This window comes from Plectrocnemia conspersa, unplaced genomic scaffold (genome assembly GCF_051122295.1).
Source record: "Plectrocnemia conspersa isolate PC_06_02 unplaced genomic scaffold, ASM5112229v1 ptg000006l, whole genome shotgun sequence".
NCBI lineage: Eukaryota > Metazoa > Arthropoda > Insecta > Trichoptera > Polycentropodidae > Plectrocnemia > Plectrocnemia conspersa.
This window is the reverse complement of record NW_028277170.1, coordinates 4,649,191-4,793,369: the sequence shown is the minus strand read 5'-3', so window position 1 is coordinate 4,793,369 and position 144,179 is coordinate 4,649,191. Positions and strand designations below refer to the sequence as shown.

Genomic DNA, 144,179 nt, shown 5'->3' with positions numbered 1-144,179 from the left:
GAGCACTAAAATAATACTATGTAAAACCTTGATAAGGCCAGAGACTGCGAGCGTTTGAAAAAAATACGGAATATCTAATCGTCATATTAATTATCTAATTATCTTTTTAATATGTGTTATTGAATTAATTAAACTTACAAAACAAACTTATGTAATTGGATATTCATATTCCTTTATTTACAAATATAATGAATATTTAATCGTACTAGGATTTCATATTCTATATATATTCTAATATGCTAACCATCGTGTGTCATATATAATACGAAGTGACACTATATTATTGAGGTGTCTCGCAATTCGCAAATAAACCTCATAATGTTTGATGCTATGTTACTTATTTATTGTATGGGCTAACGCTCTAAACGAAAATGCAAATTGTTAGGTAGCAAAGGATTCTGAGAATAAACACAATCTCGCTTATAAATGCGTCTATTAGAATCGTTTTGAATCTCACGTGTATTCAAAGCCTTTACAACCAACCGTTTGCTACATATACATATTTTTTGTAAGCATAATAAAACTAGCAAGGTTGAGTTATTTGTGCTGATTTATTATATTTACTTACATTTGTCAATTTTTAATTATTTATTTATGGTAAATCTTTCGTGAAGTATAGCAAAAAAATAGCGCTAAATAAAAGCAATTTTGGATACTTGGTTGCTGGTTACCAAGCTAAATTAAATTTTAACAAAATTCATGCAAATATAAATTTATTTAAACAACAATCGAAAATGAAAGTACTCGTTGTTCTCTTAGTAACAAACAAACAAAATCGAATCAATGACGATGCAGCTCAAAAGTCTGTTGGTTGGTGCAAGAGAAGTATTCTCAAGCGCTGTAGTGCAGGCACCACGGTAAGAATAAGGTACGCGATCGAGACTCTCTAGGGCACTCGAAACTTTGTAGCCGAAAGTTACCAAGCATTGACAGAATATCGACACCACCCCTTAGCAAAAGTGCTTTTATGAGTAGACGCTACGCCAATAATATTTACAATGTATTGTATCACAATGCTCCTAGCAAAAATATACTTGGATGCAAATACACATATGACCCGTACTTCTTATTGTAGATTTTTTAAATCTCCCTAACAACAAGGTGTATTTCGCTTCAATTGGATTCCAGACAATGAAGCCATTTAAGCTTAAATTATGCATTACTATATTTATTCGTGAGACACATAATATGTATGTGTTATTAATAGTTAATATAATAATAAGTGACTTTGATCCCTCAGAGACGACACTCTTTTAAATATCAATCAATGATTTTTATCACTGGAATATCGTGCTTGTTTTACTAGATAACTTTTAGTCTTTGCTGTTAATTATTCTAGTAGTAAATTAAAATGAACGTTCTACAAATTATATCATACCTGATATCGAGAAATCAATTTCCTACAGCGTTGTGTATGTCAACAAAAAATAACTAGGAAAATATTTAATTTAATTTTAGTTACGCAGCGATGACGTCATCTAAATTTTAATTGTTTTTTTGTGTAAAAAACTTATGGTTTATCACGTGCCGCCATTGACGCGTTTCTTTCGACCAAATAAATTATTTCCCCATCCTCTTACAACTGTCGCGGCTTACATCTTTTGCACAGGGGCGGCGCAGGCGTTAATTTTGCCTTTCGCGCTTTTTCCTCCCATCTAACGTTCTGTAACGATCTTGGCGCCAAGATAGTGCTTATCCTCTCAGATGGTAGATGGGCTTGTTAGCGTCGGACGGGAACAATGGCGACCAGGCAGATGGCAATCGGACGATAATAAGCAAAAAAAACAAACGAATCGGTTAACCCCGCCGCTGCCGCTTTCTTTCCCAATAAAAAAATCCGCGATAACAAAAGGATATGGATGTAGCAGATGCTTGAAGTTTGAAATTTGCGATGGCGATTAGGCGCTACAAAACTTCAATATAAAACGCCATTGTTTTATTGCTTTATTATTGAGCCGATGCGAAAGTCTTGGCTACAATAAAATATTACTACCATTTTTTATGATAGTCTCAAATATTGCAAAAAATAAGGCAAATCTTTGCTTGCATTATATGCACAAAAAATGTGTATTAATTGAATATTGAATGCTGATGCTATGTTGTTTCGCTAAATAATGAACCCTCGATACCGCGTAAAATGCCAGCTTGAGTTACGCAAAGCGTGTAGTGTAAGACCAATAATTAGAATTTGTACAAACTCTCAAAAATAAAGTGATGAAAATAATATATAACACATATTTTTATACTAACATCAAAAAACTTTATAGTCCAATTCCAGCTGTTAAAAACTTCCTAGTCATCTGCACAAAGCACTTCTCCTGCTGTCATTCCCGCCCCACGTATGTTTCGCCACCAAGAAGTATTTTTTCTGATCTTTATGGTTTATTGTATATTTTAAATAATAATTGAAATGCGACAAAAAAATAGTTTTTAAAAAATCATTTTAAAAAACTGTTTTTTAGATATCATGTATGGTTATAAGCTATTGAATTAATAGCAATTAATAAAAATACTCGTTATGTTATTTCATGGAACGTTTATAAAGTAAATCTAAAACTAAAAAAATTGTCATAAATAGTATATTACACAAATTTGATTTAAATATAATTTTGAGAAATGATATTTAATAAAATTTAGAAGTGAAAGAAACTACTTTTTCAGTGCAAATTTAGTATATGTTGTTTATTGCAAATATGTGTATATATGGCCGGCTTTGTACATTTTATGACAGCATATGTCACATGTAGTACGTGTTCACTTTTTACGCCACAACACTTAAGCAGTCTCTTTGGCTTATATAGATACATTTACAATGTTGTCAGGTAGTGGTTTTGGTGAATATATTATTTGTTATTTTTCATTATATTTAATTACGCATTTAAAGTAATTGAGGTACACATATGTGCTGCAGATATTTTACCACAGATTGAACATGTATAATAACACGAATCATATCAGGTTTATACTACAAATAATTGTTTAAAAAAATTCTACTATTATAAAAACATTTAGAATCTGTTCATGTTTTATAATTAGAAGAGAGAACCATTATAGCTCAATTAAAATAATATAAAAATAATAAGAATATAAAGATATTTAACGCGCACCCTCCATTTAATGCAGTTTCCTTGTTCACTTTTAAGAGGTGAAGGCAAAGGTTGTCTGCGTGTTGTAAAAATTATTGATTTAGTTCTTTCTTAATTTATTTGAATTTTCTGTTTAATAAAATATTTTGAGTTTTATTAGGATTTTTGTAATATATTATTAATTAGTATTATTATATTGTATATAAGACCGTAAGAACTATTTATGACGACTTTTTTAAATAGAAATGTCGTTAGTATGCAAAATAAAATATCGCTTTGATATGCAAATATTAATGAAGCGACAGTATAATTTGCTGTGTATAGTGGCAATTAACCAAATATTTTTGTAATGTTAAAAAAGGACTATTCAGGAAAAAATATTATTAAAAAACAGTTTTTAAGAACACCAAGGTTTTGCCGAATTTTAATGCTTTTAAAAAAATCCCGTGAAAAATTCGATTTACTAATATTTACTAAGTGTCATTTATCGCACGTCAAAAAATGTGTAAAATATATTGAAATAAAAACAATAATAAAAATTAGAATATTCATAAAAATAAATTTATTTTATAAATAAAAAAATACTAGGTTATAAATAATAACCAAAAAACTAATATGCAAGACTGTATTTTATATGTATATATTATACCCCTATATTTTTTTTTAAATAGATTAGTCGATTTTAATGGTATTTTATTGGTTTGATCCCCACTTGTTTTTAAAGTAACGAGCCGCCTTGTATATAGCTATTTCTTAAATCGACTAAAACATACAATATATTAATATTCACTACTTCGTTACATTTTTTTATTATATGTAATAAAACTTATTTAACGACTAAATTTGCTTAATCCATCTAAATAAATTATTTTACTTGTATCATTTTATTTGTTTTAATTAAATCCCTTTTACTAGATAATTCATGTTTTTAAAAATCGATATATTATTTAATAGTTCTAGTAATTTGGTTATATGGAAAGTAAGTAAATTTTTAAAGTATATTTATTTGCCACGTCATAACAATAAAATTGTCATCTTATTTACAATTATAGCCAGATTCGTATTTATTATTTCTATACAATATTGCCATTATGCATATTTTTTAAGTAGTTAAATATCATTCCTATTACTATTATTGTCACAGTAGTAACTAATATCAAAATCATCGTCATTTCTTGTAGCATCCATTATTATATAGTCACTCGTAATTTTTTGGATAATTTCTAAATATATTTTAAAATAGTTAAAAATAATCAAAGCACACTTTACATATTCTGTGTCTATATAATTTATCAATTTACTGGCCCAAAATAATGTGTAAAAATTCTGAATCCTTACCAAATTTTATAATATTTGTATTTCATAACAGACACAATATATAGTATTTATTTATTTTATTATTTTATTTAGCTTAGTATTTAATTTTTACATTAAACAAATTTTAACTTAATATACATATAATAAACATTATCAGAAAATAAAAAAGATTTAATATTATATTTTATTTCTTAATACACTAGGGCGTTTTTTATTCCATTTAGGAAGCCCGTTACAGTTTTATTTTTGCGGATTGTCTTAGAAATATTATTATATAAACACCTTCGTACATAATTCCTCTGGCCGTATTCGTTTTCTTATACCTAACTAACCTAAAATTTTCGCTATTTTTAGTATTATTTATTTTCTTATAAATACCTTTTAAAATACTCTGGTAACATATTATTTTCTAGCTTATATATAAATACTAAAACATTCATCTTAAATATTTTTGCACACTTAACCATTCATATCTATCAATAAATTTTTATATAAGACTATTTTGAAATTTTTGCTATTTTAATAAACATATCTAATATCTTTGCACAATAAGTAAAATAGGGCAATATAATACTATTATAATTTTTTGTGTTTATACTTAACATATTTTTCATTCTGGATAATATACCTATTTATCTACTATTTTTTTTATATGTTAATACAATGTTTCTTAAAATTTAATTTTGTATCTACAATTACTCCTAAATATTTTATATTATTAGCAATTTCTATAATAGAGGTATCTATACCTATTTTTTATTTTATCTAACATATTTTTATAATTAATAAACATACATTTAATTTTATTTTCATTTAGTTCAAGTACATTAATTTTTAAGCATATTTATATTGTACTTAATATTGAAAAAATCTGTTTTAACCCTTTACATGGCAAATGAATTATTTTAGAGTTTGAGTATAAACTATAATATTTTAAAATAATCATTACCACATGAAGTAAATTTGGTAAAAAATTAGTATGTCAGAAAAAGTAATAAATTTATTTTATGAAAATTGACAAAAATAAACAACAACAAATAAGTATATTTTATAATAAATTATAAATAAATAATTCTAGAAATTCATATGCATAATCTCTTTAAATGTATAATTATGATTAGGCATTTCTGCTATAGCAAAAACTATTAAATTTTGCAAAAAAAGACAAAGAAAAAAAATTTATTACAGGTAACTCTTCTATGGTGCGCATTATTATAAAGCGATTATTTCTAAAACACCATATATAAGTCGTAATATAGAAGGGTTGACTAATTGTAACCTTACCACAGGCAGGAGTTGTAAAATTATCAGGGCCAGGAATTTGATGATCAATTTATATTGTTTTTGTATATACATATGTAGTCATATGAATATACAAAATATAAATAAATTAGTATAATATAAAAATAATAAATTTAAAAGTAAATATTACTGAAACATTACGTCAAAAGTTACAATTTACTATTTCTCATTAAATTATTTAAAAACTTCTCTAGTCGCAAATAAATTTATGATACTATATTATTTTCTCAATCGAAATAACTAAAGCAATACGCTTTAAAATAAAAATACATTTCCTTAAAAATTACAAAACAACCTTCAAAATTCAGCTCTAAAGATGCAACTCTGCGCTCGCTAGCTGTCAGGTTAATTTTATGACTCGTTAATTTTCGAGAAACAATACAAACAAACTTTACGCCGTTGGATCAATTTATTAACCAACGATACTAAGGTGGACTTTACTATGGATGGTATCGCAAATTTTGACCTTCATGTTACTAGTTAATATATTAACTAATTTCGGCCTCTGCCCAGTAAAAGGTTAAAAGAAATAATGGATCTGTCGATTATTGCGTCGCGCACCTGCACGATACGTCAATATCCCAATGAAAAAAATTACACTTGTAAATTTTAAATAATTACGTTATGTGTCAATACAACTGGAATATGTTCTTAAGAAGTATATTTACCATTTATAAATTGAAATATGTTTGTAAAAAGTATATTTACCATTAATAAATTAAAACCAATAAATGCTTTCAAAAGTCGTCGACGTTTGAATACAATGCTTGGAATATAATGTCGACATATGGCCGATTTATAAACGCAAAGAGTTAATACGTACATATGTTTTTTATATATTTTGGACTTTCAAAATTTGGTTCTCGATTCCTGAGAATCAGAAAACTTTAAGCATTTGTGTTTAAATCACGCCCGGTATAAAACTCTATAGTGCAAGTGAAACTTTTGATCGCGATTAATTTCGCCACATGAAATGAATTTTCCTGGAATATTTAGCACAACATTTTTAAATGAATGCCAAAGATTAGTAGACAACCGGTTTAAAAACACTGTTCTAAACATTAAAAGAAGTATATAATACAATGCAAAATGTAAACTTCCTTCTCCTATCTGCAATTGCAGCATATGACGCCACTACCAACCCACCTCTCACCGAAAAGTTATTTTCCATCTCTCACTCTTATGTTGTCATTTTTGTATGCTTTCGCTTGTCATCTATAATCTACATACTTGCAGACTTATTTATGTTTTAGATTTAAATTATTTATATAATATTATAAAGCGTATGGTTTAAGCGTTAGATGTTCTACCTAAAACTTTCAAACTGTATTTTGAGTGATATCGAGTTTTTCTTGTTCCACTTTAAATTCCACGCGCGTAACGATCTTTCAGATACACCGGCGGTTAAGAGCAATAGAGGTCACCAAGCGATATTGCCTGCGGTGTGTGCGTATTTCTTTTTTTTTCTGGAAACCGGGAAAAAGGAATTGGCGCACCAGGCAGGTAAGGAGGCAGCGGGTAGGGTTCGCATTTAAATATGGAGCAATAATGGTCATTTGCATAAAAACCCTTTTCCTCGGAATTACTCTTACCCGGTGGCGCCCGCAGCGCTATCGCGGCTCGACGGGTAATCTCGTAACACTCGCCGGTTTATGGGTACATTTGCGCGGTCGACGGAATGTGCATATGTACGTATACGAACACATATGCTTACAGTGTGTCTCAGATACTCGCGTGACTCATTTCAAACTTGCTAGGAATATGTCAGATAGGTAGAAAACAATGCAATTGACTAACTCATTTTTGGTGATATTTTATAATGTACAAGGCTACGAATCTCAAGAAGCTATAAAGTCAATCAATAATAAAGAAAAAGTTAGCTTCCGGACACGCTCGCTTCAAAATTAAAACGCCCTTTGTTAAATTTATCACTCTGTAAATCGTACCTCTCTGTATGAACGGTTTACACATAAACAAAACAATGTTCGTATGTATGTACTCTATATACTCAAAAACTACTGCACTGATTTCGCTAAACATTTTACAGTTTGTTTTTATTAGTGCCGGGAATGTTTAGAGAGATCCTAATAAAATTTGACAAGTAAAGCTGTTGTTATTATAGTGTTATCGGGCTCAAACGCGCTTGCGATATGATATATAATGACGTCACATCATGGCTATCTGTTTTTTTTTATAACCCATAAATTAAAATTTAGATGCTCGCCATCGTTCTATAACTTTGACGTTATAGAACGATGGCGAGCAATTAAATTATACTAGCTGTTGGTACCTCGCTGTCATGAGGTACCGAAGCTAGCGAGTGTGCGAATACCGGACACTCAACTTTTTAGGTTTTAAATATATTTTTTGCTTCGTATTGATTTTGTAACCTATTTTAAAATTTACTGGTTGCAATAAGACATTAAACCCATTGTGTAGCTGTACGATTTACAATATAATGGGAAGAGATTGTCCAAGATATATGCGGTTGATCCTAGAGCACTTTTTATTGTTACCGCGTTACTGCGTAAAATTGCGCACTACATAGATTTTTAATGATAGTCAAAATGTTTCAATCAATAAAAAACTACATTTTTTTTCGAATTTGTAGCATTTATTTAAAACTTAGCCCTGGTGACGCAAAAATCAATTACGCACAGAGCTTCATTAAAATGCATTCACCAAGTAAAAATTTTAATAAAAATTCATGGATCTAATTGAATTCCTGATTCCTAATTATTCACTTACTCATACTATCAAAGAAGATATGAACAACGTGGTTTATATACTATACATATGATTCACAGTAATATTTATTTTTAATGGTGCTAGTATAAATTATATATAACAATATATTTATATTCTAAGGTTAAACAATTTATTTTTTAAAAAACACCTTTTTGCTTATTAAGTATATAATTACAACTAATTTTGTTTTCACGCATTTTAAAAGCTCATTTTCACCGTGCTTAATGAGCAATTTATTTTTTCACGAATTATTTTTTTACAATTTATCTAAACCTCAGCTATTGTGATTAATTTGTTGAAGTTATTATTTGAGCATTTTTTGTAGACACAAGACCGCATTAAACTCAAATACCTCACGATTTCATTTCAGCATGCTCTATTTATTTAACGCTTCCAGTTTATCGCTCAGTAGCTCTCCGTTATCATCACAAGTTATCCAAAGCTTAAAACTTTTTCGCACTCCAATAATGCTTTGTTGAAATAGTCTGCTTTATTTTACGATATTCTTACTATAATTTCATTGTGCAGTGTCTATTGAATTTTCTAATATATGTGGTTATAACCTATATAGCTATATCAATCTATGACACAAAAATACAATTATTTTTAATTGTTTTTTTCTGAAATGAAATTAAAATGTTTTATCCCTTGTTAGACATCATAGCATAGCCAAATCTCAATCACATTAAAAATGATACATGATGTTATTAAGTGTTTCTTTGGTACATTTTTTACTAAAATTTAAGAGCCGGAGAAAGAAATTAACAGAATTCAGAACAAAAATATGTTTTTTTTTATTTAAAACGTATTTGCAAAATTATACATTTGATTAAATTATATGTTTAAAAATCTCTGAACTAGTGCTATAAACTAAATTTTTTTTAATTAAAATATTTATATGCCGCATCTTTGTTTATCGCGATCCCGAAATTTTTGCCCACTTTGATGTTTCTCTCTTTGCCATATCAACTTTTTTTTTATCTTGAACAGACAATAACTAAAATCCATAACAAATGAGCCTTTATAATATTTTTTCAATAATATTATACTTTTAGAAAATCAACCATACACAAAGTTTTATATCTAAAACAATATTTTTATATATTTAATACCCATAAAAAATATAAATTATTTATCATACATATAAGTGCTTATAATATTAAAAATTAAATTATAATTTTATTTCGTATATTTAATGAATTCAGTTCAATGAAACCATTAGTGCAATGTTTATTATTTTAATAACTTTATAAGTGTTTCAGGCGGATACAAAGTTTTTTATATTTATAATTGATTTAATACAACCTTTTAACGCAATACTGTTTTAATTTGTTTATAAAATTATTAATGTTCCTAATTTGTTCAATTTTATTGGGTAATTAATCATAAAGTTTACCCTTTCTCTATAAAATTATTTTCGAATATTTTCTTATTGTATTTATATTACATATTTATTCAATACTACTTATAGATCGACAATAAACTCATAAACAATGTTTAAATACATAATTTTGTAACGTAAAATTATATTATATATATATTCTAATTACAACAATTATTTTAGTAATAATTTATTCAAGTATATAGCTTATAAATAAATGTCGATTTATAATATAATACTTTAAACGTAAATTAATTTTAAATTAAAGCAAATACACGATAGACGAGTGGTATAAATCGCTGACTATTGACCATAAAGACTTGGGTTCGAATCGCATATCGACCTTAGTGTTATTTAAATTTCTATCGTCTCTGAAAGTAAGGAATAAGTGATTTAAATATATTCTGATCTACATATATTCCGATCGATCATACAGATTAGGTCTACATAGCTATTTTTTAATTTATGGTATTTTATTTAAACAATCTATTTTCTTTTTTGATTTATTTGATTATAGATATTGTACAGACATTGCTTTAAAAATAATAATACTTAGTTTAATGTCGTATTCGATTGAGAGCTATTTTAATTATTATTATAAAGTTTGCAGCAACAGAATAAAATATGATTGCTTTTAAAACTAGTTTCATAATGAATTCTAGAAAACGATATAAATAGAAAATAGTTAAGAATCCACTATGTTATGTACCAGTAATGTTATAAATGCCGTCGAATAAGCATGTCACAGTTGATTTATTTTGAAGCTTTGTTAATCCATATTTGATGTGTAAGAATCACATTTGTTGAAGCATTTTGGACAGCATGTCGTGAACAATTAATGTTTTTAACTTAATTCCTGTTTTTTGGCATTTTTTAAATGTTTCTATAATCTTAAAAATAAATCATTAAAATAAAAAATTATAATGAAAAATATAGGTCGAAATTACGCGACTGAAAATAAACGTAATTTAAGCGAGACTAAACAATTTAAGATGCAATGTATTTAAAATTCAAGTGAACAATTAAAAACGACAAATTTTTTTGTATAATTCTCAGAATTACGGTTTAAATTATCTGCTAAAATATTTTGGTCAGAATATGCACTTGTAAAGAAGTACACGCCATTTTAAGCAGTGCCCCATTAATATGGCCAATGCTGATAAAAATGTAAACAATTTTACAAAATAAAATTATATTTTTATTTTTTTGTATGAAAAATATTGTCATTATTTTTTTCTTTATTCTGTATAAATAAAAACTATCGTTTAGAGTTTCTGAGCCTCCATAAATATGGTTATAGGTGAATGTTCCCTAACGGTACCTGGGGAAACCCAGACTAGCTAGTTACTTAGCTTATCTTTATCTCATTTTATTTTTATGCTCTCTCAGCTCTTCCTTTCATTTTATTCCTCATAGAAATTACGCATCGTGTATATTTATAATACATTTTTTCCTCTTTTATACTTTATTGTTTTATATATGAAGTATTTTATTATAATTTTGTACATAAAATTTAATGGCGACGGCTCTGTGGCTCAGGCACGTACAATCTTATTATACACTCCACACACATACACAACATAGCATAGATAAACACATATAGATACACACACACATATATAAAATTTTGTTTAATAAAATTTATTGCCCTCCGGTGTTCTTATTAAATTGAACGCCGGCGGGTTAGGTATCAATTTAATTCAGTGATTCTTTCGCTGCTCGAGATGCGTTAAAAACACTTATCTCTCTCTCGCGGAGAGAAAAGAAAAACTTATCCGCCGGCAAAGTTTTCTCTCTCTCGTTTCTCTCCTCCTTTGCCGGCGCACCACTCTCTCTGTTACCTAATAACGATAAATAACCCGGATATCCGTTCGTTCTTTTAACCAGTGGCAGAACACGGGACGGCTCGCCCTTGATCTTGAGCAATGACATAAATAATTTCAGGGGATTGCCTAATTTCGGTAAAATACTATTTATATAGTACATAAAAAGTCGTTTAGTTTCCTCCAGATTTCTTTGTAGTATTATTAATCAAATTGTCTCTCCCAGTAATATTTAATAGCTAAAGAAAAATAGATATTATTTTATAGTACGTGTTGACTTAAATAAAATGTTTAAACAAATTAACTATTTAGTATTTATCATTTCCACCCAAACCAGAAGCAATACCTGACACCCTAAAGTCCTTACTTAATCATATCTATACATAGTTATTTATGCCGGTAGCAAATAATCCTGAAAGGATTTTCACAGCTTGTTGAGAATTTAATATTCAAAAAAAAAGTAGAAGCTATTTAATACAAGATCTTGTGAATACGGTGTACTACAGAGAGTTTAAATGATTAGCTCATGTAGTTTGAGAAGCATTGCTTGTGAGACATGTGTATTAGATTGGCCTCTCTATTGACTAATATCGGCTGCTTAATTGAAAGCTCTGCCATCGTTTCGTCTAATTGGTTACAGTGGACATCCGCTGTAATCGATTTACCGTGTATCGTGAATATTTTAGCACTTAATCTCTGTCCAACCATTTGCGATAGTCAAAAATATTTTTTTTTTTCAAATGCGACGTAGAAATAGTTTGTTTATATCCCGTGCGCAATAAAAGGCTACCTTCTCTCCTTACTATCTAACTTCCTTGCATTGTCCATTAGTAGTTAATTGTTCAATATGAATGGAATATTGAAGTCACATACATACATGTCACTACAGCATTCAGATAAAAAATACTCACATTCGTCAGTTGTGGGTATCGTTATTGAAAAAAATTAATAAGTAATTTATTTTATTGGATTAAATTAGTGAATGGTGCTCTGGTCCATAATATAAAAATTTAGGAGGCATCCAGAAGCGATATTTTATCAAAAACGATGTTGTTTATTTTTCCAAAATAAAAAAGATTTGGCACCCGTATTTTCTAAAATATATTTCTTTTATTAATATTTTATTTACGTTTTTTTAAATAAAATATTGTTGTTTAATTTACGCTTAATTATTATTGTAAAAATCATAATATAACTTTTCAACCAAATCTAATAAATAACTCCAAAAATTATAACTTTGGTCATTTAAAAATATTTTGCATATTTTTGGGAACATCGTGCTAAAATCTTTTCTCGATAAGCTTTCTATTGACGGAACTTGGTACAATGTTTACCCAATTTACATAAGTTTTTTAAGCTATTAATAACCAATACAGCAACTTATTTTGATGCTGTGGGACAAAATTGGCTTTGTTCCACATTTTATGATAATGTTGTTGCCATAACTTTTATTCCCATGAGATGTAAGCATTGTATTTTTTACTCACATATTTTCCTGCTGAATCATTTTAATAATAATCATTATTTTCATAAGAAGTAACCTGATTTTTTATATTTCACCCCGAAGGGGTGAAATTTATATTGAAAATCGACCGCTAAATGTATCAATCAATTAAAGGAACAAAAACTATATTTTTAAATTTATTACAATTTAGGTCAAACTCGTAAAATAAGGGGAATGGGAATAAACACTATATTTTTAAATTTATTACAATTTAAGTAAAGCTCGTAAAAAGTACGAATGCTCTCAACCTCACATATGCGCTACTATACAATTAAAAAAAAAATAGTAAAGAAAATCGTATCGATGATTTCTTCAGTGCTCAATTTAAGGCAAATGTTTAATTAAATAATAAGAAAGCTACTGCAAACAGATATATTATTTCTAAATTAATTGACGTGATTTGCTTTTTATCTAAACAAGAACTTTCTTTTCGAGGACACTCTGAAAATAATAATACCGTAAATGAAGGCAACTATGTTGAATTATTGTATTTTCTAAGCGAATCAGACACATTATTAAAAAAAGTGAGAATAGATTGTCAGCTCTTGCATTAATATCAATCGAAAAAAAAACATTTAGACAAATTAAAGAAAGACAATATACTGATTATATAATGCGGTTATTGCTGACTTTTGTAAAAAGGAGCGTCGAATAAAATTAATTTTCAATAAAAATAAATACATAATATGTTTATAAAATAAAGAAAATAAATTTCAAAATATAGTTTTGTTCAGCCCCCCCCCCCTAACCTTCATATTATCAATATGTAATAAAAGTATATATTTTTCACTGTTTTTAACGAAAGAACGTCATTTGAAAATGTAAATTTGGCACATATAAATTAGATTTAAATAATATAAAACTTGAAATCATCGACATTATACTTTTAGAAGGTCAACAAGTCAACAACAAAGGTGACCTTCGTGTCACTCTCGCATTAAAATAAATCGAACGAGAGATACATATTTAAAAAATAAACAAACAACTTGCATTAAAATAATTCGAATTAGAGATAAATATTTTAAAAATAGACAAAGAGGTGAATGACATTTGTTATTTTTAATGAAGCATAACCTTGAATTGTCTGGATGCATCTAGAAATATTTTTAAAAAATACCAGTAGCTATGCGACCACGGTCGTAAACGGCCGAATAAATTATTTTGTTACATTTTTCTCGAATAAGTGTTCTCGTTCATATTTTTTATAATAATATCCGTTTCGATGTTTTTAATTATAAAGTGATAGTGTAATTTAGTGTATGTGCTAGAACTAAGCAGTGTATAATTCAAATTAGTGTTTAATACTGTTACTATGCAAGGCACCGTTGCACCGACGCGATGCGACGCGTCCCTTCCCCCGCCGGCCTTGCGCGGGAAGGGACGCCAATTGACGCCAAAATCGCGATATTTACAATTCTAGGCGTCATGCAGTTGACAAGGTAATGTCTTTGGAATTTTCTGTGTCATATAGTTAACCTTTTGTGCTAGTAACTCAACATCGTATTCCAAGCGTTGCACTCAAAACTTTCAATGCATTTATTGGCTTTGTGTTCGAGCTAATTTTGCCAATTTCAATTTATTATTGGTAAAAAAGCTTTTGGTAGACACAGTTAAGTAATATTGAATTCTAAACTTATGCAAATAAGTCAATAATCTTAAATTTACGAGTGTAAGTTTATTGTGAAATTTTTCATCGGAATATGGCCGAATCGAACTGTGTTAAGACCGCCTAACGCTTACTTGACAGTCTTAAGTTATTAATTATTTCTCTTAAACTGATTTTTTTCTTCAAAGGTATCTATATTCTTATGATATGGGATGAAACGGGATTATATGCTCTAATTGTGCATAATTGTTACTTAATATTGCGTGTCTGTTATGAAATAAAAGGATTAGAAAAAAGCTATTTCGCTCGCACTATTAAAATGAGCGATTGACAACTATCGATCTGGGTATCGACATTTTTAGCGGCAACTCAAATAATAATATTAGTCTTTTCAAGCTAGTAAATTACTAAGTCGCGTAAAACAGAATTAGTAATCTGTGTTTTAATTATTTATAAGTACATATACTGATTTATTTTTAGAAATTATCCATATAATTACGAATGACGATATAATAATGGATGTTTAAGAAAGTAACGATGAATTTGATATTAACTGTGTGATTATTAATGTGATAGTAATAGTAGTAGGAATTATATCTAACTACTGAGGGGCCGTATACCTGCCCTATTATACGCATTCATTGAAAGTCCAGTCGATAAATAATAATATTTTATTAATAATTTAAAAAAAATATTTATAATTTATTATTTAATTAATAATATTAATATTTGTCAATTTATTGAAACATTATAAAACAAACGTAATGATAAATTTTAAATCAGCGTTTCATTTTAGTACAAAATATATAAGTATATCGTTAGTATGGGAATGGGGAGCCATACTTTCGTATGTACGTAATAATTCATAAATAATAATGTTTTCATTGACAAATCATTTTAATCGTTAATGCGCTCTGGCACATCAAATATTAATTTTACCACCTATGTATATATTATTTAATTTTCTTCAAGTATTTTTGGGCTCTTATGATGTGCTTTCTTTTGTCAAACGCTCATATAACTGGCTGCGCATTTGACGCGCGGTATTTTGTTACAGCGCTACTTTGGTAAGCGCTTTTATAACGCAGCGCTTATAATGCAGCGCTCTTTTGACACACGCTCATTTGTCCGCGCTTATTTGTGACATTGCCATTTTATTTATATTTGAACCTCACCTAACTACGTGAAAAATGATTCGTTTTATAATTTATCAAGTATGTGGTTATTAATCAAAAATTAACCCATTGAGTTTAAAGCGTCACGTAACAACCCACCTCTTACAAATGTAAGAAAATGCCTTTCCCAACACATATATATTTTCCGGCGATAATCTTAGTCCCCTCGGCTCGAACTCGGCGCTGAGTCGATTGTGAGAATTGTAAAAGTGTTTAGCAATTCATATCTCGATTCACGGGCCATAAATTGTTGAACATGAGCATAAAGAAACCTCACCGTGTCCCCCTCGCTCGGGGACCCCTCGCGGGGCACATCTGCCCCGTAGGCCGTAAAGGGACGACTTCGACAATACACATACACACAGAGCCGAATCGGTAATTTCCAACGCCGACTGCTACGTGTGTTCTTTGTCACGGGAACATCACGCGCTCGCTGATTTCGCGATCGGTTTATGTACAAACGACCAATTTTGATATTCCTCTCTTTTTCTCTATTTTTCTCTTCCGGTACTCGTGCACGTGTTATTTTTTGTTTCGTCGCGTTGCTCGTCAACGAAATAGGAATACGAGGTAATAAAAATATTTGTATGAAAGGAATAGTATCAATTGAGGGGGTCCGTGAATATTGCGCAAACGAAAATTGCGCATAGCGAATATTTATAATAACAAAAATGATGATCATAGCTGATCAATATACACATATATGTCTATTTAAGACTAGGTGAATATATGTAAATAATTATGTCTGTTTATATAACAGATGATTATACGATTTTAATTTAAAAATATCATGTTTTAAAAATATATTACAATTATATTAGTAAAATAAATTTAAATTAATTATAAATATAAAATTATAAAATTAAATATAAAATCAAATATAAAAATTACATATAAAATTAGAGAAAAAGTTTTAATTAAAAGCAAAATATATTTGATAATCAAACAACCACCTATATTTAGATTTTTGCTGTGTGGAATTTTCGTAGGGGCAATTTTTGTTTGCGCAATAATCCGGACATACAAATGGGGTGTATTATTTTAAATAATTTTATAGGTAAAAAAAGCATCGCATCTTTAATTTTTTCATACAGAAAGTTGTTTTTTGCTTATCGTCTTATTTTTAATAGCATTAGTCATTGAAATAAAATTATTTTAATGGTGAGAAATAATAAAATTTATTTTAAAATTAAAAAAATGGTTTACAGAGCAGTTCGGATTTTATTTATAATATTTGGTATGTCTTTTTGCTTTAATAAGTTTCTAAATTCGCCAGGGCATGCTTTCTAAACATTTTTTTAATGTTTATTGAACGTTCGTTTTTTATAATTCCATGCATAAACAACCTTCTCGATTAGCTCCCTTTTAGTGGTAACTGCAATTTTAGCAATCTCCCTCCTCAAAATATGGTTTAAATTAGGTGAGTTTCCTACCCAATCTAACATTTTGATGTTTTTATCCTGCAGAAAAGCTGTGATACTCTTAGCTTAATGACAAGGAGCACCATCGTTTCCTCGCCCTTAGGAAACCATTCTTCGAGTTGTGGTATAAGGCGTGTCTCCAATACCTTTTTGTATTGGTCTTAATGCATTGTCTTCTCGACTATGTAAAGACTGTTGCTTTTCCAGAAATTACTAACCAAATCGTGATTAAAAGTTGGGTGCTTAACAGTGAACACAATACATTCTGGAAGGTGTTTTGCGCCTAACCATCGTTGCGCATTTTTTTTTATCAAAACTAGAAACCCTGACTCATCTGAGAAGCACATCTTCAAATGAAAAAATATGCTTTATTCGTAAAATACTTATTTGCCATCCAAACAGCACTATTACCTATTACCAATCTTCAACAGTGAAATTATTGTATTAATACTTTCTAAGACGCTTCTTAATCATTGTCGGAGTAAGTTTTGATTTTCAGGCCGACTTACTCGCGACTGTGAGAAACTGTTATCCCTTCATCGGTTATGTTTTTAGTCAATAAATAAACTGATAATTTTCGGTTTTCAACACAAATATTGCAAAACTTTCTGTCAGTTTTAGGGATTGTAATGCGATTGTATCTAAAATGACCCCAGAGTATATTTTTTCTTGATATTTGTTACAGAACTTCTCGAGACGCCAACTATCTTTTTAATATCATATTAAGAAATATTAGAAGTCTGATATTTGTCAAAAATTTTTCGGCGACAGGTCAGAGTGTTTTCCCATTTTTATTAAAAAATAAATATATCTATCCAATTTAAAATCGGATACTAATGCACACCTATACGTACATAAAACGAAAACATACAAACTTACGGTTATATTCAATAAATTATTGATTAAAACCACGTTTCGAAGACTAACTGCAAACTCGAGTTTTTTGGTTATATTCGAACACAAATGCTCACATCAAATGACATGTAATGGGACTGCAAATATGCAAATAGCTTCCCAGTAGTTCAAATATAATTGAGCTGCCTTTACTTAAAAAACTATGGCAGGTATTGTAGAATATTTTATAAATGACTTACTCTCACGAGCTGATACCAAACTGTCGACATTGGAGAGAAGTAGTGTCCTTTGTTGAGTCAAAAGTAGCATCTATCCTGAAGCCAGGATTAGTGAAGTTCTGTCTAACGATGCAATGAAGCATTTGAAACTCTTTAGACATTTAAATTAAAAAAATAAAGCTTAATCCGAAAAAAAATCAATGAAATCATGCTGAAATAAAAAAATAATATATCACACGTAAATTCATGTGCTTTGCGAGCTTCATATAAGATAGATTTTCGAATAGCTAAAGCTAAGAACCATATAAATATAATCGGCGAGACGCTCATTGCATAATGTATTAAAGAAGTCTTAGAAATGTTCGTTGAACCAGCGGTGAAGAAAGTAGCTTTAGTACCTATTGCTGATATGGCTTATGATATGAGAGATTAGCTTAAAATAATATTTTTCTTCACAACTGAATCAAAATACAGATATTTCCAACTTGGCAATTCTGATGATATATGTGAAATTTCAATTCAAAGACGACTTGAAAGAATATATGTGACACATTGGTCCTTATCATGTTATTATATGCAATCCAAGTTCATATTATGAATTATTCCCGTGCTTCACCCATATACGTATTTACATTGAAAGGATCGGCTTCTGCAAAAGATCCAGAGATATTATTTTTTAGAAAAAGTAAAATATCTCAAATGTTTGAATAATAATAAAAAAAAATTTGCTAAATTTGTGGGGGTTTTTTTAAAAAAAAAATTGAATCACTTTTATATTGTGTAGATAACTTACTTTGTGCAATAAACCTGATACATTGTAAAATATGTTTTAAATTATAAATGCATATTTACATGATATGTACATATTTTTTTCTTTTCAGTCTCATTCGAGAAAGTTACTACACAGGATACCTAAAATACTTTAACATTGAACTTTTTTTCAACCCATTACTTACATCGTATATTATCTCATAATTTGCATGTGCAATAAACGCTTAAAATACACCTTTCCTACATATATGATAAATAAGCCTGTAATTTTATTTTGACACCCTTTCTTTTTAACGCAAGGTGAGCGCGTACTATTTTTTCTCATTCTCTACCACTACTTATACTTCTTCTCTCTGCTCTGAAATATTTTGATCGTCGATACGCGACTTTTGACTGAAGCAGGAAGCGAGGGATTCTACGTGTGCGCGTGCCTCGGAAGTCTCCTCCACTTTTGTGAAGAAATAAATAAAACGGCCCCACTTGCGGATATTATAAGTGAAGGGAAATCGACCCATATAAAACGCCAGCGTCCTTTCGTGCTCTCTACTTCTATCTCTATCTCTCTTTCTCTCTTTCTGTGTGTCTATCTTTGAATGACCTCTTTCTTCAGAGAAAGATATTATGGTTTTTGGGGTTAATGCTGCGATCGTATCGCGATACTATCTTAGTAAAAGATATATTCTAATAGGTTGTATTACTTTTGTATAATGATTTTTATAGGCAATTAAAAGTGCAGTCGCTTAATTCACATTTTATATATTCAAATACAATGTAGGTTATTATTAAGCAAGATTTTTTTATAGCAACATTTTCGTCTCACCTTTAATTTTAATATCCATATGAATCATTTCTTCTCCCTTACCATAAACGCGCACACGTTCAACTTTGAGCAAACTACTATTATCGAGGGTAGATGTTGCAATATATTACTACACATAATACTCCTCCTCCTTCGCCGTTTTCGTCTCAAAGCCTGTGGCGGTAGTGTAGGTGTGATTTTTGCCGCTCTCTTAATCGATATACAGTATATACTTTGTACCTAGTAAAATGTTCTGCTGACAAGTTTTCCGCTGAGGCCCCGTAATTTAGTATCAAAATAATGTCCCGGCCATTTGACCTGACATCAGCAGGTTTTGACAACACTTTTATATTTACACACCGAATTTATTGCCCCTGGCATAGGACTAGAGTGTGGGGTGCTTAATAGTAAGAAAGAAAAATTCACTCATTATCTGCAAAATTGTTAAAAATTCTACTTTTCGCTATTACTTGATAATCACTATTTTTGTAGCTCTTCATTTTAAGACAAAAGTATTAAAAATAAAAGCATTTTATTTTGAATACCTATATATCTAAATTTTATATTAGAAAAATTTATGTTTAATTGGCAAGAAAATACTAATTAGTTTCTTACTTTAGCGTTTTTACTTTGACATTAATATAATTTTAAAGCTCCAAATTATGAATGACGTTGCGAATTTATAATAGTTATGTTTGCCTATAAATTATGGACATGAGCAAATTTCAAGATAATATTTAAACGATGTTGCGAACTTATAATATTATAATGATGTTGCGAACTAATAATAGTAGAGTTTGCCTAGAAATTATAGACATAGTAAGCTTAGCAAATTTCAAGGTTTTTTATTGCTTTATATATATATAAAGTTAAAATACCAACAGGTTTTCTGCTTTACAGTTAATGTGTCAAAAAAATTCTAAAGCTATATTTTAATTTATTTAAAGCAAATTAAAACCGACGTGACTTAACAAATTACCCCAATGCATCAAAATGATCAAAAAAATAAACAGTATATTATATTATTACAATACACAAAATGATCATAATATCATAGAACCGAACCAGTTCATTGTAGCTGACATTATTTAGATCAATGTACAATTCTAGCAATTGCAATGATACCGGAATTTAATAGCAATTTTACCGAGAGAAAAACAGTCAATTCCGGTATACGGGAATTTACATTATTGATATTATTATTTTAATTAATTGACCGAAAAAATATTCCGAATGACGGTCGCATGCTTCACAACGTTTATTGATTAAAAAATGGTTAATCTGTTTGTTCAAAATGCGAAATATTAAAAAAAAAAAAAAACAGATTGATACGATTGATAATTGTGGTATTAGTATGATTAAGATATAATTTATTTTAATTATTGCATATTTAATATTTATTTCAGAGAGATTTAGGTAAATACGTTAATACTACATACCCCTTTTAGTCCCAGACAATTTGGACGTAAACGATTTTTTATGTTACATGTGTTTTAAAACTTTTGTATACTCTCAGTGATATAAGGTTTTAAAATCCAATAATATTTAGTTGTTATAACAATAAAAAAAAGATAATAGTTTCCATATTTATTTACTTAAAAAATCCAGTAAGATGTACAAAGCTCTCTCAACATATTATAATTATCCAATTTTTAGTTGGTAACAGTACAATAATATAAATTTTCTTTAACCACTTTTTTATTTTTATAAAAAAAACCTAAAATGCATTTTTTTGTACAGTTTTATTTGTCATTTGATTTTTAAATGTATATATTCACAGCACAAGACTATATAAAAATAATAGTTTATTATATGATTCTTATGCTAAGAAATTTTTGAGTAAGCTTTTATATATATAAAATAAATTCTTCAAAGAATTTCAAGCTTTTAAGCATCCTTTACTGACCGGAAGCAGCAAGTCAACCTTGAATCAGTCCTTCGCCATTCAAGACGGTTATCCAATAAAGCGAGGAGCAGCGCATCCTTGGATGTCATTAGGGTTTTGGTTTTTTTCTCTCTCTCATCTTTCTATATCGCCCAGAATTCGCGAGCTCAATTGAATCGCTGAACCACCCCACGCAAGAATGCAATGGTCCCGGTTTATGGCTCGTCCGCGGGGCAAATTGCCATTAAAGGGTTCATCTCGAGACCGAAAGGGGTGGCAGGAAATAGGAATCGACATCGATTGAGAACCTCCCGCGCAAGAGTCGGGGGGGTGGCCGGGAGAGATTTGTTTGAGTGTGCGGTTAACGGGCAATCTATCATCGTGCCTATGGGTCATAATGGTTCAGTTAACCGGTTAGTCCCGGCTAATGGTGTGTTCACACCGAATCGGAGTAATGAGCCAGTAATGAGGTGATGTGTCTGAGTGTAGTCTTGCAGGGATATATCAGTGCTCAAAGTGCATTTCTTTAATATTAGGTAATCCTGAAATAAATGTCGTTTTTAATGAAACGAAAAAGTCACTTTTGAATGTTCACTTTTATTTCAAAGATTCTCAGTTAATTTTGTAATTGCATTACCATAAAGCTTTGATTCAACATATTTTGCTTTTATTTTTTCGTTAAAGAAATGTTACATCAAGCAAAATAAATTAATCAACGTCTAAAGAAACTTTTCAGTCAAGTTTATTTATTTTATCAATTTTGCCTCATGGAGACGTGCATTGTCGTGTTGTAGAACTATTAGACTTTTGTTGACAAGTAAAGGTATTTATTTATGTTTTACTTCATTATACAAACGATCCAACTGATTTTACTACAATTTTACCTTTATTGTTTGGCCAGATTTAAGAGTTGCATAATGTACAAGTCTTTTTCAATCTCACCTTACACACAAAATACCTTTTTTCATATTTAATCTGAACTTTTGCTATTTATTGTTTGTCTTCTACGACAAATTTTGTCGTACAACACACATTTTTTATCTCTGGTTTTCAAATGATCGTAAAAATGTGACACAGTGCTCTTAATTGTTCTTTAAGCTTTTCCAATCTCCTAATGGGTATATGCACTGTTAAATCAGACATCTTAATATTTTTCGCAGGATGGGTCTATTCACTGTTAAATCGGTAGTTAAATATTTTTCGCAGGAAAAACAATGCTTCCGGGCCTCATGACAAAAATGACATTTTATGTATTTTCAACATCGTAATTTAATTTATGTGTAAATATTAATAGGTATGAGTTAACTTTTTCTATGCTTTAAATAAATATATAAGATATATTGTTTTTAATTAAATGACTTTTCTGGCCAAATTAAAGTGTGGGGGGGATTCCTACACTTACCCCCAAAATGACGTCCCTGCTAGTATTCTACAAAATAATCTTAAACCAATAACAATATTGGTTCAAGATTAAGTTGTTTTATTTTATTTAGCAACGGTATAGATTTAACTTTTTGCATTATATATTGATTTTAAATGTAATATTTCTTCGAATCATAGCTCACCAAGATCTTTGTTATATTTGCTTGTTAAGTTTTGACCTCACAGTCACAAAATAACTGCATTATTTATTTATTTTGCTGCATTAAATACAGTTGTCTAATTACACAAAAACAATCTATAAACACATTAAATTATTATTATTATTCGTTATTTCTTTGCTTCTTCCTTAGTTATTCGACCTGAAAATTGAGATCAAATACATAAATCAACTACTACTAATTTACATTCGTTGCATATTTCCTCTTATGTGTAATATTTTTAATGGTCTAAAAAGCATTAAAATCAACAATATTTTGCAAATAATTTTAACACAAACGGAGCCACGTCAAAAAAATATAAACTGTCCCTTTAAATGATAATGTTTATTGTCCAAATACTTTTTAAAAAGTGGGTGCTTTTGAAGACAATGTTCCGCTCCTTTTATTTATTGTATGTATAAAAAAGGGTTGAAAGAAATATACCTGAAATACATCAGTACATATATCTCAAAAACTAGTTTACTTTTTTTATGAATTTTTCCATAGTCGAGCACCTCATGGATAACCGTGGGAATTTGTCCGTTTTTCGGCCATTTAATGTATTCTCTAAATAGGATTTACTTTTATTTCTGCAGCCAGGATAACATCGTTTATCTTTTCTGGTCTCCCACATCCAGATATATTCTTTATATCATAATTTTCTGTTCAATTTTTTTTTGTTAGCTTAGATTTTCACAGATATCTAATGAATGTTTTTATTATTATTTTATTTTATTAATTTATTAAGCTTAATAGCTAATCTTTACATCTAACAAATTTAGTAAACATATATAAAAATATATAAAAAATACATAACAGAAAGAAAAAATAAAAATATAGAATAATAAAGTCTTAATATTATAATTTATTTCTATATGTACGAAGGTGTTTTTTTATTCCATTTATGAAACCCGTTATATTTTTGCTGTTCCGGATTTCTCTTGGAAAACTATTATATAAATCAAAACCTCCGTACATAATTCCCTTAGCCGTACTCGTTTTCTTATACTTAATTATCTTTAAATTTTCTCTATTTCTAGTATTATATTTATGTACATCTTTATTTCTTATTAAATACTTATTAAAATATTCTGGTAACATATTATTTTCTAACTTATATATAAATACTAAAACATTCATACTCAATATTTCTTGAACATTCAACCATTCTAATCTATCAATCATACTTTTACAATTAGTTAATCTATTTTTATTTAAGATTACTCTCATTGCCCTATTTTGTAATTTTTGCAATATTTGTTTATCTAATTTATTTAACATATTTAATAGTGCTGCACAATAATTAAAATGGGGCAATAATATACTATTGTAAATTATTTTTTTTGTATTTATACTTAATATATTTCTTAATCTAGATAATAAACCTATTTTTCTACTAATTTTTTTTAATATGTAATTACAATGTTCTTTAAAATTTAATTTTGTATCAACAATTACTCCTAAATATTTTATATTATCCACTATTTCTATACTAGAGTTATTTATTACTATTTTGGTACTATTATCTAACACATTTTTATAATTAATAAACATACATTTAGTTTTATTCTCATTTAATTTAAGTACATTATTCTTTAACCATATTTCTAATATACTTAATTCATTATTTAAATTATTTACAATTTCTTTAATGTTATACTTAGATATGAATGAACAAAGCACGACTAGATGATCTTATAAATATATATATTACCCATAAATTAGAATATCATTTATTTTTACTAACTAAAAACCCGTGTGAAAACAGAAAAAGGATGGCTTGTCGCAGAGATGAAGGATTATTTACTTTAAAACCGATTATTTGGCGTAAAAAACACTTATTTTTTATATTTTATATGCCATATTATTTTCGTTAATATTCTTTATAAGAAGACCTTGCGAGAATTGATTAGAATTTGGCATTTAGTATAAATAAAGTGTACATCTAACTTAAAACAAATATTCAACACTATGACACTACGTTCTATTGACTCTCTGCATTCAAACAAATTTTCAAGTTGCAAACATCGTACATTTTGGCCAAAACTGTCCAAAATCGAATGTTTAGTCGATCCCTGTAACTGATTATATGCCAACGTGCTATTTGAACTCTAAACAAAACTTATACCTATCTAGTTCATTACACTAAGTCGCCTCGATATGAACGCAACACTATCACGGCACTCTCCAGAGCTCCAGCGATAAAACGTTGTGTGTTTTGAATACAAACTTATATTATTATAACACATTAACTGCACCGTGATAAATTCGAACGGAAATTAACGCCGCAGTGCACGGACGGGTCTTGGGATTCAATTTGATGGGGGTGTCCCATTATGTCAACAGATCGCAGGTCATTATCGCCCCGGAACGAGCCGGAACGCGTGCGAAGGCGGTAATTCAATTTTCTAGTTTTGGGAACCTTGTTATCGAATTGTGTGTGTGTGCTTTGCACGCCTTAAACGCGAGTCATAAATAAGCTTTGCAGAAAAATCCATATTGAACCACCCACGACATTTACTAGCATCGAATCCGTTGAAATATTTTACGAGTGTATTTTTATTATAAAGGACAATTTTCTCGCCAACATTAAATAACATCTCTTAGACACAATAATTTTATTTATTTTTTATAAAAAAGTAACATATAAACAATTATGTCTCTTGAAAAATTATTTATGTCAAACATGCTGTACCTTGTTTGACATACAAAATTATTATTCTACGAGAAATACCCGTAAAGATATGATAAAAATATTTAATTAGTGAGCCTTTGGATAAATCTTTTATTTAGTTTTATGAACCTCTGTCATAGAACTTATGCGCATTTTTTAGTAACCGCCAACTTGTTCGTTTTGAAAATTAAAAAACTGTTTTTTAATTTTCATAAAAAGAATATATACTGCTGACTTATATAGTGAAATTAGTCATATATTTTTGCTTTTAACCTATTTTTGTCTAGTGTTCCAATAATGGAAATTTTATTTTTTTATCTCCACTCCAATATATACATTATCCAATATAAATTGAGATTACATCAGTCGACAGCTAGTAAGCGTGGGGAGCGTCTGGCGCAGTATTTTTTCAGCTTTGAACCTGTCTGAGAGAGCAGTGGTTTTTTATAATCATAATTCACGTTCAACAAGAAATGTCATCTGACAAGTCACATTTTTATATATTGCCAATATTTATTTTTATTTATTGTGTTTTACTTTATTTAATTTTTCCATCCGTATTTTTTTATTCACAAAGCTATCCATATTTCTTAATTAGAACAATTGGATAATATTAACAACTATGTTATTTATTTTTTTACCCAGAATCTTAGCAACATCATAGGAAATTATAAAATATGAGAAATTTTAAGAGAACGTAAAATTTACAAAAACGTTTAAAAATATTTTTGTAAATTTGATTTGATTTTTTAATAGGCTGAACTATGTCTAAGGATTGAATATGCAACACGAATAACATCTATTGACAAAATCCAATATCGTGTTATATACATAGATACTAGTATTAAAAAAAAAATCTGATGAATAAATTGTGGAATATATTGTAAAAAAATCTAAAAATGAACGAAGGTAAATCTGTAAATTAATTTTTCATCTCCTGTAAAATTAATTATTTACGTATTTACGACTTATGCTATTCGCGTCGCATATTTAATTAATAAAAGTCCGTGCATGTTTTTAAATTGCGTAAATATTGTAAAACATCTAAAACTTTAATCTTTAATTTAAATTCGGTTATAAATTTCTTGCTTAAAAAATAAATCAGATTTTTCAACTCAAAAGAATTGTTTCTTGGCGACAAATATATACTACACTTAATTTGATTAGCAATAAAAAATAATTAATAGTTTAAATATCGACTAATGATTTCTGAATACAGTTTTTCAGCTTATCAAATCATTCATTCTCTTTTAATTAATTTTCAATTTAAGCCAATTATATTTTGAATGCTTCCTTGGCGTATCTCTGTAAAAGTAAAAGTTGATAGTTTTTACACAGTTTTTTTCTAATATTTAATATTATTTTACGATTTTTTTCGTTCGCTACTTATGTCCAATAAAAATATGAGGACGTGCCCATAATGATCACTGGGTAAACTAATATTGTTAAATTTATTTTAATAAATCAAACATCAATTAAATTTAGATCTCAATACGTATTTTATAGCTAAAAATTTACATATAAACGTTCACTTACACGCGCCAGTGTGTGATTAACATCCAGTGTTGTGTTACTGAAAAAAATATCGGAAAATTTCCTGTTTGTACACAAGAAAATTTATAGTTCGCTCCGCATGTTAAAAATCCTTTTAAATCCTCTTTGATTTACTGCTAGGTATTATTAATTTTTAATGCCGTTTAAGATACGTATGACTTTTTGCTTTCAGGCTGAAAGTTGCGCGTAAATCAGTATTATAAATTGTGCATATTTTAATATAATACATAATATTATCACTTATATTTTCATACATACAAGTAATATTTTAATCTGTAAGTATATGAACCTTCTCAGTTTCAAAATCATGTTATTATAGTATAATGTCTCGGTTCTTATTGATTAGAATCACTTCGACAATCGCCTTTAGAAGCTTCGAAGCCAAAATCTTTGAAGTACACTTGAAGCACTCAGCACACAAATCCTATATGCTCAATACCGTTAATTGTATTTAATCGTCACTGATTAACTGTCGGGTTAAACTCATACACGGTTCAACTCCTTCAATCCGAGAATGCGGTTTATACAGTCAATTGCAAAATTCTAAATGATTAATATAGTAGTTATCTCTAATTCACATTATATTGAAATCGATCTTAGACTTATTTAGAATTGTATTAGCAAATATTCACTAATCGCAAATTAAATGTGCAGTTATTAAGTAATTTTAATCAATGAACATATAATAAAAAATAATAAAATATAATATTCTTAGCGTGTAAGTAGCAATTAAAATGTATGTATGTGAATATATCCAAATTAAAAAAGTTTAATAAACTTTATTTTTAATTAATTTTTATGTCTCTTTGTATTAATAAAAACTTAAATATTTAATTGTGAAATTGTTAAAGAGTATTAAATATACTTTTTTTTTAAGATAGAATTATTAATTGATATCATAATTTATTTTATAAAATACTTGCATTGCATACGTAATGAGATTTTGCACGTCGTTTCTTGGGCAAAGATAAAAAAACAATATGATATTTTACTTGAGATTACATCATTGAATTTAAGTCACGTAATTAATATGTGAACACATAATAAACACAAACATACATTTGTACACAATGTTGTTTAAAAGTCGCCTAAAAATATTATTTTCATATAAATATTTTTTTTAATTTAAAAAAAATAGCAAAAAACAGCACTTATATATATATAGTTGCTTTGAAAAATCTGTATTTTCTCATTAATCTGCTAACTAAGACTCAAATTTAGATTTCTACAATGAAATACATAAAACATAAAATTCGATTAACTTGGATTATTTGCTTCAGTAAGAATTACTAAATAATGCCATCATACTATAAAAATATCATATATCAAACGTAGCTTTACTATAATTAAAAAAATTTAGAAATTTTAAAAATGACTTATTACTTTATTATATTTTTTTGGGAAAATAACGTATGAGAGAAAAAAACATTATAAATATAGAAGATACTACTATCACAATATAATCTGTGGGGATTGTGCTAAATTAGAAAACGGTGTTTCTTGGAACCACTTTAAAAATCAGACGCTGGAATTATCCAGCATCTGAGTCAGTACGCTGTCATACTGAATCACTCCCTTTAAGTTTTAAAGTCAAAAATTGCTTCTGACCAAGCAAGGCTACTCCGAATTAGCTGACACGACTCTCAGGAATCTCATTAACCGTTCGATCTTGTCCAGTAAAGCAGTCATCTAATTTTCAAAATGATTTTATACTATTAAGACATGTACATACATAACAATGTCTAGAATTTCCGTGTGATTAAAAACAGTAATTACAAAAATTTTCATTTTCAATATAAATAAGAACTTTAAAAAATGATCGTCAAATCGATATGTATATGTAAACACATGTTTAATATTTATTCGTTTTCATTATCGCACACGATATAAACGTCAAGGAATTCTCTTGCACCTATTTATTCGCACACACAAGCAAACTCAATGTTACACAAGAGACGTGTGTGGGTATGTGCAATATTAGAAATGAAGCAATAACAACGGGAGCGTAAAGCAAATTAGCCGTATATAGGTACAATTGTGCGGCAAAGGACGAAAGGATCGAACTTATCCCGGGGATCCTGGATATCCTGGGCGAATTGGACCGGGGGCTCGCAACAGCCGTGTGAGTTATGGAACTTACGGCGATTAGGGTTAAGGAAACAACTCGTAAAGTGAGAGAGGGGACCGCCGTTTTCTTTGTTCTGTTCATTTTTGAAAATTGCAAATAAACGCGCACACGTACATAAGTATGCTGTGTGTATTTTGCTACAGTGCGGTTCATGTGTCGCTTTTATATTTGAAAGTATTTATTAATGAATATATTTTTAAGACTTTAAACTTTAACAGTGGTGTAAAAACCATATGGAGTGCCAAGCGACGCGACGCAACCGCGTACTCTCTCAGTCTCTCGTAATTTCTGCAGATATATAATTACATGATATTTTAAAATAGCGTAGCAATAATGCAAATACATAAATACATGATATTCTTAAATTAGTCATTTAAAAAAACACATGCCATATAAAGTGTAATCAAACATTTTCGGTCATTTTTTGGTAAAAAAATGTTGGACGTTCAAAAATTCCTATCGCTTTATGTTTCTGTTGGCTTAATCGACAAGAGGGTTTTAAATAAGCACTGTAAATTATTTGTTCTCTAGTCCGTCAATTCAAATATTTTGAATTCATGCTGATTTTTTTACACTACTCTCTGTAAGGCTTAAAGAAATTCTTTCTTAAATTTTTGCACCAATGATCTTCAGTGCTTTTAATGATTTATCGAAAAAATAAAATTCGTCGAGCCATTAAATAATCTGCAAATAATTTCTATTCCCATTTTGCAGATTTCTGCTTTGGAAGAATAATTAAATAAATCATTATTTTTGTACTAGTAAAAGATTTGCAAATACTTAATTAATGACGTCAATGTCTGTTTTTTACAAAAACAATTTATTAAAATACATTTTTGATTATTTTGATTTTCTTGCGTAATTTATTTTCATTGAAGCGGGTTCTCCAAATATCACCAAAAGAAAGATAAAACCGCCGGCTGGTTAAAATAAAAAAATTGCAAAAAATTGTTGGTCATTCAAATACTTTCGACCCTCCGAGAAAGTATGCATATTTTCAAATATCTGGCATTAATACTTTCGGAAAGGTTTTTTATCTGAGTGTCTTCTTTTATTATTTAAGCAAAAATTAGGCGAGTTCAAGTGTTAAACATTTTTTTTTGTCATTCCCAGCTTTTCATTAAAACCTTCCAAGAATATAAAGGATCCCAGAGACGATCAATTGCGATTGATCAATCGTACGTGATTGACGGTTTCAAATGATGCTGCGTCAATCGCTATGACTCATTCGGTTTGTTGCGCCGTCGAAGGAAGTCGTATCGAATCTGTCAAATTTTTTTGATGCAATCCCAGGATATCCGGGATAGTTGATAACCTTGATTCTAGTATCTGCCGATCTGTCAAGATGATTTCGGACGTAGATATGGCATTTACTGCAATTACTCTTGCGGTTTTTACTCAGAAAAAAATTGAAAAGAATCAGACGTTGGTACAAATTGAGCCCGATGATTATAAAAATACTATTGTTGCACAATAATAAATAAATAATAAGTAAGTAATTGGTATAAGTTTGCTCCTCGTACCTTGAAAATGATAATAATGGATACGTGTCAGGCTATATTTTAAAAAATAAAAGAAAATATTGCTTTTGCTATGAGTCATAGTCAATATCGCTATGAGTCATCGCGATTGACGCAGCATCAATCTCGCATCATTCAAAACCGTCAATCACGTACGATTGATCAATCGCAAATGATCATCTCCGGGATACTTTAAGCATAAAAAGCCTTTATTTAAGCAGCGTTATAAAAAGGCAAAAGTTGTTAGCCTTTTAAAAATATATTATAAAAAATGCTTTCTAAGACTCTAAAGATTTCTGAAATAAGAATTCTTGATTTTACACTTTTCTTAAAAAGAAACATTAGTCATGGCATAATTTACAACAAAATGAGGCATGGAAAAAAAAATCATACCACTGCTTTAGAACACTATTTTATTTTTCTTAAATAATTATCGTAATGCTTTGGTGAACCTGAAAATGAATTTCTTAATTTCAGTTTCATGTCTCTTTTTTAATCTTTTTTTTAAATAAACAAACGCAGAGTTACCAGTTTATTTTTTTATCACAGTTTTTGCCTTTTATTAAATTAAATATTATATTTCTTGTATTTATCTACTTTTGCTTTTATAAGAAAAAACATGTTATTTTTTAATCATTTAAACTTTCTACATCTTACGTTATAAATTTCAATAGGTCAGCGCGGCTAGGGTATGTGGAGGCTAATGCGGTTACATGATGGCTGTTTAGTAGTTATCTCGGTTCGAAAAGTCAGTGGCGCGGAAAAGAGTTTAAATCGAGTGAAAATGAAGAAAACGCTTACCCAGACGAAAATTCGCAGCGTGAAGGATTTGCCCCAACCAAGTGCGGCCCAAAGTCTGCGGCCCGACTTAACTAATTGCAAGGGGTGGCTATCGGACTGTGCACGGGAGGACTGGGGCGCACAGATCTCGGCACGCGATTGTAGTATCGTTTCCACGTCAAATGGGGAAACGATTTTTCATCCGGACAGGTCCATTTAGTAGAAGTAACGTTTCACTAATAGCCGGAAGTGTAACGTATCGCGTCCACCTATGTCGCACATATGTACGCGGGGGAGTGATGATAGGGTGGCCGATGAGAGCAAATTCCGTAGAGAGGTGATTGAAGGGATAACGTTTTAAACTGGGTTTATTTCCAAGAGTCATTGCTTATAAAACGTTAATGGGTATTGAACTATATGATTTAAAGTAATAATAAATACACTGTACATAGTGTTTAAAAATAAAAATGCTGTGCCTAAAAAAAATGTGTAGATCAACTACTATTATTTTTGCTTTGAAAAATTATTATCAAAGCTTTTTGAATTTTTAAAACGTCAACAAACAGTAAACATAAAATTTAAATTGCTAAAACTAAATCAAAAAAAAATTCAGTCAGGGTGGGTGGCTCATTATTATGGCCAAGACTATATGTTAAATCAGCATTGGCTTTAATTTTTAATACATATCGTAATGTATGTATAACATTGCAAGTACGAAAGTATAGAACTACTAGTATCAAAACTATTTTAAGAATATGTTAGTCTATTTATAATAAACAACGGGTTTGTCACATATATTTTTTTTATATATGTCCACTTCGGATATAAGTTAAAAACTAACATATAAAGACATAGTGTAACATTAAGTTGCGGAAAACATTTACTCGGTTTAAAGTTGTATTGCGCGCAAGTCTTAATTACGTCTCTTGAAACCAGGTAGACATACAAAATAGCAAATTAGTTATTTATTTTAATATTAAATTTAGTCGTTTTAATTATTTATTTTATTTCAATAAATTTGGGTATTTTGCTGATATACAATATAATTGTACTTTTAAAACATAACTAAACCATCTCTATATAAATACAATAGATATTACGAACACTAAGTTTTGCACTAATGACATGTTATTTAATTGCAAATAAAATTAATATATGTGTCTCTGCAATTAATTTAAATTCATAAATTCTATAAATTTTATTATTTAGCTACTGCCATTAAAAAACAATATAACACAAACATTAAACTAAACTTTAGGGTTAAAAATATATTGAATTACCAAACTAAAATTCTTTATTAATAGCTTGTATTCGAAAAAACAATACATATCAATTTTAATACCGCGTATCGGCAGCCGGTCAAAAGAGCGTGCGTCAAATGAGCGCCGCCATATAAGTGCTGCATTATAAGCGCTGCGTCATAAGAGCGTTGACCAAAGTAGCGCTGAAACAAAATAGCGTGCGTCAAATGCGCAGAGAGTCATATGAGCGCTTTAAAAAAGAGCGCACGTCATAAGAGCGCAAAAATACTTGGAGAATATCAAGTAATGAATATTTTAGGAATTAGGTATATAAAATATAAGTAAATTGTGAGAAATTTACAAAGAATTAAAATTTACGAGATATAGGCTGTAAAATTAGTAGTTTATGTGCCAGAGCGTAATGACGATTAAAATGATTAGTCAATGAAAACATTATTATTTATTAATTATTACGTACATTCGAAAGTATGGCTTCCCATCCCCATACGTACTATATACATATATTTTGTACTAAAATGAAACGCTGATTTTAAATTTATCATTAGATTTGTTCGGTAGTGTTTCATTAAATTGACAAATATATATCTACTCTACCTGCAATGAATGCATAAAGTTTAAGGCAGGTATAGACCTTTTTTTTGCTATTTGACGTCATACCTTTTTTTGCTATTTGACGATAAACAGTTGGTTTCTTTTTGGGTATATATTTTATACGACTACACTCTATCTCGTATAGCGACTGAGTACGAATATTATATAATATATTTCAGTTAATTAAACGATTATTGTTTTAAATATTAAACTGTAAGAACATTAATCTATCATTAATCATACACATATGACATATGTTTGTGTGTCGAAAATTTAGATTAATTTAGTATTTTTAGGAATTATTGTGTTTAGTATACATACATACTATAGAGACAATTCAATTCGTCAAAATAGGCGATGGTCTTTTAAGAGATACAATAAAAATGCATTACAAATAAATGTGATGCAAATCATGATCTTATAATTAATTAAATAATTAACATAATTTAATACATATTAAAATATATATATATATATATATATATATATATACATATACGTACATACGAAAATATAAGTAATATTTTTTAGAAAAGAATTGAAAGATGAAAACATTATTCGGTCTAAACAAAATATAATATACATACATAAGATATATGTATATATTTACTTATCATTTGTGCATATTTAATTGTAAAATATCACTTAAACAGTTTGATTTTTTTATTCAAGAATTTAAGAGAGTTACCCGATATCATAAAACACTTAGGCTTAAGTCGGTAATTTTATTATAAATACCTACCTGATAAATGTGTATAGTGGGCCCTTACGCGAATTTTTTTTATGTTTTGAGCCTTGGAAACTACTGTGAGAACAAACTTTTGGAATTTCCAAAAATCGGATATTTTACAGTTATCTATTTTAAATTAGATAGGATAGTTATATATACATATAATAACACATAACTAGCGCTGATAAGTGTTTCTCGTGGAGTTTGCCATTTACGCGATTTTTTTATATTTTGCGACTTATAAATTACTGTGAGAACAATCTCTTGGAATTTCCGAAAATCGATTATTTTACCGTTATCTATTTTAAACTGGATAAGGTAGTTATACATAAATATAATAACCAAGAAATAGCGCTGATAAATGTTTATCGTGGATTTGGCCCTTATCGCGAAATTTTTTTATGTTTTGAGACTTGGAAATTAGTGTGAGAATAAACTTTGGGAATGTACAAAAATCGCATATTTTACAGTTTTTTTCAATCAATTTTTTTTTTTTTTTTTTAATATTTATTTATTTATTTTGTTAATACAATTTAAATTTAAAGATGAAAAATAAAAACGTATACATTAGAAAGTATAATAAACATATAACACTAATCAAAATAATAAGTATAACAAATTATAACAATGTATATACACATATACATACATACATACATATACATATATACATACAAATATACATACATAAACATATACACACATTTTTCTATGAATTTAAAAACACAAGTTCTATGAATTTTTTTAAAAAATATTATTATTTTTAAATTAGATAGGATAAGCTTAGATAAATATAATAACCCAGATCTAGGGCTGATAAGTGTTTATCGCGGATTTTGCCCTTAACGCGAATTTTTTTTATGTTTTGAGCCTTGGAATTTAGTGTGAGAATAAACTTTAGGAATTCACAAAAATTGCATTTTACAGTTATCTATTTAAAGCTAGATAGGGTAGTTACTAGAGTCTCCAATTACTCGAACCATCAACTACTCGAGTATCGAATATTAAAATTTTAAAATACTCGAGTACTCGAGTACTTTCGAGTATTTACCAAATGTACCAAAATAGCTATTATTCAAATTTGTGCACATATAAATAAATAAATAAAATACTTAGTATGTTTATTTTTACAATTATTTTAACTTCACGAACATACTTTTTAAAAACAATAATGCAAAAAGTGTCTCGAATTTAATATTATTGCTAACCTTTGGTTTTATTGTTCCCGTTATGGAAAAAACCCTTTCCGTTGCTGTTGATGTTGGTCTTATTGTCATTAACGCGTTGGATAAGGCTTCTAATTTATATCTGTTCGCTTTTTATAGATATAAAATTTTTTAACTCTCTTTTTATGTTCTCTTCTTTCATTCCCTTCTCTGCTTTTCTCTTATTTCCTTCGATTATTGACAAAATAGCATTTTGTAATTCTTCTTGAATAGATTTTTTTCTTAACAATATACAATATTCTACTCCTTCTGATTAATGCGAAGAATTTAAATATATATCCTTCGAAGATGTATTTGGGCGAATCCCTTTCACTCTAGAGCTAAACGGTTCGCAAAGAACTGACTTTACTTTAAATGCCTTTAAAACACACAATTGTTTTGATTTATATTTTAAGCTGAGGGATCAGTATAAACAATTTACAGCACTTTACGCTACAACTGCATAGTCATAAAACCTAAAATTTTTTTTTGTTGATATTTCTTATTGTTCATTGCCATAAATTAGATAAGTCGAGACTGTCGAACAGAAAACACAAAAGAAATTTCTCCGTCGTACCCACTAACATAGCCGACGACCGGAACTATGCAACTATGGAACTATGAAAAAATTATTCCTAATAGTAACCGCTCTAACTCGGGTCTTCAGGCATAAACGCCAAATAAAACCAAGACGTTAACCTTTACCGGACCGAGTTAAAGTTATTTTTGTTTCTGAAATATTTCAAATTTTTTTAATTTCGAGTATTAATCGAGTAATTTTAAAAATACTCGATTATCAAGTACTAGAAAAATAGACAAAAATACTCGAGTATCAAGTACTCGATTACTCGAATTGGAGACTCTAGTAGTTACATATAAATTTAATAGCGCTCAGTATACTTTTGAATTTTGACTGAAAACGTTCGCAAAAAGTTTCTTTGCGTCTTTGAAAAGTATAAAAAAAAAATACCACGAATGACTTACAACTATCTATAAGGACTAATCTTCTTTATAGATAACAATTTAATTTATAACAGTTTCTTAATGTGCGTGCCGCCAAATAGTTTTTGGAGCTTAACAAATATGTAACATAAGGGAAAAAAATATGATATCGATAACCAGGTAAAAAGGCAAGGACCCGGACAAAATATTAGAATATTAGACAGATTACTATTTTTTTTTAACTGTTCTATTTGTATAAATACTACCCTTTTTGAAATTGACAAAGCACGAAATTCACAAAAAATACTTTTATCGTAATCGCGAAAAATTAAAGTCTCTAGGAATAACACATTAGAACTAAATATCAGACTGAAAAAGTATTTAAAAAAAATCATACTTATTCACCAATTACTACTTTAGTTTCAATATCGTAAAAATAATTTTAAACAATTGCGTATCCTCCGTGTCATTCACCAATGTCATGCATTGTTATGCACCTGGACAGCGGTGAATTTTTTTTGTAAAGTGTTACAATTAGGTATTTAAAAAATCATAGCTAACTTCCTTTTTAATAATTATATAATATGATTTAAATGAATTTAGAAAAATTAATGTTTTACCCCTTTGCAATCACATTTATTTTCAGATTATTTTTTTATCTTACACTTTTAAAATTTATATTGTGCTTGTTTTCGACTTTCACGATAAAATGTAGTTGTCTAAAATAAATGAAAAAAAAAGATCAGACGACCTTTGTATACCTGCCAAGTCGAGTTGATAATTATTTGTCAATTTAATGAAACATTACAGAACAAATGTAATGATAAATTCAAAATCAGCGTTTCATTTTAGTAAAAATATATGTATATCGTACGTATGGGGATGGGGAGCCATACTCGAGTATGTACGTAATAATTAATAAATAATAATGTTTTCATTGACTAATTATTTTAATCGTCATTACGCTCTGGCACATAAAATACTAATTTTACCACCTATATCTCGTGAATTTTTATTTTTTTAAATTTCTTACAATTTGCATATATTTTGTATACCTAATTCCTAAAATATTCATTACTTGATTTTCTCTAAGTATTTTTGCGCTCTTATGACGTGTTCTCTTTTGTCAAACGCTCATATGGCTGTCTGCGCATTTGACGCACGCTATTTTGTTACAGCGCTACTTTGGTCAACGCTCTTATGACGCAGCGCTTATAAGGCAGCGCTCTTTTGACGCACGCCCATTTGTCCGCGCTCATTAGTGACGTTGCCCCGCGTATCTTATGGCAGTACTTAAACTTCAAAGCTTTTATCAAATACTGCAAATAAATAATACGTTTAATTATTTCGCGATTAGAAAAATACCCAAAGATTTATTTACTGCTTATGAAATGTTATAAAAATATGCATGAAAATGTATATAGTACACACACAAGCCACTTGCTCTATATTCCAGAATTTTCCCGTCGCAAAAATATTATACTGCAACAATTTAACGCCCGACTATCCCTCGACGCGCTATATTACACAGCTTATAGTATACAGCACCTAGCTTGCAGTGCTATGTTATAAAATTAAAACGTTCCAAAAATTTCTCTTAATTACTGCACCGAGTTAGTTCATATAATAATTTTACGGCGTTGAAAACTGCTGCTACGTCTCATTTTACTCTGCAAGTGATAGAACTTTTGTTTGCTGAAAATGTTAAAACGAAAATTGTTATTGACGTGAAAATAATTAACCAACACAAATTGTTTAAAATAAAACATGTTTCAGTGGATATAAAAGCTCGCATTGCGTATTAGAACTAATAATAATTATATGTAATGCTTTTTATTATATATTTTTTAGATTTATTTTATAGATAAATTGTATTCTATTCAACAATAGATTTGTTAAAATGTTCTACTCTAGACATTGAGTTAATTCAATATAAATTACAATAGTCATTCGTGCTCCCGCTGTTACTACCTTAATATTTTTCTTAATGTATTTACAAGCTGATGGAATGCATTTTCCTGAATAACAAGTTGCTAAATCTCTGTTTTAATCACAGCAACAGACTATATATTTTTTTTAATTTGTCTTAACGTCATTCTGCATATACGGATGCTGCACAAATGCTGCTATCTGCAGATGCAAGTTCAATATGTTGAATTAAAAAAGGCCTTTGCCTTTATGATTGAAATATAAATATATTTGAAACTAATTGCGAAAAACAAAAAAGCGACACAGTGACAGCAACAGCAGGCAGTAATAATAATAATAATAACGGCAACATAAAATATGTTGTGTTTATACATAAATCCTTTTGCGGTGCCTTTCGCCTTGAATTGTCTAAACGACCTAGCGAAAGTTTTTTCTCCCGGGCCAGTTCAAATCGGCGTCCAGTTTACCCGAGCCGCAGTGGTTCAAGAACAACTGTGCCGAGTGATTTATGCCCCGATATACGTATACCTAGGTATACGCGCGTGTATGTGTGCGGTCTGATAAATCTACTGAAGACAACGTTGACTGTTCGCCTCCCGAGGGGTGGCTCGGTCCTTACACACATTAGGTCCTGCGGTGAATCTAGAATTGGTTTGAATTTTTTACGCACCAGATTCGGGATCTATTACGGCAGACGCAATGCGAATTGGATATATTTATTATTATTTTATATTATATTTTTTATTTATTACCAAAATTATAGTTTAGTAGAGCAAATGTTTCTTATTGAAAATTTTAGAGAAAAATGGTAAATCAAGAATTCTTAAATAATTTATTAAACATTTAATTTGTACGAATATTTTGGAATATTGCTGCATAAAAGTGGTGGGCTCGTGCCAAATGTTTGAACATATATATATTTTCTTGTAAACTTTTAATAATGGTCAGAAGTATTTTAATGGCAAAAAATGTTTACGATTTTCTAAGCTATTGCTTTGGCTTAAAATAAATCAATGTACATCTTTATTTTTTATTCATTACTTATTAAATTACTCTAGTAACATATTATATTTAAATACTATAACATCAAGATTTAATATTTCTTAAACATTTTTCTTAATTAATTTTACCTTTATTAAAAAATAAAAGTTTCTCTTAATAAATTTACAGAAATTAAAAAAAAATACATAAAAAAAAATTGAGTTGTGTGTAATAAAAATTTGTATTTTTTTGCACTAAACTTGGCATATTTTGCCATAAATTATTTTATAACCATAACGCCTAATTACAACTTCTTGTCTTCTGTATGCAATGTATGCAATGGCGAATATATTAACTATTTTATTTTAATTGTCTTCTTTACATACTACAAATTTTAAAAAATATAATAAATATTTTTTATTTAAATCAATTTTAGCTTCACATTTTAAAGCTTTTCAAGAAGCGCATGCGGCCCGCGGGCCGCGTGTTTAACACAACTGGTGTACATTAATGCAAAACTACGGAAAATGTATATATAAAGTCATTCATTTTAGGCATGTTACACTCGTAAAGTTGGAATGCATCCAAACGAAGGTATTCTTGTGAATATATTATATTTAAGTCACACCAAATAATATAAAATATATTTTAATAATTCATTCTGTAAATTTATTATGATAATAAATTCTATAGTAAAATTATGATATGTAAAAAAGGGCAATAAACTGAATTTTATACAATATTGCTGTAGTTCACAATACATGAGCATTTTTAACTGCGTTACAAATTATGCTAAATAAATATTGCTGATATAAATATATATTATATTATATTCAAAATAATAACTTTATCAGTAATATTTTAATTTAGTACAGAAACAATTTCATATGAAAAACTAATAATTATTTATAAAAATATCAGATTACAATTTTTTGTACTTTGCAAGAGATTTTAAGGCTACGTTTGTAGTTTTAGTGGCTATATTTACAAGTTTAGTTTCGATTCGACATCAAAAAAGAGAGATAGAGCGTATGCAATTAGAGAAGGCGTCGTTTTACCCGTTCAATGGTGGCCACTAAAATTTAAATATCGTTTAAAAGTGGCATAAAGCTGCAAACTAAACGTATTTCAGCGCCACCTTGTACCCATAACGATACTGTGGTTTTTGTTCGGCCCGCATTACATGCCATTGCTGGGATTATACAGATTATTTTTAACCGGATTCTAATACTGCAGATATAAATACATACATGCACACCTACGTACATATATGCAGAGAATATTTGTTATCGTGTCTTGTTTGAGTTTCTCTAAAACTATTAATTAGTTTGTGTGCATTTACTTCTAGAGAGCGACTTTAAAACACAGTTATTAATTACAGCAGATAATCTTCATCATAGGACCCTTTTTTTAAAAATAAAATTTTCAACGTACACATGGAAAAATATTTTTTTTCTTTTGTGTACATATCTATATTTTTATTTACGGAACATAGATATATATAATTATGATTTATTATATTTATATTATTTTGATGCTTACTTAACCATAGTTGCACTGAAAAAAATCATTGTTAATTAAGATAAAGAAACATTTGGATCTTTGTTTTTAACAGAAGCATTCCTAAGTCACAATGATTTGTACTTTTTGCTTAATTTGAATTATGCTATGTTGTTTGTAAAAGAGTAGGGTTATGCAATGTTAGGTTATGCTATGTTACACTCGACTAAAATGTGCTGTGCTATTTTACTATTAAAAAAGTAAGGTTGGGTTACGTTATTTTTTACAAAGTTTGGTTGAGCTATGTTTCCCTTGACAATGTTAAGTTTACTATAATACGTAGTTACGTTGTACTTTGTTACTCTTAAAAAGTTAGATTTTTCTATGCTCTTTTTGACAAAGTTGTGTTGAGCTACGTTTCTCTTTACAGAGTTGGGATGTACTATGTGCTATAATTCATGTCAAGAACAATTAAATAACCTTAATACGATACCATAATAAATATGCTGATTGAATTGCAAATGCACACAGAACCTCACAATAATTATAGATGTTAAAAATAATGTTAAGTAACGATATGTCACTTTTTACTAAGTTGGGTTGTGCTATGTTACTTTTAACAGTTGGGTTGTGCTATGCTACTTTTGACAAAGTTTGGATGTGCTATGTTACTCTTATTTTTTTTTTTGTGCTGTTTTTTATTAATGGTATGTTACTTCTATAGAGTTAGGTTGCGCTATGTTATTTTTTATATGGTTGGGCTATGGTATGTTACTCTTAAAATAATTGGGTTATGCTATGCTACTGCTACAGAATTTGCCTTAGCGTGCTTTCTATACATTTTTCATTGATTCTTAAAGGTAATTACTTTCTGGATTAGCTACTTTTAGTGGTTATTGTAATATTACTCATCTTCAAAATCTTCTAAATATTGTCGATGGTAATTTTTGGTTTTTACCATACTTATCGCAAATCTTCCCGTCAGTCCTAGGAGTTGCAATGCGGTACCTTCTACGAGAACCCTTTTTTTTTAGATCTATAGTGACCCCTCACAGAGCTTCTCAAGAATACTTTTCAAAATTGCATTGAGATAAAAGAAAAAATATTAAAAGTACTGGTATTTGTTCAACTTTCTTTGGCGACAGGTGCTTTTTCATCTTTAATAAAAAAAATATATATTTATCCAATTTAAAATCATCTGCTAATACCTGCCTATACGTAATTAATACGAAAACATGCAAAGTTATGAATGTTTTGAAGACTAACTGCAAACTCTAGTTTTTAGGTTATTTTCGAACAAATACATCGAAGCTATTTGCATACTGCAAGTATGCAAATAGCTTCGAATAGCAAAATTTGAGTTCAAACATAATTGAGCTGCTTTTACATTAAATGTTTATTTATTTCGCTTAGGTCTAATAATATGCCAATTCACTTATATATTATTAAGTTTCTTATTATCACAAACTTTTTTGTAATATTTATATTATTTTGCTAGCTTCATTACTTCTTTCAATAAAATTTTGGTCAAATCAGACACGTAGGTAATGTTTTTTTTTATAGGTAATTATATTAAGTCATAGTTAAAATATGTAATTAAATAATATTAAAAAAAATTTAAAGCTTAGTCACGATTAGGGCATCCAAATACCCGGCCTAATTCATTACCCGGTTATACGGGTATTTCCCGGGTAAGAACCGGGTACCCGGTTCGGTTCCGGGTAATTTTTGTAATCCGTTAATAGTCCAATTTTTATTATATTTGAATCTTTGATTAAATATGACGTGATATATTTAATTTTACTTTAATAATTATTATCATTTTAAAAAAATTAGGTATTGAAATAAAATCAATATATTATGTAATTAATAATACTTTACTCAATCGAAATATTTTTACATTCCATCGGTAGGTACATATATACATATACTTACATACTATAATACATACATGTGTAACAGTACAAAACCGAAATATTTATTTTAACACATATTTGCCAATAATAATACAAATTGCACATGAAAAATATTGAGGAAATAAATTTTATTAAAACTATAAAAGAAATTAGATGATTGTATATATTATATGTATTATATGTAGGTAGAGAAACAAAGTTTTAGTGATGGTCTTTTTGTGAAAAGTTATATTTTAAAAACACTAACGAATCTAATGTGTTATATTTTCACCCTACAACGCATTAAAATTTATTTTTATTTACAACTGCATCCTTTCAAAATAATTCTTATCTATGCATTCGCTTATCTCGAAATCTATAGGTCGCTAAGTGCTGTCCCTTTTTTTGTCGTTCAAAGACGTTAGTCGCTTAAGAACGCCGATTCGGCTCTTCCATTTAATTTGAAATAATGGAAAAACTTATTTAAATGAAATTAACCGGATACCCGTTAAAAATTACCCGGTGTTTGGTTCCATTAAAAACATGGCGGATTACCGGGTACCCGGTTCCGGTTCTACCCGGTTCGAATGCCCTAGTCAAGATAGTATCTTAAAAAAATATTGATTACTAGTATTTTTTTACAATTGCAGTATAATAAAAAATAGATTAAAATATAGTACAGTAATTAAATAGGCTGATTGCTGTTGGTATAAAAAAAAATCTTTTTTGTAGATATAAAATAATTTACGCTTGTTAACATTGTAATTAGAAAAATTGAAAATATAGCATATGTATAAATGATTTTTATTTATATGTACGAATAGTTTTTTTGATTATTTTATTTCGCTTATTTGTGCTTTCACCGCTCCCTTATTTAAAATTTACACCCCCAACCTTCTTAATAAACTATTTGTAATTAATTATAACCGAATATGCGATTTCATTCTTGATATTTTGATTAGGATCTGCAGAATTTACCAATTCTCAATCGCAAGAAAGTGCATGCTTAAATAGTCGTATAGTCAAAGTTGTTTAATGTTCAAGAATTACGTACTAAGTAATTATGAACTAATACAATGTACGGCTGCTGTCCCAAGTGCTGGCCGCAATTAGGTTAACCAGCGCAAAATTATTGATGCTCTTCAGAAGCAATTACTAATTTATTGGCACAGATATGGATGTCAAGAATCTGGAAACACGATGCGGCAATGTGAGAAATACACATCCTTATTCAAATGTAATATTTTAATACTTCTAAAAACAAACCAAAATAATTTTAATAATGTAGTTACAAAATTTAGTTTTTGCATTAAACCGTAAATTACCAAATAAATAGGAAGCATGCAAAAAAATATTTTAATTTATTTAATTTTATTTTAATCTTTTTTTAAAACACCTACTTTTTTTATAACCTTAGTTGTAATCGTGTTTTACCTATTTTTATTATTATTATCCAACTCGTTTATAAATATATATTCACAAGCATAGTCAAAGCAAGTTATCGTTTGATGTGTTCTCAGTCGAATACGTTCAATAAACGATTTCCTCAGGTAACGCGACTTACGAATCCAAAAATCGAATCAATCGCTGATTTTTTCGCAATATGGACTTTATTAAATTTGTTTACTAAACTCATCGTTCATCCGTAACAGAGCGTGGAAAATGAAGAAAATACTAAATTAGAAATAAATCACTTTGCCGATATATTGGTATTAAAGTTAATCGAGATATTGTATAAAAATTACGGTTTCTATGTTTTTAATACCTAGAATACAAGTCACAATTGCTAAAAATTTAGGGTCCCCAGATATTTTCACCATTCCGCAATAAATTATTTAACAAGATTATGGTATAAAAATATACTCAATTCATACATTTTTATATTAGGAATAAGTAAGCTTATGTAGTATCAGAGTAACATATTTAGAAACTACATACATAAATTTAGTGCACTTTATTTGCTTATATACAGCATCCAGTCAAAAAATATGTTTAAATTAAATCAAACAAGTACTGATTTTGTTCCTCTACGACATATTTATAAAAGTAAGCAGGCAGGCAGCCGATTTCCCCCGCATAATTTAATACCACTGAGTCTACCAATGCATAATTTTAAATGCTCAAAGGAAATAATGACTCATACCTTTGATGAAGCTTTGATTTTGATAACTAGTAAATATGAGAATATTTCTTTCTATAATTATGCAATTTAAATATACAGATACTTTATTAATAGTAATTATACCGTATTTATGTATATATTTCACTCTAAAATTCAAAATATTTTATTTTCTATATATATATATCTTGTCGCAAGTAGACATAGCAATCCTTATGATTATTAAAAACTAGCTACCCACTTGTCTTAATTTTTGATGTCAATACCCACTGCATTTTTTATTATCTCTTATTTCAATAATATATATAAAATAAAATATATAAAATACCTAAAATAAAAAATAGTAAAAAAGTTGAAGAAATAAGACCAATCAACATGCTACCGTGTATAGAAAAAATAATAGAAGAAGTAGTAATCAAACAATTAAAGGAATTTAATACTTCTCAAAACATAATATGTGAACAACAATCGGGATTCAGAGAAAAGCATTCCACTGAAACTGCATTACAAGTAGTGATAAATGATTGGCTGTTGGCTAAGGATACAAACAAAATCACTGGAGCAGTTTTCTTGGATTTCAAGAGAGCCTTCGAAACAATAGATAGAAAAATAATGTTAAAGAAATTGGAGAGTATAGGTATAAGTGATATAGTTTTAAGATGGTTTAATAATTACTTATATAAAAGAAAACAAAAAGTTAAAATAAATAATGTATATTCTGAAGAGAAATTAGTGTCTTATGGAGTACCACAAGGGTCTAAATTGGGACCATTGTTATTTGTTTTGTATATTAATGATATAGTTAATAACGTAAAAAAATGTAAAATTCATCTATTTGCGGATGACACATTAATGTATTGCATAGGTGATAACATTAAAGAAATTGTAAATAATTTAAATAATGAATTAAGTATATTAGAAATATGGTTAAAGAATAATGTACTTAAATTAAATGAGAATAAAACTAAATGTATGTTTATTAATTATAAAAATGTGTTAGATAATAGTACCAAAATAGTAATAAATAACTCTAGTATAGAAATAGTGGATAATATAAAATATTTAGGAGTAATTGTTGATACAAAATTAAATTTTAAAGAACATTGTAATTACATATTAAAAAAAATTAGTAGAAAAATAGGTTTATTATCTAGATTAAGAAATATATTAAGTATAAATACAAAAAAAATAATTTACAATAGTATAATATTGCCCCATTTTAATTATTGTGCAACACTATTAAATATGTTAAATAAATTAGATAAACAAATGTTGCAAAAATTACAAAATAGGGCAATGAGAGTAATCTTAAATAAAAATAGATTAACTAATTGTAAAAGTATGATTGATAGATTAGAATGGTTGAATGTTCAAGAAATATTGAGTATGAATGTTTTAGTATTTATATATAAGTTAGAAAATAATATGTTACCTGAATATTTTAATAAGTATTTAATAAGAAATAAAGATGTACATAAATATAATACTAGAAATAGAGAAAATTGAAAGATAATTAAGTATAAGAAAACGAGTACGGCTAGGGGAATTATGTACGGAGGGGTTGATTTATATAATAGTCTTCCAAGAGAAATCCGAAACAGCAAAAATATAACGGGTTTCATAAATGGAATAAAAAAACACCTTCGTACATATAGAAATAAATTATAATATTAAGTCTTTATTATTGTATATTTTTATTTTTTCTTTCTGTTATGTATTTTTTATATATTTTTATATATGTTTACTAAATTGGTTAGATGTAAAGATTAGCTATTAAGCTAAATAAATTATTAAAATAAAATAAATAAAATATTACATACTATAAATCAAATAATGTATTGAAATAACTTTTCAAACATATATGCGACTTTATCGTTACATGTTTCGATTTGTGCTGCATCAAAAATATTAAACCGAAAATCTGATCTTCGTTGATATGATTTGATTTACGTCGTACAGGGTGACTTACAGGAAACGAACGTTTTTCAAATAAACCGCTAATCTAAAAACGTCCGTTTCATGTAGATTACTTGTATTTCACTTTTTTATTTTAATTTAAAAAATAATTTTATATAATTATTATTAGGCCCTAATACCTTAAATTTTACAAAATAATGAAAATCCTACTTACGCGTTCTACATAAAATCTATTTCCTTTTGGCGTCTTAAAAGTTGTTTTAAAAATAAATAACACACACATTAACCAAAAATGTAATTTTACTATTATTAGAAACATAATAAATATAGTACTTTATTTCATTATTATAATAAAAAACGACACAAAAAACTAGATCAATTAATTTTAATTAGCGACTAGAAGAGAGACGATTAAATGAAATCGTTATGTAAATAAAATTTGCATTTTAATTCATACAACAAACAGGTTGTACAGAATGAATAGCCTTTATCTCAGTCGCCAAGATAGGGTAATTGATTTCAAAGCGACAGGTTGTTTGGCCACCTAAATGAGAGATTTCCAGAGGATTTAAGTAAAATCTTATTGAATTCATCAACCGACATAACAAGCAGCTAATTAACCTTTTTGCAACTTTATTTTTAAATATTCAGCTAAATTTTATTTATAAATCAAGACTATCATGACATATCAGGTTACCTCAATGCGTTACAAATATAAAAAAAAATCTTAGCTCTGTAGATTTTATTTTCTGAAAACGATATCTAAATGATTTAGAACTACAAAAACCACGACTCTCATATTGCTTGAAACCAAAAGCTAATAATAAAATAATGCTAATTGTAAGAGTTCAAAAATTTTTGGCGTAGGATATCAATGTAAAAATTCAGTATGCAGTATTTACTTACATATTTATATATCTATAATATTTGCATACACATTTAATTTATGTTATTTAACGTAAATAACAAGCAATTACGCATTGTATACACCTGCATAATCTTGAGGTAATTTTCTAGTTTAATTTGTGAGTGGCATATAATTTGCTAACTTTAATTATTTAAAGTATTTTTACTTAAATGTGTAGCTTGAAATACATCATTTAGATACGCCTCATGTTAAAATTATTTATATAAAAATAAATACAACGAAGATGTTGAAAACGACAATGGATATATATTTTATAAAACTGATTTTTTGTAATAAGCACTACCTTTATTATTGGTTAAAAGGTAAAATTCTGAATTTGTGGTTGTTTCTATAGACTTGTAAACAGGCGCTACGTACGAAATTCAGTACCGCACCCTGTGGAATTTGTGCTATGCTCAACTATCTTCATTTTCTCAACCCCACATGCCATCGACCCTAACTCCCACCTCCATTTTCCGACCGTCTTCCTCGGCTTTGACTACCATTACAATTTTAGTACTATGCCACTTAACCGCTTCATGGTATTGTAGCGCATTTGGAGTCTGCAACTGCTTGCAGAGCTGCATGCAAGACCCTTCTGGGAATACGATAAGTACTCGGTTAGCGTCGTTGACCAAAACATATTTTCTCTGAATTAATATCGTATCGCATACGTGATGACAATGTGATTATCCGATGCTTATATCAAGCTCTGGAGTGGAATGTGATTTACCAGTCATATGAAACAATTCATGAATATTGTGCAAAATATCAGTGCTTACAAAAAATCAACGTATGTAGGTGTTTTAGTTTTAGAAACTTAAAAATTTTTTTTTTTAAACATTACGATTTTAAATGCTACATAGGGTAGATTTATGCTATTGAAATTAATTAATTAGCCGAGAAGTTCGAAAAATTTTGAGGACAATTTTGTTCGACAAAATGACCTTGTGACGTTTGACATGTCACATTTGTAATTTCTTAATTTATATTTTTTTTATTAATCCACTTTTATCAGCCATAATTATTATATCATTACACTCGGTAAATTTTCTAATCGCTATTTCATCTATAACTAAATTTCAAACTAGTTTATAATTTGTCGATTGGGATTTTATTTGTAATGCTTTATTATTATTTATTTTATTTTATTAATTTATTTAGCTTAATAGCTAATCTTTACATCTAACAAATTTAGTAAACATATATAAAAATATATAAAAAATACATAACAGAAAGAAAAAATAAAAATATACAATAATAAAGACTTAATATTATAATTTTTTTCTATATGTACGAAGGTGTTTTTTTATTCCATTTATGAAACCCGTTATATTTTTGCTGTTTCGGATTTCTCTTGGAAGACTATTATATAAATCAAAACCTCCGTACATAATTCCCCTAGCCGTACTCGTTTTATTATACTTAATTATCTTTAAATTTTCTCTATTTCTAGTATTATATTTCTGTACATCTTTATTTCTTATTAAATACTTATTAAAATATTCTGGTAACATATTATTTTCTAACTTATATATAAATACTAAAACATTCATACTCAATATTTCTTGAACATTCAACCATTCTAATCTATCAATCATACTTTTACAATTAGTTAATCTATTTTTATTTAAGATTACTCTCATTGCCCTATTTTGTAATTTTTGCAATATTTGTTTGTCTAATTTATTTAACATATTTAATAGTGTTGCACAATAATTAAAATGGGGCAATATTATACTATTGTAAATTTTTTTTTTTTGTATTTTATATACTTCAAAGTTCAAGTTCTGATACTATTTACCAATGATTCTTAGGTGAGGCATAATATTACAAACTCTTATATGTAACAAAAATATTCACTTATGAAGTATATTATTTTTATCATTTATGTTTAATTTAAAAATAAACTTTAAGAATGAAATGCGCAACCCTATTTGGCACTTGAAGAATGGCGTGTTTTTCACGCGTCACTTTTAATAAAAAAATCCTAAAATAACACAAATGATTGCAAAATGTAATCTGTGAAATGATAAATTGCAATTCCTCTGCTGTTTTGCACTGTTTTTACACGATAATACCAAACAGGAAGCCATATTTTAATAAGTTTGTCGAATGCGCGGAGACGGGCACGACCGATCACGCGTTTGGGGTGAATGATCTAGAGACGAGGCGAATAATATTTTAAAGCACGCTAATTTTTTTCTATAGACCGCTCTATATTATATGATATTCTTTACTCTGTGGCCCCAGCTCATCTTGCTTGCTATGTTTATACACTGTCATTAAGCTTTACTTTTTAGGACACTTAACTTCCACTTCCGAATTAGAAGAGCTCAGAGAGTCATGAAAGAGCAATCGCTCTCACTTTGATCGTCAACTATGATCCAGTCTCCTTGAGCTGTATTTAATAAAATAAATAGCAATCCAAATAATATACTATAAATACTAGAAACCATCGTTCATAATTTAATTTAATATATTTATAAAATATTATTTTTTAACATTACCATATTACCACAACTACCGCACAGCAACACTGCTGAAATTTTAAGAATTTCAATTTTGTCGCCAATCAAAACTCGGGTTTGAGCGGTCTCATTCTGTGTGATGTATTAAACGGTGCCGGGGAAGCGGGGATTTTAATTTGGCGTTTTCAGGCTTAACGCGACTCTTTATTAACGTGCGAAAGCCTTCAGAAGAAACTTCAACCGGGATAAGCATTTAATCGCGCCACGTGCCCGACGGAAGTTTAATATATTATAGGGTTTACTTTTTTGATACTCTGGTGTCAAGTTCATCTTAACGGTAACCGCATCTTCTAAACAAATAAAAACTAATTTGAGTCTTAGATAATAAGATTTATAATGGGTCCCAAATCTCAGATTGACAATTACAGGCCAATAGCTTTGATCTCATCACCTGCAAAATTATTTGAAATTGTTTTGCATATATACATTTTTAATCATTGCATGTGTATGCTTCTCGACCAACAACATGGTTTCCGTAAATCTCGATCCACTGTCACTAATCTAATGGTTTTGTCCAACTATGTTTCAAAATCATTGGACTCTGGTGTACAAGTGGACGTCATATACACAGATTTTGAAAAATTTAACCATGCTTTACTTGTACAAAAGTTATCTAATTTCGGGTTTTCTGAAGATCACATAAATCTATTCTCAAATTGCTTGACCAATAGATATCAATTCGTCAAGTAAAATAACTCTTTTTCAGAACGATATAAGACCCCTACTGGAGTACCTCAAGGATCCAATTTGGGTCCATTGTTGTTTTTATTGTTCATTAATGACATAGAAACAGCAATAGAGCATTCAGATTTTTTATTATATGCAGATGACTTGAAAATTTACAAGAAAATGCATTCGATTTCTGATTCCCTCGATCTACAGGAGGATCTCAACTCTATATGGAAATGGGCTTGCTATAACCAATTGCCTTTCAGTGTAAAGAAATGTCACACAATTTCATTTTCAAGATCGTTAACGCCAGCAAAATATTCATACCATCTAGGTGGATACTTTCTGGAAAGGTTTTCTTCAACTAAGGATTTAGGAGTGACTTTCGAAGAACGTTGGAAATTTAGCCAGCACATTGCAGAGACTCATAGCAAATCCTTAAAAATGCTCGGTTTTATCTTGAGAAATGCGCGTTACTTCAGGAATACTTTAGTATTGCGCACTCTTTATGATACTCTAGTCCGCAGCATACTAGAAACTAGCTCCATCATTTGGATCCCAGGCGTAATGAATCAATGTAATGAATTGAAGCTGGAAAAAGAACAACGTAAATTTCTTCGATATTTAAAGTTGAAGGAATATGGGTATTATCCGTTCTTGTTTCCCAGTGCTTTTATTTTGGGAGCCCTGGGATACGTTTCTTTGTCGACTCGCAGAAGTGTTTATGTAATTAAACACTTCTGGAAATTGCTCAAGGGCATCGTAGACAATCCTTCAGTGCTCGAGCAGCTTCAAATGTGGGCTCCTGAAGGTGGTTATAGTTCTCGGTCGCGTCCACTATTCTTGCCTGTTAAGTGTAGAACTGGAGCACTTGCCAACTCTTCTCTGGCCAAGGCTATTTATCTGCTCAATTCTGTCCATAGTAATATTGACATTTTCTCTTGCACATATGGAGTTTTGGTTCAGTTCGTATGGGACAATGCACACCTGTTGAGGTGATTTGTGTCTGTTATTTTATCTTGTTTTTTATGTTTTTACTTATATGCTTTGAGTGTGTGTGTAATTATACGTATATGAAATTGTATGTATGCATACTATATATTTATATGTATTACGATATATTTATACTTTTGACTATCGTGACGCATTAGGTTTACCTGTCAGGTCACGATGGTTATAATTTTAATAAATAAATAAATAAATAATCAAGTAATCAAACATCACAGTCAACATCTTTGTGTTACCTTTTATCTTTTATTGTCAGGTGCCTTTCTTTTCAAACATGAGATTTAACTGTGAGAATAACCTCTACAGTTGCCATTTATTTGATGTACTATTTAAAGTTTTATTAGGCAAATAAGTTCGCACATATTTGTAGCTTCCATCACCTGAAACACACAAACTCGATTCGCAATATGCATTTATTCTTCGTAAAATGATATAACTAAAACTTTTCTTTAATTTTTAATACGTTAATTTCACTATATTGAATTTAATTGTAAATAATATTAATATGTAGCATAATTTGTGAACTCTAATAAAAAAGTAGCATTTATTGTCTGCAGTAATGTGAACATATCTTTGAGCATTAGCTGTTTGTATTTTAAAATGTTATCTTGATGAAGATAGTTATAGTATACGATCATTGGCATATTTATTTAGAACTATTAAGCTTTATGGAGAATATAAAAAAATGCAGGCTATCGATTTTATCGATTAGAATATCCCGAAAATCTTTTAATTCTTTTAAATCCTATTTGTTGAAATTATATACATGTACATATACAAGCTTTACCATAATATATGTATTATATCCTGAAAAATCGTTAAAATATAAATAGAAAACCGATCGAGGTTTTAATAATTATGGACGTTTTTATTTTATTTTATTTTATTTTTTAAATACGTTTATACTGCCTTAAATACATGACATGTTTAATATATATATATATGTATAATTTTCTTATAACATATTTATTTCGTAATACGTAATACTTAACTACATTGCTTTAAATAATACATACATATATTTATATTTCAGTCTTGGTTAGAATATGCAAAACAGGTTATTAAAAATACCGACTTTCCGCTCACTGTGCGAAAGTATCGGGCGGAAACTTTAAGCTGGCGCTTTAGAAAAATTACGAACTTTCTTATTATGTTACCTTTGAACCGATTGGTCAAAGAGAACGAACACTATACAACAAGTTTTGTAACTGATACGGCACACGTGTACGTTATATATGTAGTTTTACATTTATTTTAATACATATTCAAAATAATACAAACAATCAATTATAGAAAAAAATATTTATTCGTTTCATAGTATACATTTTATTTTATAAAAATATGGGTAACAGATTTCATCGATTATTTTATACTATTAAATCTACATTTATACAAGTAATAATTTATTAAACGCTATTAAATATTATGAAATCTAAACCTTTTTTTAGTACTTGTTATTTTTCATGACCAGATGTTTAAGTCAAATAGACTGGTCCCCAAAACGCCATAAATCTCTTTATGTTATATTGTTGTTTCCCAACCGATGAATATGTAAGAGTTTGTGTTTAAAAAATTGTGACGTAAAATATTTATTTTATTTAAACGCTATATGAAAACTGCATAATTTTAACATGTATTTTATTTATAAAATTAACTGCTTCTTATATTATTTAATAAAATTAAAAGCATAGTTAATATGACTTTATTATCTGAACAAAGTAAATTAGGAACATATGATTAAATTACAGCAACATATTTTTTAACAAATATATAAAAATATGTTTTACAATATTATCATTGTAAAACACTTTTCCAAACTCGAGTTTATTTAAATGAATAATTTGGTATAAATATTGGATTTTTAACGGCAAAATTGTTTTTATTTTACAAAATTTATACTACTGTAAATAGTTTTTTTAATAATATTTTTAATATTTTAAATGAAGTAACGTTTATTATGTAGACAATAGATTTTGGTATATATAAAATTATAAATTTTAGCATTGATAAAAGCGTTTTATAAATACAGTCATGTCATAATTTAAGACATGTTTTAAAGTTTAATAAAAATACATGTATTTATATTTTTTATTTATTATTTTGACAAACTATTATATTAGATAATCCCAAAATTAATGTAGTTTTTCATTTAAATTAAAATTGTAACAGTAAATTGTGCTTCGGCTGTTGATACTTAAGTAACCAGTCTGATTTAACAGTGCATAGATACATAAAAAATATTGGGAAGGCTTGGAGACAAGGTTTATAGGTTGAATTGGCTTTTCTCTACCATTAAATAAGCGAAGATAAAAAATGTAGTAGGAATGCAAAGCGATTGTGCATTGCGAAACTCTTACGCCAAGTTGGATTGCTTACACAAGAAAGTAAAAAGAGACCTGCTTTTATTGATAACAATCAAATAGTTCTACAACACGACAATGCACGTCCTTATGTGATAAAGTTTTTATCTCATTCACCTTATTCTAAAGATCTTGTTCTTTCGACTTCGAGAAAAAAATGAAAATGCGATGTAAAAATTAGGCTATTGAAATACGTTTTATCAAATCCACCAACATTTAAAGAAAGTGAAAAAAATTGTCCGAGAGGTGTGATAAAGTTATGTTTTAATTATTACAATTAAAATAAATATTTAAAATATTTTTTATTCCATATTTTGGGATTACCTAATATTATAAAATAATCTTAGATTAAATTTGGTTTTATTGGACCACAGTAATATAGCTATTTTATGATTTTATCCAACATACATTTGGATCGTAATATTCCCATTAAAAGCAAACAATTTTGGAACGCATGCTGACAATATAATAGTAAGATCTAAGATGGTCATAATAAACACACTTAGATTTACTGATACCTAGCTAGGCACTACAAAAATATAAATCAGACGTTGATTTTGCTAGAGCCAATGAAATGAGAGCTTTGTTAAAGTGATCATCAAAATTATAAAAAAATAATTGCAGTTTATATATTTTTAATTTTATGAAAGTGTCATTACATCTTGCGTCTGTATTTGGTTTAATCAAATATGCTTATATTATTATTTTTTCTGTATATCAGCTTAATAAGAAGCAAATAAGGCTATTTTGTTGTAAACAGCTAATGCTACTATTTATGCTCTCACGTTTATTAATGCTTTAACGGCGTAATAGTGGCACAAAAAAATATTTTTTTGAGACATGAGCTATGAAGATAAAGAAGGTTGTGGTCGTGTCTATATTTAATTCATAACATAGGCGTTTGTTGAATCAGAAATAAAACAGCTAGATAAATTAGTCCCGCATGAACTAAATAAAATAAAAATATTAGCCGTTCAGAAAAATAATCTTTTGCGATAATTTTTAGATAAAAATAAACTCACAGAAGTTTTTCTGAAACTTAATTTTTAGTGTTCTGCGATTGCTATTATTTAATATAATATTTTTAATCTTAGCGGGTGAAACCATTTTAAGAAAAAATTACAGTTATTGTGAAAAAGTCTACAAAAGACTATGGAAAATGCGACTAGTCAATCAAAAAAGTTTTGCACGACAATGCGGACAGCTCAACTAACCCTAAAAATATTTAAATAGTTTTGCTATAAAACATTATTTATCAGACATCTTACTAATTTAGATCACTGTATCATATTTTTACAGGATAAGGCTTCTGCTACTTCTATCAACAATAACTAAATTACACAACGGGATTAAATAAACTTTTATATAATTGCAAAGATAGTGTCGTTAATAAAAAATGAAAAAAATAAAATATTTTATAGTATATATATATATATATATATATATATATATATATATATATATATATATATATATATATATATATATATATACATATATATATATATATATATATATATATATATATATATATATATATATATATATATATATATATATATATATATATATATTCATAAACTGCAATTTTTTTGAACCTTATTAATATGTTTGGAGTGTTTTATGATTAATATTTATAATTTAAATGAAACCTTTAAGATTAGCCAAGAATAGACATCGATCATACTACTTTCTCGAGTCTTTGCGACCGCGCGTGCCGCCTATCGTCGTCGTCAACGGGGGTTATCAATTATTATGAAAATAGCGTGGTAATTTGTTTTATTTACTGAACTTTTCAATGTATATTCAAGGTTCAAAGCGGGTTGGGAATCGTTTTCTACAACAATGCACTCTATATATCTAACGCCTCAATCCTTGGGCAGAGCCGAGTCACTTTTACCCCTTGAGTAAGCTCTGGCGGCTGCGGATTTTCCGCCAAGCATCCTGTCTAGGAGACTCTGCTTGGATTTCCTCCTGACCTGCAGCACCTCGCGACACAGTTCGTGGAACACCTCGCCGATCTGGGCCACTTGTTCGGCGGCGGCCACTTCCGAAAAGCTGCACTCAAAGTCCTTGGCCAGGATCTCTCCCTCCTCCTGGCTCACCTGTAAAAATATATTGAAACGACTTACGGATTTGTGTACAAATGCATTGAAAGGCAAAGCGAATCAGACCCTTCTCGAAATACGAAATAGAGGGTGATTCGATAAGAGGCGAGATTTTGATGTGTGTCGGTTTTACCTATTTGCTTTGAAATGGCTCCTTGTAAAATATATTTTATTTTCACTATTCACTTACACTGTGAAGGTTCTAGAGGAAAATAAATGTAGGTATTTAAAATAATGTTTTATAGCATAGATGCCAATCTTTTATCACACGTGAATCAAAATATTTATGGCAATTTATTTATTTGGAAACTATAAATGGAAATGTATAATTCTACACATTGTGACACAAAATCTTAAGCTATGCGTTTCTCACTGACCGTGAATGATTATTATGCACTGCATTTAGAAATTTAGTTTTAAGACCCATGAAAAAACTACAGCTTTGAGGATTAAATTTGTTATAGAAACACGTGAAGTTGAATGAAGATCTATTGCTCAATTGTACTGTTGAAAAATAAGCATATAATCATTTAACACATTAACAATATTAATCAGAAAAATGGTTGCTACATTGAGCCAAAATAAATATGTGTACTTGCTGCTTCCTCGGGCTTCTAAGTGTCGTCTTAATCGATTCGGCGTAGCTCCGCTTAGTTGAAGTTCAATTCAACTCGGTTTATTTTAATTCAAAAACAAAATTGTAATTCTCGATTAAGTTTTTAAGTATCAATAATTTGCAAGTCAAATCGATGTTTGGGTTGCGCTCTTGGGATTCGAATGATTATTTAGCGGCTTTCAATATGTCTTTCATCTTTTAAGGAATGTAGATTTTTTATTATACTTTTATTGGTCCTTTAGGGCATTAATGGTTGTGCTGTATTTATCGCCCGATTTTAGTTAAATTTGAGTCTTTTTATTATTGATTGTCTTGATTATTTAATCGATAGTTATCTATTTAAATAACTTAAGAGTTTAATATCTTTAACCCCCGCTACGAAGATCGGTGGTGGTTTTAGTTCATCTCTGGTACAGGTTTTAATATTTGTTCCGTTGTCTAATTCGAGTGCATTGTATCTATTTTTGTTTGCGCTTCCCCGAGCCAGTAATTGTTAATTTTTGTTTGGACTAGATATTCTGAACTTTTTAGTCTTTTATATTGTTTGCTGTCACTGTTTGCCATTCTAGATTATTGTTGTCCATTTTTTTGCGCCAGTGGCGATCGCGATGACAGTATTTTTTTATACACGCGCACTCACTAATTGTACTTGAACTTTATATATGCATTTGCTATTCAAACTACAGTTTCGATTGAGTATCGATTTTTAACTTACGTTCAAACTTGACGTGATTTTTTTAGCCCTCGTGCCACCTTTAATAAGACAATTCGATCTTTGTTTCAATGTCATGATTTGTCACTTGTTTTATATATAAAAAAAAATTCTAGTATTTCTCTAATAGTAATTCAGCAGCTAAAGAGAGTGATTTTTTATGTTGTTAATGTACTAGGCTACCATATATCTTCAATGTATTTACCGCTCTCTAATAAACGTTATTAATCTAATAGGTGAGAATGATATATCTAATAATTAGAATCATCATTCTCACCAATGGCATATTTTATACATTTGCATTACTTTACTACAATGCATTAAAATTTTAACGCATTTATTTGTATCTCTTAAAAAATGACAAGATATATATAACTATCACACACAAACGCGTACAAAATAATTAGTGAAATTAATTATAACAGAAACTTTACATAAATAAATCTAAAGAAACGCAAAGAGATAATATTAAATTTTACTTTTTCCCCATTTTAAAAGTTAAGCTACACAATTCACCCGGCATTCTCCACAAATGCCAGCGTTAGCATGCGATAGATCAAATTTCAATGCGAAATTCCATTGTCATATTGTGTCGTGTATGCGCCATCAATGTGATACTCACTTGCCTCAGATGTACCATATCTCCTTTGTTCCCTACGAGGCTCAAGGGGATATCTGGTTGCAATTGCTGCTTAGCCCGTCGCACATAGTTGAAAGACCCGCGATCGGTTATGGAATACACCATAAAAAGACCATCAGCCCAATGTATTATGTCCGACGACGGCAGCTCATCGGAATTCTGACAATGTGATAAAATTGCAAATGTACATAAATATTTCAAGTATTGAATAAACACAGAACGTACCAAAAATTGCACATCATATGACAAGAATAATATAGTATATAGTACAATATAAAATAATGCATAAAAATATATTCTGTATATGTAAATACAAGCCACTGTTCTATAACCATTGTATAATTTATAAAAGAAAAATAATCTTACTAATAGGATATATAGTCTAGAAAAAAGATACATGTGTATAGTATGTTTTTGTATATCTTTTGGCAGTGTATTTAGCATGTTTGCTTAATAAGCTTAACTGGATATCTTTACGATTGAAAAATATATGTTTAAATAATAAAATTTAAAAGCAATAGTTCATAAAAAATATCATTCTAAAAAAAGACTTGAGCTTAAAACTCATATGGAGCTTAGTGTTTTTTATTTGTATCGTGTCTGTAAAATCGTAATTATTGATAATTATAATGACAATCAATCATTAGAGGTTAGGTTTACCCAGATTTTTCTAATCTAACGGATGAATTTCATAAAGATTTATTAAAATCGAGCTTGGTGGTACATTTTATGTATTAAAAACTTTCTAATAATAATCTACTTTAGCGCATAGAGATAAGATGATTTAGCTTATTTATTAAAGTTATAAAGAATACATTACTAGAGTACGCTCGGGATAATTGTGTGCGTGTACATGTATATGAGACGGAGAAGCGACGTAGCGTGTACTTCGTTGTCTCGCTTTCTCTTTTAAGGACAGTCGCTGATTCGTCAACGCTGGTATTCGTCATTAAAGTGCAGTGTGGCACAGAAGTTCGATCTTCTCTAGTAATTTATTTTAAATAATTTTGTGTTGATATTGGTTTAACCCAAATATGTCCACTGTCCCATGGGTAGGTCATTAAACTCGTGCCACTGTTCTTTATTTATAAATGAAATTTTAAGAGAACAAAATTTCTTGGGCATATCTGGGTTAATTGATATCAAGGCTTCAAATATACACTGCAAGTTATTCGTTCTCTTACCCGTGGATTAAAATATTTTAATTATTTTTCCATTAATCCGTACGTTGTTGGTTTTTTTACACTATTCTTTGTAAGGCTTAAAAAAGTTATTATTCTTATCGTTGCGCCAATGATAATTTTTTAATTTATTCAATGGATTCTAATGATTTAATAGAGTCGTCGAGCCATTAAACAATCTGCTAATAAATTTTTTCCCCATTTTATATCTTTTTGCTTTTGAAGAATAGATAAAAACTTCATTATTTTTTTGACTAGTGAAAGATTTCTAATTTTGCAAATATTTAATTAATGACATCAATGTCTGGTTTCTTCGATTAAATAATATATTTTTAATTGTCTGTTGAAATTTACAACTTAGCTCAGATATATGTTTGTTAAATAAACATATATTTTCTTTTAAAATAAAAAAATTAAATATTCTGAGCGAAATTGTTTTGAGCCACACAGTTCACGCACACAATAACAAACCGGAATCCTTATCCCGAGCGTACTCTACAAAACCTTAACAATTTTAATCAAGATCTTTATACAATAAATAGCGAAAATTTGAGAAAATAAATAATTATATTCTTAAGACAATATAAAAAAATAAGATTAAATAAAAAAGTGTAATGTTTTCTGTAACTTCATCATATATTTTTATAAATAAAAACTATATATATATATTTTATATTCGTATCAGAAATAGATATTAATTCTTATTTTTTTAGTATTAAGTATTAATATACATATATTTTATATGACTTGTTATTGCCATATTTTATACAAATATTTTTTTATATAATGTTAGTGCTATTTTCGGGATTCTCTGTATATGTTTTCCATATTAGAATGTTGTCAAATGATACGTCTGAATGCAACTGAGACGTGAGTTTCAGAAGTATGTTCATATTACACATATAATATTTATTATTGGATATCGCTTTAAATTTACTACGTGTTGTCACAAATACCATAAACAGACTAATAATACTTAAATATATTTGTTTACCTTAAAATTATGACAAATTTATGTGTAAAAATTATAAAGTTCTGAGCAAAAATTTGTGAATAAAATCAGAAAATAATATTTTGTAATAATATTGTTTTAAATCATAGAAACACATTTCCTTTATTAGAAAAATTACACGCTGATTTAAATTGCGTTAAATGTTTTCTTTAAAATTACTAAGAAATATTTTATCATTATTTTACAATACTCAGTAATGTATAAAATTTATTTTAAACCTTTCTTAATTGCTGCCTAATAGTTTCAATTTAATATTTTTACTTTAAACTTAGTGTATTTTAATACAATTCATTAGCTAGAATCTTTTTTGGCTATAGATAGATATTGATGGATTGATTTTTAAAAAGAAAAAGTTAAATTTTATTTATTGCCTGATGTATTCATAAGTGACATTTCAATTTCAATTAAGCAAATTGCAAACGTAAAGAAAATATTTTATTTTCATATAATTTAAAAATGATTTTCTTATATAAACATTAATGCAACAATTTAAGTAAAAAAATGATCATCTATGTAAGTAACAACAATTACTAGAATACAATTTATTATACTATGTTATTATAAAAATCGACTTGTTGTAAAAATAAATTTACTCTTTTCTGTCAGAACAGTGAACAATTATGATATCAGTCATATTTTTAATTTACATAAATGTAGATACTCACTTTAGGACACGTGTCTAGAATTTCGAAGAGTACCGGCTCTCCGTCTACAAGCACTTCATGCTTATATCGATTATCTGGAATCAAGTATAAAAATACATAAGTCATTATTATACTCGTATTTAAAAGTTTATAAAAATCTGTGTTATCAAATTATTTTAATTATTATAATAGAGTCATTAAAATTAATGAGCTTCTATATGCTAGAGTTTTGATCCTATATTGAGAAAATAAAAATTCCATATATTTGAAGGGTTGCAGCATTTCACTAGTTTTTTTTTTTTTTGTTCTACATAACTGTGTAAATCCGTATTCTCTTCGGTGAATACAAACGAAACAAAGCATCGCTCTTGATGGACAAATGATAATTGGACTGCATGCTTGAATAATAGTGGTGAGCACTTACGTAGTATACGAAAAAAAATTGCATTTAAAATTAAAAAATTTAATTTATTTATATGAAAAGGTGATATGATATTTTTTCTAAAAAATATGTATTCGAGTCATACAATCATTATATAAGAAAAGGGTTTTATATTAATTTAATGGGAATAATTCGGGTTGGTGACTGGAACCATAATCTTTTAACAGTGATTCACATTAACCCCTTTCCGATCGAATATATTTATTTGGGCGGATCGAGACGGTGCAAACGTCGACATTTACGATCAATTTGGATTATCGCTGGAAAATTTTCAACGACCTGGAAAACGGAATCTCAATAAATTGACTACTTATACCCAATAGAGTTCCGCTGACCGAACAAGATCACAAAGTTACGGCCACGAGGTGAAACAAAGGCGAAAAAATCCATTTGTCATCTTTATTCCATGCTTTTTTCTCAATAGCTCTTATACTTTACACGCAAACATGCAAATAAAATCGATTTTAACTTAATTTATAAACATACATAATACAAAAATACAAATAAATATATATTAGTATTTTTTTTATATGCAATAAAATGGACTAATTTTTTAATAAAAGAAATTAAAATTTACTTTTTTTTTTCTAGACAATTGAGTTTTGATTCTTTTAGTAAATAATTAGAGTGCGTTTTAATACAACTTATTAAAATATAATATATTCCAGACAATGAAGCTATATTTGAGGGTGCTACAAACTAACTTATTTGAAAGGCACAAGAGGTTAGTGACGTTAGGACGAAATCCGTGATGTTGGTCTTCTACATATATCTGTGAAAAATTATATCTAACTACTAGGTAAATTATTATTGCACTGCATCTTATTAGGGATGTTATTGTACTTCAATCATTGAAAGATTTGTATGAGATTTTAATCATCTGTACACTTTGTTATAATTTAAAGGGCATTTTAATGACAATTTCTAACAAACAAAAATACGTATTTTTCATAATTATGAAAGAGATATTTCGTGACTTTACAATTGCAATATTAATTGGAAATATTTCACGGACCACTTTTGTCCCGAAACAGTTATTCCTCATAAGCACCGCTAATAAACTACACTTTGTTTGGAATGGATGCTAGCTCATATATGAAAGATCATTATTATGCTAGCTAGACAATACATTCTACCCTGCGCATACTAATATTATTTTTTACACTGTGGTTAACGATCGCCAGAGTGAACAACTAGACCGTTTCTATTCTAATGCATAAACACATTTCGTAAGTCTGTAAAAAAAGTGATGCAATTGACCCACAAACATCCTTATCTGCAATTCACCAAAGCAATATCTAACCAGCATTACATTAAAATCACAATGTATTAAGAGACACGGAGAGTGCGAAACACGCTATCAAAATAAACTGTAACCAGGTCACAACCCTTCGGCCTCCTCAAAACCAATCAAATTGAATTTATATATATGATTTACTAAAATTAAAAAAATATGCTGCGCTCAACATAAAAATGTAGAAATAATAGTAAATGTGTCCAATATGATACTATAAAATTAATTTTATTTTTCTCTTTTATAATATTGATACAGTTAAATATAAATCGACGATAATACGTATACATAGTTATATATATATTCGTATTTTACATAGATATGCATATAAAGGTAAATCTGATAGCTACGGTCAGACCCTGAAAAAGCAATTTTAGAAACCGCATGTCCCAGAACCAGAATCACTGATTGCAAAACCGTTTTTGAATGGCACATGTATGTGGGAACACATATACGTATATAACATACATATATAGGAATTAAATTACTTGAAATATGTTATAATTAATGTTTTTTAGATTGCAAAATATTGTTTATTGTATTTTGTTAAACAAAAGAGGCACCTAACTACACCTTTGAATCAGTGGTTGTAAACTATCACGTGTTCAACTCTCTCAAATAAATCTGAGAGATTGAAATTAATAATTATTTATTCTGAATATATACTCATATTTTTGTTATCTAATGATAAATATCAGGGTTTTGAAAATTATTTTTAATATTTTTTATGGATTCTTTAGATATAAAAAAAGAGTTGACAAACTTGTTTCGAAGCAAATTAAATAAATAATTTGTATGGATTGTCTTAATTAATAAAATAAATACGCTTGTACTTGAAATAATTTTATTGCAAATTTTTACTATTTCTGAATTGATATTAAAGTTCTTTAGAACTAACAAACCTTAAAAATACTATAATAAATAAACTGAAAAACCTTTTTTTACAAATAAAAAAGTGTTTGTTTTATAATATATGTATATATAGTTCAAAATATTTTTTTGCTTTTAACCTTTATTTACGATTAAAGTTTTATTCCCTTTCTTACTTTTTTTTAAATAATATGTATCATAATTACAAATTTATTAAAAAAAATAAGTTTTGAAAAACCAACCATTTTTTAATGTATAATATTTTATAGTTGATATACCAAAAATAATTCAATTTTTAACAATAAAAACATAATATTACACAATTTATTAAATTTAAAAAAAAATTTTTCCATTTTCACAGATTTATGAAAAAAAAATTAGAAAAATGCACCATAAATTATTAAAATCGCTAACGATATACATATATAATATTTTAATAGTAAACATCATCACATATTTCTCATTCATAAAAAATATTAAACTTACAAAAAACTAATTAATAATCTATTTTAATAAATTTTATTACAGTTACTAGATATAAATATATTTTAAAAATACCGAAAAGATCTCTTTAAGTATTGATAAATTATACTTTAAAAGTAAAATCACGAACGATTCATTTGACCTACACTTAACATTTTGACATTTCATTGGTAATAAAACTATTGTGCTTACAATATACTTTTATCTAAACAGGACATTGCCATTTTAAAATATAATAATAATATAATCGTAAGTTGATATTTATCGATTAGCAAAAAAATTAATAAAAGTCAAAATTTTTTGAACCATGAAAAGTATATAAAGGCAAATTAAATTGATGTGGTAATACACAAAAATTAGTTTAAGAATGAATACTAAATTACTAGTAATTTAAATAAGTTAGTACAAATGTTTATTCCTTGTTCCTTAAAAAAATATTTCGTCACTTTTTTAATTTAAATATGTACGAACTCAAATGTGAAATTCGAAGCTTTACGTTTGAGTCTTCGAAACTAAAATGAAACATTAAAACTTCAACTTTGAATGCTTTTCTGAAAACTACATTATATAATTTATATTTTTTTTATTTATTTCTCAGAAAATATTTTACTTTAACCGTCACTACTGTTTCGTTTGAGAGAGTTTTAGCAAGGTACAATTTATTAAGAAATATTCAAGATCGACATTCAAACAAGAATCTCTTCAGAATTTTAATTAAAAATAACATCGTTAAAGATATATATTATATAGATGTAATTGATGAATTCGTTGAAATAAAAGCCAGAAAAGTGCAAGTCAAATATTTATTTTGCATTTCTGATTTTAATAATCTTAAAATATATTTATTTACATTTTCTTAAGCTATTATTTATATTGTTTTTTTAAGCTTCGACTCATCTTTCCATTTTATTAATAAAACATGTCTAGATTTACACTTTTAATAAATTTATTTAGAATGGGCGGAATATAAATGTTGATATCGAAACTCAAACGCTCGCCCTCAAAGAGTTTTATTTCATATATGGCCAAAGATGAAACGGTATAGCTTAACCGAAAAATAAATTTTAGCCTTTATACTAAAATTTGATAGTACGCGTGCGGTTTGATTGAGCCGTTAATTGGAAACCGTAACGGGTTTGCGTGTAATAATAATCCGTTTTATTTTGGAGAAAGCAATTGCTAAATGTGAAAAATATCGACGATCAAACGTTATTTAAATACATATTATGTAATAATACAATTTGAAAGCAATTAAGTGAGTAATTGAAGCATTCGATTAAAAAAATATGAATCCATCTCTTTACCCTTAATATTATTTTATATTAAATCAGATCAGGTATATATTTAATCGCTTTAATTAAAACTTTGCAACAACAAAACAGAAACTTTGAAACATATTTAGGATATTATTAAACACTGTCTTAAATAAATTTAAGCTATTTTAGGAACATCCAAGGGATCATCGTTGTCCGAAGATGGAAAAAATCAAAACTATAAAAAAAAATTAGGCCTGATATGTAAAAAATATATTTGCTATAATTAAAAAAATGATAAAATACATATTTTGAATATTGATTATTGCTATTCAGATCCATTAAATTTACTTATGAAGTCGTCACTGAATAATTATTATATATAAGCGTCATAAAAAGTCGTAAAATAGTATTATAAAATAATAATTGCACACAGCGTTTATATGAGCTAGTTTTTTTTTAATAATATTGATTTGTAATTAAATCAATATTCAGGTTTTTTCCATATTGCGGCAACTTTTCCCTTAAGAGGAAAAGCTTTGATGGTGTTTGAGCGAAACAATTTTGTGCATTGTGCTATTATCTTTTCTTTTCTCTCTTTCTCTCTATAACGGGGAAAGCACGTCAATTACTAAAAAAGCTCTGATAAAGCTTTTGTCTTATCTTTTTTTCTGCTCTGTGCGCGAAAAAAACTTTTTTTGCACCCAAATTAATTCCGCGCATATTAATTAATTAATACAGTGACGGTAACCCTTCTGGGTGTGTATTTTTTTCCATCTTTGATATATACACACACGTAGTAAAAATAAAATTAGCATACATTTGTGTGCTCAGTAGATTTATTAAACGAATTCGTTTAAGCCGTCTTTATTTAAAGTTTAAGTTTTTTACTCAGAATGCTATTAACACAAAGATAAATTTTAAATAATTAAAATTTAGGGTAGTTGTGAATACAGATATTTATATATTCAAATTAAGATTTTTTCAATAATACAGTTTCATAATAATAATGAATAATAAATGGAAAATTCATACAAATTATTTTTACTCCTAATAAACTATTTTTTATAAATATCATAGCAATTGTTTACTCAACCTTCTTACTTTGGCAATGACTAATTTTTTATCTAAATTGGTATATTATTAACGTATATTGAACAGATGGGCTTTAAAAATATGTTTAAATGCAGTTTAAGCCACTATGTCTATTTACTTAATTTTCTAAACAATTTTTTTGCTTCTAGCTACTGCCAAAAACGTAAATCATTATTTGTATGAAAAATCTTCAATGGACTTTGATTAGTTGAAATAAGAGATGCTAAGTCGGATTTGTTTATATGTTGTTAATATCAAGAGATATATCGTAAACAAACCAAAAATAGTTTTACGATTTTAAGTTGTACTAAAATAACATCGAATCTTATATTTAAAGCGTGTTTATCATGAATATTAATTTACATATATTCTCTGTAATTCTACGACCCATTACCAAATTAAGATTTTTTGCAAATCTAATGCAAATAAATATCTTAAACAATGTTTCTATAAATATAAATTATTAAAAATAATTATTTTTAACAATTAAATTTATCGTAATAAATAAGATTCTGATTGACCGAACTATGTAAATGAATTTGTATTAATTGAATAGACAACAAAAAAAATTCAACCTCCACCTCTGATTTCATAAATTAATTCAGGCACGTTTTTAAATGGTAAAATATATTTTACTGTAAAAAATGAAAAAATACGCAATTTACAAATTTATTACACTAACGTTACTTATATGTATGTTTATAAATGCATTTAATTTTATTGTGATGAATGAACTGGCAAATATCATTTCAGCACATATTTATGGTGTTATCGATTAAAGTACTATTCAATGTTTATTTTGTTACTAAAAAATAGGATTAATATTTTAATTTTATAGCAGCTAATGCAAAAAGTCCCATTTTGCGTAAGTATGGTGTTACGAATGGCTAAGTCTATTGAAAACAATTCATTTTGATTCAACCAAAATTTAAATTGAGTTGTAATGAAATTTAGCAAAATTAGTTTTATCAGTTGCTCGTCTTTAAAAGTTGCCAATTAGACAAATGGATTCTGTGCATCATCATAAATAAAATAATATGAAAAGTGCAATACAAATCCTTTTAAATTGTCATTAAAAATATATTTATTTGCGTCATATCATTTCTTGCGTTAAATAAGAAAAATGTGGAATAGATTTTTTTTTAATTTGAGATTTTTACAGCATTTTTTATAAATATATTTTTAATCAGTGGATGTATTAGTGATCCTTGTATTAATTAATTTGCGTAATACAATTTTCTAAAAATGATTTGCCAAGATAAATCGTTCTTTACGTATGAAAATATTAGAAATAAATGTATAGGATTATAGAATAAACTTTTCGCGCCCCTAGCTGTGAAGTATTTGTAGAATATTAAACATTAAAATATTATATTAATATATGTAATAAAGTTTAACTCCTAAATAAAGTCATAATGTATCATTTTTTAAGCTTAAAAATAATTTATAAAAACCACAGCGGCTATAATGCGATATTTAAAATTGACCACAAAAGGTCAACAAATTTCCTACGCCTATGTGAATTTTCCTATTGAACTTACTCCCATATATTTGGTTTTAACAAACGTAGAAACTCTTCTAATACTTTTACCACCAGCTGTCACAGTTCTTCGACTTCGTGACTTATTTCAGTCAGTAAACAACGACATGAGAACCGCTGAGAAACTCAAGTGTTTCAATTCACACATCATTTCAGCATCTATGCCGCGTTCTTCCACACAAAAACTATTATTCGAACCGTTTTAAATAAATCCATTTCCCACATATAAATTTTACCTGATGTCTATCGCGCGTTGGAATTCCATTCTCAAGATCAGCTCTGAATCGGCCATTTGGCGCAGAGTTGCGCTATTTTTATGTTAGCTTATGTAAAAGCCATTTGTAATTCGATATAAATTCTCTAAGTGACGAGAGATCCGAACCAACATTAAAAAACTGCTTCCAGAGTCGAAGAAAAAATAGACGTGTGCGCATGCGCGAATAAATATTTATATTTTGACTAAAGGTCACGTATTTGTATCTATATGCTACGCTGTGAACCGTTATTCTAATCCAATGTAAATAAAGTTTTCTTAGTATGCATTGCCGCTTTGAATGGTAACATACTGAGACTTTAAATATTTAAGATAGCTCTTCGAATAAGCCAATGAAGTTGAGAGGTCGTCTTACAAAGATGTTTTGTTCTGAATTGACCGAATACTTAGCTATCATATTTTCATGAAAGACAATAATTTTTAAGTAATAATAAGATATTTTTACCTAGAAACAAACAGTTATTCTTAAGCATTTTAAATATTGCAATTAGTAACAATTGAATTGAACTCTTGTATGTTGCTTAAATAAGAGTATTTGATATTTTTTTAATGCTAAATTTTTTACTATATGAATGTAAAAAATTCAGTTAAATGGCATATGTTTTTTAGCGAGATTTTTTTACTACAATATATTGCATCTAATGTAAATAAGTAATAAGGCAAGAAAATGCAGCTAAATGTATTAAATAAGTTATTTAATAGCAGCTATTAAAAACAATAATATTTTACAAGACCATGAATCAACTTCAATAATATTTTTTGGTTACTTATTTATTTATTTTATTTATATTATTAATTTATTTAGCTTAATAGCTAATCTTTACATCTAACCAATTTAGTTAACATATATAAAAATATATAAAAAATACATAACAGAAAGAAAAAATAAAAATATACAATAATAAAGACTTAATATTATAATTTATGTCTATATGTACGAAGGTGTTTTTTTATTCCATTTATGAAACCCGTTATATTTTTGCTGTTTCGGATTTCTCTTGGAAGACTATTATATAAATCAAAACCTCCGTACATAACTCCCCTAGCCGTACTCGTTTTCTTATACTTAATTATCTTTAAATTTTCTCTATTTCTAGTATTATATTTATGTACATCTTTATTTCTTATTAAATACTTATTAAAATATTCTGCTAACATCTTATTTTCTAACTTATATATAAATACTAAAACATTCATACTCAATATTTCTTGAACATTCAACCATTCTAATCTATCAATCATACTTTTACAATTAGTTAATCTATTTTTATTTAAGATTATTCTCATTGCCCTATTTTGTAATTTTTGCAACATTTGTTTGTCTAATTTATTTAACATATTTAATAGTGTAGCACAATAATAAAAATGGGGCAATATTATACTATTGTAAATTATTTTTTTTGTATTTATACTTAATATATTTCTTAATCTAGATAATAAACCTATTTTTCTACTAATTTTTTTTAATATGTAATTACAATGTTCTTTAAAATTTAATTTTGTTTTAACAATTACTCCTAAATATTTTATATTATCCACTATTTCTATACTAGAGTTATTTATTACTATTTTGGCGAAAATAGTAATAAATAAAACTTTTTTGTGAAAAGTCAAATTCAAAAAAAAAAATCAAACCGCTTTGCATGGGAATCGGAAGATTTCATTAATATATGGGAGCCTTCCAAAAAGTTACACCATAAAATTTGCCTGTGAGCAAACTTGAATCTCGTTTTTTATCTTTATATTGCTAGAAATATGAAATATGTAAATTTAATTACATTTTTAGTAGTGCAAATAATCCATCGATCAATTTAATTATATAAGCATTTTTGCTTTTTAATAACTGCTGTGACTCTTAACTGTTCATAGATATATATACATATTTGTGGATTACGACACTATGCTGCATCTAAGAAAAGCTCTCGATCGAAATTACGTGGCTTTTATTATGTAAATAATTGCAAACATCAACCGCACAGCGGCTGCGCTGGCAAATTTTATTAATCGTGTCGATATTTAGAGTGTTACACCAAGCATTCGACGTCGAATTTTCCCTTGCAAACTTTTCCAACGAAAATCTCACAAAGTTATTGCATATTTAATGGACTTGTCATTTAGCCGAGTGTTGAAATTTGAATCACATTTTCGGTCCATTTATTAAATTGTTCGGGGCAACTTTTAAACGGCTGCGGTTCGAACGCCGCTTCCTGCGTCTGCCCCTACTCTCTCTTTACGCTTAAGAAAATAATTAAATTCCCCGTTTCGGCCCTGTCGCGACGATGTGTACGGCGATGAAAATTGTTTAAAATTAACGCTTTTATATGTTAATTAACAATAAAAGCAACCCTTCAAAACACATAACTTGATAAATTAAGCTTTCAAAATAATATTCACTGAATGTCGACAAATTTCACAATACATTCTCTAAATGAGAGTAAGTTATAACTTTATATATTTCACAAAGCTAATATGGTGTTAGTTTTAATATTAAATTCATGTTTGACTAATTAAACCTAAAGAATTTCTCAAGAATTTTACATGGATACAGACATGAAAACCAAAATATAACTATTGCCAATTAGTGACTTTGTGACATTAACCGACCCATGAGTTTCCACCGTAAAATTCCCACGTATATAAATAACTCTCACAGCCTCGTAACCATAAAATATCAATAACAGATCTCTGCAGGTATTTAAAATATGTTAATAAAATATTATCAGATTCCTAATAATAATTGAAACTATCTCAAGGTTTGCCAAATATGTAATATTAAAAATAATTTAAATATTGCTTGCTTTTAACATATTTGCTACAAACTACTTTAAAGAGATATATTTCAGTGATTTGTATGTTCTGAATATAGATATATATGAAAGCTGTAATTTACTTATGTGTTGCAACCAAGCTAACACAATCAATAACTTTTACTTTGATACCAGATACAATTTAAGTTTATTAATCCGTGATATTTATTTCTATTACTACCTACTAATATTACAGCCACTATACATGAACTAGCACGATTTTATTTTATTTATCACAAGATCTATCAAAATTAAAATTATTTAATAATCACTAATTTCAATCTTCCAGATACTAGAATATACTAAATAGTCAGCTTAATTTTTTAATATCAAAAAAATGCATAAGTTTATCTTTAAATTAAAGAATCTTTTGCACTGGATCATAAACAGTAATCACAGCAAAACACTAAATATTATAAAATAGTCATTGTTTCGCTCAACCAGCACTGCCAAAATGAGGGGGGAGACGATACAAATTCTAGGGCACGTTTTCTTTGAGGGGTCCAATTCTAAAAACTGAATTCGAATATCGAATCCAAACTAAACTATACTTTTTTTATGCATTTTTAAAGAAATAATAGGAGTGGAACATTGCCTTCAAAATCACCCACTTTCTATGAAGTGGGTGATGTTTTTTTTTGATGCGGCTCCGTTTGTGTTAAATTTTTTTAATAAATTAATGTTGATTCTATTACTTTCTAAACTTTATAAAATATTATACTTAGTTGTAAATAAATAAATAAGTACAATAGTAGTAAATTTAGATATTTGAACTGAAAAAAGAAGAAGCCAAGAAATAACAAAGAATCAAAAACAGCACTAGCTGAATTAAATAAATTTAATCTTTTTATAGATTGTATTATCGATAATTGGACAACTAGATTTGATGCAGAAAAATAAATAATGCATTCAATTCCATGTGGTTATAGCCAAAAAAACTACGAAGCAAATATACTAATTATCTCTGTGAGATGTTATCTGACGAAATATTACATTTAAAATTAATGTGAGATACAAATATTGAAATAAAAAATATTTTATTAAAAATTTTACAGTTCTTAATACTGTTATCGGCTTAAGATTATTTTGTACAATACCAGTGACTATGAGTGACATCTTTTGGATATTTGCTCCCTATTGAATTATGCCAGAAAAATCCATGTCATTCAATGAAATACTATGAATCTTAATTAAATTGAAAAATTTTGAAAAAATGATAACTGACTAGCCTACTTTGCCTTCACCTTAGAAAAATCTGATTCTAAACCAAAAATTCCCGGGTTATCTAAGAAAAACAGCTTTAAATCTATCCCAAAAATATTTCTAAAAATATAATTTCAGTGGAATCATATAATATATTTACCAGTGAAAATATAATTTATCTGACAATTGCTAGTAAAATTATATGATTTCATATACATTTATAAATGTTTAAAATTTACAGTAAATGTATATTTTTTAACGAAGTTATATTTTCACTAGTGAAGTCCAAATACATTTTCGTCAATAGATGTATATATATTTCTACAAGTGAAAATTTATTTTAACTGATAGGTGCTGGTGAAATTATATGCTACGCTAAAACGTCTATGATACTAAATTTGACAGTTGCGAAACGTCCATTTGCTGTTGAAACCCAAACCTAACCCAATGAAAGTTCTATAAATAATTATAGTTTAAAAACTTTTATTACTTTAAGTCCAAAATACAAATTTAGCCAACTCATCTCTCAGAGGAAAATAAACAGAAAACCGAGAGTTTTCACTACACAATTTTATTGCTATTGACGTGGATTTTAACCCCCCTTGAATTTGGCCAGAAAAATATTTGTCATTTAATAAAAACCTGATTTGATAAAATGGAAATATTAAATCCCTTTTAACTCAAAAAATTCAATTACGACGAAAAAAATGAATAAACTGCTTTTTTGTCATATGGCCCAGAATCATTATTTTTCCAAGGCATGGGTTTGCTCTTGGCGGCCCTGCGCTCAACCATTTTTTATCTTATTTAAGATGTATTTATCGTCATCGTAAAGCGACTGCAATGGTTTCATTTATAAAGGCACACCCGAAAGGTAGAGCATGAACTACATAAATATTAAGATGTTTCCTCTGCGCTTCGTTATTCCAACAAAAACGATATATTACGCTGTAATATATGACGAAAAGTTTGAAGCAAAATTAAGCTCCAAATCGTTTCGCAAAACTAACAAATAAAATTATAAAGGTCTGTGCTCCGTACAAATGTCTATATTTATTTATCTTAAGAAAATCAAAACATCTGCAAGTAATTGTCAAGAAATCAAGTCTAATATTAGCACTGAACAATCCAAAAATTGCCCCTCGGAAAGTTAGAGCCAAGATTTCCTTACCTAATCCACTCACAAAACATCTTAACAATAGATCATAACTTGTTGAAGAAATTTTACAACTTTTTATATTATAATATCGAAAACAACGAATCTGCTGTTAAAATTACATTTAAAGATTTTATATCTAACGAAGTAAAAGAAGCTGTTTATGACTGGCAAAATGTGTCAATTGCAATGATTCTTATGTATATAAATAATTTTAATCATAAGCTGAGAAAAATGTATTTAAATTAATTACACAAAAATAATATAAAGACGCAGGTATCGATGCGATACCTGATTTTTATTAAATTTAAATCGCACCATCTATCATAGGGGGAGGCTATACAAAATGAATTCCTCGTCTAGTTCAATACGCCGATTTGAGAGGGAGAACTGTATGATAAATGAAACATCTATGAGGGCTATTTATGTTGGTTTATACCTCAAAGTGGTCTGCCTTTGAAGCGCACTTAGGGTAGACTCACCACTAATTACTACAATAAACTCACCGTTCTATTTAATGCTATCATAACGCATATTAGCACGAAATGCACTTTCAATATAATCCTTGGAACGTTGGGTGTGATCACAAGTAGCGCTTTATTTACAGCATTAGCACAAGAAGTGTTTAAATTCCTCACAGAATATTTACCGCGTTTACTATCTAGAAATTAAATAATAAAATAGTATTGGTCCGACACCTGTTTCAATATTGAAACAGGGCTTAGGTGAAAGGATGCGCTCTCTAATATCATATTTAGTTTGATTCTCGCTATTGTCATTATACATAGATTTAATGCATTGGCAATAATACAAAGCAGCTATATATGTGTCTGTTAATAACATAGTAATTGCCAGAAAATACATTGTGTATAGCGTAAACCCTGAAATGGCAAACCACAAAATTATGGCTAAAAATAAACCAGCGGCTTTCAAGCTGTGCCATTATAGCAAATATGTCAGTCACAAATATTTTTCTTACGTTTCTGTTCAGATTAAATATTATTACTATAATAACACTATATATTTCATGTCAAATATATTCTTAAAATTAACTCAGTATATAAAATTAATGCAGAGTAAAAAGTACTATTAGCTCATAATATTTTGTCTGCTTCAGACCAAATATATGTAAATATTAGGTTGTCACATATTCGTTGCAGTTTTTTTTACATTTGCAAAAGTGACTTTATGAACTAACAATAATTTTCATATATAATATTTATTTTTTAATATTTAATTAAATTAATTTTTAAAAAAAATATAAATTAATTTTCATAAATTAAATTTTATCAATTAAACTTGTTATAAATTAACAATAATGTCACTATTCTTTCGGTGTTTATTAACATAAGTCGTATCAATGATGCTATTTATGAAAGGAATATTTTTAATATGATATTTTTAACTCTAAATCGACAATGGCAATGGAGATAAAATAATATTAGTTAAGTTATAATACGCTTTATGGGATTTAACCCGCTTGATGCGATTAAAAACATCTGTAATGCAATGAGCAGGGATGCTCTCAAATTTATAAATTCTAAAAGTTACGTTCCGGGAATTTTGATATTGAATATCTACATAAGGGCGGGTTGTTAGTGAATATATTAGGGCTGCCATCAAAACAGGTCCAATCTAGCACACACTTATATCAATTTACAGACATTTAAAATGTTATAAAAGGTTTTAATTTGCAGAATATGGATATCTCATAAATTGTCTAAGGAAAAATCTTGCTTAGTGAATCTCAATATGCAATAAATAATGATTCTAGAACAGTAAGGTTGATTTTTGAGTCGGACTGTTACTGAAGATCAGAATCCTTTACTTTAACACGCAGTATAAAATACAATGATTTATAGGCAATCAACCCCGAGTACAGGATTACACCCAAAAAGGATAATGTTATGCATTTGGTGGAATATGAAGGGCATAATGTATTATGATAAACATTTTAGGTTCAGCAAAATCAAACATTTAGTATTTTCTTGCGGCTTCTTTATACTAATAAAAACGGTATAAAATTAGTTACTTAAATTAAATTTAAGTCATTTAATTTTTTTTTAAAAGTCTCATATTTATTCTGGAAAAACATATTTTTTTAAATATTTTTGAAAGTCAAACTCAGTAGTTTTATATTATGTCACGATTATTCCTTAAATGTTTATAAAATATTGCATATGCTATTTTTCTTCCGAAAACAATAAACAATAAACACATCACCGTGTCTACAAAACAAATATAATATTTGTTTAAGTTGCTGGTAGAACCTTATCTAATAAAGATTCACGCGGTTGTTTATTTTTTGTATGTTTAACGTGCCGGCAAATAATATATGGCTATAATCAAATTCACTATACTTAAAGCTATAATTGCAAATAAACTCATTACCTCTTCTTTTGACGTTAATTAAAATCATTCTACGTAAACAGAACATGTAAAACTATAAATTCTATGATACTTAAATAATTTTGGAGTACTCTACAATGTAATAAATAAAAAGGATAATTATTACACATTAAATATATCATTAAGAGAGAGCAATAAAGACACTTTTTACTATCCAATTTAAAAAATAGTGTGAAATGAATTAAAATTGTCAAATAAAACATATTGCTGCTGTGAATTTAATGTATCTGCAATAAAATAAAATGTATAAGTAAACTTCAATATGCTTATAAACGAGATAAAATGATCAATCTACTTTACAAATATTTATGTTCCAAACAATTTTTCGAAAGCAAAAAAAGATAGATTGGATTTCCCGGAAAACGCATGTAAAGAGTTGATAAAATGCAAATAAAAATAAAGCAATGTATAACCAACTGTTCGTTTCTATTATCCAGACATGAATCTAAATCATTTTAGAAGGATTGTAACTTCTTATTAAAAATCGGTCCTTCACAAAAATTCAAAAAAAAAATCAGTGGCTTTCTTCAAGCTAAGTACATGTTTCCACCCTTCGACCATCATTAACTTTGAATAAGGTTATCTCTTGTGTTTATTGGATGTAATAAAAGTGACTCATTATGAGTTACTGAAAACAGAGCAGACTATTACACCAAATATGTATTGTGCTCAATCAGTTTTGTTGCATAATAAAAGACGGATTTAACAGTACGACAATGCAAGACCAAGGAAAAGTCCGGAAACTTGTAATTTTACAGTATCCACCTTATTCTACTGATATTTCATTATCTAATTATTATCTTTTAAAATCTGCACAACTTTTACATTGCAATCTTTTTTTGCATTTATTTAATATATCCAAAATTGTCTAAAATATTTTTTCTACAAAAAACTAACAGAGTTTTATAGAAGAAGAATTGAAAAATTGCCTTATCTGTGGAAAACGTTATTGATATAAATGAAAATTAATTTGCAAAATAAAATTGTATAATTTTTCACGTATATTAAAAAAATAATTACCACCTATAGTGCAGCAGTTAATAAAAAATCTTATTATCATGCCATACATATACACCTAAATATGTATATATACATATACTCAGCACAACTATATATTTACACAATACCACAAGAATTGAATCAGTTCTTGGTAGATATCGCGTAAATATTTTTGTGTCTGGAAATCTCGTTGAGCATCTGTCTTGTGTTATATGGACTTGAGCTACGACATTCTGGCCGCGTAGGACAGGAATAAGAGACGCGTACACAAATCTCTTTCACAGCCAGATTGTCGACACCACCCTCAGCTACTCCTAAAAGTAATTATTCGTGTACATGCTTCGTCTAAATCATAGCTGAACGTGCGTACTACACATACGTATGAAACAATATGCATTTATGAATCAGCAGCGAAACGTATACGTGTTGTCACACGTGGGGCCGCGATATGTGAACTCATATAATAACCAAGGGGCAGAAGGTTATTTGAAGAGAACGGTGGGGATAGATCGCCGTCCGGTATTTACCATTTGTGGAGTGGCACTCACTTGGTTACCGGCTGTTGCTGCCACCGTCGTTATTGTGGTGGTGTCGAGGGGAGAGGAGTCTAAATCAAAGGGTGGGGGTGGTCGCCTTTATGTTTTATTGTGGCGTGCCGCTGAGGCACAAGTGCCCAAATATTTCATTGAATAATGAGAATCGGCAAGCACGGGCAAATGTGTGTCTGCCGCTGCCAAAAAAATGCGGCGCGGCTAGAAAAATGGTCATTTGTCAATGTGGGGTAGAGATGGGATGAGAAGTGGTGGGTAACCGCACTTTGATACTCGTTTTTTGTCCGAAACAATGAGCCCCCCGCGTGGATTCGGCAATAAATTTCAATGTAGTGGCCGGCAAAAGATTGACACCGTGATGGCAATGGTCAGGGGGTGAGTGGAAAGAGTGAGGGTAGATGCGCTTTTTGTTCGCCGCTTCGGTAAACGTTCAATTATTGTCGTTGCGACTGGTTATGAATTATCGATATTAATCGAATAAATTGTGAAAATATAATATACGCCAGTGAGTGGGAGGAGCAAAGGCGGAGAGGTGCGATAAATTATTTTTTATTGTGTATTTACCACTAAGAATTTTACAGATATGTTCCGATTAATAAAATCAAACATGTTTATTATTTTAAAATTTTAATTAGCACTCATAGTGTTAAAAAAATATATTTGCTCTCAGGCATACTATTATCTATTAGATAACCAAATAAGTTCGGGCGCTTTTGTATAGAAAAAATAACATAACATTAAGTTTTATTCAATAAATAATAATTCTCAAATTTATAAATGCCGCTATTTATAAATTTGTATAGTTCTCATATGATTATTTAAGTAATTATTTTCTTAAAGTTTTGAACTTCGTCCTTAAATATTGTTGAATTAATATATGTACATATATGTACATTAAGTGTTTTAGTTACGTATAGTTATTTTATTACTACACAAATCATAATATTCTTTGAAGTACTGATTTTTTTTATTGAATACATACAAGATATTTGAAGTTACTCATTATTAGAAAAACATGTACGACCTAGCTCAATTTGAAATAATCATCACGATATAAGATTAGGAAAATCTTAGGAAAAATAATCTGTAAATATTGATTAGAAATAATTAATTAATTAATAATCAATAATTTGAATCGAATAATAAGAATAAACAAAAACATTTAGGTCTTAAGTTCACGACAGCCAATAACAGATTCATATATTACTTAAGTAAAAGATTTATATTCTAGCATAAGTAATCAAGATAATACTATATTTAGTGTCCCTTATACAGGTTTTTTTTTATATAAAATCTATTCGAAACGCATACTCCTTTAATTTATTAAATTTTACCCTGAACATTCATTAGTGAAATATCAGCTCCCTAGAATAACATTAACTTGTGCCGAATTGACGACAAAGAAAAAAATCAGCACTTTGCACCTATCCGTGAGCCTCCACCCTCCTGGATCCCCAAATGATACTCATTTACCGACTAGCATATTAAACTGAGGAACATGGACTGTGCTTTTGAATGTTGTCGATTGATAAATCATGTGTTTTTTACAATTATTATTATTATTTATTTATTTTAATAATTTATTTAGCTTAATAGCTAATGATTACGTCTAACAAATTTAGTAAACATATATAGAAATATATAAAAAATACATGACAGAAAGAAAAAATAAAAATATACAATAATAAAGACTTAATATTATAATTTATTTCTATATGTACGAAGGTGTTTTTTTATTCCATTTATGAAACCCGTTATATTTTTGCTGTTTTGGATTTCTCTTGAAAGACGATTATAATAATCAAAACCTCCGTACATAACTCCCCTAGCCGTACTCGTTTTCTTATACTTAATTATCTTTAAATTTTCTCTATTTCTAGTATTATATTTATGTACATCTTTATTTCTTATTAAATACTTTTAAAAATATTCTGGTAACATATTATTTTCTAACTTATATATAAATACTAAAACATTCATACTCAATATTTCTTGAACATTCAACCATTCTAATCTATCAATCATACTTTTACAATAAGTTAATCTATTTTTATTTAAGATTACTCTCATTGCCCTATTTTGTAATTTTTGCAACATTTGTTTGTCTAATTTATTTAACATATTTAATAGTGTTGCACAATAATTAAAATGGGGCAATATTATACTATTGTAAATTATTTTTTTTGTATTTATACCTAATATATTTCTTAATCTAGATAATAAACCTATTTTTCTACTAATTTTTTTTAATATGTAATTACAATGTTCTTTAAAATTTAATTTTGTATCAACAATTACTCCTAAATATTTTATATTATCCACTATTTCTATACTAGAGTTATTTATTACTATTTTGGTTCTATTATCTAACACATTTTTATAATTAATAAACATACATTTAGTTTTATTCTCATTTAATTTAAGTACAGTATTCTTTAACCATATTTCTAATATACTTAATTCATTATTTAAATTATTTACAATTTCTTTAATGTTATCACCTATGCCATGGTTTCCCAAACTATGTTCCGCGGAACACTGGTGTTCCGCAGATGCAAAATAGGTGTTCCGCGGAGCCTAAATAGATATTTCACAAAAATTTGAAGTATATTAAAAAAATTGTTAGTCTTGTCATAACTTAAAAATTGTTCATAAATCTGATAAAAAAGCTTGAAACTATTGTAATTTATTGCGTTAAAACAGGATTGGGTGTATACTTTTGGAAATATAAATGATTTAAATAAAATTTGCATAAAAATAAGTCGATTTTCTTGTACATTAATTTTATCTGGTTGCTTACAATACAGATTTTTTTTCCTTTTTGACAAAAAAATATTTCACAGAATTTACATATTATTCAAAAACTACCCATGGATCTTTGGTTGAAAAGAGTAAATTTGACGAAAGAAATGCCAAATACTTGTACTGATACATCTATCATCGAAGAAGAAAATAATCCAAAAACTGAGAATACAACTGATCAATATTATACAACTGAATATATATTATTACAACTGATCAATACTTGATATAAAAAAAATTGTAATTTAAGAACCCAAAATCATCAGTCATTAGGAGTTTTATTTATTTGAATTTTTATGTTGATTTAATAAATGATATTTCTTTTTTAACATTTTTTTATTTTTATTTATACTATTATGAATTACCCAACCTAAAAAATAAGCTAAGTGTTCCGCCAAAGTTTTCGGATTTGCCAAGTGTTCCGTCGCTGAAAAAGTTTGGGAAACCCTGACCTATGCAATACATTAATGTGTCATCCGCAAATAGATGAATTTTACATTTTTTCACATTATTAACTATATCATTAATATACAAAACAAATAACAATGGTCCCAATTTAGACCCTTGTGGTACTCCATAAGACACTAATTTCTCTTCAGAATATACATTATTTATTTTAACTTTTTGTTTTCTTTTATATAAGTAATTATTAAACCATCTTAAAACTATATCACTTATACCTATACTCTCCAATTTCTTTAACATTATTTTTCTGTCTATTGTTTCGAAGGCTCTCTTGAAATCCAAGAAAACTGCTCCAATGATTTTGTTTGTATCCTTAGCCAACAGCCAATCATTTATCACTACTTGTAATGCAGTTTCAGTGGAATGCTTTTCTCTGAATCCCGATTGTTGTTCACATATTATGTTTTGAGAAGTAATAAATTCCTTTAATTGTTTGATTACTACTTCTTCCATTATTTTTTCTATACACGGTAGCATGTTGATTGGACTACATCTCTCTGTATTATTGTACACAACAAAGCAAATACTGTTTTTTTCCTCTTCTACTGTGATCAGAGCGTATCTCTTGCGATCTTGTATCAACTGTATAGCTATTTCAGCTGTATCGTTCACTGCTTTAATCAATTTTATTTCTAATATACTTTAGTTTCCTATGAAGATGGACAATCGAGGAGAAAACCATATTAAGTTTGAGACAAGAGCATAAATTCTTGTTCCTAATTTGACGGAATGTAACGATGCCCAAAACTCGAAATATTTCATGTCTTTAAATTCGTAAGCATTTTTGCTTTTGTATCTTGATCAACCTCTTCGGAAAATAGTGACAAGATTTTGTCAGTTAAATAGCATAAATGTTGGCTAAACTTTCTTTTTTAAACTGCTTTTGAGATGACTTCGTTAACATCTATTTTAGGAAGCACAGATCTTAGTAAGGAGCTCTTAGTGTTGAAATACATCGCATCCATGGCCTAACATAGGATGTTATAATAAACAAGCACACATCTTGCAGTGCTGTTTTGTCTTTCTTGGTAAATTTGTACTGAGAGCGATATTTTCAGAGTAACTTTATCTCGCCATACAACGAGCTTGGTGCATGGCACCTGCTGCCCTAATTTTCAATCCACATCGATCCACATCACCACCTAAAAATAATATAGAACTCTATTAACTCTCGGTAGTCGTCTCTTACGATATTTTCTTATAGTTCAACTCAATATAACTGTAGCAATGCCTCGATTTCAAAGGATTGAATCTCATATAATCGTTTTTCCAAAATGAAATATCTGAACTTTCTAACACACTTTTCAATACAAGCTAGTAGACAAAAAATAACAATTCTCTCTCTAATTTCTATTCCAAAATCAGACCTGTATGAGGCCGTGTGTAACAATAGAGGATATGCACTTTATCTTCGAGATTCCAATCGCTGATCGCATTCCAAATAACTTGTGCCTGCTCTTTACCGGATGTATTGTTTTTTTTTCCATATGAAACTACAATATGAAGACGTTCTTCTTTAGTACCTCGAACTTTAAAAGCTGTTAATTTACTATCCCAATATAGAGTAACAACTTCTGGCAAGTTACTTCAATGATTTTTTGTACGAATTCGTTGGATAGATGAGTACCGTTAACCTTTAAGCAATAAAAAAAATATTCATTAAAATATTTCTGATGTTCATCTTATTTCTGTCTTGATATAATTAAAAAGCTATATATTTATAAAAATCCAATTTTGCTTTAATTGCTTTTCTATTTGTTTGCATTCTGCCATTTATTCTTTGATATTTTTTTCTTTATCTTACATTATTTTTCACATATTGTTCAATATATATTTTACGCATTTAAAGATTTTGTTTGATTAAGCGAGATTTGCTCTATCTCCTTTCGTTGTTTTTTTTTCATTTTTCGGCTCCAGATGCGTATGTTCACTTAAAATATTGTAAATTATATTTCGATCGCCCGTATCCAATGAATAATCCGCCCGTGGTATATAGTAATTGAAATATTTTGGCACTTACCCAATATATATTATTTTTTATCCACTTTTCGACAACCTCGCAACACTTTTATAAACTTATTGGGATCACAGAGTATTTTAAGACTATTGATGCCTTAGCTATTTCTTTTAAATTATCGTAAAAATACACAATTTGGCAAAAATTCCGCACGCTTAAATCAACGATTTTTGACCGTCATTTTGCGGACTAAAAATATTTCGTAACTTATAACTATTGATTTTTATTATCGTATACTTTATATAGACGAAACAATAAACCAAATTAAACTCAAGGCTTTAATACAAAGATAGAGTTTTTTGGAAATGTGATGCATTTAGTGAAATAACGAACGTTTTTTCTGCGGGGAGTGATTCAACTTTAATGATGTCGTATTGGATTTCTATAAAAAAACTATAATAATTCACCACTAGACTTTTCAGTCTGGGAATCGGGGATATCTATATACTTAATTATTAATTAGTGAAATGTGTATTATAATGTATAATCAATAAATACCTCTGTTTTTAATAATTGCGCAATTTTTACAAATTGAAAACTACTTTATCTTACGGACTTTCTAAGATTACTTCGATGCACAAATATTTTCACCAAAACACCGAATAGTGTAACTAAATATTTATTAGACAATAATAAATAATATATTTCTACCATAAATTATTAGGGTTAATCTACAATCAAGGTCTAGAATATCGATAGACATTTAAATATGGCTTTTACTTTAGTTAAGGACAGCTCTCAAATATTCGATCATAAAATGAAAAAATTATGTGGGATCTATTTTAGTGCACCAATATTTATTTTTAATATTTAATGGTATAATTATTCTTTATATAATATGATGTTCATCATAACACATTGAAGAAACCTATCAAATCATGCAGTTTAGATTTGCAATAAAAAAATAACATATTTCTTAAAGGAAAAAACTTTGTTTGGCCTTTAAATTTAAATAAATGTGAGCTTAGCCAAACTCGCACTAAGCGGAGCCACGCCGAGTCGACCGAGTAAAGCAACATCTCTCACCTCACAAGACATATGTACATATTTGACACATTTCTTGCAAAATTAAACGCCTGAAAATCTGAATCTAATGTCGTATTTATCAAATATCGTAATCAAAACTATAAATTTTTATTGTAATATTCACCATAATTTATGTGTATTTTTATATTCTAGGCTACGTGGAGAATTTTGGGTAATTGTTAAATATATGATAATACAACTATTTGTAAAACCATCGCGATTCGAATTCAAACAAAAATAAATTAAAAACCGTTGTCGCTAGGTATATTTAACCCAAAAAAGAATTGATTCATGTTGATTTTTATATTATGTTAAAAATTGGAAGCTCTAGTATTTCATCTGGAGATTTTAATACTAAGCTCTTTCATTATAATTGCTTTAGAATGGATCAACCCGGTGCGATTATTTTAATTTATTTGCATGACAATGCTACGTGCGATCATTTTTAATTTACTTGCATGACAATGCTGTCAAATGAAAAATATAAAATTCATATCGAAAGTCATCGACTGCAATAATATACATATAATTTATATAATATAAAATTATATAATGCACAATCGAAATATAAATTATTTAAAATATGTTATTAGACATGCCGACGTGTAAATAAATACCCAAAAAGATTAAGCTCGATAGCTAAACATATAAAAATAAAGAAAGCAACTATAAATATATAAATCAACACAGTAAAACTTTGCTTAATAAACATTAAAAATTGCTCGATACTGTTTTAATTTTAACTATTCAATGCTTGCTTATCTTCTGTTCCAAAAGTGAGCGATATCGCCCTCTGGGGGGCACTGGGCAATCCAAGGGGGGTGGCAGTAGCCTTGAATACAATCGGGGAGCAGTTAATGTAAATAAGGGGGCGGTATACGCAATAAGAAAGCAGAAACAAATCGAAAAACTATTCGTACATGTAAATAATAGCTATATGTACATGTAATAATATCATAATCAACCAAGTAGATATCTGATTTACATCTATCTCTGCTTTACTTAAACCGCAATTTCGAAAAAATGCTGGTGTGCAATATATTATTTTAAGATACTTTAGTATAAAATATTTTAGCTATGACTTAATTCAGTCACCTACAAAAAAATACTAAGTCTTATTAAATAAAGCAATGAAGAATGCATAAATGTTAAAAATAATTCATAATGATAAAAAATATGGTTTATATTTAAACGCAATTAAAGCACATAAACTACATTGACAAACCTTTGTTTAACAACATATAAATACAATGACAAATGTTGCGTACTTCTCACAATATTTTGCTACTAATTTCTTGTTCGGAAAAATCGCATAGTATTGCCAAATAAATAATTTTGTCAGCTATAAGATGGATAATACGAACTATTCTACACAATATATGTGCAATTTCTGCTTATTAACATACACAGAGTCAACATAAAATAAATACATTTACTTTATCTCAGAAAAATCTAACGATACCTAGCAGCTCCCAGTAGTTCTGTTATGTTAAAGAGAAACGACCGCGCCATTTTTTACGATAGGGATGACTGGCGAAGTGAAAACAAAAGCAACATAATAGTTAAATATTAGCAAAAGTCTCAAGATTTATATTTTTATAAAAAAAGTATCTGAAAAAATTGCATAAAATGTAATTTTTTTCTGTTACTAACTAAATATAGTTTGTAATAGACCATGTAATTAAAATAACTTTGAATAAAATGTGTTTTATTTTTTTTATGTAAATAAAAATATTTATTTTTATATTGTTGTAACAACTAAATATTACTGCTTTTTATTACCTCTCATCATTGAGAGTACATAAAAAAGTTTTAAAATTGTAAAACACATATGTTTAACAAGGGCTGGCTCGTGGTGTGTGTGAAGTGCCAACACACACAGGCGCCGCAAAGTAAAAGGCGCCTAAAATACATCAAAAAATATGCTATAAATTTTTCTAATATTTTTAAAAAGTCGCAAAAGAAAATGAAAAAACTTCTTTAACGAACAGCTATTTTCACCCGAACTTTCTAAACCAAAAATAAAATTTACTTGTTATTGTCTAATAAAATCGAAACAACCGTTTCGATTTTACAGCGTTTAGAATAATTTACAAATAATTTAGAACCTTATAAAATCACGCAATGTGCTGAAATGGAGGACAAGCAAATAAAAGAAAAACGTTAATTATTAGAAAAAGTAGGTTGCAAAGAATAAAAGGACATAAATGCATAGGAAATTAAAACGGAATTGAAATTGTTACCACGCAAAATTAATAAATATAAAAATAACTTTAAAATTGATTTACAACTCTACCCTCGAATAATTATTTCTAAATGTATTAATCTCAAAAAGAATTACACCTTACAGTTGCCAATTAAAACTAAACAAGAACTATCTACTATCGAGCATCAGTAAAGAAAAATTGAAAGGTTTGGCAATAATTTCAATTGTAAATAAAATTTCCCAATCTCTTAATGTTGATTTTCTGCAAATGAATTTTGCTAAAATTTATTTCATCAAAAAATTAAGTTTTTACTAATTTTTATAATTTTACAAATTTTAATTTTTAGCTCTTTATTTTTATTTTTGTATTGTATTGCGTTGTGTTTTAAAATATATTTTTAGCCGCTATAGAGGCGCTTTGCACACATGCGCAAAAATCCATGAGCCGGCCCTGTGTATAACATAATTTATTTAAAAATGCAAATGCATATGTTAGGGCAAATTGTCTGGGAATAAAAGGGTTATGCAGTATTTACGTATTTTTTATTCTATAATATTTACATAAACATGTATAACTCAAATTTAATTAATGTTACTTTTAACGTGAGTAGAAATAAATAAGTATACGAGAGGTAAATCTTTACAAAATAAATATTATTATTAAATGTGAAATAGTCAAATCTTAATCACGATAATATTACAATCATCAAACATATAAATATATTTTTTAAGGAAAATATGTCGCATTTGGAATAAACAGATTTACAATTTCTACGTACTCTTTTCTCACAAGGTACTTTTGGATAAAAGTAACTGATGAAAATTATATATAATATAATTTATTGGAATAAATAGGTGAGTAATGCTCTGGCCCCCGGTATAAAAATTTTGGAAGCTGTTTATTAAAAACGATGTTCCCTAAGATTTATTGTTCCAAAAGAAGGAAAGATATTAAATATTTTTTATTATTATCAGTGACGGTGTTTTCGTTGAAATAATTTGTAAATAAAATATGCAATATATCGAAACAATAATTGCTGGTTTTGCTAATCAATAAACATGGTGAAACATGCGAGCGATAATAGGACTATTTTCTCAGTAAATTAAATAAAATAATATTAATATTATTACCGGTAATACCGGTATTGACTGTTTTTCTCTTGTCAATACTGGTTTGTAAATTCTGGTATTATTCTAATTTTTATCTGGACCAACAAGTAATACTATGAGGTTTTAAAATAAACCTTTCAATATGTAAAAAATATTATATCAAAAACAAACAAGTAGCTGCATCGATAACCATTAAATTTACTGTATAAGAGGAACATGAAACGAAAAATGTTCTCGGATGCAAAGACAATATGCGGCTCTAAACACCATTATGTTTTCTCCACATAGTATAGATGCTATCATATCCTTGACCCCTTAGATCAAATAACAACAGATCATATTTCCGTCATCCCTTTACCTGTGCTATCTCTACTGTTTTATATTATTGTTCGTGTGTTTTTGAAACGCATTGTCATTGGTTGTACGATAATAAATTTCCTTTCAAAAGTGTTCCTTAAATGTTTCGTAAGTATTTAATTTACGGTATATATTTTTCAGTTCAATAGGTTTGCGTCAATATTAAAAAAATATATTGATTATAAATTAGTCGCCCCATGAAACACCTTTTACTATGATAAAAGGTCTACTTGGCTTCACACTAGAACTGAAAGATTCACAGCAGCATAGCTTGGTTCAAATGAATAGTCTCAATAATCACCCTTGAGATTAGAAAAAAAGTTGGGAAAACTCAGAATTATGATTATATTAACCACCCAGAATAAATGAAAAAAGTCATGGATTTATATGGGATTTTAACTCATAACCTTTGACTTAGTATTCGATCCATTCAAAATAATATTAGTCGTAAATAAATTGTTACCCAACGGCGATGTGTTCTCTCGCGCTGAACGCGTCTATTTTTCATATCACTACCCTTCTTGAACTTTAACTTTTAAAGTCTTCCCTCTGAAATATTCTACGAAAGAGTGAACTTTCCTTTCATCCCCCACGCTCACGTAGCCGCTCTGCAACATTCAACTTCCTGTAAAACTTATAAATAATACCCCCTTTTCATATTTTTCCCTTTTCACGTATTACGTTATCGTATACGCGCATATATTTCTCCCCAGCAACTGCACACAGAAAGTTGCATCCTTTAAAGTGAAGCGGCTTCTAAATATCGTAACTATTAAAAATTCACTATTATATGTAAATACGAATAAACAGGCTGCTTTAAAAATATTAATAACTCAATAATTAATTAAGTGTTCCTATACAACATCACTATCGATTAAGTGTTCCGTTCACTCACTAATCTAATTACGCAAGAGTAGTGTCTCATTATAGACATGAAATTATGGCCTACCAATCAGTAAAAACTATTAACTAACCAACTAACAATTAATACGATCTTATTTTAAATATCAATTACAATTTTTTTTTAAATATGGAAAATCAAGAAAAACTTGTTTTGTGTCAAAATTTTAATTATATAATGATCTCCCAGATACGATAGAAATTAAAAAAACACTAGGGTTCATATAATATCTGAGCCCATGTATTTTAGGTATTCATCACATAGTTATTTCACTGGATTGTATGCATAAATATTGCTTTTTTATATGAAAATTTAATTAATTTACTGGCAAATTAATTCAATTTTTCATACTACCCATTTTTAACAATATGTATCACAATCGACTGGGTAACGTGATATTTTTATCATTTCATCAGATATTATATACGCATCGTTATTAAATATAATAGAAAATATTATAAAAACTCACCTTGCTGATGATCATATTCCCCAATGTAACGTTTAGTGAGAAATCGCACCGTCAAAGCTGAAACATTTATTACAAATATATTAATTATTATAAAAAGAAAATATAATAATATATAAAAACATAATAAATTTCGCTAGTGATATTTTAAAATAAATCTATGTTAAGCATAACGCATGCAATAATTTTAAAAATGCATAAAAATATACATTAACAAAATATTATAACATCAAAGATGCTCTGGATTATTTGCAGCTTTTATTATTTTAATATATGTATAAGACATTTTGTATTAGCTAGAGTAACTTATTATTTATGTTTATTTAATACCTAATATTCACGACCTAGCTCGATTTTAATTATTCATCCTCAAGATTAGGAATATCCTTGTAAACCTCATATTAGGTAATCTTGAAATCAATGTCGTTAGTTAAGTTTAGTTTAACCAGTCAATCGTGCTTTGGCGTTAATACCTAATACGTATTTTTTATTATTATTTATTTTATTAATTTATTTAGCTTAATAGCTAATATTTACATCTAACAAATTTAGTAAACATATATAAAAATATATAAAAAATACATAACAGAAAGAAAAAATAAAAATATACAATAATAAAGTCTTAATATTATAATTTATTTCTATATGTACGAAGGTGTTTTTTTATTCCATTTATGAAACCCGTTATATTTTTGCTGTTTCGGATTTCTCTTGGAAGACTATTATATAAATCAAAACCTCCGTACATAATTCCCCTAGCCGTACTCGTTTTCTTATACTTAATTATCTTTAAATTTTCTCTATTTCTAGTATTATATTTATGTACATCTTTATTTCTTATTAAATACTTATTAAAATATTCTGGTAACATATTTTTTTCTAACTTATATATAAATACTAAAACATTCATACTCAATATTTCTTGAACATTCAACCATTCTAATCTATCAATCATACTTTTACAATTAGTAAATCTATTTTTATTTAAGATTACTCTCATTGCCCTATTTTGTAATTTTTGTAACATTTGTTTGTCTAATTTATTTAACATATTTAACAGTGTTGCACAATAATTAAAATGGGGCAATATTATACTATTGTAAATTTTTTTTTTGTATTTATAATAAACCTATTTTTCTACTAATTTTTTTTAATATGTAATTACAATGTTCTTTAAAATTTAATTTTGTATCAACAATTACTCCTAAATATTTTATATTATCCACTATTTCTATACTAGAGTTATTTATTACTATTTTGGTACTATTATCTAACACATTTTTATAATTAATAAACATACATTTAGTTTTATTCTCATTTAATTTAAGTACATTATTCTTTAACCATATTTCTAATATACTTAATTCATTATTTAAATTATTTACAATTTCTTTAATGTTATCACCTATGCAATACATTAATGTGTCATCCGCAAATAGATGAATTTTACATTTTTTTCACGTTATTAACTATATCATTAATATACAAAACAAATAACAATGGTCCCAATTTAGACCCTTGTGGTACTCCATAAGACACTAATTTCTCTTCAGAATATACATTATTTATTTTAACTTTTTGTTTTCTTTTATGTAAGTAATTATTAAACCATCTTAAAACTATATCACTTATACCTATAATCTCCAACGTCTTTAACATTATTTTTCTGTCTATTGTTTCGAAGGCTCTCTTGAAATCCAAGAAAACTGCTCCAATGATTTTGTTTGTATCCTTAGCCAACAGCCAATCATTTATCACTACTTGTAATGCAGTTTCAGTCGAATGCTTTTCTCTGAATCCCGATTGTTGTTCACATATTATGTTTTGAGAAGTAATAAATTCCTTTAATTGTTTGATTACTACTTCTTTTTAAAAAAGTTTATACGACTTGTATGTTATATAACTTCGATAAAAAAAATCGACAACTACGACTACTAAAAACATTTGTAAAGTTATAGGTGACTCATTAGCTATTGGATGTGAAAGACCAGCAAAAAAAAACGATGATATCCGAGTTACAGAAATGGAATCAAATCTGTAAATAAATATCAGTAGTATCGTATTTTTCATGTTTTAGTATAATCATACTTTTCATAAAATACAGAAAATATATTTAAATATATATTTATATACAAGTAAATTTATAGTAGAGTTTTAAGCTCTCAACGTTTTACCTAAATTATATTTTCTCAACTGAATTTCTATAGTCTTAAGTAACGTTATTAAAAAAATAAAATTTTCCACAACAAAAAATATATTAATTTATAGACATTTTTTGTTATAGTATTTTTATAGCTACTTTTACTTTTTAATATTTTTTTACTGTGTAAAAACATGCACCGGTTTATATTTTTATTTTTATTTTTAGTTCATGTAGTTTTTAATACAAATAATAGGCATGTAAAGATATGCACTAATTTATATGTTTCTAGAACACACGTTTATTTTTATTTAAACACAAAAATAAATAAAAAAACATTAAATATATAAATTACTATTTAATATTTATTCTTATAAGAAAAACGACGGAAATAAACAAACATCAAAACAGAGAAACCTATTCCATCCTGGCTAAGCATATATAAACACATATATAAAAACGCAATTTTAAATCTAAAATCTGCATTACACATCCATCGAGATAATTAATTTATATCGCAAAAATCTTATTGTAAAATGTCTGCAACGACCACACACAGATGACTACGTTTAAAATGGTCATTGTCTCATACCCTAAACTCACGTTAATGACTGTGACAATTGAGATAAGCAACAAATAACGTAAAGGTTTGGACCACACATACCTTGTATAATCCCATAAATAGCACGAGCTTACAGTAAATATTCCCTTTTCTTTTTTGGCGAAACGGTCACGGATATCATAAATCACCACATTCGTGAAATTTTCGAAAATGCAATACAACCTTGGACGAGCGAACGTCGCTTTCTAAAGGCGTAGATTTATTTCGTCGTTCAACGAAGCGACTGCAGCGATATTCCATTGGCCAGCAGTCTTGTAACCCTGGATATATAAGCCCGGACTCTGATGAGGAGGGTCAGACAGTCACCCAGTCAGGCAGGCATAAGCCATAAGACATCATCGCCGTAAGAGGAACTGCCTCCTGACACTCGCTGCAGACAGCTACAAGAACCCTGAGGATCGTCCACAAACATAATCACCTGCGCTTTGCTACCGCTCGGAGAAACGTCTCGCTAATAATTATCCGTCACACATACGTAAAAAATGCAATAAAAAACTCTTCCTAGATTCTACATTGAGTCTCATTGGCCACGAGGTCAATCATTCCTAGGGTTCCCAAATCCCTAAATGTCATTAACCATTAATTCCAATAAATGCATTTAATTAAAAATACAATACAAAGCTGGCAAATAGCACATAGTTTAATCACATAGAATTATATATTATTTGGTTGTAAAATCGCTTGAACTAATACAGTTACAATAATATCTCTAAGTGAAACGATGTACGCAATTGAAAATTCCGCTTCGAAGCAGCCGAATTAACTTCCGGATCGGTTTTTAACCATCCACCGAGTTGGCTCAAACTCCGTCGCTTTCCCATTACAATATATCTCTGTACCGTTTTTAAGACTCCCCTAACCAAAAATCCGAGCGCATTCTTTCACGCCGTACACTTATATTATCCGACAAGTTGCGCTGCTTGTCCACCGAAACGATAATTCAAAGCGCTCTATCTGTCTCTCTCCCCCAGAGATTCAGAGCCAGCTCTGGGAGATTTGTTCTCGCGGACGCTAAGCCCGATGGTCGAAATGCCGAGTTAAATAAGTTAAAACGAAACAGTTATAATAGAACGAGCAACATTAAAATACATGCAGATTTAACTATGGGTTTTATAGAAGTTAATTCAAAATTAACTATTTTATGTGAATAGTTAGTGGTCTAATAAAATTGTATTAATGATGTAAAGCGAATGTTTGGACCGCACGCTTCAAACAGCGCATAACGATACAAGCAAAATAATTCATATTGTATTGACATACTAAATAACCACATTTATTTTTACTTAAAATATTAAATATTATACATGTCTATAAAATATGTTAAAAAAAATTCGCAAGCTAAATAAATATAAAAAATACGCGTTGCAAGACTATGAAATATTTAATATAAATATATATATTTATATTATTAGCTATTTTGTACTATTATATACTTTACCAGATAAGTTGAAAACTAGCTATCCTATCAACATTAATACATTGCTTATTTGATAGCCATTCTAATATCACTGTTTCTTACCTGAAAATAAAAATAAAGGAAATAATTAAAATTAAATTAAAATAAAGTACATCTTAAGTGTATTACAGTGGGTTTCATTTAAATATTTTTTTATTTGACTTCGATAATATTAAGTGAATATAATTTTACAACAAGACCTTTCTAGAAATATAAAATATGTTTACTTAGAAGCTAAGTTATGTTTGTATCGCTTTATATTTTAGGAATAATTATTCATCCCTCAAAGCTATAAATCATTTTAATATGGTTGCGATCCCATAAAGCGATAACTAGCACAAACCAGTAAATGTTTTTAAGTACCTCGTTATTTACAATGTATATACATAAATCGATCACTTATTCACAAGTGATTCTATTAGATATTGGATCTATATTTGTTATGTGGTAATATTTACTTTAATAAATATACATTCTAGCTACTTTGGCAGCGCATTGAAAATTCAATCATTATCAAATAGCTATAAATTTATTTACACACAAATATTAATGATTCTCTGTACCGATGCAATATGATAACAAATCACTTTGACAAGTAAGCCGTTGATGTTGAAATTATAAATCACTTTCGATTAATGATTTATAATACAATTTTATGGCACATTACGTAAAACTCGTATTCAGAAGATTTTAAGCCGATTAACAGTCTCACCATCAATATTTTTGCTACTTTTCAAAATTGTCTTCTTCAGAGGTTTGGTTGAATAAAAGTCTTCACTTTTCATTTCGTGTAGTAAAAATGGATTTTGTTTGCGACATGTTTGTAATAATCTTCGGGAATGTACAAAAAATTGGTTTTTTGAATAGCCATTTCTACAACACCAAAATCGCGATCATTTGGCAAGAACGAATGTTCAGATAATAAGAATTTATGGTCAATAATATACAATTTATTTGTGAAAACCTTGATTTAAAACATACATGTTTATAGTATGAAACAGAAACTGTCAGTTTAGAGTCGAGAAATTCGCGCTCCTTTAAAAATACTTTAGTATAACGCACTCTTTATGATGCTCTAATCCACAGCATACTAGATGCTGGCTCCATTATATGGATTTCGAACGTATTAATTTTAACAATTATTAATTATATTAAAATGATCTAATTTTAATAATTATAAATAATATTAAAAATAAATAATTAAATTAAAATTAAAATAATAAATAAAATAATGCAGATTATTATTTACCTAAGTTTAAATAAATCCTAAAAAAATAGTTTTTAATGATCAGATTTCTCAGAGTATAATTTATAAAACGCGAGTTTAGTGTATTCATTTCAACCTTTCGATGGTAAACAATGAGTCTTACCACTGATATACCGCGCTGGTTACAATTGAGTTAATTTATGTTTAAATTTAGAAAGGACCCGTTGATGTTCAACGGTCCGACACGCCAGTACAAAATAATTGTATACCAAGAGAGAAAGCGGCCTTAGAAACAATCGCGAGAGCAAACGCTTAACGTTTTATTTCCCCTGCTTTGCGCCCGGATTTCCTTCGGTTTAAAAGAGCGAGCCTCCGAGGAGGCTTTAATTTCTCTCTCGGCTATAATTTTTGTCTGAGTTTTCGTCACCTTATAGCTGTTTTGTGCACAAGCACCGGCAATTAACCACAGCAATAACGCCGGTTCCGACTGCACAACGCGGAACTTCCTTCCTTGGCCAAGATTAGCTAAAGAATAAAGGAGAAGAAGAAGATAAAAAACAGATGTCGGACATTTTTGGCTTATTTCTCTCGGTTGCTACAACTTGTTTGATTTCCTTTTTCAACCCCTGTTTTCTTTATCACTTAGATGCTTGCCCATATGGACGAGATTCGTATTTAAGGAGAAAGAATTTAATATATAATGAGAATTTATTATGCTAGTGATCCATGTATTTTTTTAGTTCCGACTTTTCACTAATTCGTTGATTTAAGTTAGTTGAGATTAATTTATTGCAAAAAAAAAAAAAATCATTGCCAAAACTTTTTTAATTTTCAAAGAGTCCTGCACGCGCTAAAAACTATTCAAAGCGAACCAGGGCTCTGGGAAAACAATGATTCCGGACCTCATGACAAAAATGGCATTTAATATATTGTTTAACATCGTAATATAATTTTTTGAATAAATAATAATAGGTACGAGTTAACCCTTTCTATGCTATAAATAATTATAAAAATTAGCCACCGTTGCGACATATTTTCTGATATCATATTTTTCGCGAAATAGGCATTATAAATTAATAAAAATATTTACTCATAATATTTACTAAATAATTAGTCGTGTTTTTTGCCATATAGTAAATTTCCAGTCCAGGTCAAAGCAATAAAATCATGCCATCGCGGTAAAAACGCTCAATTATCAAGGACTTAAAACAATAAAATACATTTAAACAGAATTTTTCCCAATTGAAGAGCGCAAAAAAATCATTTCTCAAAAGTCAAAAATCCACGTCAAAAGCAATAAAATCGTGCCGTTGCCGTCGCACTGCCGACACGATTTTATTGCTTTTGACGTGAAAAGTGATAATTGTTTTTGCGCTCTCCTATTGAACAAAATTCGGTTTGAAAATACTTTGATCAGCCCTTTTATATTATAAGTCCATAGTAATATCGGTAAAAATAACAATAATATTTTTATAATTGTAATTTCTCTTAGGCTTATTTTCCCCTGAGAGTTGAGTTAACTAAGTTTGTATTTTGGACTTGACCTAATAAAAGTTCCAAAACTATAATTGGTTTTAGAACTTTCACTAGTTTAGGTTTGGGTTTGAACAGCAAATGAACGTTTCGCAACTGACAAATGGAATTTCATAGTCATTTAAAAGCAGCATATTATCGCCAATCAGTTAAATTATATTTTCGCTAGTTGCAATATATATCAACTAGTGAAAATATATTTGGACTTTACTATTAAAAATATAACTTCACAAAAAAATATTTATACATCAGATGTAAATAATTAATGATAAGTATGTAAATATATATATTTCTACGTATAGAAAAGTTGAAAGCATATAATTTTAATAGCACCTGCTGAAAATTTATTCCGATATGATTTTACTAAAATGACATATTTTAAAAAATATTTTTGGGTTAGATTCTTGACTGTTTTTTCTAGATTTTCTTTTAGGAATAACCACATGAAGCTAAATGTATTATTTATTAATTTATGCATCAAATCCAGTTGTCAAATTACTGATAATACAATCTATAAAAACAATAATTAATATAATTCAGCTGGTGCTGTTTTTGATTTTTCGTTATTTTTTTTCTTCTTCCTAAGGTATTCGATCTGAAAATTCAGATCAAATACCTAAATTTATTGCTACTAATTTATATTCATTGAATGTTTCCTCTCGAGTCTTATATTTTTTAAACGTACAAAAAGAGTTTGAGAAGCTTTGGTACAAAATAAAATAAAAGAATTATTTGATGAATATCAAGGAATGTTATTTTATTACTTTTACCTTATCCAAATCACAAATTATAAGAAGAGTACTTGAATTTGTACTTCTTTCTTTACTATGTCGCCTACTATCTGGAAATGTGGCGATATCCTAAGAAGTTGATCTAATTAACCTAGACAAGAGTACGTCACTTTAATTTAACGCTAAAAAACGCTTTAGATGATTATAATAAATAGTACATGTATTACACGCTTTTAATGGCAGTTCTGCATCACACTAGTCCTTGTTTGTTCCTCTCGCATCTATTTCGCTCTATATAAAATGCCCCGTCGCGTTTACTTCTTATGAAATAAACATTTTCCCGTTGAATATTATTCTCTTATACAATATTGATTACCCTATAAACCACGCATCGAAATGTCGGTATAAACTTTTCATAGCCCCTTTGGGAATTTATGGCGGCGCGTTCGTCCCGTTTCGAAAAAAAAGAAAAAGAAGTAGAAGAAACGAGCGATTTTTTTACGAGTCAACAACAAACAAGAGGCGAAAGAGAACTAGTATAGAGAGCGGCAGTCGAAAAAGGTTAAGTTTTTTAGTAGGATGGGTTCGCGATACACTCTATGCCTCGATAACCTCGATTCTTTCAAAGGATCCCTATCGATATTTCTACATACTATAGACTAATGCAACGTTTTTCAAACTACGTATTTATTTTTTATTATTCGTAACTTAATTCATTAGCCTGAGTTATCGAGAGTACACTGTAATTGATTATTTTTTTGAAGATCTCAAAGTGTAATTTTATAAATAAATAAAGTCGTCTCAAATATTTTTTTTAATTTACCAGCATAGGGCACACCTAATTTAAAAGTCATTTAGTGAAATATTTTAAAATTAATTATTTTGTGTTTAATGGAAACTCTGGGAAATAAGATTTGGCAACAGCTTTGCTTTTGCAAAAATCACTCAACAACACATCAACTTAATAGTATAACGGAGCGTATGTGCGCTAAATTTAATACGAAAAAGACTTTTATTGTTTGATGTAGAAAAAGCTTTCGACACGGTATGGTATGGCGGTTTGATTCACAAACTGTACAGATATAACCGTGACTCGAAAACCATAAGTCAATTCAATTTCATGAAAAAAAATTTTGGTTTACAAAATTCAACTAATAAATAAAATGCAGCGATGGCGAATAGGATACAACTGACAAATAGAGTGTCACGCTACACGCCAGATCGCGTACTCTCTCAGTCTCTCCGCAACTGCCGGACAATTAACATGTAATGTCATTAAATTTTTAAAAATACAAGTAAAATTTTAATATAATTACCTATACTCTATATAAAAACGTTCGTTGTGTAATAATTGCTCAGATAAATTAGCAAATGAAAGTATGAAACCTACTTAATTAAAAAGGCAAAGATAAAGAATTTGTAAATAAATCTAAATTTTTTTGAAAAAATATACAACAATAAAAATATGAAACCACGTATAAATAGAGAATCACTTATTCTTTCCTGCATTAAAATGACATCAATTATGCTTGGAAAATAATATGATAATGATTTAAAAACAATTCCATTATCATAAGATACAGTTTCTCTTTTCTTTAAATTACCTATTATGTTAAGCTGCGAAGTTATCGTTGAAGTTTATTATACGTATGTAAAGTACGATGTAAGAGAATTTAAGTTAAACAAAATGTAGTACATCGTACAACACTTATACACAGTCGCCAGAAAGTTTGTAGACGCAAGTTTCAATAGAAACTATTATTTTTCCACATTGTTTGTTTACTTTTATATTAATGAATTCGAACAAAACTAACTTTTCTTGTTTACGGCGTGCATTTTAACAGTTTAAGTCGGTCATGTGCTCATGTTTGAATGCATTAAATTAACTTTCGGTTCAATCGTACATTATTCGTGACAAGAAACTTATATTTTGAGTAAATAAAAAACTCCCAAACTAAAGCATATATGTATATTCATATTTAAAACTAAACAATGAGTAAAGTAAACTCTTTTACTTGAGATAAAACTTTTATGTTAAAAAATTTTGTTTTCACGATAAGTTAAGATACATTTATCTCCATGGTTAATTGGTACTAATTATTGCAAACAAATGATTAGCTTGTTTCAATCTTTGGATTCATTATTTATAAGTATTCATAAAATATACTTTATCAAAATTTACAATCATTCACCATGTTGAACTCAATTTATACGAAAAGCATTAGGCTATACCTGTAATGGCGAACCTTTTTGAGATTTTGGATCAAATTTTGTTTATTAATTTTTTTAGTACTAGCTTGTGTGTCACTAAATCAGTGGCGTCACATGGAAAGGGGGAGGGGAGAATGGTTAAAAGCTACTTTTTACTACGTTTTACGGTGTAAAGGTGCATTGATACAATAGAAAATCATGGTAGCCGGTCAAAAGAGCGTGCGTCAAATGAGCGCCGTCATATAAGCGCTGCATTATAAGCGCTGCGTCATAAGAGCGTTTACCAAAGTAGCGCTGTAACAAAATAGCGTGCATCAAATGCGCAGACATTCATATGAGCGTTTGACAAAAGAGAGCACGTCATTAGAGCGCAAAAATACTTGAAGAAAATCAAGTAATGAATATTTTAGGAATTAGTTATACAAAATATATGTAAATTGTGAGAAATTTACAAAGAATAAAAATTCACGAGATATAGGCGGTAAAATTAGTATTTTATATGCCAGAGCGTAATGACGATTAAAACGATTAGTCAATGAAAACATTATTATTTATTAATTATTACGTACATACTCAAGAATGGCTCCTCATCCCCATACGTACGATATACATATATTTTGTACTTAAATGAAACGCTGATTTTAAATATATCATTAGATTTGTTCTGTAATGTTTTATTAAATTGATAAATATATATCAACTAGACTTACAGTTATAGGGTAAGTATAGACCTTTTTTTGCTATTTGACGCTAGACCTTTTTTTGCTATTTAACGATACACAAATACAAATAAAAATATCGTGAAACTTTTTTCAATAACATATTTTTTAATTATATGCGATAAATAAAATATAATAATAAATTTTTACAGCATCGCGGTTGGTTTTTAGGTATCTATTTTAGACGACTACACTCTATCTCGAATAACGACTGATTACGAATATTATATAATATATTTAGGCTAATTAAATGATTATTGTTTTATATATTGAACTGTAAAACCATTAATCTATTATTAATCATACACATATGACATATGCGGATGACACATTAATGTATTGCATAAGTGATAACATTAAAGAAATTGTAAATAATTTAAATAATGAATAAAGTATATTAGAAATATGGTTAAAGAATAATGTACTTAAATTAAATGAGAATAAAACTAAATGTATGTTTATTAATTATAAAAATGTGTTAGATAATAGTACCAAAATAGTAATAAATAACTCTAGTATAGAAATAGTGGATAATATAAAATATTTAGGAGTAATTGTTGATACAAAATTAAATTTTAAAGAACATTGTAATTAAATATTAAAAAAAATTAGTAGAAAAATAGGTTTATTATCTAGATTAAGAAATATAGTAAGTATAAATACAAAAAAAAAAATTTACAATAGTATAATATTGCCCCATTTTAATTATTGTGCAACACTATTAAATATGTTAAATAAATTAGACAAACAAATGTTGCAAAAATTACAAAATAGGGCAATGAGAGTAATCTTAAATAAAAATAGATTAACTAATTGTAAAAGTATGATTGATAGATTAGAATGGTTGAATGTTCAAGAAATATTGAGTATGAATGTTTTAGTATTTATATACAAGTTAGAAAATAATATGTTACCAGAATATTTTAATAAGTATTTAATAAGAAATAAAGATGTACATAAATATAATGCTAGAAATAGAGATAATATAAAGATAATTAAGTATAAGAAAACGAGTACGGCTAGGGGAATTATGTACAAAGGTTTTGATTTATATAATAGTCTTCCAAGAGAAATCCGAAACAGCAAAAATATAACGGGTTTCATAAATGGAATAAAAAAACACCTTCGTACATATAGAAATAAATTATAATATTAAGACTTTATTATTGTATATTTTTATTTTTTCTTTCTGTTATGTATTTTTTATATATTTTTATATATGTTTAATAAATTTGTTAGATGTAAAGATTAGCTATTAAGCTAAATAAATTATTAAAATAAAATAAAATAAAAATATCGAAAATTTCTATATCTATGGTCAGAAATGTGCCACTACGTTAGGTTAATTTAGTATTTTAATGAATTATTGTGTTTAATATACATTCATACTATAGAGACACGGTCAAATGGGAGACGCAATTACGAAAATATAAGTAATATTTTTTTAGAAAAAAATTAAAAAATGAAAACATTATTCGGTCTAAACAAAATATAATATACCTACATAAGATATATGTATATATTTACTTATCATTTGTGCATATTTAATCATAAAATATCACTTAAACAGTTTGATTTTTTTTATTAATGAATTTAAGAGAGTTACCCGATATCATAAAACACTTAGGCTTAAGTCGGTAATTTTATTATAAATACCTACCTGATAAATGTTTATAGTGGGCCCTTACGCGAATTTTTTTTATGTTTTGAGCCTTGGAAACTACTGTGAGAACAAACTTTTGGAATTTCCAAAAATCGCATATTTTACAGTTATCTATTTTAAATTAGATAGGATAGTTATATATAAATATTATAACACAGAACTAGCGTGTTTATCGTGGATTTTGCCCTTTACACGATTTTTTTATATTTTGCGACTTATAAATGACTGTGAGAACAATCTTTTGGAATTTCCAAAAATCGCATATTTATATAAATAGGTTTTAACAATGAACGTTTTTAATATATATTTTTTTTGTATTTTCCCAAATTTTTTTCGGAAAAAAAAAATTCACAGTCCAAAGAAAAGTATATTGAGTTCTACTCTCTCGCCAGAAGTTGCTTTAAGTTTCGAGACGACGCATAGAATATACAACGCAGAGCCACGGCACGAACGATTCATCAAGTATCGACATCTAAACCTAAATTAATTGTACAAATTTGTAGGGCTGAAATCTTAGTAACGTAAAAATAATTTTTATTTTTTGTAATTTGAACCACAAGTCAACTGAGAGGGCTTTATTTTGATTAAACCTTTTAAGCTGTAGTGTGTACAGTGTACAAAGTACTAAATGGCGGAGGTTAATTTTCGTCCATTGAAAAGAATAAAATCGAAATGGTGCGAAAGAAAGGTGAGGTACGAAATCATCTTCGAAACTTGTTTCCGCCTCTGACGACTCGGTAGAACGAAACTTTTCCCATTTTCTCGCTCATAACTTACTCGCACCGCACTTTTCGTCTGCAAAGTTGGCTCTACGAAAACGAGGCGTGGATAAACAGCTTAGCAAAACGGGGCGACAACTCGCACCTGAGGGTCACCACTATGGAGGCAAAGCGATCACCGGATCGCTCTCCGAATTTTCAAGATAAGCGTAATTTCGAATTTCAACGTCTACAAGTGAGAGCAAGTTGCTTTTAAAGGGGTCGCTCGGATCGAACGATTGCCTTTGGTTAGGTCTCAATTAGTTTTTCTTCGTTTTCTTGATTTCTGGCAGGGAATCAATCAATCAGTGTCGCGGTGATTTCGACACTTTCCACTTTCGAACGAGTGTCGTGAGTGGCAAGTTAAAAAGAAAGTCGCAGTGTTTCAACAGTTAATTACCTATATATTTCTATAATAAATTTATTTATCACAAATTTTAATAAAAGCAAATATAAAGATTGGCTTACATAGTTTAAATAAATTTAAATATTCTAATTTTATTCTGAATGTGATAATTTTTAACGCATTGCTCAATTGCGATAATAAATTTATAATAATAATCTGTAATATAGGTACAATTCTGTCAAGACAAACCAACCCAAATATCATGATAGTTTACAGCCGAGCATATAAAAGTTTACACACGGTCCTTACGGTATGAGCATAAAAGTTGGAGACATAGTACATCGATACTGCGCGAAGGTATGCGGAAGGAGTTGGCAATAAATCATCTTGAATAATGAGTACCCAAAATATGTCATTATCATGCTTTTCGGAAGGAAGCTAATAATAAATCTTAGAAATCGTTCCAAGGTCTTTCTCAATTTTTAATGTGGGTCAATGCCCACGTGTGCTCAACACACGTGTCGGTACATACATATGTATGTAACGTATGTAATACGCTGGGCGTCCCTTCTCAGAACTTTTTCAGATTTTATTACATCAATAATCTTTTATATAATACAGTATGCTCCTATTCGCGGAGCAGTGAGAGTAATAATAATCAAACAAACGTGTTTTAAACATTAAAACCAATAAAAAAGTGCGAATTAAAAATCCTTCGTAACGTGATCTTCTTATATGTAAGCGTCTGACGTTTCGAATAGTCTGTCACTCTTCATCCTCGGAAACTAATTTAGTCTCTGTGGATGAAGAGTGACACTCTTCGAAACGTCAGACGCTCACTTACAAGTAAGATCGCGATGGCATCCGTAGCCCATATTGATCATAAAAAAAGTTTTAATCGCGATGAACCTTGAGATTCTAATAATATTAATACTCGTGAACTTCTAAAAAATTTACGAGAGATTTAAATTATATACGATAGTTCTATACGATACTAAAAATTTAGATTTTAATCTTTAAAACCAAGCAGTTAAGAGCGTTAACTCTTCTGAAAGTCTAAAAATGGCTCGTATGGGGGTCCGATCGAACTGATACATCGCTTGTTTTTAAGCAAAAAAACTATTTTTTTTATATTTTATTTGGATGTAGTTTAGGCTTTTAGTATATAGTGAACTTTTCGTTTAAATTTAAGCCTACTGAGTTACGAGTGTTTAAATTTTTATACTTGTCGCCATTTTGCAAAAAATTGACACATTGGATTTTGTTAACGAACATACACAGGGTGTTTAAGAATTCTATACTGTCACAAAAATTCAACTTTTAATATGTATAAACAAGCTCACACTGAGCTTAACTATATTGCAATTTTTATGAGCGTATGTTTGGTGGGTCGATCGACTCATAACACTAAACGTGTTTTGGAAAAAAAAAACTTTTTTTTTTAATTTTTAATTTTTTTAAACGGTATCGTGAGTATATTTGAAAGCTCTATTTCGTAAAAAAAATTCAAGTCTAGATCTTTAACAGGAACCAAATACGAGCGTTAAATATATGCCAAGTCGCATAAAAGCTCGTTCGGGGGCCCGGTCAATATTTTTTATTAAAAAAAAAGAATTAAAAATTGAAATTATAACTTAATAAACAATCTAATAGGATTCACCGAAGAGTCTCATTGGCCGCGAGATCAACCACTCCTTGGGCTACACCCCCTAAACTACCATAGAATGATAAAAAAACCCTTGATATGTTTATCCTAACAACTGAATATGTAAAGCATTTACAAAATCACAGATATTCTTAATAGCAAAATTAAAATACACTCAATGAAGGGCTCTTAAATGATTTCTCAATGCAAAAAATGTCAAGCTTTTAGACACACTGCAGTAAATGTCCAAAATGCGTAAAGGGCGGGGGAAATCATCTAAAAGACGACAAACTGTTTAGGAGATCACCCTGCAAGCTATCGCGTTTGTCAAGTAGCAAAATAATTCATTAACATGTACCAGCGATTGAAGAAAATCTTATAAATCAGTCATAAATAATCTATCAATAGAGACAGTCTTATTAATAAGCAATATAGCATTCCGCTTTGTGCCTTCGCGGTGTACGGACGCACCTCGTGCTCTGTGCGTAGACCGCGCTGCTGTACACACTCGGACCTGCCAGCTGCGCCGCTGAACAATTTTGCTCACTGCCTACCAAACAACAGCGCCATGAAAAAGGCGCAGACGCGTAAGCGTTCTGTGGGGACGATTAAGGCGTTCCTTAACCCCAGTCAAGATTCGGAATGGCAACTTCCGAAAAAAACTGCCAGACCATCCACTGAGTCCAGGAGCCCCGGACCAACCCCGAGCCAAAACAGGTTCGAAAAGCTTCCCGAGGTATTAGGAAGCAAATCAAGCAGAGTTCCGCCTGTGATTATGGAGATCACGGGCTCACATCTTCAAACGACGGACCTTATTAAATCCGTCACCAAATCCAGCAACTTCACGTTGCGTTACACTGGAAAGGGCAACGTGTCCGTCCAGTGTTCTTCGCTCGAGCAACGAGCCTTACTAATGGAAGGATTGAGGGGGCATCGCCCATTTCATACCTTCACCACTGACGAGGACAAGACAGTAAAGTCTGTCCTGAAAGGACTACCAGAAGTTCCAACTCAAGATATAGCTGCTGACCTCCAAAGGCAAGGACTCAATGTCGTCAAAGTGACGACAATGAAGACAAAGACGGAGGTACTGGGAGGTTCTCGCCTCTACCTGGTTCAGTTCTCTTCGGATACCAAGACAGCTGCAATAAAAAACATCCGGTACGTTTGTTTCGCCAAGGCCATTCTGGAAAGGTATAAGCGTAACAATGGACATTTAACCCAATGTTTCAGATGTCAGCTTTATGGACACGCAGCCAAAAACTGCCACCGAACCCCACGATGCGTCAAATGTACCGGCAGTCACGCAACCGCTGACTGCTCGAAAACGGATCGTGAGACACCAGCGAAATGCATCGGATGCGAAGGAGATCATCCGGCCAACTTCAAGGACTGCCCTCGCAGGAAGGAGTATCTCGTCCAGACTCAGAGGAGACATCAAAGGCCAGCTACCGTCGCGGCTGTCGCCCCGGCTGCACCTGGACCGACATTTAACTTAGTTCAGGAGCATTTTCCCGCACTCCGACCATCCCAACCGGCTAAGAACTTCTCAGCTGCGGCCGCTAATCTCAAGCAGGCTCAAAGATCACAACCAGAGCCGACAGCAGCACCAAACACCGGCGCAGAGGATGCCCCCATGTCGTCCTCGGATCTACGGAAGATGCTCCTCGTACTTCAGGAGATTCGGGTCAAAGCTGGCAAGTGTGCGAGCAAAATGGAGATAGCCATCATGATGGTAGAGTACCTCGATGTCCTCTTCTAAGAAGAAATTGAATTTGCTGACGTGGAATTCACGTGGAATTCGACACAAAACTGGCGAGCTGGAGCTATTGATCAGTGAGTATAAAATTGACATTGTCATAGTTACCGAGACGTATCTTAAACCTCACGTTAAAATATCTTTGCCGAACTTTGTTTGCCTCCGGAGAGACCGACTCTCAAGGCCAGGTGGCGGGGTTGCGATTTTTATTAAAAAATCTATAAAACACGCGCGTATAAATCCCGACGTAATTAACTTAGAATCTGTCGCGATCCAAATTAATAATAATAATAAAATCATCACAATTGCTGCCGCATACAACTCACCCGGAGACGAATTGTTGCAGAGTGATCTAGATGCTGTGCTTGGACTTGGAAGCTCTGTTATATTAAGCGGAGATTTCAACGCCAGGCACTCGCACTGGAATTGTTCTAGTACCAATCGATCCGGTTCCATGCTCTTTAACTACTTGCACGATACTGACACGGATATTCACTTTCCAAATTCACACACACACTATCCTTTTAATAACATGTCTCCATCAACTCTTGATTTCGCATTAGTCAAAGGTTTTGCGCCAATTTCGGGGATGCACTGCATCCAAGCTCTATCTTCGGATCATCTTCCTGTGTTTTTTGCTCTGGAAGGCGATGTTGAGGTCATCCCTGAAATATTTTTTGACTACGGAAGAGCTGACTGGAAAGGTTTTAGAAGTTTCATTGAATGTCGTCTACACGGCGCTCCACAGATATACACTTTACAAAACACCAGGCAAATTGACGATGATATTAATTTTTTTACAAATTTAATCGAGCAGGGTAAACTATCATTTATACCGACGCGTAAAAATATACCAAATAAAGTAAAATTAACTCCAGAAATTATCGAATATATAAAAATCAAAAACAGAATTAAAAAGCAATGGCAAAAAAATAGATCACCCCAACTTAAAACTTTATTAAATAAATTAACCAGTGATATCCGCGTAAAAATCCAAATAATTAAAAATGATTCATGGTCGCGTAAACTGAAAAAACTAAATCCAGCAGATAACTCATTATGGAAAATCGCTAAATCAATTAAAAATAAATATTCAGACATTCCGCCGTTAAAAAATGGAGACGACATAGTAACCTCGAACATACAAAAAACTGAGGTATTAGCTAATGCATTCTCTACATCCTATGTGCTAACGCAAAATTATACGCATCTAAAAACCCAGAGTAAAGTTGATCGTTCAATTCAAAGACTTGATAAAACTAGAATAGATAAGAAAACTATTAACGAAATTACCCCGTTCGAAATTTATAACATTGCAAAATCACTTAAAAATAATAAAGCTCCGGGAATTGACCGATTAGATAACATCTTAATAAAAAACTTTCCATTTAAATGCTTTCATTTCCTAACTAACATATTTAACTTTTGCTTATCTATTGGGTATTTTCCAGGTATTTGGAAAGTTGCAAAAATAATTCCGATAAAAAAACCCGGTAAAGCTGATAGCATCCCGTTAAATTACCGACCGATTAGCTTACTACCGTCCCTAAGTAAATTATTTGAAAAGATTATCTTATCACGTTTAAAAGAGTGTCTAAATAGTAAAATCATTGACGAACAATTTGGCTTCCGCGAAGGACACTCAACAACGCATCAACTTAATAGACTCACGGAGCACATTTCTGCGAATTTTAACAGGAAAAAAAGCACAGGATTTTTAATGTTAGACGTAGAGAAGGCATTTGATACTGTGTGGCATGAAGGGCTAGTATACAAACTAGATAAGTACAAAACCCCACACTATCTGATACAAATTATCCGATCATACCTCCAAGATCGAAGCTATGTCGTCTCCTTAAATAACGATAATTCGACACCGCGTAAAATACCAGCCGGGGTTCCTCAGGGGAGCATACTTGGGCCGTATCTTTATATAATATATACAAACGATATTCCAATTTTAAAAAACACCAGTCTCTCTATTTACGCGGACGATACGGCCGTTTTAACTAGTTCATATGGTCTTAAACCAATAGCAACAAAACTACAAAAATCTTTGCATAACTTAAATAAACATTTAAAAAAGTGGAAAATAAAAATAAACGATGATAAAACTGAGGCAATCATTTTTACGATGCGCCGGCAACCGTTGCCTCCGCCTTTAAAAACCGAGCAGGGCAAAAACATTGAATGGAAAACGAGTGTTAGGTATCTGGGTCTTCACTTAGATTCTAAATTAAAATATACAAAGCATATAAAAGAAGTACGGTCTAAAGGGCTTGCCGCCATTTCAGCTCTGAGACCCATTTTTAACAGAAAAAGCGCGTTGACGATTAAAAACAAAATTTTATTATATAAACAATTAATACGACCGATATTAACATACGCTTGCCCAGTGTGGAGTAATACGTGTAAAAATAATTTTAATAAGTTACAAGTAATTCAAAATAAAGCTGTAAAAATAATTTATAACACCCCATATTATACTAATTTAAAGAAACTCCACACTCGATATTCTATACCTACAATTAAAAATCACATTATTACTAATACGATAAATTATTACAAAAATATCTCGCGTGAACATAATAATAAATTAATTGCAAAAATTGGTAACTATGACAAAGTCACACTAAATTTCAAGTATAAACATAAAATGCCTAAACACATAATGCTTTGATAGCAAATCTGTAACCACGACTTCAATAGCCCCAGTTCGTAAGTGTTATTTTTAATTATGTATCTTACATTTTATTTATTTTATTTTCTTTTTCTTATTGTATAAAGGTTTTAGTATTTTCTCCTTAAATTTTACTTATTAAATATTGCATATTGTTGCCTCTATTTTTATTTATACTATTGTAATTTCGCTTGTAAACATGATAATGGCTAAAAGCCAGAAACATGTAATTTATAACTTGTATAAAACTAAATTATTTTTGAAATAAACATTAAAAAAAAAAAAAAAAAAAAAAAGCAATATAGCAATCTAAAACACATAGCACACGAAAAACAATATGCAGATTAAAGGGATGCAAAAGGAAGTAGTATCCTAATAAATCAATATATTTACCATCATGAAGATATTAAAATTCAAACAGAACGTGTATGTTATGTTTGAATTTTTGATAGTGAGCATCACAATAATAGTTAACATCACAAATTTTTGATAGTTAACATCACAATGATAACTATCAAAACAAAGATATACCCCATTATAATTGCGAACATATACTGCCCTTCCAAGTATAAGATAGAAGAACCTGAGTATTCAGAAATAATAAAACAACTTGGAAACCGGAGATTTCAATGCGAAACATACCTGATGGGTGTCAAGGTTGATCACTAACAAAGGCACGAACTCATTAAAGCTATCCGTTTAAATGACTGTGAGATCCTTTCAACAGGCAAACCCACATACTGGCCAAAGGATCTCAACAAAAACCTAAGCTAATTGACTTCTTTATTATCAAAAACATATCAGTCAACGTCATAAAAATAGAAAGAGATAATAAACAAAGTGCTGATCATACTCTCATTGTACTCACGCTTATCGAAAATATCATATACATACAAAAATAACAAAATCCGTTTTAAATTAACAAGAAAACAGACTGAACAAGTTTCAAGATTGAACTATCGTAAGAAATCGTTTTAAACACACCAATCGAAACATCGGAGCAAATTGAAACCGAACTTAATAACTAGTCAATGATAATACAAAAGGTAGTGTAGAGTAATAAAGGTATGACTTAATCACTGGACAGGTCTCGAAGGAGCTACCAAGAAAATCTTTAGTACAGGTCACTAAATAATGCAGTATTTTGACCCAAATATGAACCATAACTAAGCCAGGAAAACAGCCGAACGTACTCACATCACTGCTACAAATGCTCTCCAAATTGTTCGAAAACGTATTCTCAAAATAGAAAAAATAAAGTTAATAGCCAAATATTAATTTGGGTTCAGGCAAAACCATTCAACAATCGATCAAGTCCACCGAATAATTCGAGACATAGAACAAGCACTAGAAGAAAAGCAAGTCTCCCAAGCATTCGACGAGGTCTAGCATGACGGACTAAACCACAAAATTCGAAAAGACCTTCTGGTTTATCATGCATGTATATTAAAATCATACGTTGAAGATCGCTACTTTCAAATTAAACAAGAAGACAGCTATTCAGAAATTGCGAAGATCAACAATAGTGTACTTCAGGGAAGTATACTGAGCCCATTTCTCTATATGAGCTACCAGAAATTGCAACTAACACTACAGCAACATTTACCGATGACAAACAATGAATAGTCACAATAAATAATAAACACCTCAATCCCTAAAATTCAAAAATGGACCGCTAAATAAGCTAAAATCAGTACACGTAGGGTTTATCCCAAAAATAACATCATTTCATATTCCAATAAAGCGAAATGCTTTGGAATGACATTAGATGCACGCCTCTGCTGGAAAGTGCATGTCAAGAAAAGCGTGAAAAGCTAAGCATTTAATTCAGAAAAATGTACTGGCTTATGCAAACACTCGCCGATGTATGTCGAAAACAAGTCCTTAAGCCGGTGTGGACTTATGTCGTCCAGCTGTGCCAACAAAACTTATTGAGAGGTGATTCAAAGATTCCAAAACAGTATTTAGATGCATTGCTACATTAGAAACACTGATCTCCACCGTGATATGTAAGTAAGGCAATACAAAAAACAGCAACAGCCTATCAAGCGTCATGTCAACGAAGAGAAGTCCGTCTCCTCGTCGTTGAAAACCGAACAAGAAAACTCACGAGGGGGAAGTCACATGAACTTTTTCGGTGATAAATTTTTGCGACCCAAAGAAAAGTTTCATAATATAAAAATATTACGTATTAACTGCGTTGACAGTTAAAGTGTAATAGGCAAAAAAAATAGAGTACAAACAATTTGGCTGAGACAATAGATACAGATTTAAATTTATTTATTCTCTCAGTACCTTCTGCATTACTTATTGACCGATCAGACTCGCTGCATCCGCATACAACATTCAATGCATGCACTCTATGTCACTTCGTTTCGGTGGTAATCCCGTTGCTAACCTGCCGTAAAATCAGTCCCCAGTTGGCACCGTGTTCGACTTGGTTGTATTCACATCGGTTACGCCGAAACCGACCCGTTTTATACGTCGCCACTTGTTGCGAACCTCGAGTGAATATTTGGCATGGGTTAGTCTTCAGCATAGGCGCATAATAATAATCGCGTAGAGCCATACAAAGAGGGCCTCGAACTGAAGCGATGCCAAGCGAACAGAATTAGTGGCCGACGATAAAATAACTCATATTTTCATATGTATTTTAAACAACTTAGTAATCAAAGAAGTGTTACTTAAAGAGCTGTTGGTAATTTGCGAGGTTTTGTTGTTGTTGTTGGCTGCAATTCTGGTGATAAAGCGTGTAGCGTTTCACTTACATTGTGTTATAAAATACATTGTTGAAAAATAGTTTTTGTATTTGACTTTTGATGTGTTTTTTTAATATACTGTATGCTTGTTAGTAGCAAAAAAAATCGTATCACATTTGACATGTTAAATGATTCAACTTTTTGATATTACATTAAGTATGCTCTGTTTTATTTATTTATTTATTTATTTATTTATTTATTAAAATTATAACCATCGTGACCTGACAGGCAAACCTAATAAGTCACGATAATCAAAAGTACTAATACATCATAATACATACAAATATAAACAAGACAAAACAACAGACACAAATCACCTCAACAGGTGTGCATTGTCCCATACGAACTGAACCAAAACTCCATATGTGCAAGAGAAAATGTCAATATTACTATGGACAGAATTGAGCAGATAAATAGCCTTGGCCAGAGAAGAGTTGGCAAGTGCTCCAGTTCTACACTTAACAGGCAAGAATAGTGGACGCGACCGAGAACTATATCCACCTTCAGGAGCCCACATTTGAAGCTGCTCGAGCACTGAAGGATTGTCTACGATGCCCTTGAGCAATTTCCAGAAGTGTTTAAGTACATAAACACTTCTACGAGTCGACAAAGAAACGTATCCCAGGGCTCCCAAAATAAAAGCACTGGGAAACAAGAACGGATAATACCCGTATTCCTTCAAGTATAAATATCGAAGAAATTTACGTTGTACTTTTTCCAGCTTCAATTCATTACATTGATTCATTACGCCTGGGATCCAAATGATGGAGCTAGTTTCTAGTATGTTGCGGACTAGAGTATCATAAAGAGTGCGCAATACTAAAGTATTCCTGAAGTAACGCGCATTTCTCAAGATAAAACCGAGCATTTTTAAGGATTTGCTATGAGTCTCTGCAATGTGCTGGCTAAATTTCCAACGTTCTTCGAAAGTCACTCCTAAATCCTTAGTTGAAGAAAACCTTTCCAGAAAATATCCGCCTAGATGGTATGAATATTTTGCCGGCGTTAATGACCTTGAAAATGAAATTGTGTGACATTTCTTTACACTGAAAGGCAATTGGTTATAGCAAGCCCATTTCCATATAGAGTTGAGATCCTCCTGTAGGTCGAGGGAATCAGAAATCGAATGCATTTTCTTGTAAATTTTCAAGTCATCTGCATATAATAAAAAATCTGAATGCTCTATTGCTGTTTCTATGTCATTAATGAACAATAAAAACAACAATGGACCTAAATTGGATCCTTGAGGTACTCCAGTAGGGGTCTTATATCGTTCTGAAAAGGAGTTATTATACTTGACGAATTGATATCTATTGGTCAAGTAATTTGAGAATAGATTTATGAGATCTTCAGAAAACCCGAAATTAGATAACTTTTTTACAAGTAAAGCATGGTTAACTTTATCAAATGCACTTGTACACCAGAGTCCAATGATTTTGAAACATAGTTAGACAAAACCATTAGATTAGTGACAGTGGATCGAGATTGCCATGTTGTTGGTCGAGAAGCATACACCGGCAATGATTAAAAATGTATTTATGCAAAACAATTTCAAATAATTTTGCAGGTGATGAGATAAAAGCTATTGGCCTGTAATTGTCAATCTGAGATTTGGGACCTTTTTTATGAATCGGAGTGACTTTAGAACATTTCCACAATTCTGGAAAACAAGAGGATCTCAAAATTAAATTAAATATAAATTTTAGAGGCTGTAAAATACCAGACTTGCATCCTTTCAGAATGTAGTCTGGAATAAAATCTGGTCCCGAGGTAAAAATAGACTTTAGTCTGCTAAATCCATATTCCATATCAACCAAACTAAAGGTTTTGATTGATAACAAAGATGACCATGAACGATGAGTCTCATCGTAATTAGAATTTAACTCTAAATGTGACCCATCATTATGGTATACGGTTTGAAAATACCTAGCAAATCATGTGTTTACATAAATAGTATGTAGATTCCCTAACAGAGTCAAAAAATAATATGCCAGATCTGTCATACATATGCTACCTACAATAGAAACATCTGTGCTTTTTAATATTGCATATTTTTATTATTTTATATAGTAACATGACCCTATTATTAAATAATTAATTAACATGATTTACTACATATTAAAATATATACATACGTACACACGAAAATGAAAATTACTAATATTTTTTAGAAAAGACTTATACGGTCTGAACAAAACATAGAATATATATTTTTACTAAATCATAAAATATTTGTTTGATTGTTTGATTTTTTTATTCAAGAACTTGTGAGAGTTACCCGATATCATAAAACATTTTGGCTTAAGCCGGTAATTTTAACATCACTACTGATAAATGTTTATCGTTGATTTTGCCCTTTATGTGATATTCTTGGAAATTACTGTGAGAACAAACTTTCGGAATTTCCGAAAATTGCATATTTTACAGTTATCGATTTTAAGCTATATAAGAGTAGTTCTAATAACCCAGATCTAGCGCAGAGTGTCCTTGTGATACCTGCTTTTAGGAAAGCATTTATTATTCCTGTAGAATATTTAAAATATGAATTCAGTCAATCACAATTTTAACGTTTTTTTTTTTAATTGATTCTGGATCAGAACAAGTCTACCCAATGAGAATCTTAATTTTTGATCGTCAAATGTATGCAATGTGGAGCCAAAGCATGAAAGAATTATTTGAATGGCACATTTTTACTTTCACCCCCTTTATTTTCTTAATTTTTGTCATTTTGGCTAGAAAGGATGGAGGCTTTGTTTTCCCTGCTTTATTTTGTTTATTACCTAATAAGACTCTTAAAACGTTTATAAAATCATTTTATATGAAAAATAAAATGTTTTTTTAATCTGGTACAAAATCTTCGAAAGCATTTAGATTCATGTAATCTTTTGCCCAGGTACTATTACGATTCGCTTTAAATCCAAAAATGATTACTTCACTTGCTTTCGTTTCAGAACAAGATATAATACATGCTTTTTTTGAACTTGAGAATCATTTTAAATGGTTTATGAACGCCTATATAGGTCGCCTAGGAAATAATAGAAGTAAGGCTCCACCGATTATTCCATCCAACGTTTGGTCTGTTTATCATAGAACATTAAACGGAAGCGATAAGACCAATAATTTTGCCGAGGCAAGTTATCGGAAACTGCAATTGAGCTTTTGTAGCAGTTCAAGTCATCTAAATTTATAGATTTTTATCAATTGTCGTTGTTGATGAATGCTGATTATGAGAGAACTATAGTAGGTTTTGAACATCAGCGCAAATAAGACGTTACGAATAGGGCATTCGAACCAGGCATAACCGGGTACCCGGGTACCCGCTGTGTTTTTCATGGAACCGAAAACCGGGTAATTTTTCACGGGTATCCGGTTAATTTCATTTAAATATTTTTTTCCATTACTTCAAATTAAATGGAAGAGCCAAATCGGCGTTCTTAAACGACTAACGTCTTTGAACGACAAAAAAAGGGACAGCACTTAGCGGCCTATAGATTTCGAGATAAGCGAATGCATAGATAAGGATTATTTTGAAAGGATGCAGTTGTAAATAAAAATAAATTTTAATGCGTTGTAGGGTGAAAATATAACACATTAGATTCGTTAGTGTTTTTAAAATACAACTTTTTACAAAAAGAACATCACTAAAATAAGCTTTGTTTCTCTACCTACATATAATACATATAATAAATACAATCATCTAATTTCTTTTATAATTTTAATAAAATTTATTTCCTCTGTATTTTTCACGTGCAATTAGTATTATTATTGCCAAATATGTGTTAAAATAAATATTTCGGTTTTGTACTGTTACAAGTATATGTATATATGTACCTAACGATGGAATGTAAAAATATTTTGATTAATAAGTACATAATATATTGATTTTATTTCAATACCTTATTTTTTTTTAAAATGATATTAATTATTAAAGTAAAATTAAATATATCATCTCATATTTAATTAAAGATTCAAATATAATAAAAATTAGACTCTTAACGGCTTACAACAATTACCCGGAACCGAACCGGGTACCCGGTTCTTTTTCGTGAAATACCCGTAGAACCGGGTAATGAATTTGGCCGGGTATTTGGATGCCCTAGTTACGAAGAAGCTGACCAAATAATTGGTATAAAGGTTTTGAGGTACAATAGAGAAAATTTCATACAAAATTTACGTGGTATTGCATTAATATAATTATAATATGAGTTAATAATTTTAAAATAAATTTGTTTTTCATTTATTATACTTTTTCGTTTTAATTTATATTTTACTAATATTTACAATAAAGCTAAGCGTGCAAGTTTTTTAAAAATTTTGTCACCCATATAACTGTCGCCAATTGACCGAAATCGCCCATTTGTCTTAAATAAGGCGTTTTAAATAAGGCGTTTTTACAGTGCAATCTATACTACCAATATACATAGCTTTATGCCTTCGAAAGTAAAGTTTAAAATTTTAGAGAACAGCAACTACATTTCATTATATTTGTTACTCTATTCTCAGTCTACATCGACACAGTCTGCAAAATTGCAGATATAATCTATAGATTTTAAATCAGAAATGTAATTAAAGAATTATTTAATCAAGTGTTTATAACTTAGATAAGTTTATAACAGCATAGTGAAATATTTATATACTGCGCTTCTCTTTTGAAGAGTACGTTTATTATATTATCTATGAAGCATACAAAAAATATGATTAAAATACTTTCTTTTTTAAACCAGGTATTGTTTCACTGCTCAGTAATTCACATTATGAATAATATGATATTGTTTTTTTTTTGTATGAAAAGCACGATTGTAATTGAGTCACCGGTAATATGGATTACACTGTAATTAAAAATAAATATTAAATTTAAATAACGCGGTTGGACACCCTTGATGTAGATGGAAATACATTATATAATTATTAATAATATATTTTTATAATAATAAATAAATATTGTGTTTGACGAGGGGTGTTATTATTACGCCCACATATGTAATGTATATTTTTATACATCTAAGGTTTATTTCATTGCACAATATGTTCAAATTTATGTAAAGCGTCCCAAATAAGATTGAAAGTAAACATTCTGCGTCTAGTGTAAATATCCTTTGTCTGGCCACGAAAGGCGATCCATTGTTTATGAAAAATTAAATTACAATAATATAATATTTTACTTTATTTATATTTTTTTCAATAAGGTAAAATATACATAAATATATTATCTGATATAAATATATAAAATTGTATAATGCTTTAATAGAACACAAACTTCAAGCAGTACACTATAGTTTGAAGCTTAAAAACAATAAGCGTAAAAAAATCAACTTGATTATTTTCATAAGACATATTGTAAATAACGCAAAAAAATACGTAAACATCATTAAAATTCTATATTTTTTATGTAGTTTTATTTTTTAAGTCATGCAATTATTAGATTTTGTTGATTCAAAGTTTTCAGATGTTTATATCTGTTGTAGCTTTATCAACATTGATGGTGACTAACAGAGAAAAATTGCAATTTTTTCGATTGCGTTACATGCGTTCCGCACGCCCACTTCTTCACACTCACTCTCATCACTTAGCACGTGACTGAGCGAAAGGGAATGTATCTCACCATACGCGCCTAGTATTAATGAGATTCAAACAAACAAAAAATCCAATAAAAACTGTTTTTTGTAGGGCAAATGTTTGGGTGTATTAATCTTGCAAGAGTTAATCTATTGTAAGATAATAATCCAGCACCAGCTAAATCTGTTATGACGCAAAAAGATATCAAATGGAGACCAGAGAATTGTTGCTCAAGATATCTTCTCTTATGTTTTCGAAAATATGTACGTCAGAACGCCACCGCAGAAGAATTGCTTATTTACTTATCACTTCAAAATATACTCGAATTTAAGCACTATCATGCCAAATCGATACAGGCGGCCCAGTTTCTACTCTAGACATAGACCGACGCGGCACCAGTCTTTCTACTTCGACTGTTACATTTGGTCCAGCAGTCCGTTATCTTGAGTCGATATGAGTTTTGAGACGACAAAGAGATTTTAAGACGCAACTTATCATACACATTTGTAGTTTTATGGTAAAAATAAAGTAATGTAAAATTACAATATAGGGCGATAGGCGTAACATTAATCAAATATTTTAAAAATATGCTTTAAATTGTAAAAAGATGCTTCAGTAACTGGAATGTTGAAAAGAATGTTCTTATGTTTTATTTAGCTATAAAATATTGTGCTATTGAGATATTTTATTTATTTAATAATCAATAGAGATGCAATACTTAAAAATGAATTAATTCAGGTGCTATACGTAAAAAAAGTATACGGTAAAAAGACACAACTTTTAATTATATAATATAATAATATTTTTAGCTGATATAAATTAATAAATATATGTATATATATAAATCGAACAAAATTGGACGTGCTTCTAAAAATCAGAAAGTAATTTTAAATTATCATATCTGTGTAGCAAAAAACTTATTTGCATAAAGCGAGATCTGACTTTTGAAGAAAAAAACAAGCATAATTGGCAGTGACTCACGCATATATTTTTTCGGGCTAAGAAATCAGTTTTGTGTGTTTATCCGAGTCCGTAGCCTAGAATGAAATATATTCCCGTTTTGTTTTGTTTATTGGCTCGGACCTGGAAAGAGAGATGGGGCGAATTAACCCTCAACTTCCCGAAAGTCTTCCCGGGGGAAGAGTATCCTTCAAGGCTCTCCTGGTATACTCTTATCTTTTATCATGTATGCGTGAGTGTGTGTGTAGATTAGATTTAATTGGGCCGTGTTTCAAGTCAGATTTTCTGCTGAATTTGATTAATGATCGCGATATGTGACTTTTAACCATTTACACAATTTTATTTTTTATAAAAAAAAATGTATTTAATATTAAATTTATATTGAACTGATTCTTTCAATCCGCAAAACGTTTGTGGAATCCTTATTTGATAAAGTTTTCACAAAAAAAATTATCATTTATCTCTATACAGGAGTCCTAACAATGACCTTTTAATCAGCCGTCACAAGTAAAAACAGAAAATCAATAGGCGTACGCCACAGCATCCACTTTTTATCCAAAAAACACGCACACGAAACTAATACAATCGTATTGTAGAAGTTGACAACAAGGTACTGTTGTATTATATATTATTATTTTTTATATATTTTATGCGAAATGCGCTGAAATATTTATATTTGTTGCCGGCTGTGATCCATACAAAAAACCTTGAAACAAGCATTACCGCTTCACGAACAAGCGAGACAACGAAATATCTCAGCATTGATTGAATTATCGTGCAAGTTAACTTTTAAAAAAAATTTTGAGAATGAATCATTGGATGTTTTTTGGATCAAAATGGGTGATACTTAGGAATATTCGGAATTGAATGAAAGTGCTATTAAAAAATTGCTGCTATTCCAAACAATCTATCTTCTCAAAAATGGTGTCAATAAAAACCAAAAATATAAATTTCATTCAATTAGAGGCACCTGTTCGAATTGCATCATCTACAAGTATGCCTATTATGACATAATGATAAAATAATAGCTGACGTGTAAAGAGGATATTGATTGATTTTATACAAAAAAAAATTGATTGTTTGCTTAATATTTTTATAAATATATGACTTTACAAATTCAGTATTTTTACTTAACTTAATTTATATTTTTAAATTTAAATAATTGTATTTTTAAACATATAATTTTTGTATAAATATATCACTAAATAAAAAAAATATACGTGTAATATTATTAACGGCCTCTGCATAACGATAATAGCCGTTATTGCAACGCAGGTAGAAACAAAAACAGCACACAATCGTATTTTCGTGCAAAGTATACGACTTTCTTTTTGTGTGCAGAAAATTAGAAGCTGTGACATGCGCTGCAATAAAGGCAAATTGAAGGCCAATTGCATTAGTTTTGCGCTGCACTATCAAATTGTCTCTGTTAGTAAAAATATTTTCAGTGCCCCACGTTGGATGATCGTCCGATAATTACAAAGGTTAATTTAAATACTACACTTATTCGATAGGCCAATATATTTTTTTATAGACAAGTTTTCTTTGTAATTTATTATTACAAGTCATGATCCAATATACAAACAATTATTATACTATATATTATATTATATATTATATATTTTTTTTAATCAATGACATTTATAGTGGTAGGTACTGTTCATTTTTGAAAAAAATATATGAGAGATGTTTAACGTTTTTCCACATAATTTCATTTTGTACTCTTTATATAGTCAAAACGTTTTCAAAGAATCGTCTGTCGATCTTTTATTTTAAAGCTAACGGTAATATTAAAGATTTTGAAAACCCACGCATAAGATCAAAGTCAAAATATATTTAATAATTCTGACACTTTTATGTTTAGTTACACGTGTTTATTTACAAGACTAGACGTGCCATATAAATATTTATACACTACATGTCGATTTAACTCTCGATGCGAAATTAAGTTGTTGAATCAGATGTAACAACTCTCGAAACTCGTGCCAAAGGTAAATCTTTTTGATTTTTTTTCTTCTAACAAACAAAACTTGACCTCAAATTTATGTTTATTTGGAGCGATGATAAAGTTGGTCTAAAAATATTTATCTAAGCGTAAACTATGCAAGTTTTTGCTTCAAATATTATTTACTTTTATTTAAATATTGTATATGCATTAATAAAATTGTTAGTGATTGTAATGAATGATATCATTTTTACATTATTTACTTTTTTGGCTATTTCACAAATGATTTTTAAATATATAGGAATTCAGTGAGTCATATTTAAATGATCATATACGAGCACGATAGCAGTTATATTATTCAGTGACTACCAAAGACTTGCATTTGAATAACATTAAAAACCCCAGTGTTTTTTTTTTAATAACTATTGTGTCTGAGAGTTAGAAATTAATAATTTTTACATAATTATAAATCCGTTCGATCATCACAGATTGGATTTTTCTAGATCTCTTTAATTTTACGGATTAATATCGTCATGAATAATTAAAATAAAATCTAGCTAGGTCATCCTATTGATGTAATAATAGTTTAAAATTAATAAAAAAATCGTACATTCCACAAAATTGTCAGCACTTTATTGCTCTTTGTATATTTTAATAAAAACTGATTTATTTGTTTAGATCCATTAGAAATACATATTTGCAAGTGACTCTATTAAGCTTTTAATGCGTAATTGCGATAGATTTCAGTCTCACGCTCAATAGAATTAAGCTATTGTTTTATATGAATTGAGCTTTGGTCGAAATATGTATTATTATTTCATAGTTGCAGGAATCACAAACATCTCACACCTCTACCAAAATGCTATTCCATCCATATTTAGTGTTTATTTATTTATTTATTTATTTATTAAAATTATAACCATCGTGACCTGACAGGCAAACCTAATGCGTCACGATAGTCAAAAGTACTAATACATCATAATACATACAAATATAAACAAGACAAAACAACAGACACAAATCACCTCAACAGGTGTGCATTGTCCCATACGAATTGAACCAAAACTCCATAAGTGCAAGAGAAAATGTCAATATTACTATGGACAGAATTGAGCAGATAAATGGCCTTGGCCAGAGAAGAGTTGGCAAGTGCTCCAGCTCTACACTTAACAGGCAAGAATAGTGGACGCGACCGAGAACTATATCCACCTTCAGGAGCCCACATTTGAAGCTGCTCGAGCACTGAAGGATTGTCTACGATGCCCTTGAGCAATTTCCAGAAGTGTTTAATTACATAAACACTTCTGCGAGTCGACAAAGAAACGTATCCCAGGGCTCCCAAAATAAAAGCACTGGGAAACAAGAACGGATAATACCCGTATTCCTTCAAGTATAAATATCGAAGAAATTTACGTTGTACTTTTTCCAGCTTCAATTCATTACATTGATTCATTACGCCTGGGATCCAAATGATGGAGCTAGTTTCTAGTATGCTGCGGACTAGAGTATCATAAAGAGTGCGCAATACTAAAGTATTCCTGAAGTAACGCGCATTTCTCAAGATAAAACCGAGCATTTTTAAGGATTTGCTATGAGTCTCTGCAATGTGCTGGCTAAATTTCCAACGTTCTTCGAAAGTCACTCCTAAATCCTTAGTTGAAGAAAACCTTTCCAGAAAATATCCGCCTAGATGGTATGACGACCGTGGCACCTGCTGTTGTTCTAAATTTGAACTAAATCGATAAAATCCGAAAACGGTTTTTCTTCAAATTTAGCAATAAAATGTTATTGGACCATATAGCCACTAAAATAGTGCGATGGATATTCTGAAAGTGAATATACCAAATCGATTAATGCATTTAGTGAGCTTGGGAAGAGTTTTTTAGCACTAAGTTATTTTTAGGATTAGTATAAAAAAGGTGAATTTATATTATTTTATGTTATATTTATTCAATTTAATTTTAGATCTGATTAATTTATTGTATATTAGGATTCTATTATTTGTGTTGAGTATTGACTTAGAGGCCGCAATGGGGGCAAGCCTTTGGTGGGTTAAATAAATTTAAGCTTAGAGCTAATTCGTATATAAGAGTAGCGACTCGAGCAAACTTCTCATAAGGAAATCCAAAAATTCGTTATTTATTAAAAAAAAACATTTACTTCTGAGGTATGAGCGTATTAAGCGTAACAGATAGGAGCTTAATATTTATATAGTCTGTGAATCAAAGCGTATTGCCTTAGGTAGATATTTTATCGGAAGCCAAATGTTCCTTAAAAGTTTAATTTCACAAAGATTTTTTTAGCACCTAGGGGTTATTTTTTAAATATTTTATTAAATTTTAATAATAAACTAATGAGGCAATAAAACTTAGTAAGTCAACCCAGAAAGCCTCGAACATAACATTTCAAACGCGAATTTCCTTACTATTAAAAGTAGTTTTAATGAGGCTATATAAGTATGAAAATTTTAAATATGTCACAAAAAAACTTTTGAAATTCAAAGTCAGATCGGAAAGTCGAAAGAAAACTCTTTTTATTCTGTCTTCTAATGATCGCCACGGTAGATTCGGCGTAACTCCGCTTAGTGCAAGTTTGATTGAATTTTCGTATATCCAAATCAGTAGTGTTGTGTGTGAGTTGCGGGTGGAAGTTTTGTCTGAAATGCTGAGGTGACAGGATTCCAATTAAATAACATCGAGAAATTGGGAGTCAAACATACCTTCTACTCCTCGATCCTTTGACAGATGCAGATAATTTGGACCAAAACAAAAATATTTAACTAAATATATATCTACATTTTATGATTTCAATTAATTGACACGATATTAATCCGTGAGATTAGAAAAAACATGGAAATCACTTATTTGAATCTAATCTCACAAACACGATATAGCTTTGTGGGACTTAAGCCTAATGTTTTCAAAAATTGTTTAACCGATTCGTAAGCACACATTTAACATGAGCGTTGAAAATAATAATCACAGTGAATTGATTAATATTTTTTTTAAACAACATATATTGTTTTTATTTTTGTTACAGTGTGAGAGTGCATCTATTTTTAAAACGAAAAATGCTACGTTAAAAGAGTGACTTATCCGTTGCCTCGAATTGTGTATAAAAAATTCGAATTTCCAATTTACTGAATGACAACAAAGTTGACTTTAACAGCACAAAGACTACAGCTAAAAATATTCCAATGAACAAACGAGATGTCAGTAGCACGATATCAAAGTCTTGGCTTCCAGTTTTGGAGTATATACGAGTGAAAAAATCACTTATAATTGTCACTATATAGCCAATTATTTAATACGATTTTTAAAACCCATTAGAAGAAAACTGTACTTTTTATAAATATATATAGCTTCGTTAATTATTTTTACCTCTTAAAAATGTAATTTAAAAGTCTTTATCCACCCACTTATATATGCAAATTAATATTTCAATGCCTATATAAAAGGTTAATGTATTTTTCATTAATTAATCTTAATTATTATATTATTTATTATATAAAAAATAATTAATTTCCTGTTGTAAACTAAAACTAGTTATAAACCAGCAACTTGTACTTAATTTTAAAGTATGCATTTTCCAATTTTTATTAAGCATTTGTAAAAACAACTTGTTATGACTGCTAATTTTTAAGAAAAAATGTTTATTTCTTTAAGCCATAAATCATGTTATTATGGATGCATTTCAGTGAAGCGATAACTAACACAAACCAGTGATTGGTTTTAAGCACTTTGCTATTTACAAAAGATTTAATCGTACTTCTATTGAATATCTTAAATGCATATTTTTAATACTATGGCTATCAAACTATAACTCTGACAAAACTGTTTACAGAATATCTGCTGCGAATTTATATATGAAAAAAAATAATAAAATAATGTAGATATATGATCAGATAATTATTACAAAATAATATTGAATAAGTGAAAGACAAGTCATTTTTATAACTTCATATATCTACGATATATGGTATTAAACACGAGCAATACTAAGTTCATTTAACTCAATTGAAAACATAACAGATAAAGAAAAAAACTACAATATAAACCAGAGCTCTTTAATTTTTCAAATTCATGTATCAAAGATTACAACTGTTACGGAATCACTATATTATACTGCTAGTTGTCTTACGATATATGGTATTAAACACGAGCAATACTAAGTTCATTTAACTCAATTGAAAACATAACAGATAAAGAAAAAAACTACAATATAAACCAGAGCTCTTTAATTTTTCAAATTCATGTATCGAAGATTACAACTGTTACGGAATCACTATATTATACTGCTAGTTGTCTTGTCTGCCACTAAATTGTCATTAGGGATTTTTGGGATTTTCTGGTTTCATGTCATGCTTTAAGCCCTATTTCTACTCAACTATTGTATGGCCCACTTTTTGTCATAAAATATCTACTGTACTTTCCTTAATATCATACGTTACAATATGATTGAAAAATTGATATTTTTCCTGCTTAAAAAAAGAACCGCAAAACAAACTTTGTAATTGCTATTGTATATAGTGTGTACATATACAATTTTATATAAAATTAACATAAATACTATGAAATGACATTTTCCAGCAATCATACCATGTATTCTAAAATCCTAATCAAGTGTAAAATATATAATCTAGCTTAGCATGTTAATATTATATTTGATTCACCTCTAAACCTTGTTATTCTAGTAAACTGAAACAAGTTTTGACATGCTGTGTAAAGCTATAATTTTTTAAATTGGAACATATGGGTATACTGTAATTTTGCTTATTAATTCTAGCTTCCCTTAAATGTCGTGAAAAAATATATACAAAAAAATCGGCATACTTACCACTTTTCCCGACCGAAGGCGCGCCGATGACAGCCACCTTCACCTCCGAAAGTGATGACTTCTTCCTTCTGATGCCGCGCGATGTCATCTCGATTCGTCAGAGCTCATCTGTCTAGCACGACCAGCTCACCGCACTACTGCTGGACGTTTAATAATAACACGATCGTTGTGTTTACATGCCACTAAGGCGTCCTTGCCTGCCGAGCACTTATGGCGTCCCGACGCCAAAAGACCGCCGAAGCTATTACATACATCCAAACTGAATTAGAACACATGTATACACATGTACCACGATTGGCAAGTACATAAATATACGTATTTGTGAAGGCAGTAAAAAATCTGATCGATTATAGGGAATGTGCGGTGCCAGAACGGTGAGTTGCCAGACCACGTGTCGATTAATTACTGCTACGCCATTTCAAGATACATATTAAGAAATCAAATCAAAGCAACGAGATACAGATAAATAACATAACTTTTATTTATGATTGATATCGTATTCTAGCACATTATAGTGTAATCATAAAACAACCTCATTTTATATTTTAATATTTATAATAATTATAGTTAGTTTAAGAACTACAACAATTTTAAATTATAAAATATAAAATCTCATGGATAGAGTCAAAAATATAATTGTTCGAATTCATGAGAAAAGAGAAATGTGAAATCCTACGTCTATCCTCTAAAACAGTACAAGAAATATGAAATGCGGTAAGAAGACGCATCTCCTGATTGATAAACTTGATTGTTTCGGATGCAGCTCGAGGTCTCTGCATTAAAAATAAAAAACGCTGTCATGATGGCCAACCTCAATATAATAAAAAATAATATAATAAAGTAAGCTTAAATTATTTTTTTATGTCAAGACTACACTTGAGAGTGAGATTTAATTTGTCGCAAATATAATACTTGTTAGAAGCGCAATAAAACAATTTTCAGTTAAGCAAGTATATGTGCAAATCAAATATTCTGCCGTGATTAATCAAGGTAAAAGAATAGTACCATTTAAAAACATTGTTCTGTTCTTTTCGGTGCAAAAATCCTAATCCATCCTTGCAAAAATCGATTGTTACAGACACATTGATCTTCCAAAGATATAAGCGGATTGAATCGCGTATATTGAAACACTGCGTTAAAAAATGTTCGTTATATTGTATATAAAAAAAGAATAAATAACAATTTTCATTTGATTCATAATTTAAGATTTTCATTTGTTTCGACGAAAATAAAAAACATTACATTCAATTCAGCACCTGAAGATGATCGCCATATTGCGATTGAAAGCGTTCGTGCAAAAAAATAATACCTGCAGGGAAATCGTATTAATAATTACAAAAATCAAATATATACCTGCGAGATAAAAATATACTTTTAATACGAGGAATATAATTTCAAAATTATGAATCAAATGAAAATTATTATTTCTTATATTATATATAATATAATAAAATATACAATTTTTAACGCAGTGTTTCAATATCCGAGATTCAATCCTCATATATCTTTGGAAGAATAACGTGGTAGGTTAATTGATTTTTGCATCGATAAACCAGGCTATTCCATTTGATTCAGTACCTTAAGATTATCGCTATATTGCGATTGAAAGTCTTCGTTAAAAAAAAATTAAAGCCACATGAAATTCATAATAATAATGGGTGTTTTTTTTTAGAGATATAGAACTATAAAATAAAATTAAAATATTGGTAATGGCCATGGTATTAGCTTTATTGAAAAGATAAATTTATGCAATTAGTGTTTAAATATGATTTTGGAACTTTTTTGATCAGCTGGGGACGTATTTCGGCAATAAAATCGTCCATTGTCTCTGGTGTATCGGCGTAATCTAACGATTTCACATAACTTTGCAGAAAATAATCTAAAGGTGTTAAATCACACGATCTTGGAAGCAAATTCACTGATCCATTACGCGAAATTATGCGCTCATCAAATGTTTCCTTTAATAAAATGATTATGCTTAAGTGTACTTAACATTTAAATGCATAAAGTGTGTTATACTACTATGTAATTAATATTCTTAAGTTATGCGTTAATGATCTGTGAAATGTTTATTATATTTTCAGTGATCCGCAGGTGTGAAAAGGTTGAGAAACACTGATCTAGAGCATCACACTAAGAAAAGCTATCGGCCGAGACAGATTTCATTTGGTTATCTTAGAAAACTGGGTGAGGGAAAAACAAGGCTAGATATATAACTTCTGCAATATATGCTTAATTACGAATAATTATAGTCGCGTCGACGTGTATACTTATTAAATCAGCTCGTTGCAATTTTACACAATTTGGTGATTGCTTAAAGCCATGTTTTATGCCATCAAATGACTATTACCTGCGTTTAAATTATTAGTATTGTCAATGCCATTTGCAAAAATGTGAGTATTGTAATATTCAAATTTCTGCAATGAAAAAAGTTAAAAGACAAAAATAATAAATGACTCATTCATTCATGCAATCATACAATTTGGCTTAATGGATACAATCGTGCAGTTTTATAATACCTTATAGTATATTTTTTTCTTTAAAAATGCGAAAAAGTTGCAGAAAAAACTTCTAAAATTAATTTTGAGTTTTTGGCCGTGATCAAAATTAGATCAGCGACCTCAAGACTGAATCGACCGAGACGATCACAAATAACGTTGGTCCGACACGTTTGATATTATTATATTCGCTCTTTAAAGTTATTTGATAATTTTTTTCGTTACGAAAGTGTGCATCCAGAAAATTTCGCTGCATTTAATAAATCCCATCGTACATGTTTATGCATACGTACATATATAATAAGCTAAGTATGTTAATATATGAATGACATATAAGCAAAACTCGCATAAATTGAATTAAATATGTCAATTTATTAGAGAAAAGTCTCACAATTAACATTATTTACAAAATAATATGAGTTGTCAATAAATTATTATGTAATTACTATAAAATAACATATAATAATAATAGAGCTTAATTGCGGTTGGGTCACCACAAAATCTTTTTTTGTCAAAGGAACAGTTTCTTTAGCATAATTAAGAAATAAATCGAAATCCTAATCATAACAGCATATAGATCATTTTGATATGACATTTGAAAGTAAAATAGACATTGCGTGTATCATATATTATATAAACGGATCACGGCCATGCTGAATCACTTCCATCAGAAGCTTTTAGGAAACAGATCTAGGAAAATAAAAGAAAAGTATAAACAGCTGGGTTCAAATCTCACAAAGTTAAATCGTATATGATTATTAAAATTATACTTCTGATCGAATAAGTTTTCCTAGCATTTTTTAATCTTGCGGACCAGTGTTAAATAATTAAAATTGAGGACTTCCACTTCCTCGATCCTTTCAAAGACGGAACCGGAATTTAATTAATTCCATCAATACTTTCACTTAGTTCGTACACAACACTACCACCTTACTTTCGACTTCAATTAAAATTAAAAGCAGTAGATTCACTTGAACCGCCTGACCAAATTCAGTTAAGCAATCACCTGCTGGATTCCAAGAGTTTAACTTAATATTCCATATGACTTGACTAGGCCAAGAATATAAACTAATTTGCACTTAAAAATTATCGGTATGCTTTTGCAATATTTGTTTATTATTAATAATTTAGCAATTCGTACCAAATAATTTTTTAACGCGCATATTAAATTTTAATTTAATTTATAAAATAATATGTCGTTTATCTTGAATTATAGTTAATTATATTGACACACTATAAATAAAAAATACTTTACTGCTTCTAGTTTTACTTAAAATTCTCTTCAAAGTCTAGCAGGAGAGTTGGCACGAGCTTCGACTATTGCACTGTTTCATCGGTAAATTAAAATCTCGTATTACGAATTTTATTCTGCATAATTAGCGATCTCTTTGATAAGTTGTTTTTAAATAAAAAATAAACTAATCGAATATCTTATATCATACTACTGGCTGTGTCCCTTAATTATTATATGGAAGGTGAAAATCTAACGTCTTAATATCCTCTTTATTATATAACATACAAATCTAATATAGGTACGAAATTTTTGGCGGATTGTAATGGAAAATAATGCGAGATGCTTAAACGCATTTGAAATGCTGCCAAACACCATTATATGGGAAATGTCACATATTTATAATGTACCACTTTATAGCACTGTTGATTATCTTCGTTTCGCATCTTGGCAGCTCAATTATTACCCTTCATAGTTTTTTTTTACCATTAGCAATCGTTACACTAGCAAATTGTACGTCAAGAACAGTGTTTCTTAACCTTTTTGGGCCATGTTATAAAATCCTAAAATCTTAATCTCCTCCTTGTAACAAAAAACATGGCGTCCATGAGAGAGAAAAATAAAATAAAAAAAGGACAGTTAAAGTACTGAGGAAAAAATCATCAGGAGATTGTTTAATAATAATAGTAATAATATGGAGTGATAAATAGTTTTAAAATATACGAAAAGAGATTCATTAAGCTATTTGATATTTACTGAATCTCTTTAGGCAATCCCTGTGAAAAGCATTTTTTTTTTGCATGAAGAAAGTCTGTTGTGTTCAGAATTAATATCCTTACAAAATTGTATGAAGGTAAGTTTTCATTTGGAGTTTGTTTTGATAAAGTTAATACATTTATAATTACATATCTCTTTGGTCAAGTAAAAACTTTCTTGAAACTATTTTTTTCTGTAAATAACACAATGTCTGAGTTGTCATCCTTCATTATTTTAAACAACAGCATTTCTTGCCAATCATAGCAGCAGCACCATCTGCAGCATTTGGTGTTATGTATATATAAATTGCAGCAGTTGTGGTTTCCAATGTTTCACAGAACAACATCTCTTCATTAAATTCACCATTGTCAATATATCTTACATAAGCCATCAATACAGTCTCACTGTCTGTTTAAATTTATTTATTCATCAATATTGAGAATTTTCTTGCTCTCAACTTATCAATTAGTTATGTTTCTACATACTTGGCCATCTCATATATTCTTTTACTAACAGTTCTATTGCTTAGTGGCAATTCTTTAACATCTTTGGCATTTATTTCCTGATTTTATAACTAACGTCAAAAGTACGACTTTTGTTAGCACTTCGTCCAGAGAATAATGAATTTTTCGGGATTTAAGTAACCCAGGGGGTGTGACTTGAGTAACCTAAGGGCCCATACGCACTGTCGGCTAGCCGCCAGCGACTAGGGATCGCCGGCTCAAAAACGCAGGTAGCTAGGCTAGGCGGCTAAGCCGAGCGACTCGAGGTCGGGTAGTACATTCGCGAAGAAATTGCAATATTAATTTTAAAGAGAAAAAAATATTATTTTATTTTCAATATAATATTGAATTTCCCTGTATGAAACGCTTTTTGTTTCCCAAATGCAATTATAAATGTATCTGTATTATGTTAATAAAATTAATTTAAATTGAGAAGCAAGAAATAATATAAAATAATTATGCATATTATTTCACAATATTTTTTTTTCGTTATCAATATTCATATAAAATTATTGTAAACGATTCGGGATTCAATTTCTACGATGAGCGTTTCTGTGTCGAAGCCATTTTTTGTGAATGATGTATAAGTCGCCTCGAAAGTCGCTCCTCGTGCGAATGCACTCATCTAAACCCATGCTTTTATAGGTTGCCGCGACAGGCAAGTCGCCTGTGCATCACCTCTGCGCAGGATCGCGCCTGACGCTCCGGCGACTCGGCGCCTGCGTGCGTATGCACCCATTTAAAACCATATAAAGTACAGTCGCCGGCGGCTAGCCGACAGTGCGTATGGGCCCTAAGTGTGCAGGTGGAAACTAGTGAGAATTTTATTAGATTATATTACATTTTTGCGACTGATGTTTTCTCCGAGCAGTGGTGGAGAAGCTGGTGAATGGATGATGTTGCTGGAAGATTTTGTAGGTGGCGTGAATTTGCTCCCTTTCTGCTACACTATTCGTATGGTGGAGTCGATTGCTCTCAGGTGCGAGGTTCCATGACAGTATGTTATCCGCAGGTCTGCTGTTCTCTTCGAGTGTCTGCCGGAAACTGCGACACTCAAAGTGCCTTCTCCTCATCGGAGTCCAGGCTACAAAGCTTGTTGAACAATTACAATAATGCAGCAATAATCCAGCCAATTGCTGTATTCGATTCTTCGAACACGAAACAAGTATAAGTCTTTAGAAAGTGATATTTGCTTGATAGATATCTCCAAGGTCGAATAATTGTGTATGTGTAACGGGAATATTTGTCTTTTGGTGATATATTGTTTTCTGTGACCGTTTCATAACATACACCGGAGAATCTTTGCGTGTTATTTATAATGTAGCCCTTTAGTTCATTTCATCTTTGCGTGAATTGCACTATTGTTAAAAATTCACTTTTGGTTACAGTAATTACGCGAGTTTCAAGAAAGGTCCTGTGTGGTCCGCTACAAATAAAGATATTTTTTCAAATTTATTCTTAAATTGCTTTAAATCATAATTCACACAAATTCTATGCTTCGTCTTAAAATGTGCTTCAAGATTTTTCATAGATTCGTTAGTCAAAAAATTAGATATTAAATTACAGAATAAGTTTAATTACAATTAAAATAATTTATATACTTTACATAATACATTATTTAATTCGCAAATGTCGCAACTTTTTACGTTGAGAAACACTGGACTAGAAATTTCGAATGTTGGTGTTCAAAAAATAAGTAGAAATTTAAAAATAACGCAAAGACCATAAATAAGTGAAACTTAAAAAAATTGTATTAAATATCTATCCGCTGCTTAAATAAGTGGTTTTGAAGGTATACACCTCGACGCGACTCTAAGAATTCATATTACAGCATTAGCATAGATTATAAGATTGTAATCTGTAAAGTATGTTATTAAAACAAATGTCGATATGATATAACTCAAATGATAAAAACGCTTTAAAGAACCAAAATCCAAAAATAAATCGCAAAGATTCTCTTTACTGTTTATTTTGGTTACAACTGTATAGTATATTAAGTTGTTCAGTTAATAATAAGTAGCACCGTCAATTAAAACCTATTACTTCATTAATGAGCCATAACAGATGACAAAATATGTTCAACCATTCCAATGCAAGCGCCTTGAAGACCCATGACCAAGTTTGTTCGAATGTCAAAGTTCTCCTTGCAGTTTTCTTTGACTAAAACGTAATAGTTATCTCTTGGTCGTATGGTCAATAAGGATTTTTAACTTGCTGGTATTAAGCTGCCTAAATGAGGGAATCCCAATCCCGGTCATATTCCAAAAATAGTGTGACAATTTTCGTTCGCTCTGTTCCATATTATTTCACAAATAAAAAAGCTATTTATTTTTTAATCGAAGAGGTAGTTTTTGCTCACCTTTACATATACTATATATCAACTTAAACATGCACTGATATACATACGTATAAATACATACACACATAAATAATTGAGATCCTCCTGAAGGTCGAGGGAATCAGAAATCGAATGCACTCTCTTGAAAATTTTCAAGTCATTCGCATACAATAAAAAATTGAGTAATTTATTGCTGTCTCTATGTCAATAATTAACAATAGAAACAGCAATGGACCGAAGTTAGATCTTTGCAGTACTTCAGTAGAGGTATTATATCGTTCTGAAAATTAGTTTTCACACTTGAATAACTGATATCTATCGGTTAATTAATTTGATTCGAACTTAATGAAACCTTCAGAAAACTTAACATTAGATATTTCTTAACAAGTAACCGTGATTGACTTTATCAATTGCCTTTTTAAAATCTGAGTATATAACGTCCACTTGTACACCACAGTACAATGATTATGAAACAAAGTTAGAAAAAAACATTAGATTAGTGATAGTGGATCGAGTTTAGCGGAAACTATGTTGCTGTTCAAGAAGCATGCAAAATATATTTATGAAATATAATTTTAAATAATTTTGCAGGTGTTAAAAGCAACGCTACTGACATGTAATTATTAATGCGCGACTTGTCACTCTTTTTATAAATCGGGGTGACCACAGAGCATTGCCACAATCCGGAAAACAAGAGTGTCTCAAAATTAAATTAAATATAACCCGAAGAAGGTTTAAAAGACCAGATAATTATATTTTCATAATGTAGTCTAGGATAAAATCTGGTCCTGAAACAGAAATGGACTTCAGTTAACTAAACCCGCAGTTCAGATTGACCAAACTGAAGTTTTTGATTGACAACAATGATGACCATGAACGCTGTGTTTCGTTCGAAGTAAAATACGAATGTGTTATCTATAGAGAACTTAACAACAGTGCTGTAATTAGCCCAATGCTCTTTATTTTGAGAGTAGTTTTCAAACTAAGACTATTAAATGAATACTTCTTACTGAGACAAGATTTTCTTCTGGCTAGCAAAATCTTGAAAAAATTTCAAGTCACTCGGAGCAGATAGAATCAATGACAGACAGATGGCAACGACGCTCTTTTTGATAATGAACTTACCGGAGTCTGACCTCTGATTTATGAGACCCGAGATAAACACTAGATTTGGCAACCAACCGCTTCGAAACACGACCAACCACTAAAAACTTTTCTCGTCCTAACGAATCTAAAGACTAAGAAGTGGGCTGGAAAACCGGTCGCCGAGTGCGATACCGCGTGAAAATATTTTTCAAAAGACCGGTACGCCTCGCCGATGAGTGGACTCGACACTGAGACACTGTTCCGCATGTGCACCGACCGAAACCAGAAGCTAAAAATACAAAAGCCGACGCCTAGCGTCGACGACTCTGAGCTTCAACTTTGGCCCACTCGGCCAAGGTCGGCTGTGATGGAAAAAGTCAGTCTAGACTCCTAGAGTGACCAGTGTTTTTCAACTGGTGTACCGGCAAAAATATCCTTAAGCTTAGCATTATGCGATTCAAAATTCAGCTCACTACACGAGAAAGAGCATTATTAGATAGTTACAAATGCAAAATCACAATTAAAAAATTAAAATAAATTATTTCTACATACTTTATCTTACCGCGTCTTGTCGAAATATACATTGAAGTTAACTTAAATGTATAACTATCAAAATTTAGGGATCAATTAACAATAACACAAAAATATTTAATTCCAAAATTCTAAGCTAGGCAAAATATTTATTATCTACGGGAACAGGAAAAAAAGCAAGCGACTATGAGATACGATTTCACGACGGTGTCGTTACTGTTCAAAAATACAAGAATTAGCAGTGATGTGTGAGCCAGTGCATTATTATTGTATAAATTCCAATAGTTATTTTATTGCGATTGTCTCACGCAGATAGTGTAAAACTGAAAAGTAATATTTATTATTGACCATACGACCAGGTGGTAAGAATTCATAGTACTATAATTTTTAAATCAAATGAAACAATAAAGAGAACGTTAAAATTCGACCGAATTTGGCGTGTTTTTTGCTGTTGGGTTTTCAAAATTGAATCGATTGCCCTTTGTTTATGGTATATTAACCATACACTTATGTTTCGTCAACTGTTATGATACGTTAGAAAGGTTATAGGTCATAAGCGACTATTTACAAAAATTATGTTCTAATTAATTTCAACGATTTTGCTCGAAACATTTCTTTACTTTTTTTCTGTTAAAAAAAGTCTTGTGGTTCGTAGTAGATCGCTTAATGTTCCCTGCTGTTGAATCAACAGGCCACGATCCAATTTTTTCGCCTCCCTGAGCAAAAAATATTTTTGCTGCCCTTTATATATTATATATTATTTTAAAGCATAATTTTTTGACACCGAACTTTTGTAGGTATTTTAAAAAAATAAAACATTATTTTATAAAATATAAAAATATTTAAAAAAAAATGAAAAAGCAAAAAAGGCCATATTTTTAAAAATCAATGAAATAATATTATCACAAAATTAAGGAAGAAAGTTAAGAACTAATTTAATATGTATTGAAAAATATGGTTTTACAAAATTACAATAAACAATATCTTTAAAAATCAATAAAAAATATATAAACACAAAATGAATAAAAAAAAATGTTTAAACCAATAGCAAAAGAATACATATTCTATATACTAATCAATCTACTTAATCTATAATGAGTCATTATGAATCTTAAATAGTTTTTGATGATTTTTTACCACTGATGAAATTAAATACTTCATTTGGGGATATATTTTTTCTATTAATGTACCCTGAACTCACAATTTTATGCATTGTCTATTATTGTACGTTTACATCGAAGTGTTAAAACTTTATTCACCGACAATTTCAGAGACTAATTCTGTCGCATTGACATTTATTTGTTTAAGAATGTCATCTGAACATGATTTTTCAAAATACTCTTCAGTATTCTTTACCAATTGAATCATTTAGTTTAGCTCTATTTAAAGTATATTTTTCGCAATAATTTTCTGATAATATTTATCCCAAAATTTATACTGTTTAATTTAATTCAATAGACCGGAAGCTTTGTCTTGTGCAGATGTGTCCATATGTGAAAAAAATGCATTGTATATTTAGCCTTTATGATACCATAATGGTTTTATCGCGTATATTCAACTTTCTCACCTTGTATCACAAGAGGTTTCAATTTTAAGCCTATTACATACTTTGAGAGGATCGCCGATCTTAAAGTTGAAGATGAAAAGAAGACGTATATTGTTTGCACTATATTAAAAAATTGCAACTTTTAGTGAGAACTATATCATTTACTATTTTAATAAATGACTACTACACAAGACGTAGAATGCTCGCAGATTTGTCTTGGACCATACTGTGAACACCTTTCATATTGTTCCGTTATCGTACATTTCTTCACTTATGTCTTATAAACAAAAAGGCCATGCCTAACAACTTATGTCTTATAACCAAAAAGGTGTCTCACTTATCTATGGGTACAAATCCTAGAAAATACTCCTGTTTATTACAATATCTGATCTTGAATTTTCACTGGCATGATTTTTAGCAACATATCTAATTATTATTTATGCTTTGTTTTTTTCTATTTTTTGTTTTAAATTTTGCGCAATTTTAAAATATACATAAGTTATAATAAAACCGCAGTGCAATATTATTTTATATATAATAGACTTATAATTATATTTAAGAATATGTTTCTCAATGTTAGTCCTTAAGTTTAAATTAATTATATTAAGAAATAAAAAAGGTCACCTTAATAAATTCGCCCTTGATACTGTTGACGCCTTATACACATTGATTCAATTCAAGTTTTCTATATTGGCAGTACTTTAAATCAGACATCTGTCAATAATCATGCGTGTTCAAAGTGTCAAATGTTAGTTTGCAACAATACATGGATACGAAATGGATCGATTAAACACCGCTCAATGAGTTAAAATTGTTTAATTTTTAAAGTTTCAAACCCTAATAGGTATGACTTTGCAGCCAGAAAGACGCTATTAGAAACTGGTATGATTTATTGTATGGTATTATATACATATATTGTGACAAATTATGTTGCTCTTGGATCGGAATTCTTGCATCTTTTTTTCTGTAAATATAAAACAAAAATTATGTAGCTTTGCACTAAAATGTGGAATAGTAATTTTAGATCATTACATAAAATAAGCATTGATAGAATTTAATATTTTTCAAGTAGCTTGTTTAGCTTTTATATTTAAATTTTAAAAAAAAATATGATATTTAAATTAATTTTTAAGTAAGTTATAAAATGCTTAACATTAAAAATACAATTTTAATATTTAATTATTTTTATATAATTTATTATACGTATAAAATAGGATTTATCGTAAAAGAAGCTAAATATTGGTTAGCGTCGAAGCTGGCCGTAAAGGAAATAACTAGCGTTTGATGACAGTTGAGTATAACGTCAAATGTCATTGGCGTGTTATTTGTGCGCTGAACAATATGTTAAACACGTTTTATACACATTTAAAGCGCTTTATAGTGTTTTTATAAGACGTAAATCTCTAGTGACAAGTATGTAAAGTGTAACTGAAGTACAATTATGTCAATTTTTGATAAGAACAATATGCTCGAACGAAATTTCAACCAATATGCTATAACATTGCACAAAATGTGTAGCGATACCATATGTATTCAATCTAGATTAGGCTTACAATACGTTCCAGTTTGATCGGGATTGTGCCGGTTTCACAAATCAGTCCAAGTTTTTAAACCATCGGTCCCGGTTTCATACCATCGGTTCTGGTTTAGCTCCACCAGTATCCGGCATTCTAACCTAAAATGCATTTTTTTTAGCCGTCCCGGTTTAGAGTTTCATAATTATGGTAAGCCTAATCTAGATGATAATTTAACGTATTTTATCGATTAAATCTATGTATATACATTTCAATTGTGCAATTTTACTCCATGTATGATGATCATGACATATACTAACAGACTTCACAATCTACTTTGTCATTAATGTTAGCGATAAAGAAATCTAAATTGTACAGTGCTAAGAAGATTATTATTGCATATCATTAAGCGAGCGTTTGTTTTTTTTATTATATCAATTTAGTTACGAATACTTTGCTTGCTCTTTTCCAGGTAGTGTTTAATCAAAGATGGCACCGAAATCCAAATCGAGACCAAGAAAATCGAAGCGTCTACAGACGGTTGAGAAAAAAAAGGGTCTAGACGAAGAAACTGTAAAGAGACGCACTCAGAAAGCTGTAGAAAACCTGGAGAAAGACAATTACCTGGAAGACCCTCAACCTGATCTCGTCATACCATGCAACTATGGCACCAATGAAGATTCGATTGGTAACAGAAGAGGTAGAAGAAGGCGCGGCAACAACATTAAACGGATGAAGCTCGCCGAGTACTTCAAGACACGATTCGCTAAAACGTTTGCGCAACTGGTCGAAGAAGACCGAGAGAAGCACCCAGACGGGCCAAATTACACTACAGCCCGTGCTCCGCCATCCAAGTTAGTATTACAACTCAAGAAAAATTCATCACGTGGACAATTCAATATGAGGAAAAGTCTTCATTTATCCCTTTAATGCGCAAATGCCAAAAATGGTCGCTTTTGAGGCTATCTATATATCATACAATATTGTATTAAACTTAGACCTTATGCTCATTTTACTTTAGTAATTAATAAATAAAAAAATTGCCCATTAACCTTTTCAGCGTAGATGGCTTCTATAGAAGTCATCAAGAAAATCGCCAGTACTCATTGGGCACCTAAAGGTACAACAAAGGTTTGAACCTAATAATATAGATAATTAGTATAACTTAAGGCTATAAATCACTTGAATTTATTAAACAATAATATTTTTTTACATATGACATGAATAGATGCCCCCCCATATATTAACAAATTTCGAAATGGCGCACAAACATATCTGCCGCGGTGAAAGGGCTTAAGGATTAAGTTTACTCTACTTCTACAACAGTCAAAATTTTAAATTCTTATAAATACTATCAATATATGTAACAATAAATTTACAGCACTTTAATTTTTGAATATTGATTAATATTATTATGATTATTATAATTTACAAGAATTTTTCATTTCCTGTAGGTTAAAAATTTTTTAGATCGAAAGCGTTTGCATTATTTAATTACTTTTTAATTTCAAAAATGCATTAAATTTGACTATAACTATTTTACTAAGATAGTTTTAATGCTTTATCACTAGCAAATTCAATTAGTATCTAAAATATGGGGTATCTTGTAATTTATGATAAATATCACCAGTACTTTTGTCATCAGTTCATAGTTCTTGCCGATCATAGCAGGTTTGATTGCTCTTTCTCTGTATGTTTCGATAATGAGATTCGCTTGATATAACCCCAGCCATTACTCAAATATTTTTCAAATGCAGGAATCTGCTGTTGAGCATCAAAAAAAGGCGTCTAACGTCAAATTCATTTAAATTAGGTACTTAGGATTTCAAATGTGTTCTTTGTTTGAAAAACACAATCAGTTGCCAGAATTTGACAATAACATTTCATTGGTCCGCTTTTACCAAATAAGCCCGCCATACACTTGTTTCATTGTTGTACTGACACTCAATTCAATACAGTGTATTTGCATTGCAATGGAAGGTTACAGTTCAAGTCGCTCTCTTACCATGAAAAGAATTGACAAATTTAAGATGAATGTTGTTAGATTACATTCATTAGAAAATATGAAAAATATTACACCTGACCTTTGGCTTGTTTATATTCAACATACATATAATATATAATATATTTCTATTCAATATTTAAAAACTGTTTAATACAAATATAATATAGAACAATTGCCAGATTTATTATATGATGTTTTAAATGATTCAGGTAGATTCTAAAACCAAATAACATATAAATTATACTTGAAGGTTTCTAACCCTGAGGGGTGCAACTTCGCAGCCAGAAAGACTCCGGAAACTGGTAACGATTTTTATTGTACAAGGATTGCTATTTAAGTATCCGGAATAACAAAATAAATATTTAGCATTGAAAATGGTTTTATTGTTTTTCAAAATATTCTCCGCGATGATCGATACATTTTTGCTTACGTGAACCGCTTCGTCTGGCGTTGAAAATCGTTAACCACATAGTTCATTCCTTACGGGAATAAAAATAAATCATTGGGTGCCATATTAGGACTTTACAGTGGAACAACCATTCAGAATTGACTGTTCTACGATTCTTTAGTGGCACTGTAGCCACATGTCCAATAATCCCAAAAAACAGGCGACCATTTGCGTAAAAGTACTTCTTACGCGAACAGCTTTTGTTGGGTTTGGCTTATCTTGGAAAACCCATACAGTCGACTGTTGTTTACTTTCGGGTTCATCTAAGATTCATTCATACGCATATAACAGTATCAGTTCACACACAGCATCGATGTTTTTTGCCACAACAACCGATTTTGGACAACCTTTAAATTCCTTTTGACTGAGATTAAATTTTCAAGTCACTGTAAACAACACAAATAGCGTCTGTATGACAAAACGTTCTGAGTACATATACTGTCAAAAATGTCAAACTTTATGATGGATATGTCAAATGGCGATTAGCAACACCAGTGCTGCCAGTTCTGGATATATAAATAGCAACCCTCGTATAATATATATTATAACAAACTATTGTTGGTAAGTATTGTTTTTCTCTGAGCGCTGGTGGAGAAGCTGGTGAAGGGATGGTGTTCAGTGGATGGTCTTCTGAGGTCTCGGCACGTTCCTCTTGCTATCTTCTGCTATCCCTCAATATCATTTCCTCTCTGGCTATTGTCTCTTGGAGACCGGCCTTAATTATCATAGGTTTGGAAAGCTCTCTGACTAATCATAATAATGCAGCGACTATTCAACTAATTGTTGCACTCGTTTATTCGACCTATGAAATGTGTCAACACCTTTAAAGAGCTTGATGGACATTTTTCAAATGTTGAATTGTGCAACGAGCTAAATGTTAACAGTGCTTTTTTGTCATCGTTAATGGTTTATTGTTTCTGCAACTGTTAAGCAACAAATAAATATCTTTTCTCTGCATCGGATGGTAATTACGACGTGTTTACTTGTTTCTTTTTTCTTCCCCCTGTACATAACTAGGGCTATTGTGGTGGTCTGTTCACATTCATCCTTATAACTACCATGTTTTTGGTAATTTAGTGTGCGAGTTTAAAAAAGAACCCCTACAACCATTTATCGTCTCCTAACTTCCAATTCACAAGTGAAGTTCTTTGATGCTAGTTCTAGGATGGGCATTTAAGGCGATTCTTAAGCATTTTTTTTTTTAAATACCTATTTCGCAAAAGGAGCTATGGGATATGCAGGACCACACAGGAGCTCCATATGTCATCAACGGCGGTATTATAGATTTATATAACAAAAGTTTATTTTTGCTACTGAGACCGCTTTTTCTTCGGAAAATTAGAGCAATAGCTGAGATGGCTGCGATTCCTTTTTGTCTAATGACTTAAACTTGTTTTTTCTTTTTTAGACGGCAATTCAGGTACAACCTGGGATATTTGACAAATATTGCTCACCCGTTTATTTTTATTTATTACAATAGAGCCGCCCTTGTTTTACAAGGGAACATGATAGCTTCGGTTTTGCCGTCATTTATTTTTATCTTCCACTTGCTGTAGAAATTGCGCAGTTGCTGCAATCCGCTTTCGAGTATTTTGCCGATTATCTTCCTGCTTGATGAGCAGGTATAGATTGTCAAATCATCTGCATGTAGCGCAAGTTGTCAGTTCTCTAGGGTTGAAACGTCGTGGATATATAGGGAAAAAAGATGATGGCCAAAAATGCTACCCTGCAGCAGTGCCATTGGTACTTTTCTCGGGACTGAGTTTTCTCCTTTGATTGAGACAGTAAATTCTCTATCACAAAGATAATCATTAATTATGCAGATAAGTGAAAGAGAACTTTAGCTTTTAGTAACTTATACATCAATCCATTGTGCCAAACATTATGAAAGGCCTTTTCTATATCTAAAAGAGTCATACCCGTATCTTTCTGATATTAAATTTTTTGCATATAAACTCGGCAACTCTAATGAGCTGGTATGCCATCGAATTGTCCAATCTAAAATCAAATTGCAAATTTGGAATAATTTCATTTACTGCAGGTAATAGCATTTTTAAGATTAGTCCTTCGAATATTTTACTGAACGCTTACAGAAGACTGATCTGTCGGTAGCTTGAAGCTAGCGTAAGATCCTTACCCACCTTTGGGATTAGAAATACCTTGGCGGATTTCCAAGAAATAGGAAAGTATCCAATGGCAAGCATTAAAAATGCCATTATATATAAAATTTCACAATAGCCTTATAAGTAAAATTGTCACTCAGTTTCTATTTTATTGATTTTTTAGCAAATTCATAATTTTACAATACTTTCACATTAATAATAATGTATATTATATATATAATAAATTTATTTTTCTTCAAAAATTTTAAAATAACTGTCTTTTTTCAGACGCCCGCCGAGACATTTGTGTGTAGTGTGCGGATTCTTCTCTAAGTACACTTGCACCACTTGCAGCGCACGCTACTGCTCCATCTCTTGCTACGAAATCCACGTAGATACTCGCTGCCTCAAATGGGTGGTTTAATCATTTTTACTTTTTTTATCTAATACAATTTAAGTGCTAATTTATATTGTTCCTAAAATGTGATAAATATAGATTATTATTTGTTTTATTTTGAAGAAAGGCTCAGCATTCCCCTAAAAAAACTGTACCTTATTTTTTCTAAGATTATGTTTATTTTATTTTTACAATGAGTACAAATTTGTATTTTTCGTCGTTTTAATCTTAAACCCATAAATATTATTTCAAATATATCATTTGTAAAAAACCTTGCTGTAGAAGCTATGTTAGTATGAATAATAATTTGCCATTTTGATAATTTAGAATTTTTTTTAATTTATTTTATTTGTACAAAAAAAAATATAATGAAGTTAATTTCATATATATTTGTTATTTTTATATATTGTTTAATTATTTGAGCATATTTGCCATACATTCATTAAAACAAATTTAAAGGATATGGAACGAATATTGATGCAAAAATAAATGTTCTTTTAAATGATTTTCTTTAATTCAACTCTTATGCTCGATTTTAACTGATTCTTATTTTAAAGTTTATATTTTTGCAGCTTATACTCACAATATCCCAAAAATAAATAGGAGTGAAATCTAACGGATATAAGAATCAAATATGTCACTAGACTTTTAATCAAATTTTATGAGAAATGTAGAAAATTGCTAGCTCTTCTTGATACAATTGAACATTACACGGAAGCAAATTAAAAGTACGTCAAAATTTATTCTTGAATAACAATTGCTATAAATTGCTGTAGCCCTGCTCTTAACCAAATACAATAAACCTTTCCACAATTCGGGATCAAGAAAAAAATTAAATCTAAATATTCCCTTAACCGTTTAGATCATATTTCATAGTAATGTTCGTTTCTTGCTCTTTGAAATAAAAAATGTAATATTTTTGGGCTCTGTATTTTATGATTCTATCCATAAAAGTTCTCCCTTATTTGCCATTTACATCTGATCCTCGGTAATTGAACAACTATTTTTACAAAAAAATTACATGATCTCTTTTAATATAACTATGAATATTTTTGTCTTCCTATGTGATTTTAGATATATTATTAGTATTTCATAAAATGATTTTCCATTTTACAATAATTTTCCAAACTGTATTTGTTGGCATTATTTATATTGTTTATAAATATTTTTATTTTGTAAGTGTTTTTCTCTGATTTTAAAGTTACATCAATTATTTTTAAGTTACATAATCTGCTGTCTACATATATACATGTTTCCTATACATATGTCAATGCTTCCTTTGATACCTCATTATCATTACTATATTAAATGTTATTATGTTCTAATTATATTTGTGTTTATTATTTATGTTCAATAAATTAATTGTTATTATACATATTTGCCATATTTCATATTTGTGTAATATTCTGTGTAATACATAATATATACATATGTACATATATTTGTTTTTTGATCTCTACCAATCGACTATTGAAATTTAATGTAATTAAATTTAATGTCAAAGCTTAGCTTTTTATTGTTTCTTATAACAAAGATGTGCCAAATTTAATTTATTTAATTATTATTTATTAAAATGTAATGTAATATCACAAACTTTTTACACATTTAAAAAGTATGAACCTTGTATTCCACTCGTTGTTGTAACACATTTTTAAATAATATAATAAGAACGTTTCAAGAATATAAAAATATTCATTGTGAAAATTGTAACTTGTTATTTCAATGGTTTTAAGTATAATTGAAGTTATATATTGTAGTATTCGTTCTGATCATCATTTTAAAATGTAAAATTATTCATTTATGATATAAAATAAAGACTCGGTACTCTAATTGAATTATATTTTTATTATGTTTCTCTTTCTAAAGCATTTACCGTGTAGTGTAAAATTTCTTATGTAGTAACATGAAAAATTCTTAAACTTTATGATATTCTGCTATATTATTCCAAAAAGATTGAATTAACTTTATATTATTATTATCTTCTGGGTTTTAAACAATATTATTGTGTGACTATGTATATGGTAATCAAGTCTAATTTTTTTGCTTTGCCACAATAATAAAGTAGTATCATTATTATTTACTTGTTAATTTAAAGTTTTTTATAAGGTTTTTACAACAGCAAAAATACACATTTATATATAAAATTAATATATGTTTATTGATAAAAATAATATATATAATAATAAAATAAAATAAAAATAATTTTTAAATGATATATCTAATTCTTCTTAAAAACTTTTTAAAGTAAAAAATCTAACCAACTGTATTGCTTTTCAATCCGATGTATTCTCATAAATTCAGAATTCATTTTGTAATTGAAGTTATCATTATTAATATAAAAGAGAAAAAATGTAATCCACTTGGTATCAGAGGTGGTCAATGAATT

At 29.4% G+C, this 144,179-nt stretch overlaps 2 protein-coding genes across 5 annotated transcripts; one reads left to right on the top strand and one right to left on the bottom strand.

Annotated features, from left to right (window-relative positions):
- Positions 1-56,236: 56,236 nt before the first annotated feature.
- LOC148234076 (ras-related and estrogen-regulated growth inhibitor) lies at positions 56,237-133,533 on the bottom strand. Of its 4 annotated transcripts, none has more exons than XM_088187484.1 (6): positions 133,468-133,533; positions 124,839-125,079; positions 89,316-89,372; positions 61,608-61,681; positions 58,732-58,908; positions 56,237-56,778 (listed from the first exon to the last, which is right to left on the bottom strand). In XM_088187484.1, the coding sequence occupies exons 2-6, from the start codon at positions 124,924-124,926 to the stop codon at positions 56,542-56,544; spliced, it is 633 nt and encodes a 210-aa protein (XP_088043610.1). In that variant the 5' UTR covers positions 124,927-125,079; positions 133,468-133,533; the 3' UTR covers positions 56,237-56,541. The 4 variants fall into 4 exon arrangements, with proteins under 4 accessions (XP_088043610.1, XP_088043609.1, XP_088043608.1 ...); XM_088187483.1 differs by having other exon boundaries at positions 133,367-133,492; XM_088187482.1 differs by having other exon boundaries at positions 133,290-133,483.
- Positions 133,534-136,599: 3,066 nt separating this feature from the next.
- Positions 136,600-143,625, top strand: LOC148234075 (zinc finger HIT domain-containing protein 1-like). The gene is made up of 3 exons (XM_088188304.1): positions 136,600-136,740; positions 137,314-137,695; positions 141,685-143,625. Exons 2-3 carry the CDS (start codon positions 137,331-137,333, stop codon positions 141,818-141,820), a joined length of 501 nt encoding a protein of 166 aa, XP_088044430.1. The 5' UTR covers positions 136,600-136,740; positions 137,314-137,330; the 3' UTR covers positions 141,821-143,625.
- Positions 143,626-144,179: the final 554 nt, after the last annotated feature.

Coding starts and splice junctions, on each gene's coding strand:
- LOC148234076 (XM_088187484.1), bottom strand. CDS start 124,926: ATGACATCGCGCGGCATCAGAAGGAAGAAGTCATCACTTTCGGAGGTG. Junction 58,909..61,607: donor TTCTAGACACGTGTCCTAAA/GTGAGTATCTAC, acceptor TCACATTGTCAG/AATTCCGATGAGCTGCCGTC. Junction 56,779..58,731: donor ATATGGTACATCTGAGGCAA/GTGAGTATCACA, acceptor ATATTTTTACAG/GTGAGCCAGGAGGAGGGAGA.
- LOC148234075 (XM_088188304.1), top strand. CDS start 137,331: ATGGCACCGAAATCCAAATCGAGACCAAGAAAATCGAAGCGTCTACAG. Junction 137,696..141,684: donor GCCCGTGCTCCGCCATCCAA/GTTAGTATTACA, acceptor GTCTTTTTTCAG/ACGCCCGCCGAGACATTTGT.